Source organism: Pituophis catenifer, unplaced genomic scaffold (genome assembly GCF_029215685.1).
Source record: "Pituophis catenifer annectens isolate HBS135680 unplaced genomic scaffold, rPitCat1.0.hap2 SCAF_11, whole genome shotgun sequence".
Lineage (NCBI taxonomy): Eukaryota > Metazoa > Chordata > Lepidosauria > Squamata > Colubridae > Pituophis > Pituophis catenifer.
The window spans coordinates 1640015-1761596 of record NW_027256891.1 but is presented as its reverse complement, the minus strand read 5'-3'; the positions used below and the strand labels follow the sequence as shown (position 1 = coordinate 1761596).

General features: G+C 42.9%; 4 protein-coding genes across 4 annotated transcripts; 1 reads left to right on the top strand and 3 right to left on the bottom strand.

Moving 5' to 3' along the window:
- The first annotated feature begins 45140 nt into the window (after positions 1–45140).
- Positions 45141–66400, top strand: LOC139322586 (vomeronasal type-2 receptor 26-like). Its single transcript, XM_070951728.1, has 6 exons — positions 45141–45358; positions 45806–46097; positions 56074–56868; positions 63071–63283; positions 65046–65172; positions 65490–66400. The coding sequence occupies exons 1-6, from the start codon at positions 45141–45143 to the stop codon at positions 66398–66400; spliced, it is 2556 nt and encodes an 851-aa protein (XP_070807829.1).
- A 15983-nt stretch (positions 66401–82383) lies between these two features.
- On the bottom strand, positions 82384–89198 carry LOC139322840 (vomeronasal type-2 receptor 116-like). Its single transcript, XM_070952089.1, has 5 exons — positions 88993–89198; positions 87309–87456; positions 84879–85097; positions 84207–84336; positions 82384–83288 (listed from the first exon to the last, which is right to left on the bottom strand). Exons 1-5 carry the CDS (start codon positions 89196–89198, stop codon positions 82384–82386), a joined length of 1608 nt encoding a protein of 535 aa, XP_070808190.1.
- Positions 89199–93553: 4355 nt separating this feature from the next.
- On the bottom strand, positions 93554–100358 carry LOC139322839 (vomeronasal type-2 receptor 26-like). Its single transcript, XM_070952087.1, has 5 exons — positions 100153–100358; positions 98479–98626; positions 96049–96267; positions 95377–95506; positions 93554–94458 (listed from the first exon to the last, which is right to left on the bottom strand). The coding sequence occupies exons 1-5, from the start codon at positions 100356–100358 to the stop codon at positions 93554–93556; spliced, it is 1608 nt and encodes a 535-aa protein (XP_070808188.1).
- A 4327-nt stretch (positions 100359–104685) lies between these two features.
- On the bottom strand, positions 104686–109586 carry LOC139322838 (vomeronasal type-2 receptor 26-like). The gene is made up of 4 exons (XM_070952086.1): positions 109449–109586; positions 106995–107213; positions 106316–106445; positions 104686–105590 (listed from the first exon to the last, which is right to left on the bottom strand). The coding sequence occupies exons 1-4, from the start codon at positions 109584–109586 to the stop codon at positions 104686–104688; spliced, it is 1392 nt and encodes a 463-aa protein (XP_070808187.1).
- Between the last annotated feature and the right edge of the window lie 11996 nt (positions 109587–121582).

Sequence of the window (121582 nt, the reverse complement as noted above, 5' to 3'; positions counted from 1 at the left end):
TATACTCAAGTATAAGCCGTTTTTCAGCACATTTTTAATGTTGAAAAAAGCCCCCCTTGGCTTATACTCGAGTGAAGAAAAAATGCTTTTTTTCCTGCAACTCGTCTTGGCTTCCAGGGGCTGCAGGGAGGCTTGCTAAGGCCAAAATGGAGCATGAGGGGGGTGCCTAGCAAGACTCCCTGCAGCCCCCTGGAAGCAAAAACAGGCTGTGAGGGAGGGGGGCTTCAAGGGAGAAAGAAACAAAGAAATCCTCACTGTTTAGGGAGATCCCCAGGTGCACTGAGCTTGAGTTGAGAGCTTATTGCAAGTGCCTGCATTAGCTATCCTTGCTCAGGCTAAGCTAATCAATAGTGGAGCTCTAAGAATTAATTTAATTAGCAATTTTATGATGTTTGTGTGTCTATATTTTTCTTGACTGTACACCGCCTTGAGTCCTATGGGAGAAAGGCGGTATAGAAATATAATAAATAAATAAATAAATAAATAAATAAATAAATAAATAAATAAATAAATATGCCAGATGAGAAGGAGAAAGGGAGGGAGAAAGAAAGAAAGAAAGAGAGGGAGGGTGGGGAGGGAGGGAAGGGTAAACCCTTTTACTCACACTTCATCCTCACTGTTTGGGAATCCCTATGTGCACTGAGCTTGAGTTGAGAGCTTATTGTAAGTGCCTGCACTAGCTATCCTTGCTCAGGGTAAGCTACAAAACATTTCAAAAGGTCTGGCTTTTCTTCCTCCTACCAAAAACCTTCTGGGGTTCTTCACAGAAAGGGAGAAAGGAGAAAGGGAGGGAGAAAGAAAGTGAGAGAGAGAAGAAAGAAAGGGACAAGAAAGAAAGAAAGAAAGAAAGAAAGAAAGAAAGAAAGAAAGAAAGAAAGAAAGAAAGAAAGAGGAAGGAGGAGAGAGAAAGAGAGAATGCAGGTATCTCTTAACAGAGGTTTGAACTTGCCTGAAATTAGACCAAGCCCTACATCACTTAACCCAATGTATCAGATTAAATTGTTACTGAATTATTTTTGGTATATATACTACATTCTCTTGTGTAATTTAGTTATAGTGTAGTTTACACTATGCACTTACAGAGCTAGTTTACTGTTTTTCTTTGAAATAAATATTCAAAAATATTTAACCTACTGATGCCTCAATTAATGTAATTTTATTGGTATCTATTTTTATTCTGAAATTTACCATTAGCTGCTGCATTTCCCACCCTAGGCTTATACTCGAGTCAATAAGTTTTCCCAGTTTTTTGTGGTAAAATTAGGAGCCTCGGCTTATATTCGGGTCGGCTTATACTCGAGTATATACGGTAGTTTGTCCTGAGAGCCTCAACCAGGCAGGGCAACAGTGTAGTGTTGAAAAACGAATAAAAGTAGTAAAAACAGTAAAAGTCTGGCTCTTATTCTCATCTGAAGTATAACACACAACCTCCGTAATTCACTTAGTAGTGGCCGAATCAGAAACCTATAGCTGGCAGAACCCAACTTTCCTTCCCGATATAAATTGACCTTTTGTGCAGCCCAAGATTCAAAGAGTCTTTCAAAGGAAGGTCAAACTGGTGATGAACTAACACACTGAATGCTCTTTTTCATGACCAGAAAACCTTCATTTAAAAGGAGCTTGTCAAGGGGTTTAGGAATCACCAGGGAGGCTTCCATCCACAGAGACCTCTGGAGAAGCCAGGCCTTGGCTCCTGTCTGCCCCTCCAGCCAAAAGGACCTTGGAAGGAATGCATTCAAGGGGGGTGGGGGGGAGACATCAGTTTGAGAAACTAACAGGAGCTGCCAGATTCTCCTCCCCCTGCCCCCCAATTGACTATGTCAACCACAACTGAGGATAAAGGAAGGAATGGGGCTTATCAGGAGAAGTGGGAAATCATGGATATCAGAGGATACTTTAGGCTGAGTTAATAGCTGGGATGAGACAAAGATCAGACACCAGGACATTGCATAAAAAACCAGATAGTTTTTTAGATAGTTACAGATAGTCCTTGACTTACAAGCACAATTGAACTCAAAATTTCTGTTGTTAGAGGGGAGATATTTGTTAAGTGAATTTTGCCTCATTTTATGACCTTTCTCACCACAGTTGTTAAGTTTGTGACATGGTTGTTAAGTGAATCTGGCTTCCCGATTGACTTTGCTTGTGGAAAGGTTGCAAAAGGGGATCCCATGACCTTGGGACACAGCAGCGGTCATAAGTCCAAACAATTTGGACTTATTGTCCAAGTGTCTGAATTTTGATCAAAGGATCATGGGATGCTACAAAGGTCATAAGTGTGAAAAATGGTCATAAGTCACCTTTTTTCAGTGACACCGTTGTAACTTTGAATGGTCACTAAATGAATTCCTGTAAGTCGAGGACTTGCCTGTATTATATTCATTAAGGGAAACTAAGGAAGACCCCTGTATGAACCCGTACCTGCCTGGTATTTAACTCTGAAGGATTTCTAATTTCTAGATCAAAGGAGTGGGAATCCTTTGAATTCTGCTCAAGATCAGTAGGATCTTGCCAATCTCAGGGAAGAGATCCACTCAGTCCTCATCTGGGAGAAACTGAAGAAGAAGGAAGAGTGAAGCCAGCAGCCCAAAAAGAAGCTTGAATGGAGGCAGAAGCCACAACAGCCTTCGATTCTGGGACAGTTGACCAATCGGTTCGGTCAGGACATGGATTTGGATGCAGTTTCTTCTGCAGCATTTTGGAATTTAGAGGCTTGTTTTGTGTATTTTCTTATTTGATTTTAATTAGTTTGTCTTGCGAAGGCCGGCAAGGAGTCTGAAGAGTGCTGGCTTCCTTGGATTTTTCATCTTGTTTAACAAACGTAATTCACCCTAGATGCTGGCTTCCTTGGGACTTTCATCCTATCTTACAAATGAAATGAATCTGATGATTCCCCTTCCCCCCCCCCCCCCCCCATTTTTAGTGAAGCTGATGTGGCTGGTGAGCTTTCTTTGGAAATTGACAGGCTGGATTCAAAGTTTCCGCTTTCCACACCAGCCGAAGTTCTTCAGTCTTCTGATTGCCACATTGGGTCCTTTGAGGCTGAGACGGGCGTCTCTGGCTGTAGTTGGAGAGTTTAGAGAGAGAAAAATAATGACCCTACAGACCCCCCAAATCTCTCCTGCTTTGTAGAGACCCCGATTCAGAGCTATGGCTGCAACCATCCACCTGACAGCCACTTCCCTCCAAATCCACCTGGAGCTAAGACTGGAGGCCACCAGATCCAGAAAGATCCCAGATGCTCTACATGCTGAGATCCCCCATTCCTGAGAAGGGATCTTAGTGATCAACTGCTCTCTGTCCGGCAGAACTGTTTTCCCCTTCCATGGATGCCCCTGGATTCCCCATCTCTTCTCCCTCCTTTATTATATACCTTATATAGTTCTTTCTTGATTTACTGATAAAACTTCCTTTGCAGAAAGTGTTCGGGATTTCTGACTGGAAATCTTTTTATTTTGGTGTGTACTTCACACCTAAATAAATAAAGTAAATTAAAAAAAGGTGTAAAGGAATTCCACTGTAATTTTTTTCTTTCCTCAACCAGAGAAATAAAATAACAATTTTCAGGCCTTTAATTTTCCACTCTACAATTTCTACCTGAAGCATTTTCTCTGCTCTTCTTCCAAGCCTTTAAATTTTAAATTTGGTTTTAAATTATTGGGGATTTAAATTTGTTCAGCCAAATTATTTAATTCGTTTTAGTTTATTTTAAATTTTCTATCTATATGTTTTATTTTATGGCTGTTCACCGCCCTGAGTCCTTTGGGAGTAGGGTGGTATACGAATTCAATAAATAAAATAAATAATAAATAAATAAGCCTGTCATGTCTGTGAAGGGCGGGACCAGATGCCCAGAGAAAGGGGACCTTGAGACTCTCCCCAGGAGGAGGTTGAAGGGATCCTGTCTAAAGGAGCTGCATCACTGACTATGTCACAAACCTTCAATGCTGCATAATATTCATCCAGGTCCCAGAAGGGGGTGAATGGGGGGGGGGCTTCCAGTTTTCTAGGAAGAGGCAGCCATGGAAGCTGTTCTGCTTTCCAAGCACAGAGAATGCTGATCAATTGGGAATCAATGTTTATGTTTCAGAATGGCTCCTAATTCTTAATAGGATCCCTTTGCAAATTCTATTTTAAGGAGATAAGAAAAGCTCTGATGGATCAGACCTACTATTGCCAATTTGAGTACAACTGGATATGGCAGGTATTATTTCTATGTCAAAATGAACATGCCAATATTTCGCTCACAACTAGGGATATTTTTTTAATAGCTGAATAGCCAGGAGAAAGTTCTCTGCGGGCGCCTTATTGCTTTTCTGGCCTTTTATGCGGAATTTGAACAAGAACATAAGAGAAAAAACATGATTGACATGTTCGCTAACATGGAGAAAAGCAACAAATTCCATGGAGAAGAGAAGATTGCTCTGTTGCTCACCCACCACCACTCACTTTTCCAGAGAAAGAAAGACACACACACAAACCTGTGAGACTTTGTAGGTGTCTGCTAATGTTGATCTCTGGATGGAGATGTCCCTTCTAGCTACGTCAAGGAGAACCAGAAGGTTGCCCTGCCTTCCACAGCCATAATTGGGGACATTGGCTTCTCCAATGGAGACAATGTCCAGCAAGGCATCTGAAGTGCGTAAAGGGCTCCAATAGTTGTCATGGATGTTGTAGCCAAGTGTGAGATTGTGCAGGAGCTGGGGATTCTTGTTGAACAATTGAATGGTGAAAATTACTTGTAGGATGTATAAAAATTCATCAGAAGCCTCGCTGTAAACAAATGTTCATGTTATTGTCATCAACAGTAACAAAAACTTAAAAAAGAATTTATTCCTGTCTCGACAAGCCTACTGAGTCTTAAGCCAATATTGATCCAAAACCAATAATCAGTTATTAATATGGGAATGGGCTGGGCAACTACGACTGTTACAATCACTCCTTTAAACACAGTGAATTCAACGATGAATTCAGGAGTGAATGGGGAGAGGAAAATAATCTGGATTGCCTTCAGGTTTTTTTAACCCCATCTTTCATTTTGAGTCTGTTCTACAAAATAAGAAAAAAGAGGCAAGTTATGGAAATCAAAATCATTCAGGAAATTAGACAAGTCCTGTAATATAGAAATACGTGACTTATGGATGAGAAGATATAGAAGGATCCTTGTCGAAAGACAACATTATAGGTGATATTTGTGTTTCAGTTGTGAATATACCAATGAGATGGTCTCCTGGCCTGAAGTAGCTCCATGGACTGTTTCCGTCCTGGTGCTCCAAAGTCAACAGGCATTTCATTCTAAGCTTCCCAGAGACAGGATGGGACAAAAGCAGCATCAGAAGCAGAAGCAGGAGGTCCATAATTCATAGGGTTTTATTAATCCTCTCCCCCTTTCTAACACAAACAGCAGGAACAGTTGGAAGAATTCACTCTCACAAGATGAAAATGCCAGTCACTTTCCTGACATAAACAGAGAAACACTCAGCTTCACCTGTAAAGGAAAGAGAGGTACAATCAAGAACACAGATCCTGCCTGTCTCAAAACTTTTTCCCACAGAGCTTGATCTCAAGAATTTATCCTTTTCTGATACAAGATCCTTTGCATATGGCTTCAATCTGCTCTCTCTATCACAGGCATGGAGTTCTCCAAGGCCCAGATGGTCATAATTACAGTGATAAGCAACTTCTCCTCTTGGGATCCTGAGCTTCTTCTGGGCTCCATGTGCAGAGGAGAGGCTGGAGAAAAGCTTGTTTGTGAAAAGCCATAACTACACTCCTGGGGTCAATTTCTGTAGTGGTTGTGGTCTTTCTTGTCAGGACATGTCACGAAAGTGATGCTGGAAGAAGATACTTGAACATCTGCTGTCCTTCAACAAGGTTTCTTGTCTCCAGGGACTGCTGGAGAATTCAGAAGTATGGAGTTTGGTGCCACTTTAGGTTGATGTAACTTAACTCTGGTGCTGCCTGTCTTTTAATGCCAAGGAAGCAATCAGTCCCCTGGGATTCTGCCTACTGTTAAGAGTGGGGCCTATTTGGGATTTTCTTTTATATCAGAACTTCATATATGAATCCTAAATTGGAGCTGATTTTAAAAAATGGGACACTTTTGACATTCCCATCTCTGAGGCTGTGGGGTGAACCTCTTCCCTAAAAAACCTCTGAGTGCTTTGAAGCTGCTCTTGGGGCACCTGAGTCCCTGGTTCATTTGGATCCATTGTTGAGGGATTGTGGCTCTTCTCTGGATGAGGAAGACTCCCTTTGCCTAGATGGGAGAACTGGGGCTGAGTGGTGGTGAGGTATAGGAAGGAATAGGCAGGTCCCTCCTTATGGAGAGGAGTAGAGGATGGCTCATATCCCAGGTTCTCCTCTCAGGGCCTGGCTATGAGGCCCTGGGTGGCTCTGGGTTCAGGCTGTGTCTTTTGAAGGCCAGGCTGATGCATGAAAAGGGGCTCCTCTCCTCCATGAGGGTCTCTGCCATGTCTCCCTGGAGCCTGGAGGGGCCCAGAGGGGAGGAAGCCCCTTTTCAGTCAGAAATGAGCCCCCCCTGATTTCTGGGTCCCCCCCAAGAGAGACCCCAGGGGAGAGGGGGAGGGGCAGCTGGGGTCCTTATATGCTCTGAAGAGGCTGAATCTGAACCTGGTTTCCTCCCAGGGAGGCCGTGGGAACCTTTCCCCACACTGGGCGGAGAGTCTCGTGTGAAGAGGAGCCTCGCAGGAAGAAAAGCTTTTCTTCAGTTATTTATTTATTTATTTATTTGTTTGTTTGTTTGTTTGTTTGTTTGTTTATTGAATTTCTATACCGCCCTTCTCCCGAAGGACTCAGGGCAGTTAACAGATTAAGATTTCATATACATATAATATTTTTTTTTATAAACAGTAAATAATAAATTGAGTCAACTTGGTGTATGTGCTAAGACCTTGGCATAGAATTTAGATGTTTATGCTAGCCCTGCTTGTTGAAACAGAAAGGTCTTCAGGGCACGTTGGAAAGTGCGAAGATCTGGGATTATTCGTATTCCAGGGGGTATTTTGTTCCAAAGAGTAGGTGCCCCCACAGAGAAGACTCTCTCCCTTGGAACTACTAGACGACATTGTTTTAGTGATGGTACTATGAGTAGGCTTACTCTGTGAGAGCATATCGGTTGGTGGGAGGTTATCGGTTGCAGCAGGTGGTCTCGTAAGTACTCCGGTCCTAAACCATGGAGCACTTTAAAGATAAGAACCAATACCTTGAAGCACACTCGGAAGGCCACCGGAAGCCAGTGCAGCTCGCGTAGAAGAGGTGTTACATGTGAGCGCCATGTTGCTCCCATAATTACTCGCGTGGCCGCATTCTGGACCAGTTGGAACTTCTAGGTGCACTTCAAGGGGAGCCCCATGTAGAGAGCATTACAGTAGTCAAGTCAGGAAATGACGAGGGCTTGAGTGACTGTGCGTAATGAGTCCCAGTCTAGAAAGGGATGCAATTGGCGAATCAGGCGAACCTGATAGAAAGCTCCTCTGGCCACGGCTGTTATATGATCTTCTAAAGACAGTTGTGCATCCAGGATGCCTAAATTGCGAGTTTTCTCTGCGGGGGTCAATGACTCGTCCCCAATAGTTAGTGATGGGACTAACTGGCTGTACCGGGACGCCGGCAGCCACAGCCACTCAGTCTTGGAAGGGTTGAGTCGAAGCCTGTTTCTCCCCATCCAGACCCGTACAGCCTCAAGGCACCAGGACATCACTTCAGGGGCATCATTGGGATGGTTTGTGGTGGAGATATACAGCTGAGTGTCATCAGCATACAGATGACATCGCACCCCAAAACCACGGATGATCTCCCCCAACGGCTTCACATAAATGTTGAACAGGAGAGACGAGAGGACTGACCCCTGTGGCACCCCGCAAGTAAGGGGCCTCAAGGTCGATCTCTGTCTACCTGTCAACACTGACTGCAACCTGTCAGAGAGGTAGGACGAGAACCACTGTAATACGGTGCCTCCCACTCCCAGCCCCTCCAACCGGTGCAGCATGATACCATGATCAATGGTATCAAAAGCCGCTGAGAGATCTAATAGGACCAGGATAGAGGAACATCCCCTATCCCGAGCCCTCCAGAGATCATCAACCAACGCGACCAATGCTGTTTCTGTGCTGTATCCAGGCCTGAAGCCGGACTGGAATGAGTCTAGATAGACAGCTTCATCCAGGTACTGTGGGAGCTGTCGTGCCACCACATTTTCGACAACCTTCGCTAAAAAGCGAAGGTTGGAGGCTGGACGGTAGTTTGCTAAAACAGCCGGATCCAGAGAGGGCTTCTTAAGAAGGGGTCTCACCACCACCTATTTCAAGGCGGGAGGTAAGAATCCCTCGCTCAGAGAAGCGTTAATAATTCTCTGGAGCCAGCTACGTGTAACCTCCCCTGGTAGCCAGCACTAGCCAGGAAGAGCACGGGTCCAATAAACATGTGGTCGCATTCAGCTTCCCCAGTAACCTGTCCATGTCCTCAGGAGTCACAGTATCAAACTCATCCCAGATAATGTCCTCAAGATCTGCCCTCGTCATTTCATCTGAATTAATCCAGTTAGAGTCCAAGCCTTCCCGAATCTGAGCGATTTTATCGTGCAGATATTGTGCAAAATCCTCAGCTCGTCCTTGCAGAGGGTCTTCCCAGGTTCTCAGCTGAAGTAGAGAGCGGGTAACCCTAAACAAGGCGGCTGGGCGATTATCTGCCAATGCAATAAGAGCAGAAAAATAGTTACATTTTGCCGCTTTTATCGCCACTAAGTGGGTCTTAATATAAGATCTCACTAGTGTTTGGTCGGATTCGGAACAGCTGGTCCTCTAACTGCTCTCTAGGCATCTTTTCCGGCGTTTCATCCCCCTCAGCTCATCAGAAAACCAAGGAGCTGGGTAGGTTCGACGCTGGGTCAGAGGCCGCAAAGGCACGACCCGGTCTAAAGCACCAGCGGCCATCCTATCCCAGGACGCCACTAGGTCTTCAGCCGAGTCATGAGCCAAGATCTCAGGAAACGGCCCAAGCTCCATCCGGAACCTATCAGGATCCATCAGGTGCCTTAGATTTTAGATTCCCTCTGATGACGTTGCAAGCTGTCACTGGCCTTAGCTCAGGCCTCTCAAAGAGGTAGTCATTACCGCCCCAGCAGCTCTCGTCGGTGAGGGCAGCTTCAGATTTCCCGCAAGTCCCCAAACCAATTTGGAGCCCCCAGGGTGTCTAGGGCTCAACAGGGACTGCCATGGCGCCGTTCGTCGCCGCCGCCCACCGCCATTGTCATTCCAACCGCCATTGCTTTAAGAATGGAGGAACTGATGTAACTGCCATTAACGGAACTGCTAGAGTTAGCCTCCCATGGTGCCTTCACATGCCAATATCTGCCCAGCTCCGATGATCCAGAGGGTGAGAGAAACCTCGTTGAGCTGGGAAAAGGCTCCCCTAGTTGGTGCTGGGGCTGAAGGGAGTTAAATCAGCCCCGGTGGACCTCCAAACGACCCAAAGCCGCCCCATCATCAGACGGAGATTAGGTGAGAGCTGCCATCTTGGCACATGCGCAGAATGAGATTATAATTATAATTATAATCAGTTCTAATCGATGGTCCAACCTTTTCCCCCCAGAATTAAGAGACTTTGGGGTCCCCAGAGTGTTTCATGGGCTGATCGGCCATCAGGTCCCCCCTGAGGAGAGAAGCCAGGATGGAGGGTCTGAGGGGGGAATGGAGGCCCGGCTGGAGCCTCTGGGCAAATCAGGCACTTTCTCTCTCCTCAGCTGACTCTCTGCCCCAGAGAGCTCCCCCTGCTCTGCCTCTGGTCTCCAGGAATGGAATTAAAAGAATGTGGTGGATTTATATCCTCTTCTGATGGAAAAGAAAAAGAAATATTTTTAGATATGTTAAAAAAGAGGGGAAAATCCTGGATTCCCTGGTTACCCTCCAGTGTTCCATATCCCACTCCTGCCCCCGTGAAATCAGGGAAAAGGGGACGGGGGGGTTGGACCTCCCCCTCCCTTGGTGGCCCTTCAGTAAAGGTCATCTGTCCGAGTGTCCAGTGCAGGGCCTCCCAGGGCAGGTGGCTGAACCTCAGCAAATATGTCTGGACTTCAACTCCCAGAAACCCCTGTCCAGCACTAAGGTCCTCCATCCTCTTTCCATGCTTTAGCTGTCCCTCACACTGCCTGTAGGGGGCAGTCTACAGTCTGGCCTTTCAGTCCCAGTTGTTCCCCACAGGCAGCAAGTAGGACAGCTAAAGAGGGCAAAGCCCCCCCCAGCGTCCTCCATTTTGTGGCCTCCTTTTTCTGAGGTGATTCTTCCTCCCTCCATTTTGAGGGGAGAAAAAAGCTGAAGGGAATATTTTCTCTGCTCTCCAGCCGGGACTCAGGGAGGGATCCCCAAAGGGGGGAGGGAGGTTGGGGGGCAGAGGGGGGGAGGAAGACCAGGGCACACCCCAAATATACACGTAGGAGGTGAATATAATCAGGATAGTTAAAGGCCTCAACCTTTTTTTCCTGCTGTTTGGGGAGAAAATGGAAGGACTTTCTATCCATCCCATCCCTTCTTATGCCAGACTGAAGGCCTCTTTAATACATTCTTTATTTGAAGAAAAATACTGGAATAAGGTCTGATTACCAGACTGAAAATCAATCAGGCCTTAGATGTTTCCCATTAAGTATTTTTTGAAACATTTTCCATTCCAGAGATGGATCCAAATGAGCTGCTGTGGCCATTCAGTGATGAGAACCCAAAAAATGTCCTTGGGGACCCCTCGAAAATGACTTTGTTCGTCCTTGGGGTCTATTTATTGGTTGGCCTCTGAGTTTTTCTCCACCAGTGCAGGTATGTTGCTCCTGTTCAAGGGAGTGGCGTCACCACAACCTGGGGAGCCCTGGGGCACTGAAAGCCCCCCAAAATGTTGGTGGGACTAACAGGAGAAAGGATAGAAATCCCTCAGGGCTGGAAGGGACCTTGGAGGTCCTCTAGTCCAACCTGCTGCCCAAGGAGTCTGTTTTATCATCCTGGATTAATGGTTGCCCAATTTTTCCTTGAAAACCTCCAATTAATGGAGCCCCCAGTAAGAATAAGCCTTATTATGACTGTTAAGAAAATAATGCACCAGTCAAATTTAATCCTCTTTTCCTTTTTCAATCCCCAGAGAAAGGGCCTTGAGGACTGGCTACAACAGCCGGTCAGATGATGTCGAGGCGGCCCTCATCCCTGCGGCAACCTCTCAATCCCAACATCACCATCACGGATGACAGAAGAAGGATGTCAGATGTTCTTCCTTGATCTATAATGTGAGGGTTGGTAAGTGTTTGAACTAATGTGGTTCTCAGTTTTTCTTTATTTTCCATTTTAAAGATATTATATTATTATATACTTTATTCATTAAACATGAAACTCAGTCAATTGAACATTCAAAAATGCATCACAAATACCATGGACTGGTGCTAATGGTTGGTACGGGTTGCTGCCAGCGTGCTAGGTATCAACCAAGTACCTTCTTAAGATGGTACGATGTTCCGAGTAGTGCAGTTTTTTGCAGTTCCGCTGGTGTTATTGCAGGAAGCTGCAATTTGTTGATGTAGCTTATAAAATTCTTGGACATGGTACCAAGTGCCCCGATGACAATGGGTATCACTGTTACATGTTTCATCCATAAATGCCTAGTTTCAATGGCCAGTCCATCTCACTGCCTGCGGAGGCCAGGTGTGACTTAAAGGCCAAACCACAGACTGCCCCCTACAGGCAGTGAGAGGGACAGCTAAAGCTGGCACAGGCCCCGCAGTGGCCTCCATTTCATAGAACTTGGGGTTCCTCAGGGAAGCCTTTTGGCTGCCTAGCGAAGCCCTTTCCGGAGTCCGACTGGCTTCGGCTGAGCCCGAGCAGGACAGAGGAGTGGGATGTGTGTGTGGAGGCTTCTCTGGGCCCAGGTGTTTCTCTCCTTTGCTCCTAGATGGGGTCGCTGCCTCAGAGCTCCATGCCTTCCCGTGTGTGCTCATGTGGAGAACCCTTTGCTGCCTTTGGGGAGAGAGAGAGAGGAGAGACCGTTTCCTCTGCTGTGGAACTTCTTCGCCTCCCGAAAATAGGAGCCCTCAGGGGATTTAGGCCAGGCACGAAGGGGGTCATCGGGAAGGGGGGGTTCAGGCCCTTTTCTTGGGGTACATAAAAAGACTTATTATCCACCAAGATGCTCTTTCACAGCTCAAGCTGCTCAACAAGGTGAGGAAAATATTGGTTTCTTTTTTCTACTTTGGAAAGCTGTAGAAGAACAACAAAGAAGATAATGGATCTGGAGGCTAAATCATGTCATGAGCCACTAACTGGGTCTGGGTATGTTTAGCCTAATGGAGAGAAAGCTCAGGGGGGACACGATAGTATCTTGCAATATTGGAAAGGCTGTCAAGGGAAAGAGGGTGTTGACTTATCCTCCATAGCATCTGAGGGCAGGACAAGAAGCAATGGGTGGAAGCTCCTCAGAGGGAGATCTAACCTGGATAGAAGGAGGAGTTTCCTGGCAGGGAGAACAATTAACTAATGGAGTAGCTGGCTGAGTTGTGAGCGCTCCCGTTACTTGCCTCAGCTCCTCTGCCCACCTGGCAGTTCGGAGGCATGCAAATGTGAGTAGATGAATAAGCACCACTTTGGTGGGAAGGTAACAACATTCCATGGGCCCTGGGGGTATAGCCATGCTGGCCACTTGACCACGGAAATTGTTTTCGGACAATGCTGGCTCCCTCAGCCAAAAAGGGGGATGGGCACCATCCTCTAGAGTCAGCCATGACTGGACAGAGTAAATCTTTACTTTTACTTTATTATCCTAAACATGGAGAGCCCTGTTTGAAGGGGCAAAGAAATCAGCTGGAAATTCCGGGCAGCAGAATGCAAGTTTCTCACCATCCTTGGTTTTGTTTTGTTTTTCTCGCATTTCCTTATTGGCACAGCTGTGACTTTCCATCCTGTGCTGTTTCGTGAGGGATGCTATCTCCTCTTGTCTTTTCACAGCCCAACAGCACCGAAACCAAATCTGGAAAAAAGGGAAGAAACTGCTGGGTCAGGTCCTGTCCACATTACAGCATTGAAGAAGAGAAAGAGGATGACTTAGACCAGGCAACATTCACCATTGTGAGTCTTCTCTAGGAACAGAATGGGGAAAAGTCAAAGAGGGCTGGTCGTTGACTCTAGAAAATTTCCCTTTGACTCAGGAGGGCAGCGGCTATTTAGTTACAAAATCAACTTACCTCTTCTTTATTAAGTTTCAATGAAAGATAAAATACAAATGTAACCAACCCCAAAAGATTTAAATATTGGGAATGGGGGCGTCAAAGGGGGGAAAGTTGAAAAAGGACAAGAAGATGGGGGGAGGAAGGATACAAAAAAGGACTTCAGATTTTCTTCAGGCCAGAAACAAATATACAGGTAGACCACAATTGAGCCCAGAATTTATGTTTGTTAAGTGGAAAATTAGCTCTGTGAGTTTTGCCCCCATTTTATGACCTTTCTTGCTTCAGTTGTTAAGTGAATCACTGCAGTTGTTAAATTAGTAACACAGTTGTTAAGTGAATCTGACTTCTCCTTTGACAGAAGGTTGCAAAAGGGGATCACATGACCACAGGACACTGCCACCGTCATAAATAGGAATCGGTTGCCAAGCATCCGAATGTAAATCACGTGACCATGGGGACACTGCAAAGGTCATAAGGGGGAAAAAAAAGATCATAAGTCACTTTGTTCAGTGCTGTTGTAGCTTCGAACGGTTGCTAAATGAACTGTTGTAAGTCAAGGGCTACCTATATAATAAAATAATCGGTTACTCTGGATCGAAACAAAAACATCATTCCTCCATCTTAATGAATTCACCTAAAGAAAGATGGGAAATCTCTTGCAGGGTCTTCAAGATTTTAGAGTTTCCCCATGGTGACTTGTCTTGAGAACAGGGAAGACTCCCGTGGCTGCCATTTTGAGAGGGTGCCCACAGCAGATCCCCTCCCCCAAATTCAAATGGGCCCCTAGCCTCAAAAGGTTGCCTCAGTCGGGGTCTCCCTTTCCTCCGCCTTCCTTCTGATGTGCGACTAATGCGGAGCTTTGCTTTCTCTGTCTCCCAAGTGCAGAGCAAAGAGCTGATGAAGCCAGTTAAGAACCCTGAAGCATCTGGATAAGCCAGAAGAAGCCATTACAGAGGAAGAGCAGCTGGAGGAAACCCGGAGTTGCCTGATCAAGATAGGAGACCACATTGCTGGATGTATGAAAACCCACACTGAACAGGAAGTTCTTGAAGTACGGAGAAGCTGATTTGCCTGCCCACCAGTTCTTCAATCTTTCTCGCTCTCTGACTGGGTCATGCCATGCTTAGATCAAAATCTGCAGACTTTATCTTGCGAGTCTTCATGACTCAAGTTTGAATCAAGACAGAATATGGTCTTCTCCAGAATATGATGAGGATCCAGAGAAGAGAAGAAAGGGGGATTCGAATACTTCTCTTTCTCATGCCCATGCCCCTTATTTGTAGATTTGTGCCCTGTTTACTGAGGTGTTCCTTGTTTAATCATATTATGAAAAGAAAGCTTGCTCTTTTTAACAAGCGGGAATTGTTGGAAGGTGAGAAAATGGGGGGGGAGGGAGCAACTGATTGGAGGCGGAGCGGAGCATGGCATGTCCTCTGTGGGTGAGAGGTTGAAGGGGTGACCGCAAGGGAGGGCTGCGTGCTCTGGCTCCTCTCCAAAGAGGGGCGAGGGTTTGGGGCAGTGTGGGACAATGGCTTCAATGTTGGGGGAGGGGGGGGTGTTGTTGGGGGTGCCTTGTTCTGGCTACCCCTGGGTGCAGGGGAGTGGGACAGGCAAGGGGAGTGTACGTTTGGGTAAGGCGAAGGGGGTGGGGAGAGCAGAGAGGCGGAGCTGCTGACGGAACATTTTGTGTCCGGGGAAAGGAAGGCTGTGCATGGGGAGGGGGCGCAGCAAGAGGAAGCGATTGCAGAGTTCAAGAGGCCAAAGATCTGTGATTCTCCAGGAGCGGCTTCCATGGCTCGGCTGGCAGCACGCCTGGAACGTCTCCGGTGCTAAGCAAGGATGCTCAGGGTCCTACCCATTTTTTAAATATGTAAATTTTAATCTGTTTTTAAATTATTGGGGTGTTTTAATCTGTCTGGGCCAAAATGATTTAATTTGATTTTATCTGGTTTTTAAATTTTTTGTATCTATGTATTTTATTGTTTGGCTGTTCACCGCCCTGAGTCCTTCGGGAGTAGGGCGGTATACAAATAAACTAAACTAAACTAAACTAAACTAAACTAAACTAAACTAAACTAAACTAAACTAAACTAAACTAAACTAAACTAAACTAAACTAAACTACCTGGATGGGCGACCTGGGCTGGGGAAAAGCCCGCCAGCAGGGGAGTCTTTTCCACCCTGTTTCCCCCAGAGAAAAGTGGGGCTCTCTGCTTACTGACTAACCCATTTCAAAATCCCAGCTCCTCCTTTCCCTTCGCTCTGCCCAACAGTCCCAAAACTCTGACTGCCCCTGCCAAAGGACTCTGCAACCCCGGAGAGGTGCCCCGTTTGCGCACATAGCTGGGCAAATTGGCCAACTGGCCCTTCGTGATGGCCATTCAAAGAGCTCCAACATCACAGGAGGCTCTTCCTTCCTCCTGTCAAACTTCTCCAACTGGTTGTTCCGCTAAAACCCTCTCTCTTCAACTGTGGCTGCTACTCGATCTTCCCGGGGCTGATGGATGCTCCCGGGGATTTGGGGTTGGTTGTTGAGTTAAGCTGCCTGGGTGGGATTTGCTCTTCTGTGTAAGGGCTGTGTAATAAGAGGACGTCACAAATAGGCTGCGGACAGCATTTGTGGCAGCTGATCAGGGAGGAAAACAGCATGTAAGGAAAAGATGGGAGGAGAGAAATTAATACATGCCCAGAAGCTTCTCATAAGTTTGAGCTCTGAAGTTTTGAGTCGGTCAGGCTGAGACCTCTCCAGTTAAACCCAGCCAGCCAGTCCAACTCAACAACCAACGCAAAATCCCAAGGAGCTGTCAATCAGCCCCGGCAAGATCAAGCTCCGTGGCACAGTTGAAGAGCAAGGGATCTAGTGGGACAGCCAGTCTGAGAAGATGGACAGGATGAAGGAAGAGCCTCCTGTGATGGTGGAGCTGAAAGTCCATCCCGAAGGGCTGCTCTGCGCATTCCCAGGTTTCTTCTCACCCTTCAGCTCTGCTGGCTAAATCCGCAAACGGCATGGCTGAAGTCCAAAGAGTGAGGGGGGAACCGGAGCCTCTCCGGAGCTGCAGAGTCCTTTGGCTGCGGGGGCAGCAGAGGGAGCCTCAGTGGGGCTGGGCCCTTGGGCCAATGGGGAGGAAGAGCGCCCCCTGTGGGAAGGGCTAGACTAGTGGGGACTGGCGGAGATGTCCTAATAGGGGCGAGTTTGGGAACTGCGGGGGAAGAGCGAAGGGGAAGGAAGAACTGGGATTTTGAGAAGGGTTGGTGAAATGTATTGGCTGGATCAAGGACGATGGACAATGCGAAGATCATGTAATTAACCGTTTATTAACAACAGCTGGGCTAACTGCCACAGCTATAACTGAAACTGCTTGGAACTCTTCCTGACAGCTCTTATATAGCCAGCTGTCAGGCGGCTTAACCAATCAACTAACAGAACATTACTTTAACCAATCAACGAACAGAATGTTACTTCCTACTTCAGCAGACTTAATACATTGCACCTCTTTCTACCTGGATGGTGCATGCGTAGTCCTGGAGGTATGCTGGTCGGTGCCGGCTTCTGATCGAACGTTTAACCCTGCCTCACTCACAGACTCTTGCAAGGAATTACTTTCCCCAGCAGTTCTAATAACTACAGGTACGTTACTGCTTTCGACCTGTGTTTCAATTTCTCCCTCGGGGTTTGTATTATCCAAAGTAATCTGCCGGCTCAAAATCTGCTGCTCAGTATCTGGTAGCTTCTCAGCTTCTGGTATGCCCCTTAACCCCTGGCTGAAACTTTCTCCTGCCTGGTTCTCTCTGTTATATCGTGTTCAGCACCCCATCTGACCCGTAGCTGGTCTTGGTGACGTCTCCAAACCTTGCCTTGTCCCATATCAACCTTATATGAGCATGGATCTGTAATATCCACCACCTTACCTGGTAACCATAACGGCTGACCCCCATAATTCCTGGCATACACTTTATCACCCACACCAAAAGGTTTAGATGTCCTACTTGAATCCAAAGGCTTGGCAGGGGCGTAACGGGGGTGTAATCTATCCAAAATTGTACGCAGCTGGCGACCCATCAGTAATTCTGCTGGACTCCGATTGGTAACCTGACAAGGGGTGGTGTGTTGCACTAACATATACTCCGCTATACGGTCATGCTATTTCCCTTGTCCCATGCGGCCTAATGCCTCCTTTGCGGATCTCACAGCCCTTTCTACAAGGCCATTACTGGCCGGGTGGTAAGGAGAGATAAGAGCATGCCTGATACCTAATTGGGCAAGGAAAAAAATCAAATGTGGTAGAAGTTAATTGGGGCCCATTATCTGACACCAATAAGTCGGGCAACCCGTGGGTTGAGAATAGTGTATGAAGGGCCTTTATGACAGCCTCTGAGGATGTTGAGTGCATAAGTATCAGTTCAATCCATTTAGAGTACGCGTCAACCACCACTAACAAAATTTGACCATGAAATGGCCCCGCAAAGTCTATATGAAGGTGGGACCACGGGCCAGCGGGGCCTTCCCATTCCCTGGGTTTACCCTTAGGGGGCATTGGCCGAGACTCTTGACAAGGGCGGCAAGTGGCCACCCAGTCGGTGATACATTGATCAAGAGTAGGCCACTAGAGATAGGTTCTAGCTAGAGCCTTCATTCGGACTATTCCTGGATGTCTGGAATGCAATGATTTTAACACAGAATCCCGTAAAGATTTTGGAATCACCACCCTGTGTCCCCACAGTAAACAACCCCCCATGGTAGATAATTCCATTTTATGGATAGTGTACGGTTTCCACTTCATGTCCACGGGCCCTTGTGGCCACCCTTTTAGTACCCAGTCCATGACTGTCTCTGGACCTGGATCGCGGGAGATGAAACTCGAGCGATGTCAGCTGCCGTCAAAACGAAAGGTGAATCTTCAATCATCAAGATTGACGAGGCGGGAGCTGGGTCAGAGAGCAACGTTGGCATGGGGCACCGGCTGAGGGCATCAGCATGGGCCAGATTCTTGCCTGGCACGTACAGGAGCGTGTAGTCGTAGGTGGATAAAAACACAGACCACCTGTTGAATCTCGGGGATAGGAATTGCGGAGTTTGACAGTCAGCTGCTAGTAGACCAAGCAGAAGCTTATGATCCGTCACTAGTGTAAAAGGTCGACCATATAGGTAATGATGAAACCGCTTGACTCCAGCTACCAATGCTAGAGCCTCCTTGTCTAGCTGTGAATAATTTCGCTCCGCTGAAGCCAAAGTCCGGGAGAAAAATGCAACGGGGGCTTCACTGCCATCAGGGAAACAGTGACTTAAGACCACTCCCAACCCATAAGGAGAAGCATCACACACTAGCACGAGGGGTAGGGACTCGCAGTACTGAGCGAGGACAGAGTTTGAAACAAGTATATGTTTGACATTAGTAAATGCAGCGGCTGCAGTTGAATCCCAGTTCCAACGTGTCCCCCGGTTCAGCAAATGATGCAAAGGTTCTGCAATAGATGCCTTGTGTGGTATGAAAATTGCATAAAAGTTTAAAAGGCCTAAGAAGGTTTGAAGTTTGGCCTTGTTGGTGGGAGCAGGGGCATGTAAAATAGTGTTCGTATTAGACTCTGTAGGATGTATACCCTTACCATCAATTAGGAAACCCAAGAACTCAATTTTGGAAGCAGCTACAATACATTTGCTTCGCTTAACTTTGAGCCCCAGTCTCTGGAATTCGGTTAGAACTGATCTGAGTCTTTTAAGGAGTTCGGTGGTGCTGGTGGCCGATACTAATATGTCGTCAAAGTACGGTACAACCCCGGGAATTCCATGAAGTAAACGCTCCATCATGCTCTGGAAGATTCCCGGGGTGACTGAAACCCCAAATTGGAGGCGGCGGCAACGGAAAGCACCCCGGTGTGTCACTATAGTTTGTGCGTCTGCTGTTTGGTCATCCACAGGCAGTTGTTGATATGCCTGTGCTAAGTCTAATTTAGCAAATACAGAGTCACTACCCAAGAAGTGCAACAAATGTTGCACAATAGGAACGGGGTATGCATGCACCTGTAATGCACAATTAATTGTTGCTTGGTAATCTGCGCAGATGCGCACTGAACCATCCGCCTTCATGGCAATAAAATGGGGATCTCCCATGGTGCGTACTCAACAGGCTCCAGGATACGTTGTGTTATTAATTTGTCAAGTTCAGCATCCACCTTCGGTGGCAATGCATTCGGTACTCTTTGTGGCTTAAGGCGGCGAGGCTGCACTTGAGGGTTGAGACTGAACGAAACCGGTTGTCCTGTGTATTTTCCTAATTCCTCAGAGAAAACTGAGGGGAATTCATTACATAACTTGTCCAGTTCAGATGATGTAATGGCATTAACCCCTTGTATAGTTAGACCTAATGCATCGAACCAATTAAGGCCCAACAAGCTGGGGAATTTTCCTTCCACAATGACTAGTGATAATAATCCACTAAACTTCTTAAATTGTACTCGGAATGTGCCACTTCCGACAATCGGAATGTTGGCTCCTTGGCAATCTTTTAGCAGGAGATGGCAGGGGTCTAGTTGTCATTTAGCCAGTTTCGGAACTAGTCATTTAATTGTACTCCATGACACCAAGGATGTAGCAGAGCCGGAATCAACTTCCATGGTGCACGGTTTCCATTCGATGAATACTGTAAGGCGAATCTTCTGCTGGCTCAACATATTTGGTGGTGTTACTAAATTCACATCAGAAGAAGATCGTTGGTTACTATTACGAACTTTAGACGGATTAGGACGATATTGTTGGCCCCCATCCTGCGGCACATGTGATTTGAACTGTGGCTGAGGGGCTCTGCATACTCTGGTGAGATGACCTTTGCGGCCACAGCAGCGGCACTCTGCGTTTTTAAAACGGCAATTAGCGCGCAGGTGATTTCCTCCACAGCTGAAACATGCGTTCGGCCCCCTTGACATGCTAGTTGGGCCAGAGTTTTGTTTTCTAGACTCTTGAAGACGGCACACTTCAAAATCACCATCAGAATCTGACAGATTCTCATTTGTCTCATTTACAGACGATGAGTCTTTTTCCATCTTAGGTGGAGTATATCCACAGGGTAACTCGGCTAGTGACAATGCTGCCAGTTCTGCAGCACACGCCTCATCCAATGCCATTTGAAATGTGAGGTCGTGATTCGCAATCAGTCGCCTTTTAAGACTTTGGTCCCTGACCCCACTGACAAGTCTATCAAGGAGATAATCTTCTAAATCAAAGAATTCACAATGCCTGGCTGCCCTCCTCAGAGCCGCAACATATTGATTAATAGTCTCTCCAGGGGCCTGATCACGATGGTAAAAGTGTTGGCGACGGGCTATTCTTGAGGGGGCTGGTGCCTAATGTTTTTTTAATTTTTTTATAAAGTCTTCCCATGTTCCCGAATATACAGATTGTGGGACCATTAATGTCATTGCAGTATCAAACATTTTAGTACCGCAGAAACTTAGGAAATAAGCACGTTTGCACTCAGGCGTCAGCTTTGTATAATCATTTGCAATTAAGAAACATTCAAAATGTGCCAAATAAGCCTCCTAGGTCTCTGCACTGGGATTGAAAGGAGGAAAGGTCTGTGCGGACACCATTTCTTCTTCTTCTTCTTCTTCTTCTTCTTCTTCTTCTTCTTCTTCTTCTTCTTCTTCTTCTCCTTCTCCTTCTCCTTCTCCTTCTCCTTCTCCTTCTCCTTCTCCTTCTCCTTCTTCTTCTTCTTCTTCTTCTTCTTCTTCTTTTTTTCCTAACTGACTCACGTTTTGCTTCTTCAGTTTAAATCTCTCTTCTTTCCTTATTACTATGACCGGTAGATCGACCAGTTGATCCTCATCGCCAGTTGAAATGTATTGGCTGGATCAAGGACGATGGACAATGCGAAGATCATGTAATTAACCGTTTATTAACAACAGCTGGGCTAACTGCCACAGCTATAACTGAAACTGCTTGGAACTCTGCCTGACAGCTCTTATATAGCCAGCTGTCAGGCGCCTTAACCAATCAACGAACAGAACATTACTTTAACCAATCAACGAACAGAATGTTACTTTTTTTTTTTAAATTTGATTTATATGCCGCCCTTCTCCGGAGACTCAGGGCGGCTTACAATGCGCTAAGCAATAGCCTTCATCCTTTTGTATATTTATACAAAGTCAGCTTATTGCCCCCACAACTGGGTCCTCAATTTACCTACCTTAGAAAGGATGGAAGGCTGAGTCAACCTTGAGCCTTGGTGAGATTCGAACCTGCAGTAATTGCAGGCAGCTGTGTTAATAACAGGGTGCATTAGACCACCGTACTGTCAAGGCTCTTCCTACTTCCTACTTCAGCAGACTTAATACATTGCAGTTGGTGGGTAAGCGAAGGAGGGGGCCGGCTTTTCTTTGGGGGAAACAGACTTCCCTGCTGGCTGGATTTTCTGCAGCGCTCACCCTGGTCCCCCATCCAGAGGAGACCCTCAGCGTTCCTGCGTTAAAAGCACTGCGTACGCAGGCAAAAAAAGGGGGGAGTTTGAAACCTGCCCCCCCCAAAGAAGATTGATTTCCCTCCCCCCCACTTCCAAAAGATGCAAGTTGGCGCAGCCGCTGCTCCTCTCCTCCCTGAAATGCTGGCAGCCGAGTGTGTAGCCGGCGCTGTTTCTCCCCGGCCCGACGCGTCGCAACCTGGAAGGGAGAGAAATCCGCCAGGCTCCCCGGAGCCCTGAGCTGGAGCACTGCTTCTCTCCTCGGGGGCACCCGCAACTTTTGGGAAATGGAGCCCCAATTCGACCTGGGAGGGAAGCAGCGCAGAGCCGGTGGTGGCCTCAATCCGTGCAACCCGGATGAGAGGAAGCCCATCCAGGCACTCCTGGCTCCTCTCTCGCCTGCTGCGCTCTGAGGAGGGCATCCGCAGGGCAAGGCAGTGGGACGGGAGGCGACTTGGGTAGCTCGCCTGCCGGGATTGCCCGACCTGGGTGTGGCGCGAGGGAGCAGGACAGGACAGGGGCTTGAGTGACAGCTGTCTGTTTGGGCGAGGTGAGGGGGGAGCCGGGAGGCGTAGCTGCAGAAGGAACCTTTTGTGTGAAGGAGGGGGGGCAGGAGTGCCTGGTGAGAGTGCGGGAATCAAAGCCAGCCAAGTGACTTTGCGCCAATCACTACTAGAGTTTTAATCTCACCTTCAAAATAAAAGCCAAATGGGTATCCTGGGGCCAATCATCAGGGGACTGGGAGTTCCAGTCCTAGCTTAGTCAGGAAAGCCAGCTTGGTGAGTTTGGGGCCACTGCCCTGGATGCTCTGAGTTCTAGTTCTGCCGTAGACATGATTGCAAGTCAGGTGACTTTATCACCGGGATTGGTGAGTTCTAGTTCCATTTTAAGCAAGAAAGCTGGCTGGGTTTCCAGTCCTTCCTCAGTACTTATTGATTGGGGGTATGAACATTGAAAAAAATATTTTCTCAGATTAATGTGGGATACCAGAATTGGGGAATTCCCAAAATGTGGGAGGGCTGAATGTCTAATATTGTGTGATGCAATGGAGGGAAGTGAAATTGTGGGAAAACACCAGTTCCATGTTGGGCAAAGCCATAAGTCTCTGCCGCTTGTGGGAGAACCAGAGATATTTGTTGGTCACTGTGACTAATCTTGGTCTGATCCATCAGAGCTTTTCTTATCTCCTTAAAATGGAATTCACAAAGGGATTCATTTGCAATCGGAAGCCATTCCGAAACCTCAAATTCATTGCTAATTGATCAGCAATCTCTGTGTTTGGAAAGCATAATACCTTCCGTGGATTCAAATTCCTGGTAACTTAGATGCTCCCACCCTTATTTGCCCCATTCTTGGACCTGGATGAATATGCAGTATTGAACCCGTTTGCCAAAGTCCAGAACATTCGGTTAAATGATGGGGCTGCCTTTAGACAAGATCCCTTCAGCCTCTTCCTGGGGAGGTTCCCTTTCTCTGGACATCTTCTCCAGCCCTTCACAGACAAGACAAGCTTGGAAGAGGAGCAGAGAAAATGCTTCAGGTAGAAATTGTAGAGTGGGAAATAAAAGGGCCTGAATATCATTGGATATTGTTAATTCTCTGGGTGAAGAAAGAAATAAAAAATAGAGTGGGAAGTTCTTAAGAGATAGACAACTAAGTAAAAACAACTCCAAAGTGAAATCCCAGAAGACATTTGCAGTCAACACTTTCTGCAAAGAAGGTTTTATCAGGAAATCAGCAAATGAAAATTTGCTACCCGGCTGAGAGAAAGTCAAACATGGCATTTCCAGCACATTCTGGCATTCCAGTAGTTCTTGTGGAGGTTAACATGCAACATGCTTGAAGTTGGTTCCCACAGCTTCCCTCTTATCTCTTTTCCTACTCTCTTTCTCTCCCACATATAGACACTTTTAGCCCTCTGTCAGTAAGAACAATGGCTCAAATGATTTTTCTATACAGTGTCAGGTTCATTGACCTCAGAGTTCTCTTCAGCAAGATTTATTGAGATGAAAGGGAAGGGAGTTGCAAGGAACATATAAGTATATTTTTTCCTTAATTCCTGCATACTGCCTAGGTGGAAATAAAATCTTTTTTTAAAATAAAAGAAACTTTAACAATACTTGCAATATCATAATGGTCTTATATATCATGTTTTTACATTTGTTCTGGCTGTAAGCTGCCCCTTCGTGTTCAGGTCTGGCCTCAGAAGGATAATGTAGCACTTGGGGATGAAAATGCAGACCAGCAGACCAGCACCGGAAGCCACGATGGAGAAGACCTGCACAGCCACCATGTATTTCCCTTTGGTGCTCAGGTAGGTGGGCACAAAAGTCACCCAGACACTGCAGAAGACCAGCATGCTGAAGGTGATCAGCTTGGCTTCGTTGAAGGCCCCAGGCAGATTCCTGGCCAGGAAAGCCACTGTGAAGCAGATGGCAGCCAGGAAGCCCATGTAGCTGAGGGTGACGTAGAACATGACAATAGCCCCTTCATTGCATTGCAGGATGATCTCTCCAGTCTGGGAGTGAAGGTCAGAGTCAGGGAATGGGGCAGAAACTCCCAGCCAGGTGGAGCAGATGATGACTTGAACAGCAGCAGAAGAAAGGATGATGGAGTTGGCCAAGCTCTTCCCCAACCATCTCTTCATTCGGTTTCCTGGTTTTGTGGCCAGGAAGGCCAGCATCCTGACGGTTTTGGCCAAAAGAGAAGAAATGGCAACTGAGAAGATGAGGTTGAAAACCATCTGCCTGCAGATGACAATTAAGTTTTTATCTTGGAATGTGAACGGATTAAACTCACCACAGAAAAGGAGGAAGATATTTCATTATTTGAGACAACAAGAAAATTTTTATAAATTACTGCATTCTAAAATATTACAATGGGATTACAGATCTATTCTGCTTATGGGAGATTGGAATGGAGTAATAGATCCTAAAATAGATAAGAAGAGCTTGGCAAAATCATGTATCAAACTACCACAGTTTTTTTTCGATTTGAAAGAAGATTTGGAATTGAAAGATATATGGAGAGTGCATAACCCAAAAGAATTGGACTTTACTTTTTTTTCAGATAGACACAGATCCTTCTCTAGGATTGATTTTATTTTACTTACAGTTAATTTGTCAAGTATGCTTCCTTCAATATCCAGGAAAGAAAAACCCAAACTCAATCATTTTAAAGAGTTTAGTACTTTTACTGAATATGAAATGATCACAACCCAGGTAAAGCTGGAAGTGAGCAAAACGCGCGAAATAGCATCTAGTAAGCTTCTCCCCCCCCCCGTGTCCATTGACCATCATCCAATCCAAAGGTCTCCCAAAGGTCAGGTGGCATCACGTCTGGCAACGTCATTCATCAGGAATGTAGGGCAGTTGGTCAGCCGGCCCCTTTGGAGATTCACTTTCATTTCTTGGGAAGACACGTCCTACAATGGAAAAAAAACACCTCCTGCACCTTCCCCCCCCTTCGCCCCTTAACTAGTCCCTCCCTCCTGTTTCTTATGGCAGCTGAAGCAGGCAAAGCTGAGGCTGACATTCGGCCCCTCTTGCAGAAGAGACGTTATTCCTAAATAAGAGGAAGGAAAAGAGAGAGAAATAGAATATATACAATAATTATGGTTTATCAGGGTATTTGGTATAGAATTGCTGTATTTTCTTGGGAGCTCGGACATCCCGTTTATTCACCCATTCAGCCTGAGACAAAGGGAAATGTTTCCAGGCTACCAGATATTGGACTTTACCATGGTGTTTCCTAGAGTCCAAAATTTCCTTAACTTCAAAATGTTGCTCCCCCTCTATGAGAATGGGAATTGGAGGGGTGCTTTGGTCAGCCCTTAGGGGAGACGAGTGTTCAGGTTTTAATAAACTAACATGAAATACAGGATGTATACGTCTCAACGTTTTTGGCAATTCCAATTCAACTGTTACTGGATTAATCAGTCTAATCACACGAAATGGTCCCACATACTTAGGGCCCAGCTTTTTGGACTTCTGGGTAGTCTGTAAGTATTTAGTAGATAAATAGACTTTATCACCCACTTTATAAATGTGAGCTGGGGACCTTTTCTTATCGGCTTGCGCCTTATGGGCCCGGTGTGCCTCATCTAATGCCTTCCGAGTCACTGCCCATGTGCTCTTTAATTGTTCAATCCAATCCATCAAGGAGGAATTCTGGGGATCATCTTGTGGTAGCTCGGGAATGGGTACGAAATCCTGGCCTGACGCGACCTTAAAAGGAGTGAATCCGGTGCTACTGTGTACGGAATTATTATATGCCACTTCTGCAAATGGCAACAAGTCTACCCAATTGTCTTGCTGGTAATTTACGTAACACCTCAGGTATTGTTCTAGCACCCCATTGGTTCTTTCACAGGGCCCATTTGTCTGAGGGTGGTGACTGGAACTTAACCCCTGGGCGGAGCCTATCAACTTCAAAAACTCTTTCCAGAAACTGGAAGTAAATTGCACACCCTTGTCAGAAATTATTCTTTTCGGAGATCCATGTAGTCGGTAAATCTGATGAATAAACAGTTTTGCAAGGGTTTTTGCTGAAGGGATCTTTGAGCAAGGGATGAAATGTACTTGTTTGGAAAACAAATCAGTTACTACCCAAATGACAGTGCAGCCCTCACTCTCTGGTAAGTCCACAATAAAATCCATAGATATTTCCTTCCATGGGGCATTCGGTCTAGCCACACTTTGCAGCAATCCAGGGGGTTTTCCTGGAGGTCTTTTAGCCGAGGCACATACTGGACAGCTAGCCACATATGCCTCTATGTCCTTTTTAAATGCAGGCCACCAAAATTGTCTCTTAACAAGATGTAGAGTCTTGACAAACGCAAAGTGTCCTGCGGCCTTGGCATCATGAGCATATTTCAATACGGTTGTTCTTAATGTGGTCAGAACATACAATTTTGATCTAACCCAAGCTAGTCCGTCACGAAGTGTGCATTCATTCGAGTGGTTCTTAAACCACTCGTCAGTTTTTAGCGCTTCTCGCAATTTTTCGAGTAAATCCCCCGAGAGTTCTGGTTCGGTTTTTCTCTGCGCTCTGGTAGTGACAGGTGTTGCCAATTGTGTCAAGGGGATCGTTGGTTGAACCACCTCCTTCTTGATGCTGTTGTACTGCGGCAACCTGGAAAGTGCGTCCGCCATGAAGTTTTTTCCCCCAGGAAGGTAACGTAGAGTGAAATTGAAACGCTTGAAATGTTGGGCCCAACGAGCCTGTTTTGGTGATAGTTTGCGTGGTGTTTTTAATGCTTCTAAATTCTTGTGATCAGTCCACACCTCAAAAGGGTGTTTCGCCCCTTCTAAAAATTGTCTCCATGTTAACAGCGCCCATCTAACTGCAAACGCCTCTTTCTCCCATATGGCCCATCTCCTTTCCGTTTCTGATAGTTTACGGGACGTGTAAGCACAGGGTTGTAATATCCCATTTTCATTCTTTTGCAAGAGTATTGCTCCTACAGCTACGTCACTGGCGTCAGCTTGTACTACAAAAGGTTGTTCCATGTCGGGGTGTTTGAGCACAGGTTCAGCCGCAAACAGCCATTTCAATTTTTCGAAAGCGGCTTGACAGTCCATAGTCCATTCTAGTGGTTTCGAGGGTTTGGGCTTTACTTCCCCTTTCGTTTTTAGCAAGTCTGTAATTGGTAGTGCGATTTTCGCGAAAGAGGGGATAAATTGTCTATAAAAGTTAGCAAACCCTAAGAAGCTCTGTAACTTTATGGGTGCGTGGTGCGGACCATTCCAGCACTGCCCGGACCTTTTCAGGGTCCATCTCTATTCCCTCATGCGATATACGATATCCAAGATAGTCGATTTTGTCTTGGTGAAATTCACATTTAGAAAGTTTGGCATAGAGTTCAGCCGCTCTGAGTTTCTTCAAGACCGTCCGTACCAACTTTACATGGTCGGCCATGTTGTCAGAATAGATCAGAATGTCATCCAAATAGACCAACACCCCCTTATACAGGTGCTCATGCAATACTTCGTTGATCAACTGCATGAATACAGCAGGGGCTCCCTGTAGTCTAAAAGGGAGTACTCTAAACTGGAAACATCCCAGTGGGCAATTAAATGCTGTCTTCCATTCATCCCCCTCTTTTATTCTCACTCGGTAGTATGCCTCTCTTAAATCAAGTTTGGTGAAAATTTTTCCCTTCCCTAAATGGGCTAACATGTCCTTCATGAGTGGGAGGGGGTAGACATTTTCTACACAAATCGCGTTCATATTTCTATAATCAACTACTAAACGAAAGGATCCATCTTTCTTTTCGCGGAACATTACTGGCGCCGCCACCTTGGGTTTGGCTCGTTCGATGAATCCCCGTTCTAGGTTTTTGTCAATAAAATTTCGCAATTCCCCCAATTCTCGAGGTGTCATGGGGTAAATTTTTGGTTTGGGAAGCTTCACCCCAGGGAGTATTTCAATGGTGCAGTCGGTGGCCCTGTGGGGAGGCAGAGCATCCGATGCCTTTTCGCTAAAGACTTCCTTGAGATCCCAATATTCCTTTGGAATCTTCTCTTCTCCCTCAATATAGTTAATGGCTACTGCCGCCCTTTCTGGTTTTATGTCGTCCCTCGGGGGGGGGAGGCTTCCTTTTCCGGAGTTGGTTCTGCCGTGCGGACCCCCATCTTCCAATTTACCTGTGGGTTCCATTTTCGAAGCCAGGGCAGTCCTAGAATGAGCGGTTTCTCCATACCAGGGGCTACAATAAATCTGAGATTCTCCACATGATTCCCCAACTGCAATTCAAGGGGTTCAGTCATAAAGCTAGCTGGGCCCCCTCCTGCAATCGACCCGTCTAATTGACAGAATGCAATGGGTCTTTTTAAAGTTTTTAGTCTCAGTCCCATTTCCTCCACTACCTTGGGGCTAATTATGCACCTAGTGCACCCCGAGTCCAATAGGGCTAACATTTGCACGTGAGCCCCTGTGGAGGGCACCCTTACTTCTACGGGGATGAGTAAGGGTTCTTCCGTGTGACTCACCCGATCGTCGGTGTCTGAGTCGGAGTCCGTCTCGCTGTCGTCGTTGTTGGTCGGAGCTCCCAACTCACCCTGATTTCGGGGAGCGAACTCAACTTCCCCTTTCAGGGCGGTGCCGCGGGTTTTGGCGGGTATTTTGTCGCCTTTCTTCGGGCCGGCCCCAGCAGCTTTTGGCAGTGGCTTGGAGAAGCATTCGGCAGCCCGGTGACCTTCTTTCCCACATTTGAAGCAGGTGAAGGCCTTTGACTTGGGTTTGAATTCGGTCTTCCCCCCAGCCATCTTTGGTGTCCCTTTAGGGTGGAAGGAAGATGACTGATCCCCCATACGCCTTCCTCGGAGTTCGCTCCGTCTCAGCTCGATCTCCACATCCTCAGCTATTATGTACCATCTCTGCAAATCTTCGGGGACCCCCATGCTTCTACAGTCTCGATATATCTCTTCATTCAACCCATCTTTGAAGCTCTCCAAAAGAGCCATTTCTGACCAGCCTGTCATATAGGATGCCAGTTCACGAAACTCTTGGATATACTCTGCCACCGGCCTCCAGCCCTGCTGAATGCTCTTCATTCTGAGTCTCGCCTTTTGTTCAGCTAAATGGTCTTCAAAACGCCTCCTAAGGGCCCCCATGAACTGGTTGTAATTTCTCAGCAAGAGGGAGTTGTTATTGTGGAGAACCACCATCCACTCAGCGGCTATTCCCTCTAAGGCGTTCGTGACACTTCTCACTTTAGCAGCCTCTGATACGTAGTCCTCCCCCCAATCCTGCATGTGGTTCCACACTTGGGTCAGGAAAAATCCCAAGGTTTTAGGATTTCCATCATACTTCCCAGGAAAGGGGGGGATTTTTGGCTTTTTACGTCTGCGAGGGGGGGCCTGCAAGGCTGGGGTTCTCTGGCTGGCTGCATCTCTCCCTTGAGCTGCCGAAGCCTGGGATGTTTCTTCCTCAAACTCTTCCTCTCCCCCGCAGGCTATCTCTTCTGGCTCTCCCCTGGGGCCTTCTCCCCACTTCTCCACAGGAATTCCAAAAGACTCACGGTTTTTTCTGCTCTCTTCCACATCATGGATAAGCTGCAAGGCTTGTTCCATCATGAGACGTTCCTTTTGCTCTTGCATCCACACTGCCTCTTTTTTACAGGGTCTGGAAGTCGTCACTCCCCGGGGGTCCTCCCCCCAGTCCGGTAGCCTCCCCACTCCTTTCAACCATCTGGCTTCCTCCGGCTCTAAACGGAGTCTTTCCAACCATTCTGCATTCTCTTTCTCCGCTTGGAGGACGGCTGCAGTCGAACTCGCTGCCCCTGTTTGCTCTCCTCCATCACTCTCTCGATCTGACATAGTTTGGATTTACAGTCCCATCGGTTTTTGTCCGGGATGACTGGATGAGACTTCCAGCTTAATGTCAAGTATGCTTCCTTCAATATCCAGGAAAGAAAAACCCAAACTCAATCATTTTAAAGAGATTAGTACTTTTACTGAATATGAAATGATCGCAACCCAGGTAAAGCTGGAAGTGAGCAAAACGCGCAAAATAGCATCTACTAAGCTTCTCCCCCCCCCCCGTGTCCATTGACCATCATCCAATCCAAAGGTCTCCCAAAGGTCATGTGGCATCACGTCTGGCAACATCATTCATCAGGAATGTAGGGCAGTTGGTCAGCCGGCCCCTTTGGAGATTCACTTTCGTTTCTTGGGAAGACACGTCCTACAATGGAAAAATAACACCTCCTGCACCTTCCCCCGCTTCGCCCCTTAACTAGTCCCTCACCCCCCCCCCGTTTCTTATGGCAGCTGAAGCAGGCAAAGCTTAGTTTTAAAAACTAAGAAAACAAAGATATTTCTGAGGACTCTATCTGACCACAGCCCAGTATGGATAGAAATAGAAATGGGAAAGAAAGAGAGAAGATCTTGGAGAGTAAATGAAAATTTATTTAGATATGAAAAAAATGTAAATGAACTTAAAAAACAAATGAAGGAATTTTTTGAAATGAACTTGAATAAGGGTACCCCTATTGAAACTGTTTGGGATGCGAGCAAGGCCTATATGCGGGGGGTACTGATTTACATGAACTCTAAACATAAATCAAACCGACAAAGAAAAAGCTTAGAATTGGAAGGGGAGATAAAGAAAAAAGAGCAGTTACTTATAAAAAATCCAACAGATGAAAAATTACAAGGAGTTATAAAACTTTTGAAAGATCAATTCCATATGCTTACAGCAGAACAAGCAGCAATTAATTTACAATTTGCGAAACACAATACTTTTTGTAATGCCAATAAACTGGGCAGGTGGTTGGCTTACACATTGAGGAAACAGCAGAGTTCTCGGACTATTGGGAGTATTGAGTATAAAGGGAAGGAAGTATTTCAGCAAAGACTAATTAAAGAAGCCTTTCTAGATTATTATACCAAACTATCTGCTAAAGATGATATACAGAATGAACTTATAAATAAATATTTAGAAGAAAAGAGAGTTAAAAAAATTTCTAATGTTCAAAAGGAAAGAACGAATTTACCAATAACAGTAGAGGAGATTATTATTGCTATTAAACAACTGAAAACAGCTAAAGCTCCAGGACCGGATGGTTTAACTGCGGTGTACTATAAAACTTTACAAGCAGAAATGATTGAACATCTTAAAGATTTATTTTGTAGCATATAACAAGGGGGAAAAGTACCCCCTTCATGGAAAGCAGCTTTTGTTTCTTTGATACCGAAAGAGGAGGCAGGTTCTACAAAACCAGAAAATTTTAGACCAATATCTCTCCTGAATACAGATTATAAAATTTTTGCAAAAGTATTAGCCAACAAATTAATGCCAGTTATTCAAGAGGTGATTCATCCTGATCAAGCTGGATTTATAGAAGGCAGATACATGAAGGATAATGTGAGGCAAATTATAGACTTATTGAAATATCTTGAGAAGAATAAACAGACCTCTGCAATACTAGCGTTTTTGGATGCGGAGAAGGCCTTTGATCGAGTGAATTGGAACTTTCTATTAAAGACTTTAAAAAAGATGGACTTTGGGGACCAGTTTGTACAGGCGGTTGCAGCAATTTATCAAGAACAAACAGCACAAATTATTATTAATGGAAGTTTAACTACAAATTTTAGTATAGAAAAAGGCACAAGACAAGGTTGTCCGTTATCCCCGTTGTTGTTTATTTTAACTCTAGAAGTCTTGTTGAACACAATACGGGACTCTAGCACTTTGAAGGGAATAGTGATAAGGCAAGAGGACTATAGAACAAGGGCATTTGCAGATGATCTGGTTGTTACCCTAACACAGCCGATGGGATCAATAATTCAGATGAAAGACATAATAGAAGAATATGGTATGGTATCAGGATTTAGACTGAATCAGAAAAAAACCAAGATGATAGTTAAAAATATGACACAAGATCGAAAACAGGAACTTGAAAGGAAGGCAGGCTTTGAAATAGTACCAAAAGTGAGATATCTAGGAGTTCAAGTTGCAGATTCAAATATAAAACTGTTTCAAAATAACTACGAAGTGTTGTGGCGAAAGGTACAAAAGGATATGGAAACCTGGAAAAAACTGCAGCTGTCTTTACTTGGAAGAATAGCAGCAGTTAAAATGAATGTTCTACCTAGATTTTTATTTTTGTTCCAAATGATTCCGGTGCTCAAAAGTGATAAATATTTGACTGAATGGCAAAAAAGAGTGAACAAGTTTGTTTGGAATGAGAAAAAGCCAAGAGTAGGACTTCCTGTTTGCTGCTGGCCGCCGCCAGACGTTCCTTTGGGATCGTCAGCTTCCACTGCCTGTCAGAGCCGCCTTCACAACGGAACGGCGGCTCGAAAAAACTCCGTTTCCATGAGGAAACGGAGATAGAGCCGGCAGGGGTGGGTAGAACTCTCTGCAGAGTCCCAAAAGTTTTTCTTTTTCTTTTGGGACAGAGCGGATGAGATGCCCCATATCCCCAGCCATTGCTCCGGGCTTTGGGAGACCTCTGCTAATGCAGAGCCAGGCGTCAAGAGCAAGCCTGTGAATCTAACAGATTACTCAAAGAAAATGTGAGCTGGATCTGTAATACTGAACCGCAAGTATTTTACTTATCTTTTAAAAAAAATTACTTAAGAGAAAAGAGGAAAGGAAAGGGGGGGAAAAAGCCTTTTAAAATGGCGCTTGCAGCAGCTGGAGAAGAGGCAGAAAGGAAAAGTCCTTCCGTTTTCTATTATTACAATGTAGCGGAATAAATACCACTGGCTACATTTGTAGACAAAACTTCGCTCCTGTGTTTTTCTTTCTTTTTTTTCCTGGAGACTTGATATTGTTGTTGACTGGAAAGAAGTCTTTTTTCTTGTTTTTTTTTTTTCTTTTTAACAAAGCCTGCCTGGGCGGAAACATGGCACTGAGACTCATAAAGTCAGATAAACAAGAAGGGGGGGGGATTCCCCTACCAACAATTTAAAGGAACAAGTTTTAACTCTTCAGTCTCAGAAACCTGATTTTAATATAATAGAATTTCTCTTAGAGGAGATTGAAAGAAGGGATGAGATTGTGAATCAGCATCTTGAAAAATTTAAGCAGGAAATTAAAGAATTGGTAAAATCTAAGTTTGATTTTTTGGAGCGAAAAATTTTAAAAGTGGTTAATGGTTTTTCAGAATTTATGATACAGTTGGATACAAATACTAATTTACTAGAGTCTAAAATGGATGAAATTCAAGATAAATTGGACAATAGAATTCAAAAAATTGAAAATGATTTGATAAACACTCAGGATAATAGCTCAGAAGAAAAACCTAAAATGGATGCTGACCAAAAGTCTGGTAATGTAGAAAATCTGCAATAGAGGATTGAAAAAGAGGTTCTAATGGTACAATATAATTTTACAGAATATGCGATAAGACTGAGAGGTTTGCAGGAAAATAATAGAGATGATTTAAGGAAAATATCTTCTGAAATTCTAGCTGGGATTTTAAAGGTTCAACCTGAGGAAGTGTTTTGTAGGATTGACAGAGTTTTCAGAATAAATTCCTGGATTGCTAAGCAAAGGCAACTGCCTAGAGATGTGGTGATTTATTTTACGGACAAGGAAATTAGGAATAATATTGTGCAAAATTCCTTCAATTCTAATTTGCAATTGTATGGAAGAAAGATATGGATCTACAAGGAACTCCCACCTAAGATATTAACAGAAAGGAAGAAATTTGGTTTTCTGGTGTCTGAGTTAAAAAAGAGAAATATCTCAGATAGGTGGAACGCCCCAGTTGGTATTATACTGAGACATCAAGGAGAAAGATATCAGTTAAATACTATTGAAAGAGCGGAAGAATTTTATCAAAATAGGTTGAACATGAATTTAACATCTTCAGGTATAATACAGGATAAGCAGAAGGAGCTGGAAATAAAGGGAAAATATCAAATTACAGAGACTGTACCAGATAAATTGCCTTTGGATTTATCGGATACCCCAGCTGGATTATCTACAAATTTGAGAGAAGTGCCATCTGATTTTAATGTGATGACTTATCAAGGCAAGGACAAGCATGGAAACCAATTAGGGGATATACAAGGGATAAAAAAGAAACATGAGACACAAAAACAAAATCAACACGACCAATCTACAAAGCAGAATGAAAACCGACCAGTTGACATACAATCTGTAGAAAGGAAACCAGGATGGAAGTCAAACCCACAAAAAGAAAACAAAAAAAGAAATAGGTTGTATAAAAATAGAAATTTCTAACTCAAGCAACAGTGAAGCCAGTGACTTTAAAATATGAATGATTATGTGAAAACATAGAGGAGGCGACATATTGGTCAATATCATCCTGAGGATAGTGGCAGATCTCTGCATTGTCGTAATTTTGGGACGTGGAAAGAGCCTCAAACTGATGGATTTGAATTATCCACTATGAAATTTCTTTTTGTGTTGATAAATATATTATAATTATCTTGAATTATAAGGCAAGAGAATCATGCTGGGGCATGCAGAAGATCCGGTTGTTACCCATTACGATGATGGAAATCAATAATCCTGATGAAACCCACAATTATTATTATATGGAATATAATTATAATGTCACTCGGGTGGTTGTTTTTACTTTTATACATATAAGAAGATATTTACTACTGATGGGGGCAGATATGATTGAAGATCTTGAATAAACTGTTGCATCAGCAAGCTATGTTACCCTATTATGGATGTTGGTTTTAACAATCCAGTGGAAAGACCTTAAAGAAGATATTATATGGACTATAAATTTAAAGTTATTGTCTTTTCTTTTTTTTTTTTTATCTAGATATAATGGAATATATATATATATATTTTTAAGTAGTGTGGGCAGTAAATTAAAGATATTAAGAATTGTTGTGTATGGTAAATTTGCAGGACAGTGGGTGAATAAGCTAGCTACAGACTGATTAGTTTAAGAAAAGGGATTTTTAAGTGATATATTTAGGGGAGTGGAGGAAATGGATAGAGTGGAATAAATGTTAAATTAGATTTTATGGGGAGGCCGCTTTGAAATGTTATAGTAATATATATAGAAGATTAAATATTAAAGTAGGATTTATCGTATAGTTTTAAAGTGGAAGGTGGTTTTGAATTGTTGTAATAATATATAGATATAAAATACTATTATGTTAAATTAGAAGTTATTTTATAATAGTTATAGTATAATGTTTTTTTTTTCTCTTCTTTTCTGAAATGTATGGATAAAGGGGGATGTTATAATATTTATAATATTTTTAGTAAGTAAAGGTCAGTATTTTGAGGAGGGAGTAAGTAATCTGTTATGAATTAGGGTTTTTTTGTTACGAAGAAGTCACAGGGGGGGATGGGTGGGGAGGGGGGGTTAGGGAAGGGGAGGGGGAGGGGGGAAAAAAAGGGGGGGGGGAAATTTGTATTTGAAAACTTTTTCAATTAAAAAAAAAAAAAAGAGAAAAAGCCAAGAGTTAAACTGAAAATTATGCAAGATGTTCGTGAAAGGGGTGGTCTTAAACTTCCAAACCTGAGATTATACTATGAGGCTGCAGTGTTTACACAAGCAAGTGATTGGTTTGGAAGGACAAAGACTGGAATATTGAATATAGAAAGCCACGATCTTGAATTTGGCTGGCACGCATATTTATTTTATGAAAACAAGGTTGATAAAGTATTTAATAGCCATATTGTCGAGTCCTACCGGAGCTCGCCATCGATGGGGGGTGTGGGAGACGAAGGAGTGGAGATAAGCAGCCGCAGCGAACACACAAACAGTTCCTGGATAGCAGCATTCAGGGCGATGATTGATGACGTTGCCGGGCCTCTCCGATTCTGCTGTCCTCGCTGCTCTGGTGCTCGCAGCTGTTACTGTTAAGGGAGTGGGGGGTGCTTGATTGATAATCACCGGATGTATGTTTAAGGGGCTGAGTTTTTGTTAAATAGCGCTGTGGTGTGATTACACCCAGCGCTGACTTTGAACCAAAACACCGACTTGTACTTTACTTTTGACTGCAAGCTTATCATTGCCAAAGTAAACCCTGATTCTCTGTGTGTTACTGGTGATTATTTCCTATCGCAGTTCTGAACGAACGACAAGCCGAGAGAAAGTCAGCGCTTGGTTCCTTTTCGCAAGAGGTGAGGAGTCCCTGTGGCTTTGCAGCAAAGGGGGGTATGGCAGAAGGGACGGCCTTGGAAGAGCAGGAGTGTGGTGGAGATGTGGAGGGGGAGGAACCACTGATAGAGGAGGTGAAGGAGAGTGTGGAACAGTTGGCAGTGAAACCAAAAGTCAAGCAACCCAAGAGCGCCCCGCCCCGACCGGAGGAGGAGAGTTTTCCAGGACAACGGGCTCGGACGGGGGATTGGTGGCACAGCTCTGTTCTCCTCGGGCCACGGATGCCAACGCCCCCTCGCTTGGGAGCGTCTTTCCAGGGCTGGAGGGAAAGACGATGGACTGAGGAGGATGAAGGGGATTGGGGGTATCCTGCCTCATCCGGTCCCAGCACCATGGATACGCTACGTGAGCGTTTTGGGGAATCTGGATTTCGTGACGCCCCATCCTGGCAGCCCTGGGTTGCAGGGCTGGAGCCTCCAGGTTCTTCTTGGCAGGATACAGGGGTGACTGCTTCGGAGACTCAATTCCGGCTCACAAGTCCTAAATTGAGGATGGAGCGGACCTCTAGACGATCCATGGACCAACCCCCTCCAGAACAAGACCAAGGTGCCTCGTCGGGAGACCTTGGAGCCGGTCCTGAGCCCCAACCAACGCAATTGGCAGGGGGCTTACCTGTTGGGGGTCGCGGGGCGACGAGGGACCGACCTAGGCAGGACAGGAGAGCGACTGGAGCAGCGAGGACCCCAGGCCCCATGCCTTGGTCTCCGGGGGCCCCGCCGGGGCTGTGGGTCCCGCAGGCCGTTTGGGGACCACCTGCCCTGCAGACTTCCTTTGACGGAAGCCCTGAACGAGTGGCTATTTTCTTAAGCCAGGTGATAAGCCATATGGACCAATATGGACAGTGGTATCCCTCCCAGTGGGCTATGGTGGTTGCTGTTACGGGGGTCCTGACGGGAGAAGCGGCTGAGTGGGTGGCAGGCCTCCATGCTAAACATGCAAGGGAACTCGTGGACATGGGACGATTTCTGGAGGCTCTTCGTGCCAGATTTGAAGACGAAACAAGCGCCCAGGTTGCAGAGGGGGATTTGTTTGCGCTTAAGCAACGGGGCGTACCAGCAAAGGAATATGTACAGGAGTTCCGAAAGATTGCGGCTCGCTTGGTGGGGTGGTCAGAACGTCTTCTGGTGCACCAATTCCATAAAGGACTAGACCGTGATTTACGGCAAGCCTGCGTGTACCGGGGCTTGCCCCCCAAGTTGAGTGTGTGGTACAAGGCAGCCATCGAATTGAACGTCGGTCTCCGAGAATTCCGTATACGGGGTGAAGGGGTTGCAAGTCAAGGAAAACGACCAGCAGAACGCACACAAACACCCAAGGAGACTAAACCGAATGCTGGCTCTGGCTTGGGGGAAGGGATCCAGCAGCCTGCATTTCGTTGCTTCAGATGTAATCGCCTTGGTCATCGAGCAGCCGACTGTCCTCATCCCATGCCCCGCAACTTGGACCAAAACCCCCCTCCTAGAGCTGTGTTGAGAGGCAGAGGCCGACCAACATCCGAATGGTCCCAAATGACTCGAACATCCTGTATGGAGAGGGATCCCCTGGCTACAGATACTAAGAAAGTGGTGGCGGAAAAGTTCCCGATTGTGGCTGGGGATAGTGATGATGACGATGAGGACCCACACGACCCGATGGTGAGCGACCCCATCCGACCTTTTGTGGTACCAGTCGTACTCCGAAACCCACGGGCAACCACTGGACGCCGATATGAGGCATTGATTGATTCAGGGTGTACTCGTTGTTTAATTCGTAGGGCAATAGTTGACGAACTTGGGCTGCGGGTTGTGCGGTTGAGAACCCCTATTACCTTTGAACAAATGGATGGTTCATTGCTGGGAGGGGCACCAGTGACTCATATAACAGAAAAGGTGCACCTCGATATTGGGGAGCACACCGAATCTATTCGGTTTATTATAGTGGAGAAAATGTTAGAACCAGTGATTTTAGGATTAGCATGGTTGGACAAGTGGGCTCCTACGATATGGTGGGAAGGGGGTTTTCGCAAACTTCGATTACCGTTGGGACCTCCCCCTACCAAGGAGGAAAAGGAGCCAGCAGGGGGAATAGAAGCAGAGAGCCCACCAGCAGACACGACGTATCCTAATGTGTATAGGGATCTCGCCAAAGTCTTTAGTGAGGAGGAATGTGAGACCCTGCCCCCTCACCGGCCTACGGATTGCAGTATTGAGTTAATACCCGGGGCGAAGCTACCCAAGCCCCAGATGTATTCAATGACACAACCCGAACTAAAAGAATTACGAAAATATATAGACAAGAACTTGGCCCGGGGTTTTATCACACCTAGTCGATCAAAGATGGCTGCCCCTGTCCTGTTTCGTGGGAAGAAAGATGGGGGTTTACGCTTATGCATTGACTTCAGAGGTCTCAATGCAGTGTGTGTGGAGCCCCTCTATCCACTTCCCTTAATGAAGGACCTGTTAGCTGCCCTAGCCACCGGTCGTATCTTTACGAAACTCGACCTACGCGAAGCGTATTATAGGATACAAATCAAACCAGGGGATGAGTGGAAAACAACATTCAATTGTCCCTTGGGAAGCTATCAGTTCCAGGTCATGCCGTTCGGACTACAGGGCGCCCCTGTTCATGCAATTCATCAATGAAGTGCTGCATGAACATCTGTACAGGGGTGTCCCTGTATATTTGGATGACATCTTAATTTACACGCAAACTGAAGAGGAACATATATCTCTGGTCCGACAGGTCTTAGACAAATTATTAGCTGCTAAGCTGTACGTGAAACTATCCAAATGTGAGTTTCACAAAAAGAGGATAGATTATCTAGGCTATAGAATATCAGAGAGCGGGGTAGAGATGGATCCCAGAAAAGTCCAGGCAGGCCCCTAGAACCAGAAAGCAATTACAGAGCTTTCTAGGCTTTGCAAACTTCTATCGGCAGTTCATTCCCAGATTTGCTGAAATAGCCCTACCACTAACGGATCTGTTATGGACCAAACCGGCCACGGCTAAACCAAAGCCGGGACAAGCGTTGACATGGTCGTCAGCGTGTCAAATGGCTTTCGAGCAGTTAAAAACACTCTTTGCTCAAGAACCAGTACTCAAGCATCCAGACCCAACGCAGGCATTCGTAGTCCAAGCAGATGCTAGCGACGTGGCTGTAGGAGCAGTACTCCTACAAAGAACACAGCAGGGAGGGTTACAACCTTGTGCCTATATGTCTAAAAAGTTAACCACGACAGAGCGGGCATGGGCGATCTGGGAAAAAGAGGCATTCGCGGTCCGTTGGGCGTTGATGACATGGCGACATCTCTTGGAGGGGGCGTCTCATCCTTTTGAGGTATGGACGGACCATAAAAACTTAGAAGCCTTACAAACGCCCAGGCGACTATCTCCCAAACAGATAAGGTGGGCACAATATTTTCAGCGTTTCTCTTTCCGGTTGCGGTATGTTCCTGCTGGGAAAAACTTCCTGGCTGATGCGCTGTCCCAGATGCCACAGTATAATAGCAAGCGAGAGGAAGTGATAGAACCTCTAATTGCACCTTCCCAAACCCTATTAAGACTTACAGAAGTAGATGGTCACTTACGTACCGAGTTTAAAACAGCTTTACAACAGGATCAATGGGTAATCCAAAACCCCTCTATGGTTAGCTATAATGATGGAATAGCGTGGAGGGAGAATAGAATATATGTTCCAGAACGTTTACGGAACGTAGTGTTATGCAGGTACCATGATGCCAAATCAGCAGGCCATTTTGGGTATTTAAAAACTCTACACCTTGTGAGGAGGCAATTCTGGTGGCCACGAATGCGTAAGGACATAGAAACATACGTAAAAGGTTGCACAACCTGTGCAACCGCCAAACCCTGGTCTGGACGACCGTTAGGACTATTACAGACAGTCGCGAATCCTAGCAGGCCTTGGGAAGAGATCGCTATGGATTTCATAGTCGATCTCCCCCCTAGCCATGGCCACACTGTAATTTGGACGGTGGTAGATCTGTTATCGAAACAGGCCCACTTTGTGCCATGTAAAAGCATACCATCCGTGCGACAATTAACCGAACTCTTTTTGCAACATATCTATCGTCTCCATGGAGCACCTAAGAGGATTATATCCGACCGCGGTGTTCAATTCACCTCTAAGTTTTGGAGACAATTTGTCCGTTTAATTGGGTCCTCTCAAGGGTTAAGTTCAGCATTCCACCCGAGCACTAACGGGGCGGCTGAACGAGCCAATGCCATGGTCGAAAGATATATCAGATGCTACGTTTCTTACCAGCAGACGAATTGGTCAGGACTCCTGCCTTTCGCCGAAGTGGCATATAACAACATACCCCACCGCAGTACTGGGTTCTCCCCTTTCCAAGTAATATATGGCCGAGAGTTTTCAGCCATTCCAGAGTTAGATTCCCCTATGACAGACGGTGACACGCCACGCGGTTGGGCCGATAAAATTAGTAATGTATGGCCAAGTGTAAAAACAGCATTACAAAAGGCAGCAGACGAGTACAAAAAATATGCAGACAAGAAAAGAGCTGATCCAAAACCATTCCGGATAGGAGACAAAGTATACTTATCTACAAAATACCTTAAACTCCGACTGCCCAGTAAAAAATTAGGACCTAAATATATAGGACCATTTCCCATAACATAAGTCATCAATCCTGTAACCATAGCTCTTAAACTTCCCCCTCTGTTCAGTAGGATACATCCCGTATTCCATAGCAGTTTGGTGAAACCGGTGACGATAGAAAGGCCAGGTACCTCGACTACTCCACCGGGTCCCGTGCATACCAACCAATATGAGATAGACCGAATATTGGACTCCAGGGTTCGTAGGGGGATGTTACAATATCTTGTGCGGTGGAAAGGATACCCTGTAACACAGGCCTCGTGGGTGGCAGCACCCGATGTTCACGCTGCCCGATTGATACAACGGTTCCATCGGAAATACCCAGACAAACCTAATGCAGGATCGTAACAGTGACTAACATCTGTATGCTTTCTATTTATAGGTGAGCTCCTGGTAGGGGGGGCCGCCTGTCGAGTCCTACCAGAGCTCGCCATCGATGGGGGGTGTGGGAGACGAAGGAGTGGAGATAAGCAGCCGCAGCGAACACACAAACAGTTCCTGGATAGCAGCATTCAGGGCGATGATTGATGACGTTGCCGGGCCTCTCCGATTCTGCTGTCCTCGCTGCTCTGGTGCTCGCAGCTGTTACTGTTAAGGGAGTGGGGGGTGCTTGATTGATAATCACCGGATGTATGTTTAAGGGGCTGAGTTTTTGTTAAATAGCGCTGTGGTGTGATTACACCCAGCGCTGACTTTGAACCAAAACACCGACTTGTACTTTACTTTTGACTGCAAGCTTATCATTGCCAAAGTAAACCCTCATTCTCTGTGTGTTACTGGTGATTATTTCCTATCGCAGTTCTGAACGAACGACAAGCCGAGACATATACTTAGAAGCTCCTTGATGAGAGTATGGAAGAAGCACCGACTCAAATGAGATTATAAAATACCGTTGTGGTTGGATCTTGGTCACATTATACGGAATATAAATATAAAGTCACTCGGGGGGGGGGGTTATATAAAGAAGTACTTTTTAATGATGGGGGCAGATGGCAACTAAAGACATTGAAGACACTGTTGGAAGAAGGGATTAATTTAACTTGGTTACAGTATAATCAACTTCGATTGAGATGGAGAGAAGATCAAAAAACTGGTTTAATGCTGCATGAAGAAGATTTGGTTAGACAGATAAAAGAGAAAGGCCCAATGCATATTAAGAGGATTTATAATGTTTTGTTAGAGATTCAGAAAATGAATTGGTTAAAGATTGTATGATAAAATGGGCGCAAAATTTTGGAGAACCAGTTATGATGGAAACATGGGAAAAAATATGGATTCAGAATGTTAAGCTTACACAGTCACAGAATTTAAGGGAAAATTTTTATAAAATGTTTTATAGGTGGCATTTAGATCCTAAGAAATTGTCATGTGTGTATCCTAATGTGCAACCGAAGTGTTGGAGATGTGATTGTTTAGATGCTACATATTAGCATATATGGTGGACATGCAAGAAAGTTAAGGCTTTTTGGATAAAAATTTGGTGGGTTATGCAAAACGTTTTAAAGAAAAAAATTCAATTTTCTCCTCATTTGTTCTTATTGGGTATAGTTAAGGGTTTTTCAGTGGGTGAAACAAAATTGATATTGTATATGGTGACAGCAGCCAGGGTACTGATTGGTCAATATTGGAAAAGGGTTGATGTGCCTACAATTCAAGAATGGACCTTGAAGATGGCCACTTTCGCAGAAATGGTGAAGATATCAGCATACTTAAAAGACCGGACTCAAGAGAGTTATGTATGGGAATGGAAGAATTGGATAGATTATGTGCAGAATAAATACCAAACCAGGAAGTACCAGATAGTTTTTAGCTAAGTGTTGTCTAGAAATGTATAATTTATAGGGGGCGAAATAGTTTATTGTGATGTAAAAATTTATAGTGCACAGGGAGGGGAATAGAGGGGTGGTAAAGTATGACATAATATAATGTGGATGGATTTCACCTTGGGGAAGTCAGGGGGAGGGAGGGGTTGGGGAGGGATGGGGGGGAAATGGGGGGAAAATTTGTTGTTTGTAAAACTTTTTCAATAAAAAAAAAAAAGAAAAAAAAAGAAAACCATCTGTCGGAGAAGGCAGGTAGCTTTCTTTGGTTGACCAATGAAGAGAAGAGGAGACAAGAAGCAAAGCAGGAGGGAGACCAAGAGGATGTAGGAGAGGTCCCGGTTGTTGGCTTTGACAAGGGGAGTTCTCGGTATTTAATGAAGATTATTAAAACAAGGCCTGTGGTTAGGCACAAGAGTAGTGCAAAAGAGACCAGGATAATGCCCAGATGTTCTTCATAGGACATGAAGGTTACAACTTTGGGGATACATTGGACTCTGGCCTCATTTGGATATTTATCATCTGGACACTTGGTACATTTTTCTGTATCTGAGAAAGCCAAAAACAACATTCTTTAATATTCTGTCCTTTTATTTTACAAGAAATACCTTCTTTGGATAACAGCTGATACCATGGGCATTTATATATATATATAACAAACTACTCTAAAAATACGAGTTAAAAGCTTCTGCTTCGTTATTCAATTATTTCTTCAAAGTGCTGATCATTGCACCCTGGCTGGAAGAACGCCAACAGGGGAGTATTTCCTCCCAACAGCTGTGTAAAAAGCTTAAAACAACCCTTCCCCTTTAAGAAAGTCAAGGGGAAAAAAAAACTTCGAGAAGCTCCGGAACAGGAAGTGACAGTAAGAAGAATGTAATAAGGGTTAACGGAGAGGCAGTTTCTGTAAGCAGGTCAATAAAGATTAGGCTAGGAAACAACACCAGAAAGTTTTAATTTCTTACAGGATTAACCCTGTAAAGTGGAAAAAAACAAAAGGAGATTTCTTCTAACAACCGGTTTTCCGAACTGCTTAACTATTTAACAACCAGTTCTATCAAACCGGTGCGAACCAGTAGAATCCCACCACTGGGCAAGGGGTTGGACTAGAGGACCTCCAAGTCCCTTCCAGCCCTGAGGGATTCTGTCCTTTTTCCTGTTACTTCTACCAACATTTGGGGGGGGCTTTGAGTGTCTTAGGGCTCCCCAGGTTGTGATGACACCAATCTCCTGATCAGGAGGAACTTACCTGCACTGGTGGAGAAAAACTCAGAGGCCAATGAATAAATAGACCCCAAAGACCAACAAAGTAGCTTGCCAGGGATCTCCAAGGACGTTTTTTGGGTTCTCATCACTGAATGGCCACAGCAGTTCATTTGGATCCATCTCTGAAATGGAAAATGTTTCAAAAAAATACTTAATGGGAACATCTAAGGCCTGATTGATTTTCAGTCTGGTAATCAGGCCTTATTTTTTTCTTTAAATATTGGAAGTCCCTGAAATAAAGAATGGATTAAAGAGGGTTCAGTCTGGGAGAAGAAGGAATGGGATGGATAGAAAGTCCTTCTATTATCAGCGAGAACTGAGAAGTAGCTTCAGGGAGAGGTTCACCAGAGGGAGGCTAGAAAGAGCTTCAGAGATGGGAATTTATTACCATATAAAGATCCACAGAGGCAAAAAATCAAATCAATGCAATTTAGAATTAATATATGGAGTTATGATATAAAAGAAAATCCAAAACAGGCCCTACTCTTCATGTTAGGCAGAATTCAAGGATACCGATTGCCTCCTTGGTGGTTAGAAGACAGGCAGCACCAGAGTTGTGACATCAACCTAGAGTGGCACCAAACTCCATAGCTCTGAGTGACCTTCCCCAGCAATCCCTGGAGACAAGAGACCTGATAGCAGAAGTCAATTACCTTGTTACTGAATTCTCTTCCTGCAGCATCACTTTCTGGACATGTCTGGACAGGAAGGACCACAACCACAACAGAACTGAGCCCCTAGGGGTGTCTCTGTAACTTTTCACTAACATGCTTTTCTCCATCCTCTCCTCTGCACCTGGAGCCCAGAAGAAGTTCAGGATCCCAAGAGGAGAAGTTGTTTCTCACTGTAATTATGACCACCTGAGCCTTGGAGATCTCCATGCCTTTGATAGAGACAGCAGATTGAAGCCATAAGCAAAGGATCTTGTATCAGAAAAGGATACAGAAAAGAGCTTGTTCCCAAGCTCTGTGGGAATAAGTTTTGGGACAGGCAGGATCTGTGCTCTTGATTGTACCTTTCTCTCCTTTCCAGGTGAAGCTGAGTGTTTCTCTGTTTATGTCAGGAAAGTGACTGGCATTTTCATCTTGTGAGAGTGAATTCTTCCAACTGTTCCTGCTGTTTGTGTTAGAAACAGGAAGAAGATTAATAAAGCTCCATGAATTATGGACCTCCTGCTTCTGTTTTTGATGCTGCTTTTGTCCCAGCCGGTCTCTGGGAAGCTTGGAATGAAATGCCCTCTCAGTTTGGAGCACCAGGATGGAAAACAACCATGGAGCTTTTACAGGCCAGGAGATCATCTCATTGGTATAGTCAAAACTGAAACAATAATATCGCCTATAATGTTGCCTTTCAACAGTGCTCCTTCTATACCTTTTCATCCGTAAGTCATTCAGGGTGATGGAGTTGCATTCCTTCCATTTGCAGTTCTAACATTCTCCTTCTTTTCTTCTTATTTCACTTACTTTTATATTACATAACCTCTCTAATTTCCTGAATGACTGATTTCCATAACTTCCCTCTTTTTTTCCTTATTTTGTAGAAGAGACTCAAATCCAAAGATGGGGTTAAAAAACTGAAGGCATTCCAGATTATTTTCCTCTCCCTGTTCACTCATTAATTCTTCAATTGAATTCATTTTGTTTAAAGGAATTTTTGAAACAGTTGTAGTTGCCTCTGCTCAGCCCATTCCCATATTAATAACTGATTATTGGTTTTGGATCAATGATGGCTTAAGACTCAGTAAGCTTGTGGAGAGAAAAAGGAATAAATTCTCTTTAAAAAGTTACTTGTTACTATTGATGATAATAACATGAACATTTTTTTACAGCAAGACTTCTTTTGATTTCTCATATACCCTACAATTAATTTTCACCATTCAATTGTTCAACAAGAATCCCCACTTCCTGCACAATCTCACACTGGGCTATAACTTCCATGACAACCATTTGAGCCCTTTCCGCACTTCAGATGCCTTGCTGGACATTCTCTCTACTGGAGAAGCCAATGTCCCCAACTATGGCTGTGGAAGGAAGGAGAACCTTCTGGCTCTTCTTGAGGCAGCTAACAGGTGCATCTCCATCCAGATGTCAACCTTAGCAAACACCTATAAAGTCCCACAGGTTTGTGTGTATTTTTCTCTATCTGGAAAAATGAGTGGTGGGTGGTGGTGGGTGAACAATAGATGCAATCATGTCTTCTCCATGGAATTCAAGAGTTGCTTTTCTCCATATTAATGAACATATGAATTATGCTTTTTTTCTATTATGTTCATGTTCAAATTCCTCAGAAAAGGCCTGAAGAGTAATAAGTCCCTTGGAGGGGACATTTTCCTGCTATTCAGCTATTCAAAAAATATCCCTAGTTGTGGGTGAACTATTGGCATGTTCATTTTGACATAGAAATAATACCTGCCTTATCCAATTGTATTCAAGTTGACAATAGTAGTGTCTCTATATATTTTTAAAAATGGAATAAAAAGGACTCTAGCAATTACAAGCCAGTTAGTCTACTAGGTATTGTGGCTAAAATATATGCAATGTTCCTCTTAAGTAAACTTGATATTGAGTAAAACAAAAGTGCAATCCTTGTAGAAGGTATTAAGTAGAGGGAAAGGTTTTATATAATTTTATAATATTTAATCAATAAATTAATAATCTAATATTCACATATTCAAAAATACTTAATATTTTTTAGGAAATATCTAATTACATAATATGTTAGCCAGATAAACCAGGGTTTGCTGGCTAAATAGATGTTAGTGCACCATTTGACCCAGAAAGCAGAGCAATATTATGGAAGAAATTGATTGCCCTGAAAATGGAGCTCAGCCTGTTGGCCCTTTCTTCAAATCCTTGTTTGAGAGGGACGTTTGGGCTCAATGGAGCTATGAGAAGAAGGATTGATACTTACCAAGGGGTAACACAGAAGGGTGCACATTTGAATTCTTGTTATTCAGTCTAGATATTAATGACTTACCAGGACTAAGGAAGGATTTTCATTACATGGCTAAAGTGCTACATTATTTATTTAATTAGTATGTGGCAAAGGTATAATTCCCCTTCATGGATTACTGCCTTGTCATGGCGAAGGGGTTTGCGTAGCTCAGTGAAGCTATGACCTATGCCGTGCAGGGCTACCCAAGATGGACAGGTCATAGCAGAGAGTTCTGACAAAACGTGATCCACTGGAGAAAGAAATGGCAACTCACTCCAGTATTTTTGCCATGAAACCCCATGGACAGTACCAAGAGGCAAAAAGATATGATGCTGGAAGATGAGCCCCTCAGGTTGGAAGGTATCCAATATGCTTCTGGGGAAGAGCAGAGGGCTAGTACCAGTAGCGCCGGAAAGAATGAAGCGACTGGTCCAAAGCCGAAAGGATGCTCAGCTGTGGATGCATCTGGTGGTGAAAGGAAAGTCCAATGCTGTAAAGATTCTTTCTCCATAGGAACCTGGAATGTAAGATCCATGAATCAAGGCAAGCTGGACAAGATGACAAGACTGAACATCAAGATCTTAGGAATCAGTGAACTAAAACGGACAGGAATTGATGAATTTAATTCAGATGACCATCAGGTATACTACTGAGGGCAAGAATCCCTCAGAAGAAATGGAGTAGCCTTCATAATCAATAAAAGAGTAGGAATAGCAATACTGGGATACAATCCCCAAAATGACAGAATGGTTTTAGTTCAAATCCAAGGCAAACCATTCAATATCACAGTAATCCAAGTTTATGCCCCAAGCACTGATGCTGAAGAGGATGAAATTGACCACTTCTATGAAGCCCTACAGCCCCTTATAGAATTAACACCAAAAAAACAATGTCCTTATCATCATGGGGGATTGGAATGCTAAAATAGGAAGCCAAAAGATAACAGGCAAGTTTAGCCTTGGGAGTACAAAAGGAAGCAGGTCACAGGCTGATAGAATTTTGTCAAGAGAATACGATGATCATAGCAAACACTCTTTTCCAACAACCCAAGAGATGACTCTACACATGGACATCACCAGACGGTCAACACAGAAATCAAATTGACTATGTGCTCTGCAGCCAAAGATGGAGAAGCTCTATACAGTCAGTAAAAACAAGACCAGGAGCTGACTGTGGCTCAGATCATGAGCTTCTCGTTGCAAAATTAAGGCTTAAATTGAAGAAAGTAAGGAAAAGCACTAGGCCACTCAATTATGAACTAAATCATATCCCTGATGAATATACAGTAGAGGTGACAAATAGATTTAAGGATTTAGATCTGAGTGCCCAAAGAACTATGGACAGAGGTTTGCAACATTGTACAAGACTAAAACCATCCCAAAGAAAAAGAAATGCAAGAAAGCAAAAAGGCTTTTTTTGTGAAGTCAAACCGACCTTAGGAAATCTGAGCAACAACAAAGCTAGTGGAGGGGACAGTATCCCAGCTGAGTTATTCAAAATCTTAAAAGACGATGCAGTAAAAGTTCTACACTCAATTTGCCAGCAAATTTGGAAAACTCAACAGTGGCCACAGGATTGGAAAAGGTCAGTTTATATTCCAATTCCAAAGAAAGGCAATGCCAAAGAATATTCAAACTATGGCACCATTGCACTCATCTCACATACTAGTAAGGTTATGCTTAAAATCCTACAAGCTAGGCTCCAGCAGTATGTGGATCAAGAACTACCAGAAGTAAAGGCAGGATTTGGAAGAGGCAGAGGAAGTAGAGATCAAATTGCCAACATACGCTGGAACTAAAGAGCCTCTTGATGCTGGTGAAGGAGAGTGCAAAAGTTGGCTTGAAACTCAATATTAAGAAAACTAAGATCATGGCATCCAGCCCTCCCAATTCCTGGCAAATAGATGTGGAAGAAATGGAGGTAGTCACAGATTTTATTTCCCTGGGCTCCAAGATCACCGCAGATGGGGATTGCAGCCAAGAAATTAAAAGACGCTTGCTCCTGGGGAGGAAAGCTATGGCAAATCTAGACAGCATTCTATAAGGCAGAGACATCACCCTGCCACCAAAAGTGCGAATAGTCAAGGCTCTGGTTTTCCCAGTTGCAATGGATGGCTGTGAAAGTTGGACCATAAGGAAGGCTGAGCGCCAAAGAATGGAGGCCTTTGAACTCTGGTGCTGGAGAAGACTCCTGCGAGTCCCTTGGACTGCAAGGCGATCAAACCGGTCAGTCCTAGAGGAGATCAACCCTGACTGCTCTTTAGAAGGCCAGGTCCTGAAGATGAAACTCAAATCCTTTGGCCACATAATGAGAAGGAAGGACTCACTGGAGAAGAGCCTAATGCTGGGAAAGATTGAGGGCAAAAGAAGAAGAGGACGACAGAGAACGTGGTGGCTGGATGGAGTCACTGAAGCAGTGGGCGTGAGCTTAAATGGACTCCAGAGAATGGTAGAGGACAGGAAGGCCTGGAGGAACATTGCCCATGGGGTCGCGATGCGTCGGACACAACTTCGCAACTAACAACAAAAGTTATAATTAACCAGGGGACTACAATGTTAGTATCTTGTATTTGTTTCACTGCTGAAGAGTGGTAGTCCGTTTGGTTTGTGCTCATGAGCTTCTCCAGGGTGCACCACAGGGGGTGAACTAGCTCCGCACCAGAAAGACGAGAGGTGTCCTGTGGCATCATCTGGGCCTTCTCTCACCACCAATGTCGCCTTCAGTTGGGTATCACATCAGAACAAGTCCAGCACCAGCAGAGGCCCCACCATCTGCACAAACACGGCATATTTTCCACCAAAGTGGTGCCTATTTCTCTACTACCGTTGTCACATGCTTTCAAACCGCTAGATGGGCAGAAGCTGAGGCAAGTGATGGGAGCTCACCCTGCCATGCAGTGACAGAACTTGAACTGCTGGAACAGAGACATTTCCGTCATCTTTAAGCCACTGAGCCTCTTACAGTAAATGCTAAATACATGTTGGTTTAAATTGATAATATAGTACTATTATTCTATGGGTTAGATTGCACAAACTCTTGAGAAAATTTGGAGAAATCCTGAGTTACACTGATAATGTGATATTGTCATACTTACACATGGGATTGTACGCCCTGTGAAGAAGACTTGGAATCTTTTGTCATAATAATTCTCTGATTATTGATAAATCAAGGCCAAAAGTTTTGGTCTTTGGAAAACAAATGTAGCCAATACAGCAAGTAACCCTTTTCCTTACCTAGCATAACTTTTCTCTGAAACTGAATCTTGGATTCATCTATCATCAAAGGAGCCCACTTAGAGCAATGGCAGGATTGAATTTACTGCTTACACTTGAAGAAAATATAACTATCCATCTTTCTTCCCAATTATTTCCCCAAGCCCTTCTTTTGAACTGAAGTTTGGGGCTTAATATCTACCTCTACTGGAACAAACCCAATCACAGCATCTGAGGAATATTTTGGGGTGAATAAAAGGACTTCAGCTGCTGACTCAGAGCTGAAATACAGTCCGGAGAAAAAGAAGGTCCACCCTCTTTGAGTTGTATGGTTTTATGTATCAGGACATCTGATAAAAATCACCTGCTCTTTAGCAGTTCTTAAAAGTAGGTAAATACAATCTCAGATGAATAACACACAACACACAACATATTGCATTATTGTCTTTGTTTATTTTACAAAAGGAAAGCCAAAATGGAGAAGCCATGTTTGAAAAACAAAGTGCACCTTATGATAGAATAGCTTGTAGAGTCACGTTTAGCAGCAGTAACTTGAAGTAATCATTTTCTGTGCCTCTCCCATCATTGAGAGATGAATTTTAGCCCCCTCTTCTTTACAACATGGCTTCAGTTCATTGAGGCTTGTGGATGTTTGTTTTTGCCCAGCTCTCTTGTAGTCCCACCACCACATTTCAATCGGGGTGGGGTCTGGACTCTGCCTGGGCAATTGCAACGTCTGGATCCTTTTCTTTTTCAGCCACTTCCTGGTTTGCTTGGGGTCATCGGCCTCTTGCATGACCCAAAGTCCACCAAGCTTCAGCTGTCAGACAGATGGCCTCACATTTGGCTCTGGAATACTTTGGTACAGGAAGGAATTCAGGGTTGAGTCAATGACCGCAAGGTGCCTAGGTCCTGTGGCTGCAAAAGAAGCCCAAATCTTCACCCCTGTGCTTGGCAGTTGGTGTGGCTTGATTGTGCTGATAGGCTGTGTATGGTTTTCACCAAACGTGGCTCTGTGCATTATGTCCAGACATCTCCACTCTGGTCCCTTCTGTCCAAAGGAGAATTGTTCTGCCCCAGCTCCTGATTCCCGAGGATATTGACACACACCAATGGTCCTTATCAAATTTATAAAGTAGCAAGAATAAACAAAGTCCAGCAAAGGTTGGCAACCAGTCCAGAAAACAAGATACGATAAGACACTCACTCTTCAACAATGCTCTGATAATATTTACAAGTTGTTTCCAGCAAGAAATTACTAATGGCATGCAATTTAAATAGGCTAAGGGAGTGGCCAATTATCCTCAAGCCCTACTCTCGAGGAGACCTCCTCCTCCTGAGTAGCCACTCCTGCCTTTTGGCAGCCCTGCGTGCTCGAGCATTGAGGAGAAGCTCCTCCACTTCGCTCTCTCCACTTGAAGGAGCCTCTGGAGGTTCTGGAGGCCCTGGCTGAGTCTCTGCCTCTGGCACCACATCCTCTTCAGCCTCCTCGCTGTCCGACGCAAGCACTGGCTGCACAGGCTGCTGGCGCGACACCACACCAGCATCCTTGTCATCGGGATCAGCCACGATCCGCGCAGGCCGCTGGCGGGCCACAACAAGAATGTTCCAGAAATCTTGTGGTTTGTTCAGATGCAACTTGGCGAACCTCAGCTGTGCTGCCATGTTCTTTTTAGAGTAAAGTTTTCTCCTGGCAACCCTTCCAAACAAACCAAACTTGTTCAGTCTTTTTCTGATTTTACTGTCGTGAACTGGAATATTTAACATGCTCACTGAGGCCTGTAGAGTCTGAGGTGGAACTCTTGGCTTTTTTGCCATGTCTCTGAGCATTGCACAGTCTGACCTTGGGTGAACTTGCTGGGATGGTCCCTCCTGGGAAGATTGGCAGATGCCTCGAATGTTTTCCCCTTGTGATAATCTTCTTCGCTATAGAATAATGGAGTTTAAATTGTTTGGGAATGGCCTTCTCGGATTGATAGGCAGCAACAATTGCTTCTCTAAGATCACTACTGGTGTCTTTGCCCTTTGCATTGTGTTAATACACACCACAATGCTGGAGACCAGCAAACTCCTGAAAATTTGGTTTTGATAGAAGTCGTCATACTTGTGATGATCAATTAATCCAGGTCCCTTGATCAGCAGCACTGGGCTACTCTCAGCCTCTTCACCCCATGGAAGCAGTCAAGCTGTCCTTAGCCTTTCACACCTGGCTTCTCCATATGTCCTATGTTGTTGTTATCTGAGGTTGTATTTACATTTAAGAACTGCTTAAGACCAGATGCTTTTTACTATGTCCTCATACGTGAAACCATAGAACTCACAGAGGGTCTCCTTCCTTTTCCACATGACTGAAATTCTTTTTTTAAAAAAATATAATATTTATTAAGTTTCCAAAAGTTAAAATACGCAATACACACACACAAAAAAAAGCACAATACACGGAAACAACAACAACAAAAAAGAAAAACTATAAAACACACAAAAACAAATGCATCAAAATTACATTACTCATAACAGCTTTCCCTACATCAGTATCTCTTAACCTATTTAACCTCTATATACAATTTCTACTTCTAAGTATCTCTATAAACCAACATTCTTATTTAAATTATTTTAACCTCTATTCCGAATTCAGTCTCATGACAAAAATCTCCCTTAAGCTTTATGCTTACTCTCCAGCCAGGAATACCATCTATTCCATATTCGATAGTACTCAGTATTTTCCCTCTCCTTCATTTTCATCGATAATTTATCCATTTCTGCACATTCATATATTTTTTAAATTATAATTTGATATGGTGGGATATCCAGACATTTCCAATTCTGTGCTGTCACAATTCTACATGCCGTTAATATGTATAATATAATATATTGTATACTTCTTTCCATTTTCCCTTCTAGAATGCCCAATAGGAATAGTTCCGGCTTTTTTTCTATTTTCTGCCTTTTTATTTCATCCAGCCAGATTTTTATCTTCCCCCACAATTTCGTAATCTTAGGGCAGGTCCACCACATGTGGTAGAACGTCCCTTGTTTGTAACCACATCTCCAACAAATCGGGGGCCTATTTGGAAGCATCCTGGCCAATCTCGCTGGTGGCAAATGCCATCTATAAAACATTTTGTACAAATTTTCTTTGTAGGCAGCTGACATCGTTAGCTTGTAATTTCTCTCCCATAATCTATCCCAATGATCCAGATAAATATTATGTCCAAAATGTCTTGCCCAACTAATCATTGTTTCTTTGACAGTTTCTTCTTCCATTTTTAATTTTAATAAAAAGTTATACATTTTGGTAATCATTTTTTGGTCAGCAGCACCAGACTACCTCTCGGCCTCTTCACACCTATGGAAGCAGTCAGGGTGTCCTTAGCCTTTCACACCTGGCTCCTCCATTTTGGCTCTCTTTCTGTAAAATAAATGGTGACATGGTGTAATATGTCCTGTGTTGTTGTTCATCTGAGGTTGCATTTACCTACTTTTAAGAACTGCTGAAGACCAGATGCTTTTTACTATGACCTCATTTCGCAGAAAAATAAAAGAGATGAATTTTGAAATCAGAAAAAGCTTTATTTTGGCCAAAAGGTTCAGATAGCTTAATATAAATTCTAACATCTGAACAAAGATCTTGTTTAAGACACGTATCTTTATACTTTTCAGTTAGTAACAAAACAGGAAATGTGAAATAAACCTCCTACGTGTTAGGCTCTCTCCCTCCTCCCATTATTGCCTGAACAGGAAGTTTAGTTAATTTCTTGTGGTTTGACTTCTTGAACTCTCCAACTGTAGAAACTCTGCAGTTTAACTTTTTGAACCCAGCATTTGTCTCTTATATTTATTAGTTAAAGGGGCCCTTCAGAGGTCATCTAGGCTGGCCCCGTATTAATTCACTCTTATATTTAATTTCACTTTACGTTCTGCCATACTCATACATGAAACCACAGAACTCACAGAGGGTCTCCTTCCTTTTCCACAGGACTGACATTCTTAATGCACAATTAAACCTCTGGAACCTGACAGAGTCCCAAAGTTCTCTGGGTTAGAAGATGCAGAATTTCAAATAAAACCCTCTTGGATTATGCATCTGACTAATTATATTAGGAGCTGTGGTCTCCTTATCTCTTGTATAATTTTGGAGAATGAATCAAAAAATAACCGGTGGGAAATAAATAAATAAATAAATAAATAAATAAATAAATAAATAAATAAATAAATCTTCACCAAGCATCTGGAATAGTGAATGTCAACTACATAAGAGAGAGCTCAGGGTCTTGGACTGCACATTAGACAAACAACCTATTGGGAGACTTGTGTTAAAGCAACACATTTGCTGTTCAATCAGAATTAAACATTTACATATAATACGACCCCTTATTGGAACAAAACCTTCACTTGACATCTGCATATCAGGATCTAATTGTCCCAAAGATGCTTTTTCAAGAGGCAACGGGACTTTCTGGTTTTACTTTAAAGATGTTTTACTTCTCATCAAAAGCTGACCAAGCTTCTTGGATGGGAAGCCAAACGTCTTCAAAGAAAAACCAGAAAGTCCAGTTTCTCAGTGTAGATATATTAATGAACTGGAATAGGCATGGCAAAAAGGTCAGCCAATGGAGTAGACATGACAACAAGGCAGGGGTGAAATCTAAATTTTTTTGCTACCAGTTCTGTGGGTGTGGCTTAATTAGTGGGCAGGGCTTGGTGGTAAGGTGACTGGGAGGGCATGGCTTGTTGGTCAGATGGGCGTGGCCAGGTCAAAGTCACTTCTTTGCCCTTTTTTAACCTACAAAACACAACACAACACAACTGGCTCACCCACAATATAAAAGCAGCTGTGCTAGACCCAAAATGGCCCCTGCAACAAGCAGGAACCTCACACAGCCACAAAAAGCCCAAAAAACCAACTTTCACACTTTACACACACAAAATTCCACATACAGCTTTGTGAGATTTTGTGTGTTTGTGTAGTTAGAGTGAAACACTACAGCTAAGGTAAGCAAGCTGAGAGGGGGAGGGGGAGGGATTTTTGCTACCGATTAGCAGGCAACAGCTGAGATCATCAGAGCTGGGCTCGTCAGAGCCATTTAAAAGAAAAAAAAAGGCTCTGATGATCGTGCGGCTCAGCTGGGCATGGGGGGCGGGGGCAGGGATTTTTGCTACTGGTTCTCTGAACTGCCTGCCGCCATCGCTACCTACTGGCCGAAGCCGGTCTGAACCGGGAGCATTTAACCCCTGCAACAAGGTCAGCCAATGGGGACTGTTTGGTAACTGAAACCATAGTTGCTGTGTAAGCCACAAGAGACAGCTAGGAGCCTGGACGTGGCTTAGCTCAACTGTTCTGTATATAGGAGATTTATTGTCTCCTATATATCTTCTGGCTGTACACCACCTTGAGTCCTTCGGGAGAAGGGCGGTATAGAAATTTAATAAAATAAATAAATTGTCTCTGCTGAGCCGGCCTGTGTTTGTACCTACTATCTTCTCCTCACTACCAGTTTGGAAAAACCAGCACGGGTATTGTATATATGCCTTATGTGCTATTATGTATATAAAGAAGATTTGAATCCTGCTGAATTGTCTGATTGTGTGTGCTGCAACAAACTCTGACACAGTTGCCCCTTGAAAAAGCACCTTTGGGACAACCATGACCTGGATGACTGAGAATCTCCATAGACACGTGGGCCTGATTGCAATAAATTGTAGGACTGATACAGAAATATGATCTATATTTTTTAATTCTTATTCTTATTTATTTGTTTCTTGTTTTGCATTTTTATACATAATGTTAATAATCTGTGCTTAATATTCTTTTTCTTGATATGGCATAATTGCTAATCAACAATAATTTATTTAATTTGTTCATCAATACCAAGTGGAATTTAGTAGAAACTAAAGTTTTGGACTTTATCCGACCCTCAACATAACACAGCTTTCTTCCTTACTTTTCCAGATCAGTGATAAAATTGTTTCAGAGGCTCTGAGTGATAAAAGTCAATTCCCCTTTTTCCATCAGATGCTCCCCAAAGAAGGGTTCTACTACCCAGCAATTGTCCAACTGCTCCTCCATTTCAGATGGACCTTCATTGGCCTCTTTGCTTCAGACACAGAGAAGGGAGAGAATTTCATGAGGTCTTTCCTTCCTATGCTTGTCAGGAATGGAATTTGTGTGATTATATCACAGCAATTCTCAAAAACTGGATATACAGCAGCCCTCAGGGATGCCCTTTCTAAGTGGAGACAAGTCAACATCTTTGTCCACTTCATGGAATATGTTTCCATTAAGGACAGAATTCTTCCTTTCCATTTAACATTTATGCTTTTGCCAGGACCCATTGAAGGGAAAGTCTGGATCATTACATGTTTGGGAGGATATGCATTGAAAAAGCACAGACTTTACAAATACATCCATAGTATTTGGAGCTTTACTTTTCTAGCAAATGAAAGGCCAAAAGATGATGTCTTTGAACCCCATTTCTTTGTGGAAGAAAAGTTTCAAGATCATTATTTTCACTGTTCTTTTTCAAAGAATGTCTTTTCTGTCAAAGGGCGCAGAAGATGCACCCAGAAAGCCCCACTAGAGACCCAATGGAAATGGAATGGAAGATGGATCCCAAATGACTACCAACGTTACAGTATGATGAAGACTCTGGTCCATGCCTTGAACGCCGCCTATTCCTCCAAATGGAGGAGGGGAAGGAAGGAGGGCAAAGGGAGGTTGGGGGCTCCAAGGCTGCAGCCGTGGCAGGTATGTGGTCCCGATATTGTGGAATATGAAGTATTCCTAAAATAATGTTTTTAACATTCTAAACGTTCTAAACATTCTAAACATTCTAAGATAATGTTTCATTATAGCTTTCACTTCTGCATAATAATTAAAGAAAATAAGGAACTAGAAAGTTAAGGAACTTTTTGAAAAACTAGTTAAAATGGTATTGTTTTTACAATTAACAATGTGGTTCAGAAAAGTCTAGAAAGAAAAGGGGGGGGCTTTCTGAGTAATAGCTTAACAGAAACATTTCAAAAATAAACAAGTTATGCAAAAGTACAATGGAAAGTTATTGATGCATAATCACACCAGGCCATGGAGATAGGGGATTTCTGGGTAAAATGAAGTCATATTATTGAACAGTCTAGTACAATTTTACCTTTATAATTTTGAAAGAGACCCTGAGACCATCTAGCCCAGGGATCGGCATGTGGCTCTTTCATCCCTCTGCTGCAGCTCCTCGCCTGGCCTGAGAAGGTAAGGGCAACGGCGGGGATGGAAACTCTCTCCAGGCCCACCGTGCTCGGCCAAAGGGCCGCTGGGGTGGGGGAACATGGTGACGTGATGGTCAGAGCCTTAGTGCAGGAATGAAGCGCCCATGTACTTGCCTTTGTGCGGCAACAGCATTCCGCCGTCATCAAGCGATATATTTGCACTCAAGGCAGCCCTTGCCTCCCGCGCCTTCAGGCTGGGAGCTGTAAGCCGCGTGCAGGAAGCACTGTAATGGAGAGAAGTAGCCTTGGTTGATTCTCCGGTGCCTCATCTCTTGCTGGGTCTCATGGGTGCTTCCTCCAGCCCAGAAGAGACCCAACTAGAGATGATGCACTAGAGAATCAGAATGAGAGAGAGAGAGAGAGAGAGAGAGAGAGAGAGAGACAGATACACACACACACACAAACAGAGACAGACAGAGAGAGAGAAGAGAGACAGAGAGAGACACACACAAAGAAAGACAGATACACACACAGAGAGAGAGAGATACAGAGAGAGAGAGAGAGAGAAAAGACAGAGAGAGAGACACACAAAGACAGATACATACACACACACAAATAGATAAACAGAGAGACAGAGAGAGGAGAGGGAGACAAGAGAGAGAGAAAGAAAGAGAGACAGACAGACAAACACACACACACACAGACAGAGATAGAGAGACAGAGACGTCTTTTTTCGGAGTTCAAAATGTTTTTGTTGCATGCAGAAATAAATTGTTTTCTCTGTAGTAGTTCATTGATTTTATAAATGCAACACACTGCAGTTTTTTATACATGCATAAAGGAAAAAAACAATATATGCAGTGTTATCTTCATTTTAGATGTCAAAAGAGTTTTGTGGCTCCCAGTGTTTTCTTTTTTGTGGGAAACAGATCCAAATGGCTCTTTGAGTGTTTAAGGTTGCAGACCCCTGATCTAGCCCAACCCTCCTTTGCCTCCTCAGTGAAGGGGAGGCTGAACTTCTCTGCTTTGAGGGCTCAGCTCTGAAATGGCTCCTCTTTTCAGGGTGTTTTTCCTCTCCTTCAGCCAGAATCTCCTCCCTTCTGACTGAGCTCATTTCCCCATTTTCCCCCCTCTGGAACAACATTGAGGAGATCTGGAGCTTCTGTGCAACTTCTTCCAGTTATTGGAAGAGGGCTGCAGGAGGCAGGATGGGATTTACGACCACAACTGAGCTCAACATTTCTGTTGCTAAGCAAGAAGGTTGTTAAGTGAGTTTTGCCCTATTTTATGACCTTCTTACCTTTTCTTGTTAAGTGAATCACTGAAGTTGTTAAGTCAGTAACATGGTTGTTAAGTGAATCTGGCTTCGCTAGTGATTTTGCTTGTCAGAAGTCGCAAAAGGAGATCAGGTCACCCTAAAACTCTGCAACCGTCATAAGTGGATGCCAAGAATTCAGATTTTGATCACCTGGAGACCCTGGGGATGCTGCCATGATGGTGGGAAAAACTATCCTAAGTCACTTTTTTCCGTGTCATTGTAACTTTGCACAGTCACTAAATGAACCATTTCTCATAATCAGCCTGATGTTTTCCAGGCATTTATGAATAATCTCTTTTTTCCTATGATTCATTTTCTTTGTCAACTGCTCTAGAATGTTTCCTATAACTTACCAATTGCATCAATTATATTTTGTTAATATATATTTTGCCAATATATGGTGGAGAAATTTTGCTGAACCTTTGTTTTTTATTTATGAAGATAGCAGTAACACCTATTTTTCTAGATAAGCATTTTTTGATGTTAGTCAACTCTAGAAGTAAAAATACAAGAAAGACCTTACCTAGAACTTTCTTTAAGATGGCAGAAAAAATATGTATACAGGATATTTGGAGAGAAACAAACCCAGGGAAAAATCAATATACTTTACTCTATATTTTACTCTAACAGACATGAATCTTGGTCTAGAATAGATTTGATTTGGATGTCAGGGGAGTTAAGCACAAGAGTGCAAGAGATAGAAATAGAAACAAATCTATCGGCCGACCGCAATCCAATAAAAATCAGTTGGAAAAGACAAAAGAGAAGAGTAAGATGGACTTTGAACCAATGTATACTAAAAGATAAAGAATTTATACAGATGATAGAAAAGGAAATGTGATTTTTCTTTAAAGAGAACCGGAAAGGGGAGACTTAATTATAAAACATTTGGGATCTGTGGTGGGTTCTAAAATTTTTTACTACCGCTTCTTTGGGTGTGGCTAGGTGGGGGGCATGACTGATTGGGCATGGCCAGTATACATATACATCACTCACACACTCAGTCACATGACCCCCCCCAAGCCACGCCCACTGAAAAGGTGGCTAAAATTTTTGGGACTTTTTGACACTTTTTTTTTTTTTGGACACTCCAGCCCCATATCCAGGTCAGGATGTGGTGGGGTGGCGGTGATTATCTCAGCTTTCCCTCTGTGGCCAACACCCACCCATACCTGGGGGAAGGGGGGGAGGAGGGGCCAACCGAGGTGACCAATAAACCAAACCATGGTCAGCCTCCCGCCTCTCCTATCCCCAAATCTCCAGAAACCCGCAGTCACAGCTCTGATCTCAAAATCCCCAATCACAGTAGGGGTCTCAGTCAATAAAGGCCAGATGGTAGTCCTGAGGGCAAAGGTTGTCCGTATCTCCCCCATCCACCTACTGCAAGCTGTTTCCCTGGCCGGCCGGTCCGTGGCTGCCATTGCCTCCACCGCCACCGCCGCCATCGTCGCCATCGTCGCCAGCTCGCAACCAGGCACCCTAGGCTCCCCAAGCACCCTGGGGCCCCCTGAAAACATCCAAAAAAGAGCGTCCCAGAGGTCCCAGAGGGGCGAGGGGGTGAGGGGCCACTTCCAAGCCGCCACCGCCGCACAACCGCCAACCGCTGCCGACCGCTTCAGCCTCCACTTCCTCCAGCGCTGAAAAAGCCGGAAACAGCTGTCGCAGCAAGGCCGTCACCCCATCTCCCGCGGTGCCGCCAAACAATGAGTCCAGCCCTCCCCTTGCATTCCGGAGGGCGAAAAGCCCTCAGCAGACAGGGCGGACATTCCCCTCACTGGGGCTGGAGCTGGAGGTGGTCAAAACAGCTCCCGAAGACCCCGACGCCAGCAACTACTCCATCCCCCTAAACGGAGCTCATTTGGCCACCGCCATCTTGAGGCATGCGCAATTGATATATATACATGAAGCATTAAGTATATAGTCCCTTTATCCTAGCTTTCTGGTATTATACCTAACAAAGATATTTCTGGCTTTAAATCTATATGCTGCTTAATCATCTTTTCCAGCCATGTGTGTATTTTTGTCCAGTATTTTCTTGCCTTCATAAATGTCCAGCACATATGGAAATAGGTACCTGGCATCTGGTTGCATTTGTTTTATAGTTATCATCTTTAATTGCAGCAGATCCTGCTGTTAAGTAAATTCCTAAATATTTCACTTTCATTTTCTTTACTATCTGAAGATCTATCTTCTTTGTCAATTCATTTTTCTGCTTGTAAGGTTTTAAACTAATATTTTAGTATTTTCTTTATTTACTTTCAGTCCTTCAATTTCTCCATAGTCCTCAATTTTCCCTATCAGCCTGGGCCTGGTTTCTAATGGTTCTTCTGATATAAAAACCAGGTCATCTGCAGATGTTTCACTGTATTCATTTTTTGTCAGCGTCTTCTGCTTCTGAGCTTTTGCCAAGAAAAGCCTTTGGAAGTTTGCCTAATTATCCCAAGGTCGGTGATAAACTGAGGAATGGTGTTTTGAAGAATTTGCTTTAATTTAGTTTGGACTACACTGAGAATGAGTTAATTCTCAGCTGTTCTAATAAAGTCTGTTTGTTTTCAAACTGTTTGTATTTAATACTAACTACTTACTTGTTGTCTGCTGCCCTGAGCTGGCAGAGGCCATGCAGGGCACGGCTGGGAGCATGCTAACCTTGCCCTCCTTGAGTGCTGACTCTGCCGTTGCCATCACCCCTGGCCTGCCCGGCACCGTGTTGCGGTGGTTCTCCTCCTTTCTCTCCGACCGGTCGCAGTCTGTGTTGACAGGGGGGCAGAGGTCGACCCCAAGGCCCCTTGTATGTAGGGTGTCAAAGGGGTTGGTCCTCTCGCCCCTTCTGTTCAACATTTATGTGAAGCCGCTGGGTGAGATCATCCGTGGTTTCGGGGTGAAGTAGCATCAGTATGCTGATGACACTCAGCTGTACATCTCCACCCCGTATCACCCCAATGATGCCCTTGAAGTGATGTCCCGGTGCCTGGAGGCTGTACGGATCTGGATGGGGAGAAACAGACTCAGGCTCAACCCATCCAAGACCGAGTGGCTGTGGTTTCCGACAGTTGGTGCCATCACTGACTATTGGGGGCGAGTCGTTGGCCCCCATGGAGAGGGCTCACAACTTGGGTGTCCTCCTGGACTCACGGCTGTCTTTAGAAGAGCATTTGACAGCTGTGGCCGGGAGGACTTTTTATGAGGTTTGCCTGATCCACCAGTTGTGTCCCTTTCTGGATCGGGACTCATTACACCCGGTCATTCATGCCCTCGTCACTTCCCACCTTGACTACTGTAATACTCTCTACATGGGGCTCCCCTTGAGGAGCACCCGGAGGCTCCAACTAGTCCAGAATGCGGCTGCGTGGGTGGTTACGGGAGTGACGTGGCGCTCTCATGTGACTCCCCTCCTGCGCGAGCTGCACTGGCTCCCGGTGGTCTTCCGGGTGCGCATCAAGGTTTTGCTTACCACCTTTAGAGCGCTCCATGGCTTAGGACCGGGGTACCTACGAGACTACCTTTTGCCACCAATAACTCTCACCGACCAGTACGCTCCCATAGAGAGGGTCTTCTCAGAGTGCCGTTGGTCAAACAATGTCGACTGTGGGGGCACCTGCCATCTGGAACGAGCTCCCCCCAGAGATACGGAGGATCCCAGATCTGTGCACTTTCCGCCATGCCCTCAAAACATTCTTATTCCAGCAGGCTGGTCTGGCCTAACCTCCCTTTTTAATTGCTTTTAAATTGGTTTTATAATTGGGGTGTTTTAAATCTGGCCAAAGTATTTAATGTATTTTAAATGGTTTTTAACGTTTGTATTATGTATATTTTACTTTCTGGCTGTTCACCACCCTGAGTCCTTTGGGAGTAGGGCGGTATATAAATTTAATTATAAATAAATAAATAAATATTGACAGCAGCGAGAATTGTATTTGGACAATATTGGAAAAATGAGAGCATCCCACCAGACAAAAACATAATTCAGAAAATATTGGACTGTGCTGAGATGGATAGATTGACATTAAAAATAAAAGATAAAGGACATACAGGGTACTTATTCAACATGGGATAGGTTTTATCAGTGGTTAGATATAAGAGGTAGAAGTTAGAAGAAAAATTATTGTTATGTGTATGTAAAAAATGAACGTTATTTATGATCATAAAAGCATGCTAGTATAATCAATATGATTACAAATAAGCTAATATAACTATAATTATTGCTATAATAACTACGCTTATTATTATTACTACTACTAATATATCTGTTGGTTTTTTCATAAAATGAAGTGTCTGGACAATACACTGTTTTCAAAATATTTATATATAAATTAAAAATAAATAATAATAATTTTAAAAACTCTAGAAGGAAGATCCAAATGTGTAAAGGCTAAATGTAATTTCAAAAAAAGCTTTCAGGTTTTAAAATTCCAGGATGTTTCCCTTCTAGTTCCATCCTTTCCTACAGAAGAATCAGTTTTCCAATATTTCTGGTAGGAAATTGTACTTGGATCAAAATGGTGATATAGTAACAGATCTGAGAATTGCGAGCTTGTTGATTGTCCCCAAGGATGATCCCATCAGACAGCGAATGGGGACTTGGGAAAGACAGAGACTTACTATCCACCAAGGAGCTCTTTCACGGCTAAAGTTGCTCAACAAGGTGGGAGAAATTTTGGTGTCTTTCATCTTTCTTCCAAAGATTTAGGACCAATTTTATGTGGAATAAGCCCAATTTCCAGGGTCAATGACCTTCACTGAGAATTGAACATGGGGAGTAGAAACCTTATAGTTTTCTTTCTATAGACCACTTGGGAGGCTTCAGAACTTTTGACCAAGATGCTGTAATATTGAAAACTGTTTTTAGCTGATTCAACCATGTCCAACCTGGGATGAGAAACCCTCAAGTGCTGGAGGTTGTGTTGTTAAGAGCCTCAGGTTTGCTTGTTCCTCATCCTCAAATAGCAAAGCAGAAAGGAATTCTGTTGAACAGACCCTGAATTGAGGTTTGGGCTGAAGGAGATGAAATTGGATCATGACTGGATGGAGCTCCTGGTGGTCCCATTGGGAGAGAAGCTTCCTCTTGTCCTGCTTAGGGAAAGGCCATTGGGAAATGGTTCCCTGAAAGGGCAAGTTCCATGGTCTGTGATAGTTTTAAGTAGTCCAGACCTGGTCAAATTTAGCCATATCTGTTTTTCACCCAACGGGGGAGCAATTGGGCTTCTGCCCCTAGGAAGGAGGTCCAAGCCTTTCAGTTCACATGAATTAACTATGACCAGTGAGATAATCCCTTGACCCAGAAACCTAAAACACTGAAACACAACTTTGATTCCAAGAAAAGGTCTTCCTGATATCAAAAGTAGTGAGAGAGATTGTGACAGGAAATGCTATTTAGATTTGGCCTTTTGCTTTTAAGTGGGCTCTTCATCTGAAAATCCCTTGAATGGCCTTGTTTATCTTGAGTGTTAGCCACCTTTAGTCCCTCTGCACAAAAAGGATTCTCCAAATTTATTAAATGTGTATCTGTCTTTCCATGCCAAGTGGAGTCTCCTAATTGCAGTTCTTCAACACAAAGGACTTTTTTCTTGGATAACTGGATGGGCCTTAGAAATATCTCCTTCTGACCCAGGACTCATATTCATGTCCCATCTGTTGCAGCCAAAGATTTGCGACTCAGTCTTTTTCAGGGACACCTTCTCATGATCTCCCCTCAATCTCACTTCAGTTCTAGAAACTATGCAGAAAACTTTAGTCTTAATAAAGGAGAATATTTGTAGCTCAGAGTGGACATGAGGGCTCCTTGTTGCTCTCTGAGCTTCCTTATTGAAGACATTTCATTACCCAAACTAGATAATATCATCAGCAATAATTAATGAGGGATTTTCCTTTATCTCTTACCTGGGAGACTATTTTGAACTAGTATCAAAGGGGAGCAGCTTTGCAAGGTTTTCTGTAGTCCAGAAGAAACCTTTCCAGAAGTTTCCTTCTTAATCACATTTTATTCTACTTAAATAAATAATGAAATAACAATGTAATAAATCTTTGACTACAAATATATTCAAAATTTTAATATGATCATTATAACCATGGATAGATGAAGAGTAGAAGAATGCATTTTAATACAGCCATGAGGAGGAATCAATTGTTTATCACTTAATACTTAAATCTTTTCTCAGTTCCATCCCATTCATATTAAGTAGAAAAATATTTTATTGCAATGTGTTATTCCAGAAGCAAAAGGGAGGACCTAAAGGAAGAACCTGCCAGGATCACATCTCCTACACCTGTTTGGAAGGAGTCAGAGATTTCATATTTACCTCAATGAAGCTCAGAATCTACTTGTCTAATGTCCATTTCTCCCCCCATTTTCCATGGATGGAGAGTCCTAACACCTTTTCTTTGGCATTCCTTGTTTTTCTGCTCAGTCCCTGCCTCAGTCCAAATGTGTGGAAAATTGTCATCCTGGATTTGTCAAGAGGGCTCGAGAAGGAGAGCCAGTTTGCTGCTATGACTGCGTTCCTTGTCCGGAGGGGACCTTCTCCACTCAGGAAGGTGGGTGACACCAGAGGAAAGGAAGGCCTGGTGGAAATGGATTTATTCACAGCATTTTGATGAAAGTACAAATTAAAACATACATTGAAGCTCAACTTTTTTGTGTGTTTATTCAAAATGCATTAGAAATCCTCCAATTTCATATATCTTAGCTATATAGGTATTAGAAAACTATATTATTATTTTTTTCCTGTGGAATTGTTAAACAACATATCTTGGAAAATGTTCCTGGAATCAGGTGTCATCTAAAAAAGGTGTTTCTTGAAATCCAAAGGATAGAATATTTTTAAAATAATATTGCTTTTCCGCTTTCTCAGATACAGGAAAATGCACCAAATGTCCAGATGATAAATATTCAAATGAGGACAGAGTCCAATGTATCCCCAAAGTTGTAACCTTCCTGTCTTATGAAGAACTTCTAGGCATCGTCCTGGTCTCTTTTGCCCTACTCTTCTTCCTAACCACAGGCCTTGTTTTAATCATCTTCATTAAATATCGAGAAACTCCCCTTGTCAAAGCCAACAACCGGGACCTCTCGTACATCCTCCTGGGCTCCCTCCTGCTTTGCTTCTTTTCTTCTTCTCTCTTCATTGGTCAACCAAGGAAAGCCACCTGCGTTCTCCGACAAACAGTTTTCAGCTTCATCTTCTCAATTGCTGTTTCTTCTCTCTTGGCCAAAACCATCACAGTGGTGCTGGCTTTCCTGGCCACAAAACCAGGAAACCGAGTGAAGAGATGGTTGGGGAAGAGCTTGGCCAACTCCATCATCCTTTCTTCTTCTGCTGTCCAAGTTATCATCTGCTCCATCTGGCTGGGACTTTCTCCCCCATTCCCTGACTCTGACCTCCATTCCCAGCCTGGAGAGATCATCCTGCAATGCAACGAAGGGGCTGTTGTCATGTTCTATGTCACCCTCGGCTACATGGGCTTCCTGGCTGTCATCTGCTTCATGGTGGCTTTCCTGGCCAGGAACCTGCCTGGGGCCTTCAACGAAGCGAAGCTGATCACCTTCAGCATGCTGGTCTTCTGCAGTGTCTGGGTGACTTTTGTGCCCACCTACCTGAGCACCAAAGGGAAATACATGGTGGCTGTGCAGGTCTTCTCCATCCTGGCCTCCAGTGCTGGGCTGCTGGGCTGCATCTTCATCCCCAAGTGCTACATTATCCTCCTGAGGCCAGGCCTGAACACAAAGGAACAGCTTGCTGCCAGAATCAATGTAAAAACATGATCTATTCGAATAGTTAAAGAATGGGCAAAGCCACCAAGCATGGTAAAAAGTTCCCTGTGTTTTTTTACATTTTCTTTTTTTTTTTTTATTGCAAAAGTTTTACAATTAAATTTTCACCCCTTTTTTCACCCCCCCCACCTCCCTCCCCAAACCCTCCCTAACCCTCCCTAACCCTCCCTAACCCTCCCCCCCCAGACTTCCCTATTATATACTCATAACTAGTAACACTAGTAAACAAGCTTAAACCCATCCCTCCCCCTGTATAATTTTTCCTCTTTATCTCTTTGCATTAAAATATTTCTAATACATTAAAATATTTCTAATACATTATTTTCAAATAAAAGCTATTTGATACTTTCTAGTTTGGTATTTGTTCTGAACATATTCTATCCACCTTTTCCATTCCCATTCATAAGTCTCTTGTGAACAGTCTTTTAAATATGCTGAAATCTTCGCCATCTCAGCAAAACTAGCCATCTTCAAAGTCCATTCCTCGATAGTGGGTAAAGCTTCATTCTTCCAATATTTACCTATCAACAATCTTGCTGCTGTTATCATATACAATATCAGTTTTATCTCACCCCGTGTAAAACCCTTAACTATACCCAATAAAAACAACTGTGGAGAAAATTGAATTTTTTTCCTCAAAACATTCTGCATGACCCACCAAATTTTTATCCAAAAAGCCTTCACTTTTCTACAGGTCCACCAAACATGATAATACGTGGCATCTAAACATTCACATCTCCAACATTTTGGCTGAACATTAGGGTACATACATGACAACTTTTTGGGATCTAAATGCCATCTATAAAACATTTTATAAAAATTTTCCCTCAGGTTCTGCGACTGTGTAAATTTAACATTCTGAACCCAAATTTTTTCCCATGTTTCCAGCATCACTGGTTCCTCAAAATTCTGTGCCCACTTAATCATACAGTCTTTAACTAATTCAGTTTCTGAATCTCTTTCTAGCAAAACATTATAAAGCCTTTTGATATGCATTGGACCTTTCTCTCTTATATGTCTAACCAATTCTTCCTCATGCAACATAATACCAGTTTTTTGGTCCTCTTTCCATCTCAATTGTAATTGATTATATTGTAACCAAGTTAGATTAAGCCCTTCATCCAACAGTGTCTGTAATGTCTTCAGCTGCCATCTGCCCGCATCTGTAAAAAGAACCTCTTTGTATAAAAACCCCCCGAGTGACATTATATTTGTATTCCACAAAGTATGACCAAGATCCAGCCATAGCGGTATTTTGTAATCCCATTTGAATCGGTGCTTCTTCCAAACTCTCATCAAAGAGTCTCTGAGTATATGACTTTTAAATACTTTATCAACTTTGTCATCGTAGAATAAGTAGGCATGCCATCCAAGTTCAAGGTCAAAACTTTCTGCTTTCAATATTCCAGTCTTTTTACTTCCAAACCAATCACTTACTAAAGTTAAAGCTGCTGCATCATAATATAACTGTAGGTTTGGGAGTTTAAGACCTCCTCTTTCTGGAACATCTTGCATAATTTTCAATTTCACTCTCGGCTTCTTCTCGTTCCAGACAAACTTATTCACACCAGACTGCCAAACTTTCAGTTGTTTATCACTTTTAAGCACCGGAATCATTTGAAACAAAAACAGAAATCTTGGCAAAATGTTCATCTTAACTGCTGCTATTCTTCCAAGTAGAGACAGTTGCAGCTTTTTCCAAGTCTCCATATCCTTCTGAACCTCTCGCCACAACACCTCATAATTATTTTGAAACAATTTCATGTTTGATTCTGCAACCTGAACTCCAAGATATTTTACCTTAGGTACAATTTCAAAACCTGCCCTCCTTTCAAGCTCATGTTTACGATCTTGTGTCATATTTTTAACTATCATTTTAGTCTTTTTTGAATTCAGTCTAAAACCTGAAACTCTACCATAGTCTTGTATAATGTCGTTCATCAGGATTGTTGATTCCATTGGTTGTGATAGGGTAACAACCAGATCATCTGCAAATGCCTTTATTCTATAATCCTCTTGCCTTATCATTATGCCTTTCAAGATTTTAGAGTCCCGTATTGTATTTAGCAAGACTTCCAATGTTAAAATAAATAAAAGTGGGGACAACGGACATCCCTGTCTTGTTCCTTTTTCAATTTTAAACTCTGTCGTCAAACTTCCATTAATAATAATCTGTGCTTTTTGCTCTTGATAAATTGCTGAGATCGCTTGTATAAATTGGTCCCCAAAGCCCATCTTTTTTAAAGTCTTTAGTAGAAAATTCCAATCCACTCTATCAAAGGCCTTCTCTGCATCCAAAAAAACCAGCACTGCAGGAATCTGTTTATTCTTATCAGGATATTCAAATAAGTCTATTACTTGCCTTACATTATCCTTCATATATCTACCCTCAATAAATCCCGCTTGGTCCTCATGAATCACCTTTTGGATTACTGGCATCAACCTGTTGGCTAATACCTTCGCATAAATTTTATAGTCTGTATTCAAAAGAGATATTGGTCTATAATTCTCTGGTTTTTTAGGACCAACTTGTTCTTTTGGTATCAAAGATATATAAGCAGTTGTCCAAGATGGGGGTATTTTACCCCCTCGTTGAATATTGCAAAATAAATCTCTAAGTTGTCCCACCATTTCAACTTGTAAAGTTTTATAATACACTGCAGTCAAACCATCCGTGCCAGGAGCTTTGGCTGTTTTTAGCTGTTTAATTGCTGCTGTTATCTCCTCCTCTGTTATAGGATAATTCATTCTTTCCTTTTGTTGATCGGTAATTTTTGTAACTCTCTTATCATTTAAATATTTTTCTATAAGTCCATTCTGCACCTCCTCTTTGGCATATAATTTAGTATAATAGTCCACAAAAGCTTCTTTAATTAATTTTTGTTGAGAGATTTCTTTCCCTCCAATATCAATACGATCAATAATCCGTGCACTTTGTTTTTTCCTCAATGTGTAAGCCAACCATCTGCCCGGTTTATTAGCGTTGCAAAATGTGTTATGCTTCGCGTATTGTAGGCTTGTTGCAACTTGTTCCGCCATAAGCATTTGAAATTGATCTTTCAAAAGTTTTATAGCACTTCGTATTCTTTCATCTGATGGATTTTTAATAAGTAACTGTTCTTTATTCTTTATTTCCATTTCCAACTCAGATCTTTTCTTTTGTCGGAGCAGTCTATGTTTAGAATTCATATAGATAAGTACCCCTCTCATATAAGCTTTACTTGCGTCCCAAACAATTTCAATTGGGGTACCTTTATTCAAATTTATTTCAAAAAATTCTTTCAAATGCTTTTTAAGTTCTATTGTATTTTTTTCATATCTAAACAAGTTCTCATTTAATCTCCAAGAACGTCTCTCAACCTTATCCATCTCAATTTCTATCCATACAGGGCTATGGTCAGTCAAAGTTCTTGGAAAAATCTTTGTTCTTTTTGTCTTAACAAGTAGATCATTTGACAACAGAATAAAATCAATCCTAGAAAAGGATCTATGTCTATCAGAAAAGAAAGTGTAATCCAATTCATTTGGATTATGTATTCTCCAAACATCTTTTAATTCCATATCTTCTTTCATATCAAAAAAAGTCTGTGGTAGTCTAATTCTAGACTTTGCCAAGCTCTTTTTATCTAGTTTAGAATCAATTACTCCATTCCAGTCTCCCATAATTAAAATAGATCTATAGTCCCATTGTAATATTTTAGTATGTAACATCTTATAAAAATGGTCCTGTTGTTGGTTGGGAGCATAAATTCCAATCAAAAGAATTTGTCCATTTGCTGTAAGCAATTCAATTGCTACAAACCTACCATCTTGATCTGCTTCTATAACTTTCGCTGTTAATTTTTTATTTACATAAATAACCACACCATTCTTTTTCTGCGAAGTTGAAGATATATAATGTGCTCCTAGTTTTGGATTTATCAAATATTTTTGATCTTGAGTTGTGATATGCGTTTCTTGTAAACATATTATATCATTATTAAATTGTTTCAAATATGTAAATAATTTCTTCCTTTTCTGTGCTGAATTCAACCCATTAACATTCCAAGATAGACATTTAAAGGTCATCAGCCTCTTTCTGTAGCGCAGAGCAAAATATTTGAAGTTCATCCGAGAGCTTCGATCTCGCTCCTCCCATAGCGCCACTCTCTTGTACGGTACTCTTAACTGCCTTCTTGTCTTGTCTTTCCTGTTGTTGTTGTTGCTTTTGTTTAAGTAACTTAGATTGAGCTCTAGTTATACGTTGATCTTTAACTTCAGTCAACTGAATCAAATCCAAAATTGGAGAAGAATCCAACAAGGGCTCACTCAGAAAACCTCCTTCTGCACCTTGCACTATTTCTAATTCCTGCTTAGACTGTTCTTTCAATTGCCTCTCTTCACTCTCCTTAATCTCCAAAACTGTAGATGTACGTGGAGATGGTGTTCTTTCCTTAAGAATAGTACTATAAAAGTGTTGTGCCTTCTCCACGGTATTCAACCGATATCCTTCTCCCTTATATCTAAAAATTATCCCAGCTGGTGCGTCCCACCGGAAGGGTATCTGTAAGTTCTTCAATTCCTTAACAAGAAAACCAAATTCTTTTCTAGCTTTCAACATTTTAGGAGGTAATTCTTTAAAAATTTCAAGTCGTGAACCCCCCACTTGTACAGAAGTATGAAAAGATTTTTGCAGGATATCATTTCTAATTTCTCTGTCAGTAAAGTATATGACCACATCTCTGGGCAGTTGTCTTTGTCTGGCCACCCAAGAGTTCACTCTGTAAATTTTATCTATTTTATGAAATACCAAATCAGGATTAGCTTGTAAAATCTTAGCCAAGGCTTCAGAGCAAACTTGTCTCAAATCCTGTCTCTCCTCCTCTCGAATTCCCCGAAGCCGTATGGCAAATTCCATCGCCCGGAATTGTATCATAACAATCTCATCTTCAATTCTCTGCATTTTATTATCAACTTCATCAGTTTTATAATCATTGTCTTTCATCTTAACATTAACTTCTGATTTAAGTTCTTCAACTTTAAAATCAACTTTCCCAATAAATTCTGCCAGGCCAGACGCCACTTCTGATATTTTTTTGGTCACCTTATTTTGATTCTGTTTCACCATGTCTTTAACTTCATTAATTTCCTGCATAAATTCCTGATGTGATTTTTGAAGTTTATCATCTATCTCCTGTTGAGATTTTTGAAATTTATCATCCAAAGTTTTAGAAATAAATTCTTTTAAATCTCCCATATCAAAATCTTTTTTCTGAGTCTGTGTCTGTTGTGCAGGGGGAGGTTGCGTTTTATGTGTGGGAGATCCACCTCCTGTTGCCTTCACTTCCTGCTTCTTTGAGGCCATCCTGTCACGTAGGCTAGTTTTACTAAAAAGGGAAGTTCTTCTTCCTCTTCCACCTCCACAAAGACTTCTAAAAAAGTCCCCCAGATTTAATCAAATAAGAACCAAAGTAAAGCAAAGTCCAGTATTGAAAAAGGAGAAATTTCTCTCTTATTTCTCTTGTTGCAAGCGAGGCAACTTCGTATCAGTTTAGAGACTTTGTAACAAAGCAAGATGAGTTCAGCAATCCACACTCGCCCGCTCGTTAACTCTGAGGCTAAGCGCCATGTTTTTACAGTTCACTTTCACTCATCCGCATTTTTTCACTCAGATTAGAAAGCCAAGAAAACTCTAATACTTGCGATTCCGAGTTTCAGGGTTCAAGTAACAGTATGCTGCTTATTAAGGCTGGTTCCTTTTCTTTCAATTTAAAGTTTCCTGTAGCCGGCTTGTTCTGCAGATGCAGACTTGTCCCACGCCGCCCGGAGTTCCAGCAGGTCGAATGGGAGCCGCTCCTGTTCCCTCCCCAGAAACTATTCCCTGGGGGGGTTGCAGGGGCTCAACCTGGACCCTGCGATCTCTCTTCAAAAATCCTAAAGATTTTTGAAGTTTTCGAGCCGCTTCTTCGTCGCGAAGCGGCTCTACAAGCGGCGGGGCTGGCGGAGCTTCAAAAGGCACCGCCGCCGCCGAAGACAAAGAAACCGGAAGTCCTCTTTTTACATTTTCAACAGGCCGAATTTACATTCGGATACATTTTTGCTAACCTTGCGGGTGCCAGATACCATCAGTACCACATCTTATAATGATTTTCTTTATAGGCTACCGATTTTGTCATGATATAGTTGTTTTCCCATGCTCTTTCCCAATCTTCCAATTGTATGCTGTGCCCAATGTTCCTCGCCCATGCTATCATCTGCCCTTTGACCAATTCTTCTGCCAAATCGTATTCAAATATTTATAAATTTTCGAAATTAATTTCCCTTCTTTAGACTCTAGTAGTTTGTCCAATCGATTTTGTTTTAAGTCTATTCCTCCCTCCTCTTGGTCCTTTCTGTATCTTACCTTTATTTGCAAGTAGGGCCACCAGTCTATTACTATTCCTTGTTCTTTGAGCTCTTCCCTAGTTTTCAATTTCCTCTGAACATCTACTATTTCTCTATATCTTAAGATCTTTTGTTTTGTTAATATGTTGGGGTGAGTTATTGCTTCTATGGTTGATAGCCAGCCGGGAATTTTCATATAGTGTTTGTGTTTGATTTGTTGCCATGTGTTAATTAAAGACTTCCTAATAGTGTGGTTATTGAAATGTTTATATATTTTATTTCCTGAGCTACATATAAAGGCGTGCCATCCCTTCATTAAGTCATGCCCTTCCAGATTTAACAGTCTTTGATTATCCAAGGTTATCCATTCTTTAATCCATAATAAGCTTGCAGCCTTGTAATATTTTTCCCATGCCGGGAACCCAAATCCGCCTCTAATTTTGTCGTCTTGTAATATATTTAATTTTATTCTTGTTTTTTTCTCTTCCCACACAAATTTTTTAGTTATTTTGTCCAAATTATCAAAAAAATTCTTATCCAATTTTATTGGAATTGTTTGGAACAAATAAGGGAGTCTTGGAAGTATGTTTGATTTTATCGCTGCTATTTTCCCCAGTAAAGACAATTTTAATTTCCCCCATTTTTCTAGGTCCTCCTTTATTTTCTGGACTAAGGGGTCATAATTATCTTCTTTTATTGTTGCCATTCTGGCCGTCAAATTTATCCTTAAATATTTTACTTTTTTAACTACCTGCAGTCCAGATTCTTTTACTAATTTCTCTACTTGTTTTGTTGTCATATTTTTCGTTATCATTTTTGTCTTTTCTTTATTAATTTTTAGACCTGCTACCTTTCCAAATTTTTCAATCTCTTTTATTAATTTCGGGGTTGTTTCTATTGGGTCTTCTATGAAGAAAACAAGGTTGTCCGCGAAAGCTTGGACCTTATAATCCTCTCTCTTATTCTTTAATCCTTGAATTTCTCTATTTGCTCTAATTCTAATTAACAAGTTTTCCAAAGTTAAAATAAAAAGTAGGGGGGACAGCGGACATCCCTGCCTTACTCCTTTATTTATTCCAAATAATTTTGTTGGATCCCCATTCACCAAGACGCATGCTTTTTGGTTCTGATATATTGTTGTTATCATTTTAGTAAATCTCTCTCCAAAATTCATACTTTTGATTTGCTGCTTCATAAATTGCCAGTTTACTTGGTCAAACGCTTTTTGTGCATCCAGAAAGATCAGCGCTACCTGTCTCTCTGGATGCACCTCATAATATTCTAAAACATCCATTACCATTCTTAAATTATTTTTTATCTGTCTTGTGGGCAAAAAACCGTTTTGATCCTGGTGTATTTTGTTATGTAATAATGTTTTCATCCTATTGGCAATTATACTCATGAAGACTGTATAATCGGTATTCAATAAAGAAATTTGCCCAGAAATTAAGAGATATTGGAACAAAATAAAAACATGGATATTAGAAATTAGAAATAACAGATTACAAAATTGAATTAAAACCCGAAGTCTTTTTACTAGGCATGATTAATAAGAATATTAGAAATGATAGAAAATACTTAATACTCCACATTATAACAGCGGCTAGATTAGCGTTAGCACAACTTTGGAAAATAGATCGCATGCCAACTGACCAGGAATTAATACAAAAAATTTATATATGCGCAGAGATGGACAAACTAACTCTAGAGTTACAGGATAAGGAAGACTCAAAATACTTCAAAATATGGAATAGCTGGTACCAGTGGATAAATCAGAGGAGGGGGAATGGTTAAAGATGAAATTCAGAAGAAATCAATATAATAAACAACTGCACTGTCAGAGAGATAGAAAAGGAAATAAGCCACTGTGCATATGTATATATGTATATATAATAATAGAAAGTAGTCAATAGATGAAGTTGAGTACTGTATATGTACTATATATGTATATGTAATTTGTGTTTTTGATTAAGAGAAACTTGTTTGTTTTTCTTATATTTGTTTTAAATGTTTTTTTAAATACGAATAAAGTTTGTTTTTAAAATTAAAAAAAAGAATATTTAAAGAATGAAAAAGGTTCCTTTTATTTGAAAGAAGGCAATAATTATTCCCGCTTAAATAGTATGCAGGAGTCTAAGAATAATATATGTATCTGTTTTCAAATGGGAAATGGTTGAATGACTGGAATTATTGCATTTCCGTATTCAACCCAATAGACCTAGCTAAAGAGAACTTTTGAAAGTAATTCAGATAATTTAATATTCAGCAACTATCAATGAAACAGACACATTATGAAAAATAATCTGAGTAATTCTTCTTACTGTCAGTGGCTGACAGTATAGATGTGTGAGAAAGAGGGAGTAGGAAATGGGGTAAGATGGAAGCTATCCTCCAAGAGTTATAGGATAATCTTCATGAGAACCATTGCTCACCAAGCCAGGTGAGGGGGGGGCGTCCCTGAAGACTCTCTCGCTTAGAGACACAGTCAGTACCCCTATCCCGCAGCTGCCCCTCCCCTGGGAAAGAGGGTTTTCTATGAGATCCTGCATCCTCCCCCCTCCATCCCTTTATTGGGTGATAAGGACCCCTCAGACATCCAAATCTAATCCCCTCCTCCCCAGCCCACGGGGCTGCAACCTCAGCGAAGGGCACTGAGAAGTGAAATCCCCGAGGTTTCCTGGAGCCCAGCAGTGAGGGATCCTCTGCCCCGGAGAATAACTTCTCCATCGCCCTCCTCCTCGCCTGCACGGCTGGCCGCCTCTTGCAGGGAGGTGTCAGGAAGCTGCCACTCAGAAGCCCCGCTTTGGCTCCAGCCCCCCGGAGACCTCCAGCCCGCCCGGGGCGGCTTTCCCACTCTTGGATCCAGGCCGTGCCACTCTCCGCCCCGGGCAGCTCTCTTCAGCGGGGTCCCGCAGCCTCTGAGCTCCAACGGAGCCAGGAGGGAAAAGGCGCAGAGCCATCCGCTTAGCCCTCCATCCCCGCGGCCAGACTGGGAGGAAGGCAATCCAGGTGCCCGCCAGCTCTGCTGCTTCCTTGTCCGCTGCACTCCCACCGGCTTCCCAGAGAGGCTCCTGGACAGCCTCTGGGGGGGCGGGGAGGGGGGCGCTTCTCCGGTGCCAAGGCAGAGGGTGAGAGGGGGGCTCAGGCCGAGAGGACGAGGGCCCAGAAAGTGAAAGTGATGAAACAACAATAGTAAGTAGAGAAAAAAGGAGTGGGGGAGGGAAGGAGACCAGTCTGCTCTCTTCCTTAACCAGCTTCCAGAGGTCCGCCGAGCAAGGCGGGGGTGGGGCAGTTGTAGCCTTTGCAAGAGCCTTGGTAGTACAAGGGTTTAAGGCACCCTGTTATTAAGCTGCTTAAGACCAGCTGCCTGCAATTACTGCAGGGTTCGAATCTCGCCAAGGCTCAAGGTTGACTCAGCCTTCCATCCTTTCTAAGGTAGGTGAAATGAGGACCCAGTTTGTGGGGGCAATAAGCTGACTTTGTATAAATATACAAAAGGATGAAGGCTATTGCTGAACACATTGTAAGCCGCCCTGAGTCTTCAGAGAAGGGCAGCATATAAATCAAATTAAAAAAAAAAAAAAAGGTGTGGGGTTTCCTCTTGGGCGCAACTGAAGCCAAAATAGCCTAGAAAAGCAGTAACATCACCTGTTAACCTGCCTGTCAGCCGAGCAGCTCCGCCTGGTCTTCCCCCGAGGGGATCGGGCCCTTCTTGTGGGTGCTGCAGAAATGCCCCTCCCTCCTTTCTTGCACCTGGGGCTGAGCTTCCTTGCCTGTCCTTCAAGGCTCCCTGCGGAGCAAGATTCGGTCTTTCTCTTTCTCTTTGGGACTTCTGGGCCCCCATTTTCACACGCAGGGAATCCAGGCCATCCAGGGGAATCTGCCACAGGTTTCACAGAGTAACTGATACACAGAATACATTTTATTCTGATTCTTCTGCTCTGGGCTTGAAGATGGTTTAGGTCTGAATCAGATATTATTCCTGGGTAGTTTCCTAACCGGGCAGAGCCAGGTCTTCCGGGAAGCTATTGCGCCCTGCCTGGAGCTTGTGAGGGGAGCTGCTCACTCTCCCTGTGCTGAATCTGCCTGAGGTGGCCTAGTGATCAAAGTAGCAGCCTAGAAACTGAGAGATTCCGGGTTCAAATCCCACCTTTGGCAGGAAAGTTGGCTGGGGGGCTCTGGGTCAATCAATGATCCCAGAAGTTAATTATTAGCCTCTGCACATCTGCGATCAAGACAAAACCCTTCATACTAAGATGGATTAATAAGAGTAATGAGTGAATCCCGCTGTCTTTTCTTCTCTGGATCTGGATCTACCCAAATCCGGACTGAAGGTTTCCCTCTGAGAGATGTAAAAGAAAGGTGAAAGGTGCAACCAAGGCGGGGCTTCCTTTGCCAAAATGCAGAGGACCAGCCACACCAATCACGGACCAGCAACAAACACACACACACACACACACACCACTGACCTTCACGTCCTTGCCCCGTGCTGCCAAAATTTTGGCTGTTCACCGCCCCGAGTCCTTCGGGAGAGGGGGCGGTATAAAAATTTAATAAATAAATAAATAAATAAATAAAATAAAATAAAACCCCGCACTACTCTTGGGAGAGGAGCCGCAGCACACAGCCCCGCCTGCGTTGCCCCTTTGACCTCCCACACAAGGAGGACATGCCATGCTCTGCCATCAATCAACTACCCCCCCCATTTTTTCAACTTCAATATTTAATGTCTAGGAAAACATGCAATGCTACTTACTCAGATGCTTACGCGGCGTGAAGGTCTGGATGGGGAGGAACCCACCCAACCCTAACAAAAGATTCATTTCGGCCCACCCTGATCTGGAGAGGTGTCGTCTCCTACCTCTTCCCCCAGGGAGACGAAACCTCACCTTCTCCAGATGTTGCTGTCCATTGGTCCACAGCCCTGCCTCGGTGGCCCCTTCCTTGCTATCTGCAATAGAGGGAGCTGCACACATGGAGGGACGGGAAGGGGCAGCTCAAAGGGCCCAGAAGGAAACCTTCAAGCAGAGTTTGGGAATAATAACAAAACAACAGAGTTGGAAGGGACCTTAGAAGTCATCTAGTCCAACTGCTGCCCAAGCAAGAGACCCTACACCATTTCTGACAGATGGCAGTCCAGCCTCTTCTTGAAAGTTTCCAGTGATGAAGCTCCCACAACTTCTGTTCCCTTGGTTGATTGTTCTGTCAGAAAATTTCTCCTTATTTCCAGGTTGAATCTCTCTTTAGTCAGTTTCCATCCATTATTATTATTACCTCCCGGTTGGACTATTGTAATGCTCTCTACATGGGGCTCCCCTTGAAGAGCACTCGGAGGCTCCAGCTGGTCCAGAATGTGGCCGCGTGGGTGGTTATGGGCGCAACTCGTTGTGCCCACGTGACACCCCTCCTGCGCGAGCTGCACTGGCTCCCAGTGGTCTTCCGGGTGCGATTCAAGATGTTGGTTACCACCTTTAAAGCGCTCCATGGCATTGGACCTGGATACCTTCGAGACCGTCTTCTGCCACCAATAGCCTCCCACTGGCCAGTCCGCTCCCACAGAGAGGGTCTCCTCAGGGTGCCATCGGCCAAGTTATGTCGGCTGGCGACACCCAGGGGGAGGGCCTTCTCTGTGGGAGCCCCAGCCCTGTGTAATGAACTGCCCCCGGAAATATGTAAGATCTCCGACCTCCGGGTGTTTCGCTGCGCATTGAAGACCCTGTTGTTCCGCCAGGCCGGGCTATCAACATAATAATTTTAAATTGGGGTATTTTAAATTTCTGAGGTTTTAATTGAGCCAAATTTATTTAATTATTTTAAATTTTAAAATAGCTGAAAAGCCCGGGTTTTCCTTCAGTAAGTCAAAGCTCCCAAAACCATTCCCTTTTCCACCCAGTCGGTCACATGCTACAATCAACCTCCGTTCCATCCCGATCCAGCCCCCTGACCACTCCTTCTCCAGATGCTGGATCGCCCTGACCTTGATCGACAGGAAGAATGCTATTATGTCTACTAACCCTCTCTCCTACTTTCCCACACATGAGAAGGTGGCAGCATTGGAGCTTCCGGCCTAACATGGCTTCCAAAGCTGACAGTGTATCTTTTCCTTTCGTCAGTAGGTGGCGCTCTCAACTTAAACTTCCATGTTGCCACTAATCAATCTAATTTTAGTCTTTCAATCATAATTTTAGTTGTATTTCAATTATGAAAGCAGGATAATTTTTAAAAAATAGATAATTCCAGCATTTTAAAGCATTACCATGACTTCCCAGTTTAAGAGTCCAGTTTTCTGTATTTTTAAAGATTTGTTGTTTTTCTCTCTTTGTGTCTTTTCCTTCCAGTCCAGTATTTTTCTCAGAATGCTTAATCACCACTTTAACAACTAGTTAAAGCCTTGGTGGTGTAGCGGACTAAATGCTGTTAAGTAGCTGCCAGCTGCCTGCAATTACTGCGATTTCAAATCTCACCAAGCTCAAGGTTGACTCAGCCTTCCATCCTTCCGAGGTAGGTAAAATGAGGACCCGGATTGTGGGGGCAATAAGATGACTTTGTATAAAAAAGAACACCGTGGGGGGGGGGGGGCAAAGCCCTACTAAGCAGGTATATACAAAAGTATGAAGGCTATTGCTTAATGCATTGTAAGCCGCCCTGAGTCTCTGGAGAAGGGCGGCATATAAATCGAACCAATAAATAAATAAATAGTTCTGAGCAAATAGTTCTAAATTATTCCTTGGGGTTAAATTTTAAGCGAAAGGAATCCTCTCTCTCAGTTCCAGTCACTGTTCACCTACTTTGCTCCAGCACCAGTCTTAGTTGTTCCTTGGTTGTTCCAGCTTCATGGCAGCCATCTTTAGGCTGCCTCTTCTCCTCGCTGTGGCTGAAAGGGAATGAGAGCTCCAGATCACACAGGAGAGCTGCAACTTTCCATGACCTCACAGGGTGCCCCTCTTTGCTTCTCCACCCCTACAGGGTGGCTTTGGCTCCTTTTGGAGCCCACTGATGGAGAGAAGATGGCACAGGAGTGTGGAGACCTGCCCATGTTTCTGATCCCACTGCGACATCAACCAGAAGTTCCATGCATCCATTCTTGTTCTTGTGGACTTTTATGTGTCTTTTGATATGATTGACCATGTATATGTTTGGATTGGTTCCAAGATTTAAGGGAGTGGAGTAGAATTTTGCGCTGGTTCATCTCCTTCCTCCATAGCCAGTTGCATTTGATGTTGAGGGAGAATGAGAGGTCCACCAGGCAGGCCCTGGTTTCTGGGGTGAAACAGGACTTGGTGCTCTCTCTATTCCTGTTCAACATCTACATGTTACCGTAGAATGAGATATATCTGTATGCAGATGATACCCTGTTGTACATCTGTGTCCCAAGTGAACTAACAGATTCTATGGATGTTGCTTCATGGTGCCTGAACATTTTGGGAATCTGGATGGGGAACAACAGCCTTCAACTGAACCTTTGTAGGATGGAGTGGTTGTGGGTGGGTGGGTGACTCCTCTATCTGAGTATTTATCACCTTTGGATTTTAAGAGTCCAAAGCTTTGGTGGCACAGCAGATTAAAGCATTGTTAAGTAACATCAGCGGCCTGCAATTACTGCAAGTTCAAATCTCACCAGGCTCAAGGTTGACTTAGCCTTCCATCCTTTCGAGGTAGGTAAAATGAGGACCCGGTTTGTGGGGGACTGGGAACAGTCGAGACACATGCAGTTAATTGTTCCATGCAACAAATCTGCCAGGTCAAATTGTACTGTGGCAAAATGCCTAGGGCAAGGCAACAGGGGAAGGGATGATGGGGAGGGGCTGCCAGAGAAGGGTGGTTTTGGTGGGTGGGTGGGTTGGGACAGGCAAGGTGGGGTGACCAGGAGGAGGTGACTGTGGCCAATTGTTCCATTCCTATCCATGTGATGTATTGTAAAGTTATAATAAATAACTGATTTCTTCATATAGTGTTTTAAAGAGTTTGGTTCTGTTTCAGTCTTTTTAAGCATATATGGATGTTTCCTTAGATGTCTGAGGCTGATGGGGAGGGGCTGCCAGAGAAGAGTGGTTGTGGTGGTTGGTTGGTATGGGGGGGGTGAGGTGGGGTGACTAGTGGGAGGCAATTGCAGCCAATTGTCCCATTCCCATCAATGTGATGTATTGCAAATTTATTATTATTTCAACATTGTTGCTAAAAAAGGACTGTCTGTAATGTTTATATGGCTGTTACAACTCCTTAATCCTTAATCCACCCAAAACCACAGTGATTCAAATGCAGAATGAAAAACCAATAATCAAGTCTCACAGCAGATTTATTTGTTAACAGTGCACCCTGAATAAATTCTCTCCAGAGAATAGTGGGAGGAACTCTTGAAGACCAAAGGATGCACTCATATTTGTACATTTGAGAAAGGAGGAGAAAATGGTTTATGCATAAGAAATAGAGGATATTATCATACATATTCATAACTAACAGTTTATGAGTTATTTCCCCACTAATCTACTGTTACTGTCGTCAAAAAGAAACATTCCCTTAATCAAAGAACGTATCAGTTACATTATTTTCCATTGCCACAGGCATTTTGTTAAAGCTTATTGAAAACTAGAGAATTCAAGTTTGCTATTTTATGGGTCAAATAGCACACAAACCTTCTATGTTCATTTCTCTCACACGACCGGCCATTTGAAAGAAAGAGAGATCTTCTCAAAAGTGACTTAATACTGCTTACACCTAGTAATCTTTGTGAACAGTTCACCATTTTTATTTACAAAATTCATTGTATTCTTTCAAATTATTTGACCTTACTGAAAAAAGGGTGGGGGGAGCTTTTTATTTCCATAGCAAGAAAAATAAAGGAGAAATGGTTAAATTGATTATTTTATTCAAAGAAGAAAATATGTTTTTATTCTGATATCATTTCTGGAATTTGTGCTTGTGAAGAAAAAAAAGAAACTTTGACTTTGGTTTTCTTGATTAGAAAGATTTGACGTTATAGGAATAGCTAGTTATATTTTAATGTATAAAAGCAAAAAGTTGAGGTTGGAGTGTGTTTATCTTGTACTGTGCTAAAAGTGTTGGAAGTCAATGCCCCTTTTCTCTCTTTTTTCTCTTTCCCCTTGTATCTCACACCCCCTTTTTCCCCGCTCCCTTTCCTTCCCTTAATTTCCTATTTTTTTTCTTCCCTTCTTTTTATTTTAATAAAACATAAAAATTATATATTGAACATTAATACACACACACACACACACACACACACACAAAGATCCATATATGCTTAAAAAAACCTGATTCTGTACCAAACCATTTAAAACACTATATTAAAAAACAACTAAATTAAAAAGGTAAAAATAAGAAAATTTCCTCCTTGAAATAATAAACACATTTTTTAAAACTAGCTTTTCATCCACACAGGGCACTGAACAACACAAGGATGCTTTGAAGGCATGATAAAAAAAATGTCTGGGTGATTGTGACTGAAAACAGCTTTATTATAACCAGTTGCAGCAATTGATAAGCAAGTCTTGTATGGATAAAATTCTCCTTCATATCATCATTTATTCTGAAATCTTATCACATTCTAAAAATGCATCAAAGACAAATATAAACGAGGCCAGCTGTTGAAATAGTTAGATATTCTTGTTTCTTACTATATTTTCTCTACAGTTCAGATCGGACCTCAGTAGAATAATGTAGCATTTGGGGAAAAAGATACAAGCCAAGAGAGCAGCCCCAGAGGCCAAAATGGAGAAGATCTCCACAGCCACCATGGACTTCCCTTTGGTGCTCAGATAGGTGGGGAGGAATGTAATCCAAACACTGCAAAAGACCAGCATGCTAAAAGTAATGAACTTGGCTTCATTAAAGCTGTCAGGCAATTTCCTAGCTAGAAAGGCCACTGAGAAACTGACGAGGGCCAAAACAGCTAGATAGGCGAGGACAGTGTAAAACATTACAGCTGAGCCTTCCTTACATTCCAAGATGGTCTCTCCAAACAAGGAGTGGAAGTCCATGTTGGGAAATGGAGGAGAGGTTATCAGCCAGGTGGCGCAAAGGACTGCTTGGACTAGAGGACAGACTATGACAATGGAGTTGGTCAGTGGTTTTCCTAAGAGTTTCCTTGTCCTGTTCCCTGGCTTGGTGGCCATGAAGGCCAGAACCACCATGACAGTTTTTGCCAACACAGAGGAAACTGCCAGGGAAAAGAGAATGGCAAAGGCAGATTGTTGGAAGAGACAGGTGATCTTCCCTGGTCGACCAATGAAGAGGAAGGAGCAGAGGAAGCAGAGCAGGAGGGAGGCCAAGAGAATGTAAGTGAGATCTCGGTTGTTGGCCTTGACGATTGGTGTGTCATGATGTTTATAGAAAATTAACAGGACTGCAGATGTCATCACTGAGAAAAAAAGAGCAAGAAAAACTAAGGTGTATCCCAGAGTGTCTTCATATGCAAGAAAGTGGATCTTCTTGGCAATGCATTGGTCCTGGTCCTTGTTGGGATATTGGTCTTCTGGGCAGGGTTCACAGTGAGCTGCATCTGAAATCAAGAGTCTTTGTTTAAGAATTTCAGGGGCATCTACCATGCACATTATCCCTCCCTCAGAGATGTCCTCCTTTCTGATCCTCAACAATTCCATGCAGGATAGATTTCGGGCAGAATGTATGAATCCACAACATGCATTTCCACTCCAACTCTGACATCCAATTGCAAAAACCAACTTCCACTCTTTCCTGAGGAAGTGGGGTGTGCGGTCGAAGCTTTAGTTTTTATTTTTCAGAATATGCTTCTTCCGTCAGCACTATCAACCTCTGAGGAAATGGACCTGCCAGGGAAAGAGGAGATCCATCTATCTATGTCTCTTTGGCAGAGCAGGAGGGAGCAAAAAATGTCTGAATGAATGGATTTGAAGCACAAAACAGAGAGGTTAAGGCAGAGATATACACACAAATAAAACAGCAGCATTCCCGAATAAAAGATCTATCAATCTCCTGTGTGTTCCATTATAAATTGAACACAGGCAGCACATGGAAAAAAGCAGGCAGCAATCTCAGACTGAAAGCCACAATACTCATGGAAGGGCACAGTGAATGGATAGCTGGAATTCAATCCTTGTCTCTGGTTAATCTATCCCCAGGATCATCATAAATGAAGGATGATTTGCTCTTTGTGATGTCCCATAAATTGCACAGTGGGTTCTTTCATCACTCCCTTTGGGATGCAAATGGAAGTGGATGTTGGGGACTCATAAATTGTGCCCTCAAACTATCCTTGCTAAGGATTGGGAATGGTGGCCTCTGTGGCCAAGGCAGTTTACATCTTTAAACTGAAAGGTTCTCCTGAAAAGTATGAGTGCATGTCAATCATATCAAAAATGATCACAATGACAAAAAAAAAATATGATTTAATGAATGACTTCCTTGATCCTGGAAGATTTACATTTGAAGTATGGTCTACCTGTCTGATTAGAAATGGTCCCTTCTGGACAAGGGTCACATTGGTAGCAGCAAACCTGCTTTCCCTCTGGAACTCTTCTCCTCTCTCCTGCATGGCATCTCTTCATGCCACACCTGGCAAAGGGGATGGTCTAAAAGAGAAATACTTGAAATTATTTAAGCAATGGACTTGCTTCTTTCATTCTTTTCCCCATTCCTATTCCCCTTCCTTATTCCTACTTCTGTATTCAGATTCTCTTCTAAATAAATCCATTGCCACCATCTATCAGAAATATGGAACAGCTCCTGAAGGATTCAGGCCACTGGCATTCCTGAGACATCTATAGATGCTGGAGATTGGGTAACATCCTGCAGAGGAAGGCTTGTGACTGAACCACAGCATTTCTAACAGAAAGAACCACGAGGATACAACTGAGTGACAATGGTCCATGGAAATCACTGTTGCTTGCTATAATTGCATCCTGTGTTTCAAGCAGAAGTTATTCCCAAGCCTAACTTTTTATGGAATGACACAAATCAGACCTCAAATATGTTACATGCAAAGCAGATTTTTCACCAAATGACTGCCATAATTTCTGACTCAACTAATTATTTTTCAAGTTAGGAAGATGTTCTGCATCCCAGGAAGAGAATGGATCTTTCCCTGAATTTACAACATTTCCTTGCAGCTCACCTTTGTGGCCCAGATGATTCCATCAGAGTTAATGGTGAAATCCTGACCTGGGGGAGCCTCAGTATTTACTTGCCCAACTTTTATGGGAATAAAAGATCGATTGGGAAAGAGAACCCAATTGAGAAGATCATAACAAGCAGATCCCAATCCACCTTCTAAGAAGGAGACTTCATCTCCAGCACTGTTGTTGAACTCCACATTGCTCAAATAGGGAAGAATCTGAAAGAAAGGAGACCTTCAGAAATTAGAGTATTTGGGATACAACAATAAACGAGACATCATGGATTCTATCATCACATAAAGTGCATCTTGAGAAGATGGGTTTATATTTGAGAAGCTAGTTCCATCTCTTGGTGGCAATCTGAGGAATCAGGTGTATTTAACTCTGAAACTAAATGTTTTCTCTTTATCACTGGGCATGGTTTCCAACTCCAATTTGATCAAAACACAAGAATTTTAGTTCTAAAATCTAAATTTAATTTTAGGATTTTCCTTTTGTGATTCTTGGCTACATGCACTTTCAAATAGTTCCTTTGACCCAAGGTCTTGTTAACTGATAATGTTTGAAATGAATAAATAATTTTGATCAGAACCATGAAAAATTCCGCTGATTTTTTCTAGCTCATTGTTAAAGGCAGCAGAACGCAGGAACCAGGACTGACCAAGTGGGGCCATGTGGAAGGAAGTATCTGACCTGGTTGGTCACTTCACTATTCAGAGAGGTCCAATGTTTTAGCCTTTCCATGCAGGAAATTCTGATGAATTTCAGACCAGGAACCCATTAGGACCATGTTGAATCTTGCTCTGTGCTGTGGTTATCATAGAAACAGAATCATAGTATTGGGAGGGACACTGGAGGTCTTCTTGTCCAACCCCCTGCTCAAGCAACAGACCCTCTACAATTTTAGACAAGTGGGTATCCTGTCTCTTCTTAAATGACTCCAGCAATGGGGCTCTCAGACTTCTAAAGGTAAACCATTCCTTATGAAATTTCTCCTAAGTCCTAGGTTGCTTCTCTCCTTGGTTAGTTTCCATCCATTGTTAATCAGAAGCTGTTTCACACAGTAAGCTGAGTAGCACAACAAATGGTAATCTTAAAAAAGGGGGCAGGGTCTCAGTTGAATTGGTATGGGAGTATGAAGACATTTAATCAGGAACTGAAGAAATTCATAAGGGGAAATTCCAATCTAAGTGTCTGTGGACTGAGTCAAAAGCCACAAAAATTACCTGCCATGACTGGACATCTGAGATCCTCTTTCCAAGCCTCATCATGGTCGGTAGGACTCTGGATCCATACATTGCATGTAAAACGTGTGCCAGAGCATAAACGGCATTGTAGATATTGTAACTTTCTCCTGTCATTCTTTTTTCAAAAGTGTAATTGGGCAGATTCTGCACATTCTCCTTTCCTGTACATTGTTTCTCCCCGTTTGAAGGGATCTTTCCTGGTTTATGGATCTTGCAGCCAAAGACTCTTTCCCACCATAGAGGGAGAAAGACGTCTCCTTGGGGGTTCAAGGGGTCTAAAGACAGGAGAAAGTGGCTGAATTCTGGGACATCCCTGGAGTGGTCCCTAAAATGCAGGACCCCATGGAAAGGCTTTATATATTGCAATGTTTCTTCAAATTCTTCCACCCCAAGTTTCCAATGGGAAGCGAAGATAAAAACTATCCTAAATGATACTTTTCTGACCTTTTCAAAAGAATATACCACCCCTACTAAAATGCCAGCAAGAGTTAAGTCTGCAAACAGAATGAACACTTTTGTTTTAGACCAGGTAAGGAAATTGAGAATAAACTTTTTCACAGTGATTTGAACATCAGCCAATTTCAACCTTTCAGTGAAGGCCAGGCAGATCTCCTTCTCCTGGAGCATTGGCATCAGAGTTGAGACGAAATCTTCTCCCCTGTCATCTTCAGTGGCCAGAAGCCCAACCCAGTTCCACTGGAAATGCAGGAGCAGCTGGACTAAACCCACATACTGAGGAGATTCCTTGGGATTCATCCGGAAGAAGGAAGGATAAACTCTTTTCTCTCCCTGAGAGAACTCAAAGCCAACACCGAGCTGGAGAAAAAGAGATTATTTTTTCAAAGACAAAATAAAAGTTTTATGCTGACTTTAGTAGTGACCACTGTGTGATTGATGGCCCTCCAGTCAGGCTGACTCACTTTGACTGGCAAACTTCATCTTCTTCCCTTCTTAGCCATTTTTACTGGTTGTGGTATATCGGAAGAGAAGAGAAGAAACCAACAACTTCATAAAGAAATGGCACTAAAATGATGGTTACCCTTTAATGAGGAATAAACAAAGAGTCACAAGCTCATTATATGTCCACCCCCCAAAAAAAACTACCTTTAGTTTCATCTTTGGCTTCTGTCTGTGCTTTTGGTCTTTGTCTACTCCATAATGCATCCAAGAGAGCTCTCTTACCTGTGGGACCCTAAAGATGCTGAAGATGGAGGCCATCAGCTTTGAGGTTTTGGCACTGAGACCACCAATGATGGAGAGCAGAGTGTCTGGATTTTCACATTTGTAACCTGGAACCTTCACTTGGTCTCGTGAGGAGAGCATGGAGAGGCTGTTTAAGGAAATAAATATCTCCCTCTGGAAATGGCCATAGATGTGGAAGCCGAGGGTGATGTTGGGGAGCAGAAGAAAATCCTTATTGACCTCAGAGACAGCAAACATCAATGCAAGGAACTGCTGGTAGTAACTGGTGATGAATCTGTAGTGAGATAAACATTGGAGAACATTACAGAAAATCTTGTGCATGGCTGTAGAATTTTCTTCACTGTTTGAAGGAACTTTTGGGGGCAGAAACTCCCAAATTTCATTGGGTTTGGGTTTTTTCAAAGGATTTTCCTTGGCTAAACTTGGATTTGTTTATGAGAAAGGAGAGAAGCCTTTCCATAGTTATCATGGACTGTTTTATACTCTCTATCATCCCTGCCATATTCATTTTGCTGCAGTGGCTGTAATCTTTTCCAATTTATTTGTTTGTTTTTTTGTTTTTTTGTTTGTTTGTTTTATTTTTTATTTTCATCAAGCATGTATTTATGACCGATACAAGTGTAAACATAATTATAAATACATGAAAAGGATACAAATAAAAGATAACATTAGGACAGGGATGGTAGGCATGCTGGTGCGCTTATGCACGCCCCTTACAGACCTCTTAGGAATGGGGTGAGGTCTACAGTAGACGGTCTAAGGTTAAAGTTTTGGGGATTTGGGGCAGAAACCACAGAGTCAGGTAGTGCATTCCAGGCGCATTCTGTTACTGAAGTCGTATATTCTGCAGTCTAGTTTGGATCAGTTTACCATGAGTTTGTATCTATTGTGTGCTCTTGTATTGTTTTGGTTGAAGCTGAAGTATTCATTGACAGGTAGGACATTGTAGCAGATGATTTTATGTACTATGCTTAGGTCAGACCGAAGACGGCGAAGTTCTAAGTTGTCTAAACCCAACATTTCAAATCTGGTGGCATAAGGTATTTTGTTGCAAGCAGAGGAGTGGAGGACTCTTCTTGTGAAATATTTCTGGACATGCTCAATTGTATTAATGTCCAATATGCAGTGCGGATTCCAGACAGACGAGCTGTATTCAAGAATTGGTCTGGCAAACTGCTCCCCTTTCACCGTTATTATTTAAGGTCTCTCTTGGAGCAGCTTCTTCAGGTGTGGTAAAGATTGCTGAGAATAGGACTACAGTGGGGGCCACCTCATAGATTTACTGAAGGCCAATATTCATGAAAAATGCTGATTCCAACACTGAGAGGGATTTTTGTAACTCCTGAACACTGGAAGAGGATTGAGCTTTTACTTGAATTTTCTACCAGAAGTTACTGTCCAGATTAATATTATAATTTGACTTCTTCACTAGCCCAGCACAGCTTCTAATGTAGTGACCCTCTTCATGTGTGTTTTTTATGATCTCCTTGAGAAGAGATTGAGAATTCCAGCCTATTTTAAGAGCCTAGTACTTTATTGATAGAAGCACAATAGGTGCACCACACTAGGATAGTGCAAAATACTAGAAGAATTTCTGAAAGCGGTCCCAGAATTTAAAGCAAAGAAATGATTTATCTGCATTTCCTCTCCAGCTGAAACTTACACATTCTTGAAAATAATATCAACTGTATAAAAGTTTAGGTCAGGAGACTTTGCAATGGTTCCCAAGGGCAAATTCCCACCAATAATGAGATCACCAGGCCTATAGGAGCTTTCCTTTGACTTGAAACAGTCCGTCAAAACACAGATGGGTCGCAGCCTTTTCGCAGAAGTTGGAGCCAGGAGCCAGAAGAGCATCAGCAGTAGCATGACTCCCACCCAGTCACTGGAGCTTTTCAAAATAGCCTGGACGACCATTGGACTAGGGTGGTATAGGGCTCATGCCTTGAGCAGAGGGTTGGACTAGAAGACCTCAGAAGTCCCTCCCAGCCCTGTGATTCTATTCTTCATGTCTGAGTCTTTCTTGCCTCCTTCCTTCTTAGATCAGAAATAAAGCTTTGTGCAGAAACTGAATTGCAGGTAGCTCTTGAAATCTCAGCAGACATCACCTGTGCCACCTGGATCACTCCAGGGCAAATTTATAGCAGCAATGTTGGTGGCGCAGCAGACTAAAACACTGTTAAGATTACACCAGCTGCCTGCAATTATTGCAAGTTCAAATCTCACCAGGCTCAAGGTTGACTCAGCCTTCCATCCTTTCGAAGGTAGATAAAATGAGGACCCAGATTGTGGGGGCAATAAGCTGACTTTGTATAAAAAAGAACACCACTTTGGGGGGGACAAAAGCCCTACTAAGCAGGTATATACAAAAGTATGCAGGCTATTGCTTAACGCATTGTAAGCTGCCCTGAGTCTCCGGAAAAGGGCGGCATATAAATCGAACCAATGAATGAATGAATGAATGAATGAATGAATGAATGAATGTTTTCTCTTACCTGTGTTTGGGCTGTGATTAAAGAGGCAAAGAAGGCATGTGGTATTCTTCAAACCCAGGAGTGAACTCTTTGCAAGGCAGGCTAAGGTGACATATCTGCCCCCCCCCCCCCCCCGATCTGGTGATCTCAGAGATATTTTTTAAAGCAAGTTTTATCCTTGAAGATCTTTGTGCCTAGAAATCCACAGGGGATACATGAAGAATGGCTGTTCTTCTGATAATTGCAAGGAAAAGCCATTGTCCTATCCTCTTAGCAACAGCTTCTCTTCACGCAGCAGAATGGAAAACATGTTTGTGTCTCTTCTCGTAATTCACAGAGCAGATGGAGTCCTGGGGAAGTTGTGTAGTTGACCTACACGAAAGTGACCCCTGCACACAAGATGGATTTTGGCTTGTGCCCTAGTTTGGTCAGATAATAGGAGTGCTTCTTGGGAATAGTGGCACAAGGCAGAAATGGAATTTGAGGAAGAATCTCAGGATATTAACTGCCATTTTTTTGGCAAGACTTGCAAATTTCTGTTGCTGTAGCCTAAAGGTAGCAATTGCCATCCAGGTGTCTCTTTTAGTCTTTTGAGGTGCTGCTCCCCAAATTGCCCGGTCTGAAATTCTTTTCTCGAAGATTCATTCACAGGACCAGTTGGGATCAATACTACTGTACCAACCTTCCTGCTGCACAGCAATCTCTGTGTCTGGGCCTCTGGAGGACATTTCACAGTTGACTGTGGGGTTCCCCAGACTTATGGTCTTGAGAGATGTCCATTTGCCACCCCCAGGGAAGGCCTGAGAGGCATTTCAACATGGCCACCATCATTTTTGGTTCATCTCAAAACAGAGCACTTCCAATGTGATCTGAGGAGGGGCTATCCTGGTCCCCTTTATCCTGGCCAGATCATGGCCTGATTACTTTGAGATTCTTTTATGCTGATGGAACCCCATCAGTCACTAAGAGCGGACTGGTCAAATAGATCTGGCCTCCCTGCAGACAGAGGCAGCATAAAAGAATCTCAAAGTATCTCAAAATACCCCAGGCTCTGCTTCATGGTCCTTCTGAGGCCTTGGCCACTACCTGGAATAGGAAAGCTACTTGGCCCACCTGAAACTTCACCTTCGCTGGAGCTCCAGAGTTTTCTGCAACGCTGCACAAACAGCAAGAGGGAAGCAGAACAAATGACTTTGTCACACGGCCACATGGTGCAATTACAGAAGCGGCCACTATTTTCCAAGTGACCACAACTGAATGAGGCCACTGGTGGCTGCTATCAAAATCATGCCAGAAGTGCTTGCTATAAGCGAATCTGTCCCAACACTTATGGAACAACATCAGTTTTTATGCTTTATAGACCTGCGAAGACTGTCAATGTGTAGTCTAGGACAATTGGCTACAGCCACTTCATCCAAGCCTCCTCATCCCAGCTGACCCATAGCATTCACCCCTCCCTAGCTGCTCTGGTTCACACACCCTCTTTGCAAACTGGATACCCCAGGCCGTGGCAAGAGTGACGGTGATTGCCTTTTGACTCCCTTTGAGCTGCCCCACCTTGGTTCAATGCAAAGGGTGAGCATGTGGGCTAGACAGCTTCTGTTCCCACCATGCAGTAGCCAATCCAGCACTTCAGTTTGCTGATCAATTCCTGGGTGTCCAGTTTGCAAAGAGGGGCCTGCAAGCTGTAGCCTATCAATTCAGGGCAGGACTATGCTCTTTGTACAACTATCTGGGGGGAGAAAGTTTTCAATCTCTCCTGGAGTGACAGAGCCTCTAATTTAGGAAGCAGCATTTATGGGTCTCCAGTTGGGACTAAAGGTTGCATAATACTTTGCTGGCCTTGCTGGTGGACAGAATGTCAGGCCCGTCCCAGCTTAGCCATTTAGGAAAGAAAAATCCTTGACTCTATTTGTAGTGTTGGATATACTTTTACTAAAAGTCAACTGGTTACAGCATAAGCAAAACCAGATCTGAAGAGTCCCGCACAAACCATGTAATTTTCCCTATTCCCAGGCCCTCCCCCATATGTCATCTTGTTAGTGTCCAATGAGGTTAAAATGAGCTGTTTTGGTTTCTAAAGTTTGGAGCCCGTTTGGTGCAGTGGTGGGATTCAAGTAATTTAACAACCTGTTCTCTGCCTTAATGATTTCTTCCAACAGCCAGTTTGCCAAACTGTTCAGAAAGTTAACAACCGGTTCTCCCGAAGTGGTGCGAACTGGCTGAATCCCACCACTTGTTTGGTGGCCCTTTGCATTCTGTTCCCATGCCTCTGTCCTTGGATTGTTCAGTCATTGTTTCCAGTTGCCTCTTCTGTTACTTGTCATTCCCCCCTTCCCTATCTCCCCCCTCCCAGCCTTTATGGCAGATCTGACATTGAGCCTCTTACTGTTTACAACTCACTTGGCCCCGATCCTTCTTTGCTGAGAGTGATTCTCATGTGGGAGGAGATGAAAAAAATGGGGAATTGCCACCAAATCCAAGAGTCAGTGTAGGAGGAGGAGGAGGTTGGTGCAGTGGGAAGGACCTTCTAGGAATGGTTTTGGTCTGGGAACAGTTGAGACACTCAGGGCTCAACTGAGTGTCTCAACTCAAATCTCCTAGGGCAATTTGCACTACAGTGAGTAACCCAGGGTGAGGCAATGGGGGAGGGTGGCTGTGGAGAGTAAACTGGGGGGGGGATGATAGGGAGGAGCTACCAGGGAGGGACTGATGGGGAGGGGTGGCCATGGTGGGTTAACTGGGATGGGGAGGCTGGGGTGAGGTGGCTGGGGCAGCCAATTGTCTCATTCCCATCAATGTGATGGGTTGCAAAATTACTATTTCAGCATTGTTGCTAAACAGACACTATCTGTCATGTTTATGTAAGTATTACAACTGCTGAAGCCTTCAGGCTTCAAATGCAGGACCAAAAATCAATAAGTCTCAAAGCAGTGTTGCTTGTTAAGAGTGTGCCCAGGATAAATTTTCTCCAGAGAATAGTGGGAGGAACTCTTGAAGACCAAAGGATGCACTCATATTTATACATTTGAGAAAGAAGGAGAAAATGATATATGCATAAGGAAAAGATGAAGTAAGCATACATATTCATAATTAACAAACTATCAATTATGTTGCCACTCTTCTATTGTTACTATCTTCAAATGAGAAATATTCTTTTAATAAAAAAAGAATGCCAGTTACATTGCCATAGAAATTTTGATAAAGCTTATTAAAAATCAGAGAATTTGAGTTTTCTATTTTATGGGCCAATTAGCACACATTCCTCCATTTTTTCTTTTTCACACACAAGAGGCCATTTTATAGAAAGGGAGATGTTATTAAAAATAACTGAATACTGGTAGAGAACTCTGTAAAGCCTCACAGATCTAAGGAAACAACCATACAGGCCTAAAAGCACTGATGCCAACTCTTTAAAACACTATTGTCAGCTTTGGAAGGCATATTATTAAAAATAATTAAATTAAAAAGAATAAAATGAGAAAATGTTCTCCTTGAAATAATGAATACATCTTTAATAACTAGTTTTCCATCAGTATCAGGCACTGGACAATATGAGGATATTTTGAAGGCATGATAAATAAAAGGCTGGGTGATAGCTGTTGACCATAGGTAAATTTTAACCAGTTGCAGCATTTGATAAGGAATTTTTTAACGGAGAAATTCCTCTTTGATATTTTTTTTTTAGAAATCATCATATTCTAAACATGCCACAAAGAGAAATATAAATGAGGCAGATCCCGACATTAGTTAGAAATTCTTGTTTCTTACTATATTTTCTCTACAATTCAGATTGGGCCTCAGCAGAATAATATAGCATTTGGGGAAAAAGATACAAGCCAAGAGAGCAGCCCCAGAGGCCAAAATGGAGAAGATCTCCAGGGCCACCATGGATTTCCCTTTTGTGCTCAGGTAGGTAGGGAGGAAAGTGATCCAAACACTGCAAAAGACCAGCATGCTAAAAGTAATGAACTTGGCTTCATTAAAGCTGTCAGGCAATTTCCTAGCTAGAAAGGCCACTGAGAAACTGATGAGGGCCAAAATAGCTAGATAGGCGAGGACAGTGTAAAACATTGAAGCTGAGCCTTCCTTACATTCCAAGATGGTCTCTCCAAACAAGGAGTGGAAGTCCATGTTGGGAAATGGGGGAGAGGTTCCCAGCCAGGAAGCACAAAGGACTCCTTGGACCAGGGGACAGACTATGACAATGGAGTTGGTCAGTGGTTTTCCTAAGAGTTTCCTTGTCTTGTTCCCTGGCTTGGTGGCCATGAAGGCCAGAACCACCATGACAGTTTTTGCCAACACAGAGGAAACCGCCAGGGAAAAGAGAATGGCAAAGGCAGATTGTTGTATGAGACAGGTGACTTTCCCTGGTCGACCAATGAAAAGGAAGGAGCAGAGGAAACAGAGCAGGAGGGAGACCAACAGGATGTAGGTGAGTTCTCTGTTGTTGGCCTTGACAATCGGTGTGTCATGATGTTTATAGAAAATCACCAGGACTGCACATGTGCTCACAGAGAGAAAAAGAGTGAGAGAAACTAATGTGTATCCCAGTGTGTCCTGATAGGCAAGAAAGTGGATCTTCTTGGCAATGCATTGGTCCTGGTCCTTGTTGGGATATTGGTCTTCTGGGCAGGGTTCACAGTGAGCTGCATCTGAAATCAAGAGTCTTTGTTTAAGAATTTCAGGGGCATCTACCATGCACATTATCCCTCCCTCAGAGATGTCCTCCTTTCTGATCCTCAACAATTCCATGCAGGATAGATTTCGGGCAGAATGTATGAATCCACAACATGCATTTCCACTCCAACTCTGACATCCAATTGCAAAAACCAACTTCCACTCTTTCCTGAGGAAGTGGGGTGTGCGGTCGAAGCTTTAGTTTTTATTTTTCAGAATATGCTTCTTCCGTCAGCACTATCAACCTCTGAGGAAATGGACCTGCCAGGGAAAGAGGAGATCCATCTATCTATGTCTCTTTGGCAGAGCAGGAGGGAGCAAAAAATGTCTGAATGAATGGATTTGAAGCACAAAACAGAGAGGTTAAGGCAGAGATATACACACAAATAAAACAGCAGCATTCCCGAATAAAAGATCTATCAATCTCCTGTGTGTTCCATTATAAATTGAACACAGGCAGCACATGGAAAAAAGCAGGCAGCAATCTCAGACTGAAAGCCACAATACTCATGGAAGGGCACAGTGAATGGATAGCTGGAATTCAATCCTTGTCTCTGGTTAATCTATCCCCAGGATCATCATAAATGAAGGATGATTTGCTCTTTGTGATGTCCCATAAATTGCACAGTGGGTTCTTTCATCACTCCCTTTGGGATGCAAATGGAAGTGGATGTTGGGGACTCATAAATTGTGCCCTCAAACTATCCTTGCTAAGGATTGGGAATGGTGGCCTCTGTGGCCAAGGCAGTTTACATCTTTAAACTGAAAGGTTCTCCTGAAAAGTATGAGTGCATGTCAATCATATCAAAAATGATCACAATGACAAAAAAAAAATATGATTTAATGAATGACTTCCTTGATCCTGGAAGATTTACATTTGAAGTATGGTCTACCTGTCTGATTAGAAATGGTCCCTTCTGGACAAGGGTCACATTGGTAGCAGCAAACCTGCTTTCCCTCTGGAACTCTTCTCCTCTCTCCTGCATGGCATCTCTTCCTTCCACACCTGGCAAAGGGGATGGTCTGAAAGAGAAATACTTGAAATTATTTAAGCAATGGACTTGCTTCTTTCATTCTTTTCCCCATTCCTATTCCCCTTCCTTATTCCTACTTCTGTATTCAGATTCTCTTCTAAATAAATCCATTGCCACCATCTATCAGAAATATGGAACAGCTCCTGAAGGATTCAGGCCACTGGCATTCCTGAGACATCTATAGATGCTGGAGATTGGGTAACATCCTGCAGAGGAAGGCTTGTGACTGAACCACAGCATTTCTAACAGAAAGAACCACGAGGATACAACTGAGTGACAATGGTCCATGGAAATCACTGTTGCTTGCTATAATTGCATCCTGTGTTTCAAGCAGAAGTTATTCCCAAGCCTAACTTTTTATGGAATGACACAAATCAGACCTCAAATATGTTACATGCAAAGCAGATTTTTCACCAAATGACTGCCATAATTTCTGACTCAACTAATTATTTTTCAAGTTAGGAAGATGTTCTGCATCCCAGGAAGAGAATGGATCTTTCCCTGAATTTACAACATTTCCTTGCAGCTCACCTTTGTGGCCCAGATGATTCCATCAGAGTTAATGGTGAAATCCTGACCTGGGGGAGCCTCAGTATTTACTTGCCCAACTTTTATGGGAATAAAAGATCGATTGGGAAAGAGAACCCAATTGAGAAGATCATAACGAGCAGATCCCAATCCACCTTCTAAGAAGGAGACTTCATCTCCAGCACTGTTGTTGAACTCCACATTGCTCAAATAGGGAAGAATCTGAAAGAAAGGAGACCTTCAGAAATTAGAGTATTTGGGATACAACAATAAACGAGACATCATGGATTCTATCATCACATAAAGTGCATCTTGAGAAGATGGGTTTATATTTGAGAAGCTAGTTCCATCTCTTGGTAGCAATCTGAGGAATCAGGTGTATTTAACTCTGAAACTAAATGTTTTCTCTTTATCACTGGGCATGGTTTCCAACTCCACTTTGATCAAAACACAAGAATTTTAGTTCTAAAATCTAAATTTAATTTTAGGATTTTCCTTTTGTGATTCTTGGCTACATGCACTTTCAAATAGTTCCTTTGACCCAAGGTCTTGTTAACTGATAATGTTTGAAATGAATAAATAATTTTGATCAGAACCATGAAAAATTCCGCTGATTTTTTCTAGCTCATTGTTAAAGGCAGCAGAACGCAGGAACCAGGACTGACCAAGTGGGGCCATGTGGAAGGAAGTATCTGACCTGGTTGGTCACTTCACTATTCAGAGAGGTCCAATGTTTTAGCCTTTCCATGCAGGAAATTCTGATGAATTTCAGACCAGGAACCCATTAGGACCATGTTGAATCTTGCTCTGTGCTGTGGTTATCATAGAAACAGAATCATAGTATTGGGAGGGACACTGGAGGTCTTCTTGTCCAACCCCCTGCTCAAGCAACAGACCCTCTACAATTTTAGACAAGTGGGTATCCTGTCTCTTCTTAAATGACTCCAGCAATGGAGCTCTCAGACTTCTAAAGGTAAACCATTCCTTATGAAATTTCTCCTAAGTCCTAGGTTGCTTCTCTCCTTGGTTAGTTTCCATCCATTGTTAATCAGAAGCTGTTTTCACACAGCAAGCTGAGTAGCACAACAAATGGTAATCTTAAAAAAGGGGGCAGGGTCTCAGTTGAATTGGTATGGGAGTATGAAGACATTTAATCAGGAACTGAAGAAATTCACATGGGGAAATTCCAATCTAAGTGTCTGTGGACTGAGTCAAAAGCCACAAAAATTACCTGCCATGACTGGACATCTGAGATCCTCTTTCCAAGCCTCATCATGGTCGGTTGAACTTTGGATCCATACATTGCATGTAAAGCGTGTGCCAGAGCATAAACAGCATTGTAGATATTGTAACTTTCTCCTGTCATTCTTTTTTCAAAAGTGTAATTGGGCAGATTCTGCACATTCTCCTTTCCAGTACATTGTTTTCTCCTCTTTGGAGGGATTTTTCCTGATTTATGAATCTTGCAGCCAAAGACTATTTCCCACCATAGAGGGAGAAAGACGTCTCCTTGGGGGTTCAAGGGGTCTAAAGACAGGAGAAAGTGGCTGAATTCTGAGACATCCCCAGAGTGGTCCCTAAAATGCAGGACCCCATGGAAAGGCTTTATATATTGCAATGTTTCTTCAAATTCTTCCACCCCAAGTTTCCAATGGGAAGCGAAGATACAAACTTTCCTAAATGATACTTTTCTGACTTTTTCAAAAGAATATACCACCCCTACTAAAATGCCAGCAAGAGTTAAGTCTGCAAACAGAATGAACACTTTTGTTTTGGACCAGGTAAGGAAATTGAGAATAAACTTTTTCACAGTGATTTGAACATCAGCCAATTTCAACCTTTCAGTGAAGGCCAGGCAGATCTCCTTCTCCTGGAGCATTGGCATCAGAGTTGAGACGAAATCTTCTCCCCTGTCATCTTCAGTGGCCAGAAGCCCAACCCAGTTCCACTGGAAATGCAGGAGCAGCTGGACTAAACCCACATACTGAGGAGATTCTTGGGATTAATCCGGAAGAAGGAAGGATAAACTCTTCTCTCTCCCTGAGAGAACTCAAAGCCAACACCGAGCTGGAGAAAAAGAGATTATTTTTTTCAAAGACAAAATAAAAGTTTTATGCTGACTTTAGTAGAGACCACTGCGTGGTTGGTGGCCCTCCAGTCAGGCTGACTCACTTTGACTGGCAAACTTCATCTTCTTCCCTTCTTAGCCATTTTTACTGGTTGTGGTATATCGGAAGAGAAGAGAAGAAACCAACAACTTCATAAAGAAATGGCACTAAAATGATGGTTACCCTTTAATGAGGAATAAACAAAGAGTCACAAGCTCATTATATGTCCACCCCCCAAAAAAACTACCTTTAGTTTCATCTTTGGCTTCTGTCTGTGCTTTTGGTCTTTGTCTACTCCATAATGCATCCAAGAGAGCTCTCTTACCTGTGGGACCCTAAAGATGCTGAAGATGGAGGCCATCAACCTTGAGGTTTTGGCACTGAGACCACCAATGACGGAGAGCAGAGTGTCTGGATTTTCACATTTGTAACCTGGAACCTTCACTTGGCCTCGTGAGGAGAGCATGGAGAGGCTGTTTAAGGAAATAAATATCTCCCTCTGGAAATGGCCATAGATGTGGAAGCCGAGGGTGATGTTGGGGAGCAGAAGAAAATCCTTATTGACCTCGGAGACAGCAAATATCAATGCAAGGAACTGCTGGTAGTAACTGGTGATGAATCTGTAGTGAGATAAACATTGGAGAACATTACAGAAAATCTTGTGCATGGCTGTAGAATTTTCTTCACTGTTTGAAGGAACTTTTGGGGGCAGAAACTCCCAAATTTCATTGGGTTTGGGTTTTTTCAAAGGATTTTCCTTGGCTAAACTTGGATTTGTTTATGAGAAAGGAGAGAAGTCTTTCCATAGATATCATGGACTGTTTTATACTCTCTATCATCCCTGCCATATTCATTTTGCTGCAGTGGCTGTAATCTTTTCCAATTTGTTTGTTTGTTTGTTTGTTTGTTTGTTTTATTTTTTATTTTCATCAAGCATGTATTTATGACCGATACAAGTGTAAACATAATTATAAATACATGAAAAGGATACAAATAAAAGATAACATTAGGACAGGGATGGTAGGCACGCTGGTGCGCTTATGCACGCCCCTTACAGACCTCTTAGGAATGGGGTGAGGTCTACAGTAGACAGTCTAAGGTTAAAGTTTTGGGGATTTAGGGAAGAAACCAGAGTCAGGTAGTGCATTCCAAGTGCATTCTGTTACTGAAGTCGTATTTTCTGCAGTCTACTTTGGATCAGTTTACCATGAGTTTGTATCTATTGTGTGCTCTTGTATTGTTTCGGTTGAAGCTGAAGTATTCATTAACAGGTAGGACATTGTAGCAAATGATTTTATGTACTATGCTTAGGTCAGACCGAAGACGGCGAAGTTCTAAGTTGTCTAAACCCAACATTTCAAATCTGGTGGCATAAGGTATTTTGTTGCAAGCAGAGGAGTGGAGGACTCTTCTTGTGAAATATTTCTGGACATGCTCAATTGTATTAATGTCCAATATGCAGTGCGGATTCCAGACAGACGAGCTGTATTCAAGAATTGGTCTGGCAAACTGCTCCCCTTTCACCGTTATTATTTAAGGTCTCTCTTGGAGCAGCTTCTTCAGGTGTGGTAAAGATTGCTGAGAATAGGACTACAGTGGGGGCCACCTCATAGATTTACTGAAGGCCAATATTCATGAAAAATGCTGATTCCAACACTGAGAGGGATTTTTGTAACTCCTGAACACTGGAAGAAGATTGAGCTTTTATTTGAATTTTCTACCAGAAGTTACTGTCCAGATTAATATTATAATTTGACTTCTTCACTAGCCCAGCACAGCTTCTAATGTAGTGACCCTCTTCATGTGTGTTTTTTATGATCTCCTTGAGAAGAGATTGAGAATTCCAGCCTATTTTAAGAGCCTAGTACTTTATTGATAGAAGCACAATAGGTGCACCACACTAGGATAGTGCAAAATACTAGAAGAATTTCTGAAAGCGGTCCCAGAATTTAAAGCAAAGAAATGATTTATCTGCATTTCCTCTCCAGCTGAAACTTACACATTCTTGAAAATAATATCAACTGTATAAAAGTTTAGGTCAGGAGACTTTGCAATGGTTCCCAAGGGCAAATTCCCACCAATAATGAGATCACCAGGCCTATAGGAGCTTTCCTTTGACTTGAAACAGTCCGTCAAAACACAGATGGGTCGCAGCCTTTTCGCAGAAGTTGGAGCCAGGAGCCAGAAGAGCATCAGCAGTAGCATGACTCCCACCCAGTCACTGGAGCTTTTCAAAATAGCCTGGACGACCATTGGACTAGGGTGGTATAGGGCTCATGCCTTGAGCAGAGGGTTGGACTAGAAGACCTCAGAAGTCCCTCCCAGCCCTGTGATTCTATTCTTCATGCCTGAGTCTTTCTTGCCTCCTTCCTTCTTAGATCAGAAATAAAGCTTTGTGCAGAAACTGAATTGCAGGTAGCTCTTGAAATCTCAGCAGACATCACCTGTGCCACCTGGATCACTCCAGGGCAAATTTATAGCAGCAATGTTGGTGGCGCAGCAGACTAAAACACTGTTAAGATTACACCAGCTGCCTGCAATTATTGCAAGTTCAAATCTCACCAGGCTCAAGGTTGACTCAGCCTTCCATCCTTCCGAGGTAGGTAAAATGAGGACCCGGATTGTGGGGGCAATAAGATGACTTTGTATTAAAAAAAAAAAAGAACACCGCTTGGGGGGGGGGCGAAAGCCCTACTAAGCAGGTATATACAAAAGTATGAAGGCTATTGCTTAACGCATTGTAAGTCTCCCTGAGTCTCCGGAGAAGGGCCGCATATAAATCGAACCAATAAATAAATAAATAAATGTTTTCTCTTACCTGTGTTTGGGCTGTGATTAAAGAGGCAAAGAAGGCATGTGGTATTCTTCAAACCCAGGAGTGAACTCTTTGCAAGGCAGGCTAAGGTGACATATCTGCCCCCCCCCAATCTGGTGATCTCAGAGATATTTTTTAAAGCAAGTTTTATCCTTGAAGATCTTTGTGCCTAGAAATCCACAGGGGATACATGAAGAATGGCTGTTCTTCTGATAATTGCAAGGAAAAGCCATTGTCCTATCCTCTTAGCAACAGCTTCTCTTCACGCAGCAGAATGGAAAACATGTTTGTGTCTCTTCTCGTAATTCACAGAGCAGATGGAGTCCTGGGGAAACTGTGTAGTTGACCTACACGAAAGTGACTCCTGCACACAAGATGGATTTTGGCTTCTGCCCTGGTTTGGTCAGATAATAGGAGGGCTTCTTGGGAATAGTGGCACAAGGCAGAAATGGAATTTGAGGAAGAATCTCAGGATATTAACTGCAATTTTTTTGGCAAGACTTGCAAATTTCTGTTGCTGTAGCCTAAAGGTAGCAATTGCCATCCCGTTGTCTCTTTTAGTCTTTTGAGGTGCTGCTCCCCAAATTGCCTGGTCTGAAATTCTTTTCTTGAAGATTCATTCACAGGACCAGTTGGGATCAATACTACTGTACCAACCTTCCTGCTGCACAGCAATCTCCGTGTCTGGGCCTCTGGAGGACATTTCACAGTTGACTGTGGGGTTCCCCAGACTTATGGTCTTGAGAGATGTCCATTTGCCACCCCCAGGGAAGGCCTGAGAGGCATTTCAACATGGCCACCATCATTTTTGGTTCATCTCAAAACAGAGCACTTCCAATGTGATCTGAGGAGGGGCTATCCTGGTCCCCTTTATCCTGGCCAGATCATGGCCTGATTACTTTGAGATTCTTTTATGCTGCCTCTGTCTGCAGTGAGGCCGGATCTATTTGACCAGTCCGCTCTTAGTGACTGATGGGGTTCCAAAGGGAACTGAGGATTATACTCCAGGCTCTGCTTCATGGTCCTTCTGAGGCCTTGGCCACTACCTGGAATGGGAAAGCTACTTGGCCCACCTGAAACTTCACCTTTGTGGGAGCTCTGGAGTTTTCTGCAACGCTGCACAAACAGCAAGAGGGAAGCAGAACAAATGACTTTGTCACACGGCCACATGGTGCAATTACAGAAGTGGCCACTATTTTCCAAGTGACCACAATTGAATGAGGCCACTGGTGCCTGCTATCAAAATCATGCCAGAAGTGCTTGCTATAAGCGAATCTGTCCCAACACTTATGGAACAACATCAGTTTTTATGCTTTATAGACCTGCGAAGACTGTCAATGTGTAGTCTAGGACAATTGGCTACAGCCACTTCATCCAAGCCTCCTCATCCCAGCTGGCCCATAGCATTCACCCCTCCCTAGCTGCTATGGTTCACACACCCTCTTTGCAAACTGGATACCCCAGGCCGTGGCAAGAGTGACGGTGATTGCCTTTTGACTCCCTTTGAGCTGCCCCACTTTGGTTCAATGCAAAGGGTGAGCATGTGGGCTAGACAGCTTCTGTTCCCACCATGCAGTAGCCAATCCAGCACTTCAGTTTGCTGATCAATTCCTGGGTGTCCAGTTTGCAAAGAGGGGCCTGCAAGCTGTAGCCTATCAATTCAGGGCAGGACTGTGCTCTTTGTACAACTATCTGGGGGGGAGAAAGTTTTCAATCTCTCCTGGAGTGACAGAGCCTCTAATTTAGGAAGCAGCATTTATGGGTCTCCAGTTGGGACTAAAGGTTGCATAATACTTTGCTGGCCTTGCTGGTGGACAGAATGTCAGGCCCGTCCCAGCTTAGCCATTTAGGAAAGAAAAATCCTTGACTCTATTTGTAGTGTTGGATATACTTTTACTAAAAGTCAAGTGGTTACAGCATAAGCAAAACCAGATCTGAAGAGTCCCGCATAAACCATGTAATTTTCCCTATTCCCAGGCCCTCCCCCATATGTCATCTTGTTAGTGTCCAATGAGGTTAAAATGAGCTGTTTTGGTTTCTAAAGTTTGGAGCCCGTTTGGTGCAGTGGTGGGATTCAAGTAATTTAACAACCTGTTCTCTGCCTTAATGATTTCTTCCAACAGCCAGTTTGCCAAACTGTTCAGAAAGTTAACAACCGGTTCTCCCGAAGTGGTGCGAACTGGCTGAATCCCGCCACTTGTTTGGTGGCCCTTTGCATTCTGTTCCCATGCCTCTGTCCTTGGATTGTTCAGTCATTGTTTCTAGTTGCCTCTTCTGTTACCTGTCATTCCCCCCTTCCCTATCTCCCCCCCCCCAGCCTTTATGGCAGATCTGACATTGAGCCTCTTACTGTTTACAACTCACTTGGCCCCGATCCTTCTTTGCTGAGAGTGATTCTCATGTGAGAGGAGATGAAAAAAATGCGGAATTGCCACCAACTCCAAGAGTCAGTGTAGGAGGAGGAGGAGGTTGGTGCAGTGGGAAGGACCTTCTAGGAATGGTTTTTGTCTGGGAACAGTTGAGACACTGAGGGCTCAACTGAGTGTCTCAACTCAAATCTCCCAGGGCAATTTGCACTACAGTGAGTAACCCAGGGTGAGGCAATGGGGGAGGGTGGCTGTGGAGAGTAAGCTGGGGGGGGGGTGATAGGGAGGAGCTACCAGGGAGGGACTGATTGGGAGGGGTGGCCATGATGGGTTAACTGGGATGGGGAGGCTGGGGTGAGGTGGCTGGGGCAGCCAATTGTCTCATTCCTATCAATGTGATGGGTTGCAAAATTACTATTTCAGCATTGTTGCTAAACAGACACTATCTGTCATGTTTATGTAAGTATTACAACTGCTGAAGCTTTCAGGCTTCAAATGCAGGACCAAAAATCAATAAGTCTCAAAGCAGTGTTGCTTGTTAAGAGTATGCCCAGGATAAATTTTCTCCAGAGAATAGTGGGAGGAACTCTTGAAGACCAAAGGATGCACTCATATTTATACATTTGAGAAAGAAGGAGAAAATGATATATGCATAAGGAAAAGATGAAGTAAGCATACATATTCATAATTAACAAACTATCAATTATGTTGCCACTCTTCTATTGTTACTATCTTCAAATGAGAAATATTCTCTTAATAAAAAAAGAATGCCAGTTACATTGCCATAGAAATTTTGATAAAGCTTATTAAAAATCAGAGAATTTGAGTTTTCTATTTTATGGGCCAATTAGCACACATTCCTCCATTTTTTCTTTTTCACACACAAGAGGCCATTTTATGGAAAGGGAGATGTTATTAAAAATAACTGAATACTGGTAGAGAACTCTGTAAAGCCTCACAGATCTAAGGAAACAACCATATAGGCCTAAAAGCACTGATGCCAACTCTTTAAAACACTATTGTCAGCTTTGGAAGCCATATTATTAAAAATAATTAAATTAAAAAGAATAAAATGAGAAAATGTTCTCCTTGAAGTAATGAATACATCTTTAATAACTAGTTTTCCATCAGCATCAGGCACTGGACAATATGAGGATATTTTGAAGGCATGATAAATAAAAGGCTGGGTGATAGCTGTTGACCAGAGGTAAATTTTAACCAGTTGCAGCATTTGATAAGGAATTTTTTAACGGAGAAATTCCTCTTTGATGACATTATTTTTTTTTTAGAAATCATCATATTCTAAACATGCCACAAAGAGAAATATAAATGAGGCAGATCCCGACATTAGTTAAAAATTCTTGTTTCTTACTATATTTTCTCTACAATTCAGATTGGGCCTCAGCAGAATAATATAACATTTGGGGAAAAAGATACAAGCCAAGAGAGCAGCCCCAGAGGCCAAAATGGAGAAGATCTCCAGGGCCACCATGGATTTCCCTTTTGTGCTCAGGTAGGTAGGGAGGAAAGTGATCCAAACACTGCAAAAGACCAGCATGCTAAAAGTAATGAACTTGGCTTCATTAAAGCTGTCAGGCAATTTCCTAGCTAGAAAGGCCACTGAGAAACTGATGAGGGCCAAAATAGCTAGATAGGCGAGGACAGTGTAAAACATTACAGCTGAGCCTTCCTTGCATTCCAAGATGGTCTCTCCAAACAAGGAGTGGAAGTCCATGTTGGGAAATGGGGGAGAGGTTCCCAGCCAGGAAGCACAAAGGACTCCTTGGACCAGGGGACAGACTATGACAATGGAGTTGGTCAGTGGTTTTCCTAAGAGTTTCCTTGTCTTGTTCCCTGGCTTGGTGGCCATGAAGGCCAGAACCACCATGACAGTTTTTGCCAACACAGAGGAAACCGCCAGGGAAAAGAGAATGGCAAAGGCAGATTGTTGTATGAGACAGGTGACTTTCCCTGGTCGACCAATGAAGAGGAAGGAGCAGAGGAAACAAAACAGGAGGGAGACCAGCAGGATGTAGGTGAGTTCTCTGTTGTTGGCCTTGACAATTGGTGTGTCATGATGTTTATAGAAAATCACCAGGACTGCACATGTGCTCACAGAGAGAAAAAGAGTGAGAGAAACTAATGTGTATCCCAGTGTGTCCTGATAGGCAAGGAAGTGGATCTTCTTGGCAATGCATTGGTCCTTGTCCTTGTTGGGATATTGGTCTTCTGGGCAGGGTTCACAGTGAGCTGCATCTGAAATCAAGAATCTTTGTTTAAGAATTCATATATTCAAGGAAATCATGCTGCGTTTATAATGATTTTAGGATAGATTAGCCAGTGACCAGGATTAGTTCAGTTCCAGCTATCCATTCAGTGTGGACTTCCACGAGTAATGTGGCTTTCAGTTTGAGATTGCTACCTGTTTTTTCCCCTACTTTATAATGGAACACACAGAAGATCGATAGTCCTGTTATCCAGGAATGTTGCTGTTTTGTTTATGTGTACATGATCCCTGCCTTAACCTCTTTGCTTTGTGCTTCAAATGTGTTCATTCAGACTTATTTGATCGCTCCTCTATCAAAGAGACAGATGAATCTCCTCTTTCTCTGGCAGGCCTATTTCCTCAGAGTTTGATAGTATCGATGGATGAAGCATGCCCTAAGTAATAAGAATTAAAGCTTGGACTGAAAACCCCACTTCCTCAGGAAAAGATTAGAATTTGGTTTCCACAATCAGATATTAGAGGAGGAGTTGAAATGCAAATTCATAAATTCTGTCCTAAAACTATCCTGCATGGAACTGCTGAGAATTGGGAAAGGTGACATCTGTAGACCGGGCAATTTAGATCCATCAACTGAAAGATTCTGCTGAAAAGCATGAGTGATGTCAATCATATCAAAAATGATCACAATAAACAAAATAGATTTAATGAATGTCATCTTTGATCTTGGAAGATCTACTTTTGAAATCTGCTCTACCTGTCTGATTAGAAATGGTCCCTTCTGGACAAGCGTCACATTTGTAGCAGCAAACCTGTTTGCCCTCTGGAACTCTTCTCCTCTCTCCTGCATGGCACCTCTTCCTTCCACACCTGGCAAAGGGGATGGTCTGAAAGAGAAATATTTGAAATGACCTAAGCAGTGAACATGCTTCTTTAATTTGTTCCTGCATGCCTATTTCTATTCCACGTTCCCATTTCTATGTTCAGAATCTCTTCTAACAAAATTGTTAACCCTTGTCTATCAAAAACCAGGGACAGCTGCTGTGGGATTCAGGACAGCGGCACTTCCAACCTACCAACAGATGCTGGAAATAGGAACTGGGATCTCAGCCTGCAGAGGAAGGGTTGTGACTGAACTACAGCATTTCTAAAAGAAAGAACCATGAGGGTACAACTGAGTATCAATGGTCCATGGAAATCACTGTTGCTTGCTGTAATTGCATCCTGAGTTTCAAGCAGATGTTGTTCCCAAGCCTAACCCTCTGTGGAATGAAACAAATCAGACCTCAAAGGTGTTACATGCAAAGCAGATTTTTCACCAAATAACTGCCATAATTTCTGACTCAATTGATTATTTTTCAATTTAGGAAGATGTTCTGCATCTCAGGAAGAGAATGAATCTTTCCATGAACTTGCAACATTTCCTTGCAGCTCACCTTTGTAGCCCAGGTGATTCCATCAGAGTTAATGGTGAAATCTTGGCCTGGGGGAGCCTCAGGATTTATATGCCCAACTTTTATGGGTTCAAAAGATCGATTGGGGAGGAGAACCCAGTTGAGAAGATCAAAACGAGCAGATCCCAGTCCATCTTCTAAGAAGGAGACTTCATCTCCAGCACTGTTGTTGAACTGCACGTTCCTCAAATATGCAAGGATCTGAAAGAAAGGAGAGATTCAGAAATTGGAGTATTTGGGCTACTCCAATGAGACATCATGGCTTCTATCATCACATAATGGCCATCTTTAGAAGATGGGTTTATATTTGAGAAGATAGGTCCATCTCTTGGTGGTGATCTGAGGAAAAACATGTAACACCAAATATTTAACTCTGAAACTAAACATTTTCCCTTTATCACTGGGCATGGTTTCCAACTCGAATTTCACCAGAAGAATTTTAGTTCCATAGTCTAAATTTAATTTTAGGATTTTCCTCTTGTGATACTTGGCTACATGCACTTTCAAATAGTTCCTTTAGCCAAAAGTCTTGTTAACTTTGAGCTAAATAAATAAATGATAAAAGAATGTTTCAAATGAATAAATAATTTCTATCAGAACTATGGAAAATTCCCCTGATTTTCTCTGCCTCATTGACAAAGACAGCAGAATGAAGGAACCAGGTTTGATCAACTGGGCCATGTGGAAGGAAGTATCTGCCCTGGTTGGTCACTTCACTATTCAGAGAGGTCCAACATTTTAGTCTTTGATGCAGAAAATTCTGATGAATTTTAGACCTGGATCCAATCAGGACCGTTTTGAATCTTGCTCTGTGCTGTGGTTGTCATAGAAACAGAATCATAGTATTGGGAGGGACACTGGAGGTCTTCTAGTCCAACCCCCTGCTCAAGCAACAGACCCTCTACACTTTTAGACAAGCGGGTATCCTGTCTCTTCTTAAATGACTCCAGCAATGGGGCAACCACAACTTCTAAAGGTAAACCGTTCCTAAAGAAATTTCTCCTAAGTTCTAGGTTGCTTCTCTCCTTGGTTAGTTTCCATCCATTGTTAATCAGAAGCTGTTTTCACACAGCAAGCTGAGTAGCACAACAAATGGTAATCTTAAAAAAGGGGGCAGGGTCTCAGTTGAATTGGTATGGGAGTATGAAGACATTTAATCAGGAACTGAAGAAATTCACAAGGGGAAATTCCAATCTAAGTGTCTGTGGACTGAGTCAAAAGCCAGAGAAATTACCTGCCATGACTGGACATCTGAGATCCTCTTTCCAAGCCTCATCATGGTCAGTTGAACTCTGGATCCATACATTGCATGTAAAGCGTGTGCCAGAGCATAAACAGCATTGTAGATATTGTAACTTTCTCCTGTCATTCTTTTTTCAAAAGTGTAATTGGGCAGATTCTGCACATTCTCCTTTCCAGTACATTGTTTTCTCCTCTTTGGAGGGATTTTTCCTGATTTATGAATCTTGCAGCCAAAGACTATTTCCCACCATAGAGGGAGAAAGACGTCTCCTTGGGGGTTCAAGGGGTCTAAAGACAGGAGGAAGTGGCTGAATTCTGGGACATCCCCAGAGTGGTCCCTAAAATGCAGGACCCCATGGAAAGGCTTTATATATTGCAATGTTTCTTCAAATTCTTCCACCCCAAGTTTCCAATGGGAAGCGAAGATACAAACTTTCCTAAATGATACTTTTCTGACTTTTTCAAAAGAATATACCACCCCTACTAAAATGCCAGCAAGAGTTAAGTCTGCAAACAGAATGAACACTTTTGTTTTGGACCAGGTAAGGAAATTGAGAATAAACTTTTTCACAGTGATTTGAACATCAGCCAATTTCAACCTTTCAGTGAAGGCCAGGCAGATCTCCTTCTCCTGGAGCATTGGCATCAGAGTTGAGACGAAATCTTCTCCCCTGTCATCTTCAGTGGCCAGAAGCCCAACCCAGTTCCACTGGAAATGCAGGAGCAGTTGGACTAAACCCACATACTGAGGAGATTCCTTGGGATTAATCCGGAAGAAGGAAGGATAAACTCTTCTCTCTCCCTGAGAGAACTCAAAGCCAACACCGAGCTGGAGAAAAAGAGATTCTTTTTTCAAAGACAAAATAAAAGTTTTATGCTGACTTTAGTAGAGACCACTGCGTGGTTGGTGGCCCTCCAGTCAGGCTGACTCACTTTGACTGGCAAACTTCATCTTCTTCCCTTCTTAGCCATTTTTATTGCTTTCGGTACGTCATAAGACAAGAGAAGAAACCAACAACCTCATACAGAGAATGCCACTAAAATGACGGCTACCCTTTAATAAAGAATAAACTAAGAGTCACCAGCTCATTATATTCCCACCCCAACAAAAAACTACTTTTAGGTTCATCTTTGGCTTCTCTGTGTGTTTTGATCTCTCTCTACTCCATACTGTATCCAAGAGAGCTCTCTTACCTGTGGGACCTTAAAGATGCTGAAGATGGAGACCATCAGCCTTGAGAATTTGGCATTGAGACCACCAATGATGGACAGCAAAGTGTCCTGTTGGTCACATTTGTAATCTGGAACCACTTGGCCTCGTGAGGAGAGCATGGAGAGGCTGTTTAAGGAAATAAATATCTCCCTCTGGAAATGGCCATAGATGTGGAAGCCAAGGGTGATGTTGGGGAGCAGAAGAAAATCCTTATTCACCTGGGAGACAGCAAACATCAATGCAAGGAACTGCTGGTAGTTACTAGTGATGAGACTGTAGTGAGAAAAACTTTGGAGAACATTACAGGAAAGCTTGTGCATGGCTGTAGAATTTGTTTCACTGTTTGGGGGAACTTTTGGGGCAGAAATTCCCAAATTTTATTGGGTATGGGTTTTTTTCAAAGGATTTTCCTTGGCTAAACTTGAATGACTTTGTGAGAAAGGAGACAAGCCTTTCATGGACTGTTTAATACTCTCTGCCTTCCCTGCCATCTTCACTTTGGTGCAGTGGCTGTAATCCTTTCCAACTGCTCTCCTTTCACCATAATTATTTAAGGTCTCTCTTGGAGCAGCTTCTTCAGATGTGGTAAAGATTGCTGAGCACAGGACTACAGTGGAGGTCACCTCATAGATTTACTGAAGGCCATTATTCAATCAGCACTGCTGATTCCAACACTGAGAGGGATTTTTGTAACTACTGAACACTTAAAAAGTTTTGAGCTTTTATTTGAGTTAAAAAGTTTTTTGAGCTTTATTTTAATTTAACTTCTCCACTGGGCCAGCACAGCTTCCCTCTTCATTTTTGTTGTTTATCATCTTCCTAATGAAGAGACTGAGAATTCCAGCCTATTTTAAGAGCTTGGTAATTTACTGAGAAAAGCACAAAATGTGCACTCCACCGGACAGGTCAATGCACTAGAAGGATTTCTGAAAAAAGTCCCTGCTTTTAAAGCAAAGATAATAATTATCTCCTTGTTTCCCATCCAGCTTAAACTTATGTATTCTGCAGAAGATGATTCAGTGCATTAAAGTCTGGAACAACAGTCTTTAAAATGGTTCCGAAGGGCAAATTCCCACCAATAATGAGATCACCAGGCCTGTAGTAGCTTTCCTCTAATGGGATATAATCTTTGAACACACATATGCTTTGCAGCCTCTTCACCGTAGTTGGAACCAGGAGCCAGAAGAGCATCAGGATCAGAAGCAGCATGACTCCTGCCTGCTCATTCTTATCACCTTCCCTCCTAGAACAGAAATCAAGGTTTGTGCAGAAACTTGAAGGTTGCTCCTGAAATCTCACTGGAACTTTAGCAGAGCAGACACCACCTGTGCCACCTGGATGGCACCAGGACAAATTTATATCAACAATGCTTCCTCTTACCTGTGTTTGGGCCGTGACCATAGAGGAAACAAAGGCATGGGAGTCTCTTCAAACCCAGGAGTGAGTTCTTTGCAAAAGCAGATAAAGTCACATTTCCTGCCCCCCATCAGAGATATTTTTTAAAATAGGTTTTATCTTGTAAGATCTTTGTGTCTAGAAATCCACAGGGGATACATGAAGAATGGCTGTTCTTCTGATAATTGCAAGGAAAAGCCATTGTCCTATCCTCTTAGCAACAGCTTCTCTTCATGCAATAGAATGGAAAACATGTTTGTGTCTCTTCTCGTAATTCACAGAGCAGATGGAGTCCTGGGGAAGTTGTGTAGTTGACCTACGTGAAAGTGACCCCTGCACACAAGATGGATGTTGGCTTGTGCCCTGGTTTGGTCAGATAATAGGAGGGCTACTTGTGAATAGTGGCACAAGGCAGAAATGCCATTTGAGGAAGAATCTCAGGATATTAACTGCCATTTTTTGGCAAGACTTAATGTGGCTGAAGAAACAAATAAATCTGAGATTTGCTCGAATAATGACAAAACTCCGGGGGCCAGTTAATGCTAGAGTATGTCACAGATCTGAAATAGCTCCCTGCTGAGTTGGAACCAACATTTACTTTATTTTGAAACTAATTCTCGAGGGCGCCACACAAAAGGGCTGATGCAATAGTGAAGCCAGTCTGTTGAACAAAATCAATTTTAGTGAAAAACTAGTTACCAGAACTTTGCAGAGTTAAAAAAACCCACACAGACAGAAACACAGACAGAGAAGTTAAAAAAAAAAAAACAAGTGAAAAGAGATGGAGAAATCAAGGCTGCCTCTCACCCCATGTGGGGAGGGGAGGAGGGAAGGAGGGAGGGAAAGGGAGCTCAGGACCCTCGTGTTGCAGATGGAAAGCTGATCTGCAAAATCCAATTTCCATCTTCAGAGACTTGGGAAGGCAAAAGCCCATATCCCATGTTCCCCTGCCACCCTTTCCCATGCAGAGGCCAGGCAAGGGGGCTGTTGCAGGGATCCCAGACAAGACTCTGCAAGGCTGAGTGGGGAGCTTCTCTTGGGTTTATGGGTCCCAGGCAGGAGTGAAATGCTACCAGTTCAGCCCAGTTCGCCCGAACCGGTATTAACAAATACTTCCAGTTCGCAGACTCTGTGAGTTTCCTGCTTCCATTATGTGTGAAGTCCAGCTGCTTTTGCATTGTGTGTGAGCCAGTTGTGTAGCTTTTGTATTATTTTTGTGTAAAGTGTGATAGTTGGTTTTCCCAGTCACATGACCACCAAGCCACACCCACCTAGCCATGCCCACAAAACCGGTAGGGAAAATTTTTAGATTTCACCACTGGTCCCAGGGTTAACATTGGGGGGACCCAGCCCTCGGGGTTTCTCCAGCTTCACTTGGACTTTGTGTCTTTCCAGGAGAGGCTCCTGTCAGGTGAAGCCATGCAGGGCTGGGTCTTCCAAGGGGAATCTGGGGTTGCCCAGGAGGAAAAGGCGGCCAGCCTCACCCTGGAGGGAGCCCTCCATGACTCTGAGGAAGATGGGGGTCCCCCCTCACCCCTCCAGACTCTCCAGAGCCCCCAGCTGAGGAGACTCTCTTCATTGTAGCCTTTTCTGGGGAAGGGGCTTAAGCCCCCCCCATCTCTGCAATTCTGGGAGATTTTCCCTCTTTTTCATCCCCCCCAAAGCTTTGAATGTTGTTCTTTATTTGACATCCTCCCCCCCCCCCTTGGCTTGGCTTGGCTTCTTCAGTCTCTTCTCCATCAGGCTGAGGGCAGGGAAGCTCCCAGGCAACCATCTCTTCCCCCTCTTTGATTGGCTACAGGGTTGTCATGGCAAAGGGGGCAGGCCAGGAATAGAGGCAGCCACTAGAGAGAAAGAGAGGCGGAATTTTTGTCTTCCCTGAGAACTGGAGGATTTGAATGCAAAGTCTGCTTTCTTTTAGGAAACGCTTTGTATTATTATGGAAAAGTAAAAAGTTGAGATTCGATTTTAATGCTTTCTTTTACTCCAACAGAGGAAGTCTGAAGTCAGCACTTTTTTTCTTTTCTCCCTCCCCCATTTCTCCCTCTTCGTTTTTTTTTTATTTTTGTATTTTATTCTATAATCTAATAAAATGTTTTTTTAACAGAACTGGAGAATTTGAATGCGAAATCTGCTTTCTTCTTTTCAGATGCAGCCCAGAATCAGAAGGAGAGAAGGGTCAGAGAAAATGAAGGAATATTTAAAAATATATTTAAAAAAAGAAAACTTGGACTTTGACAGAAGAAAAATAAAGAGTGAATATAGAAAAAAAGAGAAATCATCAAACGCTGTTGAAAAAGTTGTTTAGCTCTGTAGGGTGTGATCCACGAGATATATAGCAATTAAAACCAAAGAATGTTAAAAGTCAGCCTTAAGCAAATCTATTGGAGACGCAGAGCAGAAAGATCAGAAGATGAAGTGAAATTGGACGTTAAAGAAAATAGTGTTGTCAAACAGCTTATAGAAAATAGCTAAAATAGTTATAGTGTTAACATTACTTTCTGCACTGATTGAAAGGATTTAGAATTTAGAACGTCTGTTTATTTTAATTTTAAAAATGTGTAAGCTTTCCTATTTGTGAAATAAAAATCTCACCCCAGTGAGAAGGGAGAGAGAAAAAACCCGAAATCAAATTCAAGTTTCTAGTGCTTTGTGAATATATATATATATATATATATATATATATATATATATATATATATATATATATATATATATATATATGTTTTCTCAGGTTTTCGCGGGTGTTTGTATGTAGGTCTTTGGTTATTCGGGTCTTCTCCCACGTAAAATTGGAAGTGTCTTGGCGACGTTTCGACAAAGTCTCATTCGTCATCTTCAGGCTGGTGTTCTCGGCTTCGTGCTTCCAGGAGCAATGTGAGATCGCAGCTGTCTCTTCCTTTTAACTGCTAGTGGGGGTGTGAGCTGATTGGGTGGGAACTTGGCTGTGCTCTGATTGGATGGGGGGATGGTTGTGCTCTGATTGGCTGGGGGTGTGTTCTGTTTGGGTGGGGGCTTGGTTGTGCTCAGCTTAGTCTGAGTTGCAGGGGGATTTGAGCTGGTGAGCTGCGTTGTTGTTGTTTGGCTTCGTGTTTGTGGCCGTGCGAGCTCTTCATGGTGGGTGTCAGTCTGCTTCATGTATGGATTGGAGGGGTTTAAAGTGGCTAATGATGCAGCTGCGGTCTGGCTTCTGGTCCTTGGTCGTGGCTCATTATCAGTGTGGGTTTGAGTCTGCTTTCTGCGTGGATGTATGGTGGTGACATCCTGTGTGGCTCTCGTGAGTGTGGGTCTGGTGTCATTCGTCGTGTTAGGGACTCGTTTGTCAATAAGGGCGGGTTTCCAAATGGCTGGTAGGCGGGAGGTATCATCTCGTTTGTTCATGCTGTGTGGGCGTTTTTCTATCTCGATGGCTTCTCTGATTATTCTGTTGTTAAAGTGTTCAGTTTTGGCGATAGTTCTGGTCTTTTTAAAGTCAATATCATGTCCTGTGGCTTTAAGGTGTTGGACCAGGGAAGAAGTTGGTTCCTCTTTTCTGACTGAGTTCTTGTGTTCTTCTATGCGTGCACTTATTCGTCTGTTGGTTTGTCCGATGTATGTGGTGGGGCAGGCGGTGCATGGGATTTCATATACTCCTTGATTTTCTAACTCAATTTTGTCTTTGGGGTTCCTTAGGATGGTGGATATTTTTCGGTTTGTGCAGAATGCTGTCTTGATGTTATGTTTGTGGAGGATTTTGCTTATTCTGTCTGTGGTGCCTTTTATGTATGGGAGGAGGGCTTTGCCGTTTTCTTGTTCTCTGTCTTGGATTTTAGTGGGGGTTTCTTTTTGGATTAGGTTGGTGATCTTATTTCTTTGGAATCCATTGGATGTTAGTACGTTAGTAAGAGTGTGTAGTTCGGTTTTTAGGTGTTGTTCGTCAGCTAAGCGTTTTGTTCTGTGGACGACACCTTCATAATCTGGCCTCATGGGAAAGAAAAACTGGACAACTTCCTCACACACCTCAACAGCCTACACACCAAAATACAGTTCACCATGGAAACAGAAGCGAACAACCAACTTCCCTTCCTGGATGTCTTAGTCTACAGAAAATCCAATGGCTCCCTAGGACACACTATCTACCAGAAGAAAACACACACAAACCGCTATCTGCACGCACTCTCACACCACCACCCTGCCCAGATCAACTCTGTAGCCAAGACACTCATTTCCAGAACAAAACGCTTAGCTGACGAACAACACCTAAAAACTGAACTACACACTCTTACTAACGTACTAACATCCAATGGATTCCAAAGAAATAAGATCACCAACCTAATCCAAAAAGAAACCCCCACTAAAATCCAAGACAGAGAACAAGAAAACGGCAAAGCCCTCCTCCCATACATAAAAGGCACCACAGACAGAATAAGCAAAATCCTCCACAAACATAACATCAAGACAGCATTCTGCACAAACCGAAAAATATCCACCATCCTAAGGAACCCCAAAGACAAAATTGAGTTAGAAAATCAAGGAGTATATGAAATCCCATGCACCGCCTGCCCCACCACATACATCGGACAAACCAACAGACGAATAAGTGCACGCATAGAAGAACACAAGAACTCAGTCAGAAAAGAGGAACCAACTTCTTCCCTGGTCCAACACCTTAAAGCCACAGGACATGATATTGACTTTAAAAAGACCAGAACTATCGCCAAAACTGAACACTTTAACAACAGAATAATCAGAGAAGCCATCGAGATAGAAAAACGCCCACACAGCATGAACAAACGAGACGATACCTCCCGCCTACCAGCCATTTGGAAACCCGCCCTTATTGACAAACGAGTCCCTAACACGACGAATGACACCAGACCCACACTCACGAGAGCCACACAGGATGTCACCACCACACATCCACGCAGAAAGCAGACTCAAACCCACACTGATAATGAGCCACGACCAAGGACCAGAAGCCAGATCGCAGCTGCATCATTAGCCACTTTAAACCCCTCCAATCCATACATGAAGCAGACTGACACCCACCATGAAGAGCTCGCACGGCCACAAACACGAAGCCAAACAACAACAACGCAGCTCACCAGCTCAAATCCCCCTGCAACTCAGACTAAGCTGAGCACAACCAAGCCCCCACCCAAACAGAACACACCCCCAGCCAATCAGAGCACAACCATCCCCCCATCCAATCAGAGCACAGCCAAGTTCCCACCCAATCAGCTCACACCCCCACTAGCAGTTAAAAGGAAGAGACAGCTGCGATCTCACATTGCTCCTGGAAGCACGAAGCCGAGAACACCAGCCTGAAGATGACGAATGAGACTTCGTCGAAACGTCGCCAAGACACTTCCAATTTTACGTGGGAGAAGACCCGAATAACCAAAGACCTACATATATATATATATATATATATATATATATATATATATATATATACATATATATATTCTCTCTCTCTCTCTCTCTCTCTCTCTCTCTCTCTCTCTCTCTCTCTCTCTCTCTCTTACACACACACACACACACACACACACACACACAGAGGCAACAATTGGTGGCAGAGGTGGGATTGCTCCAGGAGATCTCTGAGTGCTCCCAATGCAAAGGAAAAGAGCCTCGGCTGTCGGAGGGAGAGAATTTGGTCCAGGGAGATCTCATCCCCTCCAGGCAACGGCCTCCCAAATACCCGGAGCTTCTCCTGGGCCATCTGAGACGGGAGAGGTTGAAGGGGAAGCTCTTCCATACCAGGAGACCATCTCATGGGGAGAATCCTCAGTTGAACAAGAATATCACATACAACAAGGACTTCCAACCAGGCTCCTCCTTATCAGTTTCATTCCTAAGTCATTCCCTGTGCTGGAGTTTCCTTTCCTCTGTTTGCATTCCTAACACTTTCCTTCTTTTCTCTTTATTTCACTTACTCCTATATTAAAGGACCTGTAATTTCCTGAATGGTCTGGATTTCCAAAGCTTCTCTCTTTTCCTCTTATTTTGTGGAAGTCGCTGAAATCCAAAGATGGGACGGAATCAAAACTGTAACAACTCCAGATTATTTTCCTCTCTCCATCCAAACTTGAGTTCATCACTTGAATGCTAACTTTTGTTTAAAGGAGTGATTGAAATGGTTGTAATGGTTCGGATCTTCTGAGAAGCAAAGTCAATGGGGAAGCCAGGTTCACTTAATGTAGTGACCACACACACACAAAGGTTGAGGATGTATGTGAGGGTAACTTTATTGTCTTACATAGTGACATTATATAGTTTGTTACTTTCAAGTTACAGTGTACTTGGCAGCATCTCATTGGCTACAGAATCTTCCAGGTAACTAGAGTCATTGGTTAACCATTACTGCTTTGCTTAAGCACTTATAATGTTATCTAGGGTTAACACACATCCCACTTCCTTTCCTCCTGTTCCTCTTGTTTATAGAGTTAGGGTCTTAATGCCATTTCCTGGCGCCTACATGTGAGTAACCTTCCTTATCTGAGGTTTGCCATCCAAGATAAGGAAACAGTCCTACACATAGCAGACTACAGGCTCCTACATATCCTCTCTTTTTATTTAATTTTGAGGGAACAAATGTTTTTGTATATATCGCATTTGATGAGGAGGCAGAAAAAGAGGAACAGGACGAAACATAGAATTGATGAGGGAATACACTGAATGAAACAACAGCAAGCAACTAACATGACAATAATAATCACAGCATAAAAAAACAACTGCTTAAGCCAGGTCAACCAGTCAAAAGAAAAGGAATTAGCATGAACATTATTCTGAAAATATGATTGGAGTTTAGCAAATTCATCTTCAATGGTTCTGTTCAAAGAGTGAAAATGAACAGCACATCCATGACAGCCAACAAGTTTACAAAAATCTCCTTGTCATGCTAACAAATAGTCAATAGCAAAACGTTGCTGGAGCACATCCTCATTCAGGTCCTCAATTTCATGTTGGAGATCACGAACAACAGCAGCAGTGGCATTAATTTATTTCTCCAGGCGACATGTTAAACCCAGGATAGAATGTCTATTTTCTTGAGCTATTATTCCAGAGTAAGTCCCTAAGGTGATCATCCCAGTAATAGCTCCAGCCACAGCATAGCCAAAGCTATTTAGAGAGGACAGTTGTGTATCAATGATAACTTCATCATTACATGTAGGACCTAATAGAGAACGTCATTGTCGTGAAGAAGAAGAGAGAGCACCAATCTGCACAGGTAGGGAAAAGTAGCCAATAGCAGCACACTGATAGTTCTGAGGGTGTACATTGGTTGCATATTTGTCAAAAAAGAACCACATAGAAGCGTTAAAAATAGGAAAATTATCAGGATACATTTCAGGCACAATATTAGGTCCTTAGAAAGAAGAATTAAAGGTTTCCCAGAGCCAATAATAGTCAGTACAATAACTATAATTCCCTACTTTCAATAAAATATGTCAAGCCTTAGCATAATCATTCCAATTGTTAAGCCAAGTATGGCGAGCATAACAGCAAAAACATAAACCTCTAGTATATTGATTAGTACGAAGATAACACCAACGAACAGAATTAAGTTTAGGATTAAGTTGTATGTTGAGTATTATTCAAAGCAGTAACAACTAAGAGAAGACAAGAGAATACAAAAAAAGAATTGTGACAGAATTAGCTATAATAATAGCAAAAACAGCAACTAGATTTTCAGGAGTTTGAGGTAGATCAGCTTGACTCAATTGTTGTTGATCTTGGTATGTTGTAGCCTTCACTTGCTCCCATGTGATTGGCGAAGGTTGTTACTCAGGATTAGGAGCAAGACAATACTTTACTAGCGGTCTTGTCAGTGGTTCTATTGCATGAAAATGAACATTAACAGGAACATCTGAAAAAGAATCTACAAGAGTTAAATAATTCCAAGTAAATTGGCAGAGGTACCTCTAGGGTTGACCCCACTGGGGAACGGAATAGCTGACTGTTGGCAGGAGGGACACGCTCATACAATATTCTGAGCCTGTGCCAAAGGAATATGAAACTGTTTTGCCAAAGATTTTGCATTTTGATGAAAATATGAATGACTTTTCCATGGAGTAACAGATAACACATGCTGCTCCGTTGTCTGCAACAGCATTTCCTTCTGATAACATACCTGAGAAAGACTGATGACTCCTAATATGTACAATATAAATTTAATTCTTTCTAATTTGCAAAACTTGCTGTAATGTCAAAAAGAGAGACAGAAGATCATCATCCAAAGATAGTGTAACATATGCACTAGGGAGATTAAAAATCAGTTGACAAAATCAGAGATCAAATTAAAATCTGTTGAGAAAAAATGTGGAAAGCTAAAATAACAACAGACAATTCTGAACATTGAGAGAAAACTTTCCAGAAGTCCTCATGAGGATCTTTGTAAGCAATCACTCCTCTCGTTCCTCCCCCATCAGAAAAACAAAGCTTACGATAGTGGAGAAGAAAAACAATAGATGAATCATTAAGCAAATAAACCTAGGATCTGTAGACAGATGATATGAAATACAACCTACATAGTCAATTAAAGCACAATAAAGAAATAAATTATTCCGAAAATAAAAGTTAAAGTCAGATTTTAAGATAGAAAGAAAGATACTTATTAAGTCAGTTCCATTTCTTCGACAGGCTTAAGTACGCCCCAAGGTTATAATTTCAGCAATAGCTTAAATAAAAGTGTTGGAATGAAAAAGAAGCCTTTCCCTTTAAGGATTGCTAGGAGGCAAAGCTTTCCCTTCTTGAATTCAAAACTCCCGGCTGGGAGATTGCTTCAAAATGATTGGAGGTCAGCTGCTTGAGACTGCAACATCAAATCTCTCCCCCACAGATTTACATGAATGGGGAGAATAACAGGCTTTAATTGAGCTGTGTGTTTGCCATTTGGTGCTGCGTCGAGCTGTTTGAGATTAGAATCAATTTATTATTTATAGGAAGACAGACAAGAAATAAATCAAGCACAATGTTTCGAGGCTAGCCTGTTTAAACTGTAAGAGTAACCCTTTTTTATATCCTAAAACATCTTTTGATTTTCTATGTGACCCTTTAAAGTCTTTTGAAATTCTTAATAAATAATTGTTTTATAGTCTACTCTCTGTTTTTCCTAGCCCTTTGTAACTGTTCATTCCCAATAATTATTCAGCTTGCTATTTCTGTGTTTTTCTCCTTTCCTCATGTGTTAAAAATTCTAGTTACTTTAACTTGATTTCTTTTCCTTCTTGGTGTTTTCTTTTCTTTCCTGTGTCCCATATCTTGCTTTAAATGTTGCTGGCCCCTGTAATTTCTTCTTTCCTTTGTTGTGTAAAATAAGGTGGCTTCAGCTTCTTAATGACCCATTGATAAAGGTAGGGGCTGAAATTCTGCTTAAGTTTCTGCTTTTCTCATATCTTTCAACAAGGGTAAAACATTTTTTTTAATGGTAATGAGGCAAATAAAACCATTTAATACAATATACTTTTTGTTGTTCTAAAACTCCCAATATTTTTATGTAGTTTACTTACTTGTCAGTTAAGAAATAACTGACAATCTCTATGAGAGATTCAATCCACAAATTAGATACTCAAGATGTTATTAATTTTCTCAACTGTAGCACATACTACAGATGAAACTATAATTAAATCTCCTGGCTTTTTTCTTTTAGTCAATTCAAATAATGGATTAAGTCAATATGTAGGTAACAAAAAATATGAGCCAATCCAATTAATAGTACCCAGCAATTGTTTCAAATTTACTAAAGAAATAACTTTTCGTAACTTTAAATGAGGAAAAGCTGGAGCAGAAAGAAAACTGCAACAGTTTATGTCCTAAGTACAGATAAGGAACGTGCAGCTGTATTTATTCTAATCAATTTACAATCCATAGACACATAAACCATTTTATATTTCAGAAAGCCAATTAAGTTATATTTTTTAACTCCAATTAAAATATCATCCATACGATGATATACCAAATAAGATGGAAATTTCTCATGAAATGCTGGCACAAAGTAGGAGAATTAAGCATGCCCTGTGGTAAAACACACCAATGATATCGTTTAGTTGGCATGCTATTATGAAAAACACCACACAGGGGCAGCAGAGAGTCACTTAAGGAGAAGAGCCATCATCCAAAATCAATTTTGTATTTAAAAAAGAAAGGAGGTCCCGACCCCAAATATTAGTATGAATAACAAAGGGTGAAAGGAAGTAATAGAGAGGATTAAGCAATAGAGGATCAATCAGGAAGAATTTGAAGAAGTTTTATTCACCCAAGCCTGAATAAAAAGAGTTCCAATGTAATCAGAATCAATAACACCAGTGACTACAAAGCACTCCTTTTTATGAGAAGGTAGCTGGAGGAAGCACAGTTTGCGCAGGAATTGAAGCAAATTTTTCTTTATCCTGTGGTTGAAATGGAATTTATTTTATTTTATTTTATTTTATATTGGATTTCTATACCGCCCTTCTCCCTGAGGACTCAGGGCGGTGTACAGCCAGATTAAAAAACATGCAGAACAAATATTAAAAACAATTAAAAGATATATAAATTTGGCCCAATTAAAACTCATTTACCAATTAAAAACGTTTAAAACATTTAAAAAACAGTTAAAAATTTCATCTTAAGCCAGCCCGGCTTGTTTAAATAAATGGGTTTTAAGGGCGCGACGGAAGGCACTGAGGTCTTGGATTCTCCTTATCTCTGGGGGGAGCTGATTCCAGAGGGTAGGTGCCCCCACAGAGAAGGCTCT

What these genes read in the sequence shown, in the direction of transcription:
- LOC139322586 (XM_070951728.1), top strand. Translation starts at nt 45,141, where the DNA reads ATGGACCTCCTGCTTCTGTTTTTGATGCTGCTTTTGTCCCAGCCGGTC. An exon ending in ACACCTATAAAGTCCCACAG is followed by an intron (nt 46,098 to 56,073) that starts GTTTGTGTGTAT and finishes TTACTTTTCCAG; the next exon opens with ATCAGTGATAAAATTGTTTC. An exon ending in GGCTAAAGTTGCTCAACAAG is followed by an intron (nt 63,284 to 65,045) that starts GTGGGAGAAATT and finishes TTTTCTGCTCAG; the next exon opens with TCCCTGCCTCAGTCCAAATG.
- LOC139322840 (XM_070952089.1), bottom strand. Translation starts at nt 89,198, where the DNA reads ATGCTACTGCTGATGCTCTTCTGGCTCCTGGCTCCAACTTCTGCGAAA. An exon ending in GATATTATTTTCAAGAATGT is followed by an intron (nt 87,457 to 88,992) that starts GTAAGTTTCAGC and finishes TTCCTTAAACAG; the next exon opens with CCTCTCCATGCTCTCCTCAC. An exon ending in GACCATTTCTAATCAGACAG is followed by an intron (nt 83,289 to 84,206) that starts GTAGACCATACT and finishes TCTTGATTTCAG; the next exon opens with ATGCAGCTCACTGTGAACCC.
- LOC139322839 (XM_070952087.1), bottom strand. Translation starts at nt 100,358, where the DNA reads ATGCTACTGCTGATGCTCTTCTGGCTCCTGGCTCCAACTTCTGCGAAA. An exon ending in GATATTATTTTCAAGAATGT is followed by an intron (nt 98,627 to 100,152) that starts GTAAGTTTCAGC and finishes TTCCTTAAACAG; the next exon opens with CCTCTCCATGCTCTCCTCAC. An exon ending in GACCATTTCTAATCAGACAG is followed by an intron (nt 94,459 to 95,376) that starts GTAGACCATACT and finishes TCTTGATTTCAG; the next exon opens with ATGCAGCTCACTGTGAACCC.
- LOC139322838 (XM_070952086.1), bottom strand. Translation starts at nt 109,586, where the DNA reads ATGCTCTCCTCACGAGGCCAAGTGGTTCCAGATTACAAATGTGACCAA. An exon ending in GCATCTTTAAGGTCCCACAG is followed by an intron (nt 107,214 to 109,448) that starts GTAAGAGAGCTC and finishes CCTTTCTTTCAG; the next exon opens with ATCCTTGCATATTTGAGGAA. An exon ending in GACCATTTCTAATCAGACAG is followed by an intron (nt 105,591 to 106,315) that starts GTAGAGCAGATT and finishes TCTTGATTTCAG; the next exon opens with ATGCAGCTCACTGTGAACCC.